At 35.4% G+C, this 144,179-nt stretch overlaps 10 protein-coding genes across 14 annotated transcripts; 7 read left to right on the plus strand and 3 right to left on the minus strand.

The window, feature by feature from the left end:
• Window positions 1-3,225: 3,225 nt before the first annotated feature.
• On the plus strand, window positions 3,226-17,482 carry LOC129248369 (nuclear factor NF-kappa-B p110 subunit). The gene is made up of 4 exons (XM_054887933.1): window positions 3,226-4,826; window positions 4,954-7,064; window positions 16,210-16,997; window positions 17,075-17,482. Exons 1-4 carry the CDS (start codon window positions 3,939-3,941, stop codon window positions 17,215-17,217), a joined length of 3,930 nt encoding a protein of 1,309 aa, XP_054743908.1. The 5' UTR covers window positions 3,226-3,938; the 3' UTR covers window positions 17,218-17,482.
• Window positions 17,483-26,632: 9,150 nt separating this feature from the next.
• Window positions 26,633-27,571, plus strand: LOC129253529 (acylphosphatase-2). 2 transcript variants are annotated; one of them, XM_054891950.1, is made up of 5 exons: window positions 26,633-26,872; window positions 26,953-26,969; window positions 27,037-27,146; window positions 27,199-27,351; window positions 27,407-27,571. In XM_054891950.1, exons 1-4 carry the CDS (start codon window positions 26,692-26,694, stop codon window positions 27,311-27,313), a joined length of 423 nt encoding a protein of 140 aa, XP_054747925.1. In that variant the 5' UTR covers window positions 26,633-26,691; the 3' UTR covers window positions 27,314-27,351; window positions 27,407-27,571. The 2 variants fall into 2 exon arrangements, with proteins under 2 accessions (XP_054747925.1, XP_054747926.1); XM_054891951.1 differs by having other exon boundaries at window positions 27,410-27,571.
• Window positions 27,572-28,042: 471 nt separating this feature from the next.
• LOC129253527 (uncharacterized) lies at window positions 28,043-48,065 on the plus strand. 4 transcript variants are annotated; one of them, XM_054891946.1, is made up of 12 exons: window positions 28,043-28,817; window positions 34,095-35,690; window positions 37,445-38,615; window positions 38,696-39,121; window positions 39,214-39,374; window positions 40,447-40,932; window positions 41,524-42,052; window positions 42,188-42,295; window positions 44,206-45,100; window positions 45,168-45,249; window positions 45,302-45,450; window positions 45,519-48,065. In XM_054891946.1, exons 2-12 carry the CDS (start codon window positions 34,529-34,531, stop codon window positions 46,257-46,259), a joined length of 5,910 nt encoding a protein of 1,969 aa, XP_054747921.1. In that variant the 5' UTR covers window positions 28,043-28,817; window positions 34,095-34,528; the 3' UTR covers window positions 46,260-48,065. The 4 variants fall into 4 exon arrangements, with proteins under 4 accessions (XP_054747921.1, XP_054747923.1, XP_054747922.1 ...); XM_054891948.1 differs by having other exon boundaries at window positions 28,043-28,311; XM_054891947.1 differs by having other exon boundaries at window positions 28,043-28,223.
• Window positions 48,066-51,275: 3,210 nt separating this feature from the next.
• On the minus strand, window positions 51,276-56,901 carry LOC129249471 (fibroleukin). The gene is made up of 5 exons (XM_054889311.1): window positions 56,797-56,901; window positions 55,404-56,727; window positions 52,044-52,373; window positions 51,752-51,962; window positions 51,276-51,647 (listed from the first exon to the last, which is right to left on the minus strand). Exons 1-5 carry the CDS (start codon window positions 56,800-56,802, stop codon window positions 51,455-51,457), a joined length of 2,064 nt encoding a protein of 687 aa, XP_054745286.1. The 5' UTR covers window positions 56,803-56,901; the 3' UTR covers window positions 51,276-51,454.
• A 1,973-nt stretch (window positions 56,902-58,874) lies between these two features.
• On the plus strand, window positions 58,875-91,935 carry LOC129247852 (serine/threonine-protein kinase PAK 3). The gene is made up of 2 exons (XM_054887208.1): window positions 58,875-62,067; window positions 90,110-91,935. Exon 1 carries the CDS (start codon window positions 59,864-59,866, stop codon window positions 61,580-61,582), a length of 1,719 nt encoding a protein of 572 aa, XP_054743183.1. The 5' UTR covers window positions 58,875-59,863; the 3' UTR covers window positions 61,583-62,067; window positions 90,110-91,935.
• Window positions 91,936-108,624: 16,689 nt separating this feature from the next.
• LOC129248457 (uncharacterized) lies at window positions 108,625-109,308 on the minus strand. The gene is made up of 4 exons (XM_054888046.1): window positions 109,264-109,308; window positions 108,982-109,206; window positions 108,846-108,908; window positions 108,625-108,783 (listed from the first exon to the last, which is right to left on the minus strand). Exons 1-4 carry the CDS (start codon window positions 109,306-109,308, stop codon window positions 108,625-108,627), a joined length of 492 nt encoding a protein of 163 aa, XP_054744021.1.
• A 1,617-nt stretch (window positions 109,309-110,925) lies between these two features.
• On the minus strand, window positions 110,926-112,624 carry LOC129235633 (methionine synthase reductase). The gene is made up of 3 exons (XM_054869579.1): window positions 112,433-112,624; window positions 112,213-112,371; window positions 110,926-112,149 (listed from the first exon to the last, which is right to left on the minus strand). The coding sequence occupies exons 1-3, from the start codon at window positions 112,556-112,558 to the stop codon at window positions 111,022-111,024; spliced, it is 1,413 nt and encodes a 470-aa protein (XP_054725554.1). The 5' UTR covers window positions 112,559-112,624; the 3' UTR covers window positions 110,926-111,021.
• A 1,785-nt stretch (window positions 112,625-114,409) lies between these two features.
• LOC129247803 (probable H/ACA ribonucleoprotein complex subunit 1) lies at window positions 114,410-115,485 on the plus strand. Its single transcript, XM_054887119.1, has 2 exons — window positions 114,410-114,628; window positions 114,682-115,485. Exons 1-2 carry the CDS (start codon window positions 114,532-114,534, stop codon window positions 115,254-115,256), a joined length of 672 nt encoding a protein of 223 aa, XP_054743094.1. The 5' UTR covers window positions 114,410-114,531; the 3' UTR covers window positions 115,257-115,485.
• Window positions 115,486-117,632: 2,147 nt separating this feature from the next.
• On the plus strand, window positions 117,633-118,907 carry LOC129236289 (tetratricopeptide repeat protein 1). Its single transcript, XM_054870586.1, has 2 exons — window positions 117,633-118,431; window positions 118,498-118,907. Exons 1-2 carry the CDS (start codon window positions 117,842-117,844, stop codon window positions 118,784-118,786), a joined length of 879 nt encoding a protein of 292 aa, XP_054726561.1. The 5' UTR covers window positions 117,633-117,841; the 3' UTR covers window positions 118,787-118,907.
• A 6,096-nt stretch (window positions 118,908-125,003) lies between these two features.
• Window positions 125,004-140,587, plus strand: LOC129236290 (probable fatty acid-binding protein). The gene is made up of 3 exons (XM_054870587.1): window positions 125,004-125,185; window positions 139,598-139,869; window positions 139,947-140,587. The coding sequence occupies exons 1-3, from the start codon at window positions 125,113-125,115 to the stop codon at window positions 139,995-139,997; spliced, it is 396 nt and encodes a 131-aa protein (XP_054726562.1). The 5' UTR covers window positions 125,004-125,112; the 3' UTR covers window positions 139,998-140,587.
• The last annotated feature ends 3,592 nt before the right edge of the window (window positions 140,588-144,179 follow it).

A 144,179-nucleotide genomic window follows, 5' to 3' on the forward strand; every position in this document is an offset into this window, starting at 1 on the left:
TATAGAAGTGAACCCTCTACATTTGTCGAAAAATTCTGAATGACCAAAATTCGTTGAATTTTTTATAAAATTTGAATTTATATGTTTTTTGTAGGAAATGAAAGCTAATTTGTTTCGAATAAGATCTGGAAAATGTGTTCTAAGAATATGTGCGATGTTACAACCATCATTTAAAGTAACTTGCAAATATACGTACGAATTGAAAACAGTATAAAAAAAGTAATGAACATAAATGTATAACCGGTTTAGAGCCACCTTACATGCTTGTTGGGTATCATTTATCCATTATCAAACTCTGCACAAAACTCAAAACATACACATATACATACACATGCTACTGGATCATTTGAGTCGAAATTTTCAAGTAAAGGTGTTGTGTCGATCACAAATGTTTCCCACTTGCTTCGTGGTAAAGTGAAATTATACTTCGTTAGCGCATGTGCTTTCAAACTTGTAAAATAGTGCTATATTAATAATTGAACGAAATTTTTTCAATTAAAAACTAAAAAAATGGCAGAAACTAAAATAAGGTATGTGCGAATAAATAGATTACCTTATTGGCAATGATCATTAAATTGCATGACATTATATTCACGTATACATACATATGTGTGGGTTTGTTGATTTGCATAGTATGCATTTATTGAAATATTATTTGTGCGCGCGGAATGGCAATAAACATGTTATTATTCGCATGTAAATACTGGAACCAGCGAAACATGCACACGAGGTTAGGCAACAACAATTTGACAAGTGGCTTCGCAATTATACTCAAATCGTAGAACTAGCCGTATTTTTGCTTGTGTGTGTGTTTGCTTAGTTATATTTCTTCTGTTGTTGTTATGTGTAAAGGGTTTGCGTGTAAAAATGCGTTTCATATTGAAAATTCACAGATGTGTAACACAATCATTAAATCAATACAAAAACAAAAGTGTCACAAAGAGTTTTTCTTACAGCAGGTATGTGTAAATAAATATATTGAATTAAATTTGAGCTATAAAGGAGTTGGCCAAGCTAGGTAAACTTGACACCTGCTTGACGTTTATCGTGCGGAATAGGTTAGCTTTCATCGCGGGAGGTAAATGTTAGTGTCTGTTTACACATAACAATTTTTTATTATCTAAGTTTTTTATTGCGGATACAAAAAAGAAGCGGGAGGAATTTTGATTGCCGATATCAAAAAATACATGTTATTTTAGTTTGATGACTATTTAACAGTTACCGTAGCCGAACGGTTTGGTGCGTGACTACCATTCAGAACACCGATTGGACTACCGCTGAAGCCCCCAAATACATAATAGAAAAAGGTCCTAACAGTCGCTTCTCGGCAGATAATGACAAACTTCAGAGTGTATTTCTGCCATGAAAAAACTCCTCATAAAAAAAAACTTCTGTTGGTGTTTGTAGCAGCATCAACATTTCCCATACTTATATACGGTGAATGCTGCTGGAGTGACAGTCCTTGGCCGGATATAAATCCGGGTCGTTTCGGTAACGTAGAACCGACTGTTGTTGGAAACTTCTGTTGTTCGGAGTCGGCTTAAAACAGTAAGATGCCCCATTTGCGGGGCAATATCAGGACGCATAACACAAATAAGAGGAGGTCGGCCAAACACCCACAACAGGTGTAGACACAATTATATACACACATATGTATATATTAAGGATGGCAGATACCAAGGTGGATTTATTATAGGTGACAGCATTCACCCAGCTGAATTTTTCGCCGTAGGTATGGCTTACGTCAAAATGATATGCTCTGTTTGTATGTATTGGTATGTTTACATTCGTATTGTATTGTATTTTGACATGATGCTTGTACCAAAGGCAACAACAAATACATGTAAGGTTTTACTTATATGTGTTTGCTGTCACCTTAATAAATCCACCTTGATACCAAGTTTGCTGTTGTTGTAGCAGGTTTGCTCTTTAACTATGGTGAAATAATCTTTTCACCATGTATAATTACCACGATGAAGAGAATGATTAGGTGGCGCCATCGTGGTACCGTTACTTTACTCTCAGCGAATTAAACAATAGCAGCTGAATTTCGTGACGTTCCCTAATCCAATTGATGATAATTGTGACCAGATTACCATTTTCGCAACTTGATTTATCTTCTTGAAATTTTTTAGCCTCTTCTAATTAAAATGTGATGCTTATAATTATACAAAATTTAAATTAAAAGAAGATCAGCTTTACTTTTTCATCATCTGGTCACATTATCAGCGATTGCGATTATTGTTGGTGTTGGTGATTATTCGTGTGTTATATGGACGTGTGCTAAAGAGGCCACAGATGGGAAACAAAAGGACACAATCGGTTGAAATCAAGAACGATAGAGAAAGAAATTGCGCCTTCCGAATTCACCGTGTCGTAAAAGTCCGTCAATATATAAACAAAAGGAAGGGGAATTACTTGTTTGTGAAGAAGAAGGATAGGCGAAAGCAATGGAAACAACCAAACACAAGAAATTATACGCACACACACATACTTTCTAGCCACGGCATCTTCCACATAAAAACGCGAAAAACGCATTAGCATTAATTAGTTTAGTTTTAATCTCACAAATCTCAATACTACCAAGCCATTCACTAAATTTTCACAAACATGTAATTTCTCCTTCTTCTGTTTGTTTTGTATGGTATTGTCAAAATCGCGAAAAAAGTAACTGTTTTGGGAAGGCGCCACCATAGTACTCAATTCGCTTTGGTTACAACTCATTCAACAGATGTCATATGTTATTAAAAGCTTTGTCTAACGAACACATCCAAGAATTACTTTTATGCACATATATCGGGTGTTTTTTAGGAGCTTGAGAACTTAAAATTATAATACAAAACAGAAATATTTTTCGAATGCATTTGTTTTTTATTATAATCTGGTATAATTTTATGGCATTTATTTTTTGAATATGATATCCGGCATATTTCCGCCGCAGCTACGACTACATGGTCCATTCGATCAGTCCAATCGTTAATGGTGGCTTGAATATTGCAATAAATCGATTGTTAAGCGCGGGTATGGCAAGTTGCACCGTCTTCTTGGAACCAAATGTCGTCGCTGATTAATTTTTGGAAAGAAAAATTCAATTCCATTCTTAGCTTGTCGATATCGGTAGTTCTCATGCAACTAAAAAAAACACCCGATATAAAGTTCTAAGTACTTGTGATGCTATTCGAGTAAAAGCTTTTGTTTAGCCGCATAAAACGATCTTATTTACATTATCATTCAAGGAACATTCGCAATGATAACCGGTTGCTCCAGTACTGATAAATATACATTCGTGCATAATTTGTATCGTGGCGGCCTATTCACTAATCCTCCAATACTGCTGAATTCCTATTTTTTTAAACGTGAATTATCTAAACAAAAAGTGGTAGAAGTTAAATTAATATAGTAGTAACAGAGCTTTTACGACTATATGTATGTAAATGTAGTTTGGTTTTTACTTTTTTTTCACTAAACGTGAATCACCGGCATGTTCGTTATTCGTTAGCACGAATGCGGTACCCACAAACGGTGGCCGATGAAAACCAATGACGGGGAAGAACCCATCTCAAATGGCGATTCCAATTAACACGATGAACCACGAGTGAATATACTGAAGTTCATTTTAAATCGTACACTTGATCGGAACAGTTGTGAATTGCGCAGAAAGTTTCAGACATAGTTATAGACATATAAAAAATCAATAAGTAAATAGTCCAACAGTAAAACTATTGTATATTTGTATATACCTCGAAATATGTTTATCAACATATATTCATGTTGTTAGTGCAACAAGTGCTGCGGTTGCGATAACTCGAAATAAAAAGTGATTAAGCGCGAACGTCGATCACACCACATGGTCGTATTGTAATTATATTAAAAAGAAGTTTGAAGAAAAGCATTCCTATAAATTTTTCAAAAAAAGATAATAGAACTAAAAAGTCAAAATGATTAACGAATATATTGACATGGACACGCATAGTATTCGATGCGTGAGCGAATCATCAAACGCAAGCACAAGTGGATATTCAACTATGTCACCAGGCCCTGTTAATACGCAATCAACACCGCCTTCACCTTCACAATCTCCATCGACTTTATTACAGTCGGAATTTTCAAATTTAAACTTGCCCTCTAGCTCGCCGCATAACCAACTATCTTATGCCACATTGCAAAATGCAACTCTGGTATACAACCAAAGTGTTCATCCCTCGACAGCAGCAAATAACTACATAAATTACAACATGCCAGTTACCGGAATCTCTTCAGCTATGGTTACATTACCACAACATCAGTATGGTGGACTGCATCCACAAATATTGTCAAATATTACGCCCACAATGACAACTTTATCACATGGAAAATATCCTGCGGAATTGCGCATACTAGAACATCCAGTTGAAAAGTTTCGTTTTCGTTACAAATCGGAAATGCATGGAACGCATGGCTCACTGAATGGCGCCAATTCAAAACGTACTCCCAAAACATTTCCCGAGGTAGAATTGTACAATTTCAATGGTAAAGCGGTTATACGGTGTAGTCTTTTCCAAACAAATCTTGAAAGTCCACACTCGCATCAGTTGGTTGTGCGAAAAGATGACACAGACATTTGTGACCCACATAATTTAATTGTTTCACCTGACCGCGGCTATGTAGCACAATTCCAAAATATGGGTATAATACACACTGCAAAAAAGTTTATATTCGATGAGTTGTTGAAGAAAAAAATGGATCGTCTGAAGTTTGAATTAGGCAGGAATGAATTAACAACAAAGGAGGTTCAGGAATTGCACAAAGAGACAGAAAAAGAGTCTAAGGAAATGAATCTAAATCAGGTACCTAATTGAAATTTTATTTGTTGTGGCCAACATTTTGAGTTGCATTTACGTGTTGCTACAAAACCCGATTGGCTACTTTAATAAATTGTCATATTTTTGTTGATATTTATTTTTCATATTACAGGTCCGCTTATGTTTCGAAGCATTCAAAGTAGAGGATGATGGCTTGACGTACACTCGCATAGCTGCTCCTGTCTACACAAACCCCATCAATAATCGAAAATCTGCTCAAACTGGTGAACTCCGCATATGTCGTCTCAGCATTGCCACCGGAAGCGTGTCTGGAGGAGATGACCTTATTTTGCTGGTGGAAAAAGTAAGCAAGAAAAATATAAAAGTACGTTTCTACGAATTCAACGATGATGATGATCTTGTTTGGGAAGCATATGGAAAATTCCGTGAATCTGATGTGCACCATCAGTATGCGATCGTTTGTCAGACACCTCCATATAAAGACAAAGACATAGATAGAACTGTAGATGTCAACATAGAATTGGTGCGTCCTTCAGATGATGAACGTAGTTTCCCGCCGGTAACTTTCCGATACAAACCACGCGATGTTGTTGTGTCACGTAAGCGTCGTCGAACCTGTTCTAGTGCCACGAGTAGCTCCGGCTCAGGCAGTTCTCTAAGTTCGTTTGAATTGCCAAAACCAGTGCAGGAACAAACGGCTAACATGAAAATGGAAGCACAACCCCAAATGCAATATACAGACCTGGGAGGTGCTTATGGCTCGAACCAGCCAACCATCAGTGAGGAATACGATAAAAATTTACAAATCAGCAAATTAATTGGCAGCGAAATATTCAAGGAGTATATGCATATGAACTCCGAGGAGTTGGCTAAAATTTGCCCAACAGATTCAGTAGAAAATATATCTGGTATAGGTATTTATGATGAACTTTCAACCGGTACACTTGTAGAGGATGGTACGTCCTCGACATCTTTGACAAACCGCCAACTTTCCAGTGATATGCGCAAACTTTATAGAAAATCTATATTAGGAACTCCTGTGGATGTGCAAATAAATAGTTATTTACAGCGTATTTTTAAAATATTCGATGAAATACGAACCGCAAGGAATTTGAGTGAAGATCAGCTGGCCAAAGCAGCTAAAGAAGTCGATGATATATTTACCGAACATTCGGAAAGAAATGAATTACGTGAGAGCATTCTACACGAGGTTATTGTTAGCGACAATCCGAAACTAGTAATTAAAACCTGTTCTGTATTGGAATACTTCAAGCTAAAACATCTTTTTAGCAAAGTACTAAATGCACGCAGTGAGAGCGCATTGCATACAGCGTGTCTTTACAATCGTGTTAAATACATTCGACCACTTTTAGGTCTCGGCTGCGATCCAAATATTCAAAATAGCGATGGAGATACAGCGCTTCACATTGCTGTTAAGGAACACCACCAGAATTGCATTGACAGTTTTCTCAATCGCGATGTAACGCTTGATTTGACAATTAAGAACGACGAAGGTTTCACACCTTTACATTTAGCCATTCGGCAAAAAAATTATGATGTGGCAAAGAAGTTGTTGCAGCACGATCGACGTGCGGCGCTTGTACCGAATGCAAAAGAACGCAATAATGCCTTGCATATGGCCGTATTGCAGTCAAATTTTGAATTTGTGAAATTAATACTGGATACAACAACACAAAATGTAGCCGAACTTATGCGAGCATCTAATGCAGCTGGGCGTACTGTTGGCGATTTGGCCAGAGAACTGAAGTCAAAAGTGGGAAATCAAATCATAACATACTTCGCTTCGTTAGGTTATAATACCAACGCTAGCGATCATTTGGTTATTAAAGAAGAGGAGATATCTTCCTCCTCAACTGAAGAAGATGAAGATACTGAAACTGCACAATCAGAGACGAATATGTCTGATAAAATCAAAGATATAGGCAAAATAAGAATTAAGGAAGAATTCGTAGGCATGGGGCTGGACGATGCAGACAAGTGTGAAGTAGCGAAAAGTCAACCAAGTACTTTTGATGGATTATTGTGTGATGAACGCAAGTATCGAAATCTTGTAAATGCCTTAAATGTACAGGATAAATGGAAGAGATTGGCGGTGCCATGCAAAATGCAACATTTACTTTGCTTGTGGACTAATGCCGACGATATGTTGGATTATATGCGCAAAAACATTGAATACGACACGTTTGTGTCGGCGTTAGAGCTCGTAGATAAACAGACATTAAAGTTGCTGCAAGGTACATAAGCACTTACCTATTCGTTCATATAATTTTATACGTGGAAAATATAGATTATAGAAAACGTAAGCAAACCTGCTTCGATAAATATTTATTCCATATTACAATAATTTACCTGTACATATAGAAAAGATAATTTTGTCTTAACTTCAAAACAACAAATACAAGTATGTACATATGTGCAGAAAAGTAGTGAGTTTTCGCTTGTAGAAGGCGCACGCTGTATGTAATTACCTATGTATATTTAGAATTCATTAAGTTAATTTTGAAATTGTAACAATATTAATTGAGCAAATAAACTCGTATACTTATGTAGAAAAATTCGAAAGATATCGTGATTTCTACCATATTCAATGCATTTTAACTTTAAATAATTTTTTGCACTTCTAATAATTGTATAATAGATGCACATGTAATTATCATGTTTACGCACTTATATTTACATATATACATATTACCTATATGTATTGACGTAGGTAAGAGTTACTCATTTGATAAATGTGTGTGGGTTCGGGAATGTAGTTCATTGACATACGTACATATATGCTTCTATGGCTGCTATTATCAATATTTCCGTGAATTATTCGGGGATTCACAACTGTAAACACTTCCGAGGAAATACTACCGCAATAAATCTAAGCACTAATATTGATAAAAACATTCTTATACATATTTATTATTAATTTTATTTCTACATTGTGATTACTTTTTCCCATTTCCTTAGCTGGCTGTTAGCGCGAATTCATTATTTGCCAATGCAGTGCGGTAACGTGGTCATGGGTAAATCCCTAAATATACACATACAGATGTGCATGCAAACATTGACATTCTCATTGTTGTGCTTATTGTGCATTCTGCGGTTTGTTCGTTGTTATTGTTTTGGCACAGTAAGCAGTTGCTAAGTTTTGTAAATCCCCTCAAAGCGATATTTAATTCCGCATCAAGCGTGGATGCGGTGAAGTTACCTTATATACCCGTACACTAGTCACAAAAAGTTAACATACAGGATCAGTTGCAATTTTACTTCTTTATTACCTTTGAATATTAAAAGCGTAATTTTTTTTCTAATTTAATTGTCGAAACATAAAAATATAATTGTAAAGGGTTATCAATTTAGAGGTATCGGATTTGAAATTGAAATAAAACAACGAAAATTCAAACTTTATTATTTGTATGTAGAACCATTCATGATATTTATAAATAATCCCTTTCCAATTTTGGCCGCGACTGCGCCGTAATTCGGCCATTCGTAAATACTAATTTTGAATGACTCGCTGTAGGATTACGGTCGGTATCTTGTGAATAATTTTAGTAATATTGGTTTCCAATGCCTCAATCGAAGCTGGTTTATCCACAAAGTATTTGGACTTTACATACCCCCACAAATAAAAGTCCAAAGGTTTCATATCACACGATCTTGGTGGCCAATCCACTGGTCCAATACAAGAGATAACAAACAAACGACTCAGTAAATCCATTGTTTCACGGACTGGCAAGTAGCGCCGTCTCGTTGGAACCAAGTGTTGTGATCACGGGCTTCAAAATACGGTGCACTAGACAGGGCTAGTGTACTGGGGCGGCAGCCCTTGGTCGGGAGTAAAAACCCGAGTCATTCCGGTAACGTAGAACGGGCTGCCATGGGAATGACTACGTTGGACCTACAAAAGGCTTTCGACACAGTCAGCCACGCCACGCTACTAGATGACATTTTACAGTCGACACTCCTGCCAGGGCTGAAGAGGTGGACCGCGAATTTCCTGAGTGGTCGTCACTCGTCGGTAGTATTTCGAGACCAAACCTCAAAACAAAGAAAAATAAAGCAAGGAGTACCGCAGGGTGGTGTCCTTTCACCCTTGCTTTTTAATTTCTATATTTCGAAACTCCCCCAGCCACCAGAGGGAGTCTCACTGGTCTCATATGCCGACGACTGCACGATAATGGCGTCGGGCAATGACATTGATGGCCTATGCTCAAAAGTAAACGACTACCTCGCCAGCCTTTCTCGCTTCTTCACTGCGAGAAACTTAAAACTTTCTCCCACTAAATCCACGGCGACCCTATTTACCACCTGGACAAAGGAGGTCAAGCTGCCACTTCAGGTTCACGTCGATGATACCCCAATTCCGACGATAAACAACCCCAGAATTTTGGGAGTCACCTTTGACAGCTTGCTCTCCTTCTCGGCGCACACAACCGCTATTGCAACGAGAGTACAGAATCGCAACAAGGTCCTCAAGTCGCTTGCCGGCAGCACTTGGGGCAAAGACAAAGAAATGTTGCTGTCGACTTTCAAAGCAATAGGCCGACCGGTTCTGAACTATGCCGCGCCTGTCTGGTCGCCTGGAACCAGTGATACGCAGTGAACGAAGCTTCAGACCTGCCAGAATACTGCCATCAGGACCGCGACAGGATGTCTCCTGATGACCCCTATTCACCACCTACATGACGAGGCGCACATGCTCCCGGTTAAGGAGCATAACAAAATGCTCGGCAAGCAGTTTCTGCTTGGGTGTCACCGTAGGCCTCACCCATGCAGACACCTGCTCGAGCCTGAGCCACCTCCCAGGCACATCAGGAGACACTTCCTCAACTACGTGGACGAGATCCAGGACAAAACGGACAGACCTCTCCAGGATCAGACAGTATACAGACAGGCTATTAACGATATTCATCGGGAGACACTTACCACCTTCCTAAGCTCCCGACCCCCGAATGCCGTTATCGGAGTCCAACCACCACCTATCGCAGACGAAGAGCTCCAGCTTCCTCGAGAGTCCCGCGTAATCTTGGCACAACTACGTTCTGGATATTGTAGCAGGTTAAACTCCTACCTATCCAGAATCGACCCCGACATACTAAACATATGTCCTGCATGTGAAGGTACCCCGCACGACACTAACCTCTTCACATGCCCCATCAAACCCACTCATCTAACACCTCTCTCCCTCTGGACCCAACCCGTCGAAACTGCCAGTTTCGTGGGCCTACCGTTAGATGAGCTAGACGAAGACGACCGGTAATTTACACTACACTGACAGGGCGAAGATACTGCTACAACAACAACAACAACAACAACATCACGGGCTTCAATTTCCGGCATCAAAAAGTCGTTTATATGGCGCGAATGCGTTTGCCATTTACTGTTAACATTCGCGCCAGCCTCGATGATTCCTTCAGCCGTTTCCACGACAGTCGGTTCTACGTTACCGAAACGACCCGGATTTATATCCGGCCAAGGACTGTCACTCCAGCAGCATTCCCCGTATATAAGTATGGGGAATGTTTATGCTGCTGCTACAACATTCCTTCAGCCGATTGGCCGCATCAAACGATTGTTTTATATGGATGTAATGGCTCCGGGCTTATCTTCAGCATAAACACGGCCATTTTGCTTATTGACGTAGCTATTAAGCCAAAAATGGGCCTCATATGTATGGGCAATAAGTTGGTCTGAGCGCGCGATGAACACTTATAACAGAGCATCGATTTTCATAATACAATTATTAGATTTGTAAACGTTGTTGAGGAGTAAGTCTTTCCATGATTATATGTCAATGAATACTGAAAAAAATTATGTATTTCGTTGGCAGTGGTCACGCGAGAACTGTCGAAAAACTCCTTTTGGCAGAAGTACCCCCAAAACCGGAGTATGACACATTTGGACTATTTCTGTGTTAAGACATGTATTGTTACAAAGAAACACCAAAGTTATTCTAATCTAAACGTTAACTTTTTCTGTATTTTTCAAATGTATTTATTGAGCCACTGAGTTTATTTTAATAGTTTTGAAATCCTTTTGTAGTGAACGACTAAATTCCAATCTCTAAATAAAAACATATTTACAAATCTATTTTTTCATTTGTTCAATAAAGGAATATGTGTACGTTAACTTTTTCTGATTAGTGTACATGCGCGTATGGATAAATGTGACTTTGCCACACCTTTAAGAAAAATATATCAGCTTCGATATTTGCAATTATGACGCATAAAGATATACATATGTAAAATATTTAGTGTACAATAATATGAGAATATATGTGTGCATGTAATTGTAACTGGTAGCGCGCATAGCCGATTTCTTTTTCGTATAACTACTATTCATTTTGCCCAAGGATCGATGATCACTCTGGACAAATAGTCTCAAATGTTCTAAATAGTTTTTTCTACAATAATATCAGCAGTCTTTTGGCAAAAGCTACTCAGAATAGAATAGAAGAAAACAGAATATCAAGATACTCACTGCGAATTGGAGGAGAAACTTAACCAGATATCTGCCAAAGGATAAATGCGAAAAATAAACTGTATTTCTTGAAATTAGCATGACTAATATTGAATAATATGTTTCTTCAGCTTTTGTTGTCTTTTGTAAATCTAAAACGTTCTGAGCATTTGTTTCTACTTATAAAATTAATATCTTCGTCTAACTCTTCCTCATTATAGAAGCTTTAATAGAATACCACATATTATTGGAAATCCATACTTTAAATAAAGTTTGATAATAGGAGAGGATAATTTCATAGTTGCCAAACTGGATATTACGTCATCCGACAACTTCGGGCGTTGTTGTTGTTGTAGCAGCATAAACATTCCCCATCTTTACATACGGGAAATGCTGCTGGAGTGACAGTCCTTGGCCGGATATAAATCCGGGTCGTCTCGGTAACGTAGAACCGACTGTCGTAGAAACGCCAACAACTTCAGTCTAAGCCCCAGGTAGCACACGGTCTCTTTGACTACGTGCGCATTTTTTCCCCCTATCGCAGTACTTGTAGTGTGTACAGAGAAGTTGTGACGAGAGGTAACTCATGTAACACCGAATATCTTCAGATGATTAAGGGTCGGCATTCCAGTTAAATATGCGTATTATTTCAGAATCCGAACCGGTCTTGCAGTTCAAACAAAACAAAGGTTGCAATCATTTTTTTTTTAATACCTTTTTTGGTGAACTTATTATTTAAATAATTTTTTATTTAGACACAAATAAGACATAGCCTTTTATGTTATACTTAAAAATTAAAGAAAAGATTACCTTAATATATAGCCTTTCAATAGCCATACAATTAAGAAGATATTAATATAAGAGTTGAGGAGTGTGCTGAAGGTAAAGGTAACTGAAGGTTGTTGGGCGTAGTAAAAAAGTATAGAGTAAGTAGCCAATTTAAAGCGCTTAAGATTTCCACAATTGTACAGTCTTAACGAAAATATTCTTCACGTTGCAGAGTTCTTTGTTCTTATTTCTTTGAACATTTTCGGAAATATGATTTGTGTTAAATTTAAGCTAAATTCTAATACATAGTATATAAAAAATTAAAATATTATATTAAGTAAAAGTAAAAAGAGGTTGTCTGTAAAGTCGGTTTACTGAGGATAGTTTAACGTGATAACGTCATAAGAAAATACTGATGGAATGGTTGCATCTTTTAAAAGAAAATTTTAATTTTATTTGTTTGATAGATATTTTGTATGGATATAGAGAATGAGGTAACATTAACATAACATAATATACTTTAACATAACATAACATAACATAACATATCATAACATAACATAACATGCTGTTCAAGCAAGGTAACGACGCATGAGCAAGATAACGACGCATTTAGACGTTATAATAAAAAAATATGTAAAAAATAATAATAACATTAAAACAACAGGTATTATTAACAAACTTGGTTTTATTTTAAATTCTTCAAGTAAATCAAATTAATAATAATCAATAAGAAGGCATATGCAAATACAAATACGTGAATTTATATATGTACATATGCGCATATACATACATATACGCTCACTTAAATAGGAGAGAGCAAGATGTCGAACGTTGCCGTTCGTTTGCTTTGTTCGTTCCGCGCTTTCGCTTGCAGTTCATTCAAGGTAACGGCAATGAGCAAGGTAACGACACATTTTTTCGTGCGTGCAGCCTGTTAAATCGAATTATAAGACGTTATCACGTCAAAATTAAAATACCAAATAAAAATAATCCACAAGAAGAATCAAAGTTTTTTATTTTTTTTTTAAATTACAGCCAAAAAACATCGCAAGGTTACTTTTGCGCCACCTTGTATTTATTTGCAGATGTTATGGCATATTTTATAGGGGACTTTTCGCGCTTTATAATGTGAATTTAAAATTTCATGACTTTTGATAACCTCGATTTAGAGTACATACTACATATATACATATGTATGCACCTACACACATTCATTAGCCAATAAGCGAAATGACGTTAAATAATTATAATAATTAAAAATAATTAGCTTATATGTACATAGGTACATACATACATAAATATATATAATATATACAGTGAACCAAAGTAGCATTCATAAAAATTTGTTCTCTATTATGTTGGTCAAGGATATCGTTCGCCTTCGATATAACTGTAATTTGCAGATATGTAAAAGATTTTTGTTGCTTCATCAATATTTTGTAATACAAAAAACAAAATGTAGTGTTTACTTCTATTACTTGTCTCAAAAACCACAACTTTAACTCAACTAGATCGGGAATGCATATTGTATTTGGTCTAGCTAAGCATTATTCGAAGGATATAGAGAATGAGACAGGATTCACACGCATCCAAAACGTTACAAAATTTAGGAAAAGTTAACTATGTGGATATCTCTAAAGCTCGCGTTGCGTTTATTAAGTTCTGTTCCCCTTGCTAGTGAGGTGTGGAATGTATGTACGCCGTTTTTGTTGTTGTTGTTGTTGCTTAAAATAACTTTGGATCTCGTCTGTAATTGTAGTAAAGTCTTTCGACGTACGTAGAAGGTTGCTCCGCTTCCAGTTGGTACCCGCTGAGGGGGTTCTTTGGCCAGCATATTGCTTGCTGAACAGGGTTAAATTTTTTTCAACTAGTAGCGTATATGCCAAACTATTATTATTATTATTATTATTATTTATTAGAGCAATATGAAATATAACACTAATTGATAGAGCACATTAGCTTCTTAGGCCAACGGTACTATTGTTTTAAATATAACTTTATATGCTATTTTACACGTATAGAAAATTGTTAAGCTTTTTTAATTCGTCGATATTGGTTAAATGCTGTTGATTAGGTTGGTATCTTTTATGAAATTGAATATTTTAAGTACATTGTCTACAGTTATGTTTTTTAGGAGTTTGGAAGGTTGTGTGGAATTGAAGTGGAGTTGTCTTTTGGTGGACAGAGCTGGACAGTTGTCGAGGATGTGTACTATGCTTAGGTTGTTTCTGCAATATGGGCAAGCAGAAGGGGGTGTGGATGAGAGGTGTTCGTGAGTTAGTTTGGAGTGGCCAATTCTTAGGCGGGTGAAGATACTGGTTTACGTTTTCGATAGTGTGGATGGGAAACGCTAAAAAAAAAAAAACACTTTTTTCATGAATTTATTGTAGCGAAACGGTTCAAGTCAGTTTATTAAAAGTTGTTGCATATTATAAAGTAACATTTCAAGAATATTTGATAAAATTTTCATGTAAAAATATTGCAAAATGAGCGAATGAGAGCACATTTACGTAGACGTCTTTTCAAAAATACATTTTGCAGTAGTCAGCAGATCTCAGCGTAGAATCATCTGAAATCAAAAAAATCGAATAATTTAATTAAAGTATGAGTTAAACTTCCCCCAACGTTTATTTTGACGATTTATTTTCATTTTCAGCCATTTGGTAGTCGTTTGAAGTAAAAAGTGATTTTTGACGAAAAAATGCCGCCATTTTGTAGGTGTAAAACACCCTTAATATAAAAAAAATGGCGAAAAAAAACGTTGGGGGTAGGTTTTTTATATGTAAAATATGTGTGCAAAATTTCAAAAGGATCGGTTGAGTAGTTTTCAAATGCCAATGACTACGCACTTTAAAAAAAAAGGTTCGAGAAAACCGCGTTTAAAGTTTTAAGTTATCAGATGTTTGAGGCGGCTCGGCTTTATGCTCTATAACTTAAAAAGTTTTGCTCGGATTGACTTAAAATTTTAACACGGTATTTTTGAAATGTTTTACTACAATAACATGCAAAAAAAATCGATTTTTATCCCTTGTAAATGTAAATTATTCGAAAAGCGTTATAATCTCTTTCCTTCTATAGCAGAACTCTCCAGAACTCTCTGTAAAACATACAGAAGTGCAACGATTTATGAGGATTAACTAGTTTTCCTACAAGTAAAATTTACTCATTTGTTCAATATTACGAACATTTTTTTGAAACTACAACTGTTTTTCTTCTGTTACACAAATTTAAAAGAAATCCCTATGAAAGCTGTTGATAAGTGCTTTAATACGGGGTAATTTTCATACCTATTGATGACTAGGGTCTCGAAATATATGCCAAAACGTGGACCCGCTGTGTCTTTGCATCGAATTAAACCAAACTTACGCACATTGTTAAGTAAGTATTGAAAATGGGTTTCGTAAAGTTTGGTTGTAATTCGGAACACTGGCAACGGGTACAGCGTTCTTTTGAACCAGCCATAATGTCGTTTACTTTTTTAACGCTTGGGGCGGAACTGAACTGTCAAATTGACAGTGTGAGTTAATATACAATGTGTCAATATTTCTTTTTGATTTGGATGCCATAAGGAGAAGACGTAAGTGCAAAGTGTAAAAATTCTTTGTGAATTTTTTTGGATTGGATTTTGGAACAGTGAAAAATTTCTTACGAAATTTGAGAATTTAATGTGAAATTCGAATGTTCAAATGAAATTATGTGTTCGTGGAAAAAAAATTTTTTTCGTTGTTTTTTTTTTTTTGAAAAATATAAATGGATAATGGTTAAAAAAGCTCCAATGCTTAATAAAACATATAAATTGAAACGAAAAATTCATGGATGATCAGGAAAAAAGACGATTGTTTCTTAGTTATTCATTTGCGTTGATTTGAAATTCAAAAACAATCTTCTTTTTTCCTGATTTTCAATTTATATTTTATATTTACTCAAAAACAAATAGAAAAACAAAAAATATTGTTTATGCCAAAGCGCTTGAATAAAGAATAAAGAAATAAATAATATGAAAACCATATATTTTCTGTTCTAAACCATATCTATTCTATTTTATTGTGCCCAGCGAAGCGGGCCGGGTGTGCTAGTATTTCTATAATTCGCAAACATAAACTTGATTGTATATTTTACATAGATCACTAAAACTATTGCAAAAAACTCCATTTCTTTTCAGTCATGAGGCACAAATCATCGATGGTAAGGCAATAGCCGATAAGATTAAAACCGAGCTCAAAAAAGACATCGCCGATTATATCGCGCAAGGGAATCGTGCACCTACGCTCTCCGCCATTTTAGTTGGCAGCGATCCAGCCAGTCAGATATATGTGAAAAATAAGATGCTGGCCGCCAAAAACGTTGGCATCAATAGCAACACAATCGAATTGCCCGAAATCACAACACAGGAAGAACTCTTAAATTGCATCAAAAAGTTGAATAATGATACGGGTGTTGATGGCATACTAGTACAATTACCCGTGCCTAATCACATAGACGAACGTACCATTTGTAATGCAGTGGCTCCATCGAAAGACGTTGATGGCTTCAATGAGATCAATGTTGGTCGCTTGGCACTCGACATGAAGAGTATCGTACCGGCAACACCATTAGGTGTGTACGAGTTGTTGCGACGCTCTGAAATACCCACTTTTGGTAAGAATGTAGTGGTGATTGGACGTTCCAAGAATGTTGGCATGCCAACGGCAATGCTCTTACACACAGATGGGCGTCATGAAACGGAGGGCATGGACGCCACTGTAACCATTTGTCATCGCAATACGCCACCCGAGCAACTCAAGAAACATTGTCAGGGGGCAGATATAATAGTCACAGCCGTCGGCAAACCGAGACTTGTGCAGCGTGACATGGTAAAGCCTGGTGCGTGCATTATCGATATTGGTATAACACGCATACAGGATCAAGAGACGGGTAAAACTAAACTTGTCGGTGATGTCGATTTTGAAGGCAAGTCTTTTATGAAGTTGCTTTTTAGAAGCATTAATATACGTACATACATATGTGCATATTGATTTCTTTTATAGAAGTGCGTAAAGTGGCAGGCCACATAACACCAGTACCTGGCGGTGTTGGACCCATGACAGTAGCCATGTTGATGAGCAACACCTTCACTGTTGCCAAGCAACTTGCTAAAACAAGGCATACCAATGCTTTCAACGGCAATTAAGAAGCTGGGAATTAAAAATCTACAGATGTATTTTAAATTATAATTTTATTACCATAGTATTTTTTCATATAAATTGTACATGTCTCCATAATGTATTGTACTAGTATAACCAATGTAGAAGGAATTTCTACATACAAAAATATGTACAACAACAACATTTCCTGAACGAATACTACTTCTATGTAAGCTACAAAATTTTGCCATAAGACTATCCCCATGACATTCTAAGAAATTAAAGTAACAAAATGTTACCCGAAAACGTAAACTTATGATTATTCATCAAAACTTTAGGTTATCTAAGGGGGCATCCATAAATTACGTGAGTTGTTTAAGGGGGGAGGGGATCGAGTCAAATCTCATCTAATCTTACGTTGGAGAGAGGGGGCGGTCTCGGCAAATATCACGCAATTTTTTTTCTGATTGAAACAAAAAAAAATTATACTATTTTGGTCCATTATCCAGATTGTGCATGCTTAAGATGTAATCTTAAGCGTAATCGTAGTATGATTAAGATTATTCACTAATTCGTTCGAAAGAAAATAATTTCATTCATACTTCGACGTTATACATTACTGCTGTCAAACCATCATATTTGTTTTATACCAAATAGCTCAATTTAATCCGAATTTACGGTACAGTGTAGCCCGTCGTTTGTTTTCGCGCCACTATCAGCCGAACGCGCGACTCGATGAACAATAGCGAACGAGCTGAGTGGCAGCGACACACGGACAGGTTCCAACCTTCTTTGTTTAGAGAGAGCCAATATTTACTCCAGATACATTGCAGTTGATTCATATCAAATTTTTATGCGTTCCTATTTTTTTTTTTTTTTTTTAGTTTTTTAACGAGCGCGAATGTCAATAAATTTTTATTAAGAGTTACAAAAGGAAATTGCTTTTAATTTTTTTTTTAGGTTGTGAAATGCGATGACCAGAAGTGCTGCAGCCCATGCCGGAGTGATCTGCATATGATTCTTCACGACCGTTTTCTGCCACCTCCTGCCCAGGTTGATGGACGTTTGACAATTCCGGACTTTAAAGAACATGACGGAAAGTCATTTGCTCCATTTCTAATATGCCTACCGATTCAACCGCTGAATGCCTTCATCAGCGCGCCTTATGATCTCTATTGCCCAAGTATACGTGATGATTTAGAGAAAAGATGCTGCAGTACATGCGGTATTTACTTCGCATCTATCACAAGAGCTGCAGAGCACAGGCGAGCAGCTCACATTGCACCAGCTAAGCAAGCGCGTATGTACCGCAAAGTGCGACCCTCACGGATTGTCACAAGACGAGCTAATGAGTTATATTACTGTGCGCAAGATTCAACGGCTTAGAGTGGATAGATCAGAACGAGTTGAAGGAGCAGATGATTTTACTGAAAATCATATGGACATGTTGGTCCCAATAGTCTCTCTTGAAACCGCGCATGATTCTCCATGGACTGAATTAGAGTAGATATTCTTTTTTTAATCGCAGTAGTTACGATTTAAGTCTTCTATTGTTAACTTTTTATTACACTTATAACTCTCAGCAATATTGATTACTAGTCTTAACTAGTCGTAAATAAAAGCACGAAGCAAATTTTTTTCCTTTTTACAATAACAATCCAACGCGTTTACATAAGAAACCCACATTTTGAAAAATCTCACGTGAGATTGGGGGATGGGGGAGGGGGTTGAATAAAAACTCACGACATCTCATTCGGGGGGGGAGGGAGGTTCAGAAAATTGAAAAAAACACCTCACGTAATTTATGGACGCCCCCTAACCGAGCATTAATATTTGAATTGTAAAGTATGCCTCAAACGAAAGTCATCAAAACTTGCTATTCTATGCATATGTTCTCCTTTTGGGAGCGTGTCATTATTCTGTATTACAAAATTCTGGGTGACAAAATTCTGTAAATTGCAAAAAAATTCTGCTTTTTAAAATTCTGCTTTTGTAAAATTCTGCTTTTTTAAAATTCTGCTTTTTAAAATTCTGCTTTCCAAAATTCTGCATGTTTAATGCGAAAAATTCTGCTTTATTCAAGTTTTGTGATTTTCGTCATACAAGAAGTAACAAAATAAACATTTATTCCATAAATATACATATGTATATGTTTAAGCGATAACAATATTTTAGTTTGGCCAATTACAATATTTTTTGGAATTCTTTTTAAATATGTAGTGTGACTTTCTTTCATTTCTTTTCTTAATAATTCTTCGCAGCTGTTCGTTTTTTTTAGAAGAGTCCTACGCAAAAATACTGTGCATTGCGTAGCCGGAGTTGGACTGATGAGGGTTATTTTTTTGAAGCGCGGCCGAAGGCCGCCCACGCGAAAAGAAGTTCTACGCAAAAATACTGTGGATTCTATAGAAACTGAAGAAAAAATTATTATTATTATTATTATTATTTCTTATTTAATATCTCGAATAATAATAAAAAATAATAATAATAATAAATTAAATAATTACATTACCTCTGTTAACATTATATTTTAATACAGAATTTTGTAATACAGAATTTTATAATACAGACTTTTGAAAGCAGAATTTTAGAAAGCAGAATTTTAAAAAAGCAGAATTTTAAAAATCAGAATTTAAAAAAAGCCGAATTTTAAAAAGCAGAATTTTAAAAAGCAGAATTTTGTTTTTAGAATTTTGTACATACAGAATTTCGACACCAACCCGTGATGATACCTACCACCTTCCAGGCTAATCCAACGCTATCAGACTGAATACATGCCTACCCTGGAAAGATTTCAGACTTGGACACTCAAAAATTCTCGGAATTTTTCGCAAAAGATGTCAAACTTGGACACTCAAAAATTCTCGGAACTTTTCGCGGAGCACATAGGGAGCTAGAATGCACTACTCCACAATTCTGTTTTCAAAATAATTTTTCCACACGAATCCCAGAAAGGTGTGAATGGGACAGTGGATATCTTCATTGACGGCTCAAGACTAAATAAAAAGGTCAGAAGTGAGGATGCATTATAGGTCAGGGTCTTGTCTATTGCAACACAACTGCTCACTATCTAATCTGACAGTCAAGCTACCATAAAATGTCTACAGTGATAAAATACTTCATCCAAAGTAACAGTCGAATGTAAAGCTATTCTACATGAGGCAGTGCACCATGAACTTTGTCTGGTCAAAGAGACATTCCTGGAAATTGAATCGAAGATAAGCTGACTAGGAGGGAGCAGTCGCAGCTGCAAGCATTAAGCATTTCCACTGACCGGCACTTGCTAGAGTCCGATATCGCTGTCTAAACTCTTACTTCTTTAGACGTCTGGCAGACTGTAAATCGGCAGCCATCCACAGTATTTTATCGTTTATCCGAAATATAAAGTAGTTTCACCACTTCACCACAAGAAAGAGCTGAGAAACAAGAGCTAAGAGATATAAGCTGGCACCAAACTCGGAAGCTACCATACGTCAGACTAAATTCTTATTGGAATTGTATATAAATAAAGTGTTTTGATAATAGTAAACGTACTAAAATTATTTATTGATGTTACACGTTCAACTTTTCCTTAAATTTACTAATATACTCGCACTTTTGGAAATTGAATATAACGTTGAATTAAATTTGCGTTCCATCCGCTTACGTACTAGGCTCACAATCATAACATATCCACAACGTAGAGAGGTAGAAAGTCGTCCGTTGTGTCCGTATTGCAACTTGAATCAAATTTCCGTAATCCACCTCCTTGACGAATGTCAATATTTTGCCGACACCAGCAATAATGTCTTTGGATATTGTACACTTTCAGATTATACTAGCGTACCCTCGCCCGCTTCGCTAGACGATAAATTCAATGATTTGCTGAAAGAGAATAAAATTATTGTAATACAAAACAAAGCAAATTCTTTGATACAATTTCATTCGAACTTTATTGTAACACTTTTTGGTAGACAACGTTTTTGGTTTTTTCATCTTTCGCGTGAATAATGACGATGGTTTGCCAACTCGTGAGCAAGCTACATACAATTGTCCATGAGAAAAAATTGGGTATTTTAAATTAATACCGCACATTTATAGAGACTGTCCTTGCGCCTTATTAATTCTCATAGCGAAGGCAAGGCGAATAGGGAACTGCAAACGTTTGAAATCGAATGGTAAATCCGCCGGAATCAGTGGAATTCAGGGTATCAAAATGTCTTCTCCTTTGTACTTCCCTTTCAAAATTGTTGCTTCGATAACGTTACCCATTAGCTTCTTCACAGCGAGTCTGGTACCGTTGCAAAGTCGGGGCACATTACTATTGCGCAGCATAATAATCGGTGCTCCAATTTTTAATCGTAAATTATGAGGTGGTAAGCCTGGCAAATCGAGTGAGTTTAAGAATTCAGTTGGATAATTTACGACCTCATCTTCATCAGTAATAGTGTCCATTGACTTATACGCAACTATGTCACCAGGTATTTGATCTAAAATAGCTGAATTTATATCATTGACGTCCTTATTTTTCCCAGCTAAAATTGCTCTTTCGCTGAGTCAATCATGTTGAACTATGTTTGGAAATACACTCTGTATCAATGCCTCTTTAGACTGTGCAAAAGTGCAGAAATTGTTAGGCAATGTTATCATTCCTGTTGTTTTTGAAAAAAGGTTCATTTTTTTTTGGTTAAAAAGTGTTTTTTGAAGTTTTGAAAAACACTTCACTCTAACAAATTTCTTCTCAGTTAATTGCTGAAAATTAAATATTTTGAAAAAACTAATTATTTTTTTTTTAATTTAACGTTTTTGAGAAAATTTTGTTCTTGAAAAAATTTCATACTTTTGTAAAAGTTTAAATTGATTTGTTAAAAAAGATTTTTTTCCGCTTTGAAAAACACCTCCTCGAAAAAATGTATTCTCTATTAATAGTAGAATATGAAATGCTTTGAAAACACCATTTTTTTTTAATTTTGTTTGGTTTTCCGAAAATTTTGTTTTGAAAAAATTTCATACCCTTGAAAAAGTTTTATTTTATTTTATTTGTTTAAAATTTTTGAAATTTTTTTTTTTGTAATTTTAGAAAAACACCTCTTCGAAGAAATTTCTTTTATCTTTTTGAGGAAAATTTGGTTTTGAAAAAATTTCATGCTTTCGAATTTTTTTTATTTTACTTTATTTCTTCAAAATTTTTTAAAACAATTTTTTTTATAATTTTCGAAAAACACCCCCTTGAAAAAATGTTTTCTATGTGTCATAGTGGTATTCCATTAACTTTTAGGATTATAGTCAAATACTTACAAATATCTACGCTTTCACAAATAGCAACAATAAACAAATTTCCTCAAAACCAAAAAATTTACTTTTTTTCTAAAAAAATTCTAAACAAACAACGTAATAAATTTAGAACTTTGTGTTCACGAAAAAACAGTATTGTTTTTATTGTATTAACTGAAAACCAAAATGTTGCAAAAAATCAAAACAAAACTAAATTATTTTTTTGTGTTCATTTGGTCCATATGTTCCATAAAAAGTTGATATGGTAAATAATATGCAGGGTCTGATACACGCAAATTTCCATTGACCATTATAGTGACAAAATTATCGATCACCAATTCCAACAGGATTTCAAAATCAGAGTTGGAATGAGTTGTTGTGTGGTGTACTTCTGAAAAAATGAGAAGTAAACTACATAAATAAATCTAAAAATTCGAATTCTAACTTTATCTTGTGTATGTTCTTATTACCTTTGAATTTTTCCAATGAAGCACCATTCCTTTTAAATTTTCCAAGAATTTTTTTTATCATTTCGCGTTTCTTTCCTTTTTCATTCGATTCCAACATTTGTTCATAGCCGAAAACATCGTTTGCAAACGCATTCATTTCCATATAGAATTGGTCAAAGAAAGCATTGCTCAATTGAATTGAAACATTATTTTCATAAATACTTAGGACCTTAACTAATGCACCTTGGTACATACCTAACGCAGATATTCATCGCGACCTTGACATCGATACTATTGATGAAACAATACAAAGCGCTAGCAGAAGACACATAAATAGACTATTAAGGCATACAAATCCTATGATGAGAAGACTACCAAATAAAGAAAAATCTACCCAAAGTCGGCTTAACCGTCAAACACCAACAGATCTTGTAAAATCCTTGTAATCAATTGTCAACTAATCGTATATGTCATTGTTTGTTAACCACTTGTTTTTAAATAATATGTACATATGTATATATTTCTTCTAAATGAGCTTGGGGGCATTGGCCCTTCAATATCACTCTCATTCCATCTTTTTGTAAATCAAATTACTTATTGTCTAACGACAGGTGTAATATTTTATGGAAGAAATAAAAAAAAAAAATTTCATTCGAATCATTTGAAATTTCTGTATACAATAACGAAAAATTCAAAAAAAGTTGTACACATAAAATGAATGTCGATTCGAAACTTAATTTAATCTAACAATCGAGCAAGTTTTGTTTTGGACAATATTTTGATTTTTTCTTTTTTTTATATGAAGAAAATATTTAAAAGAAATTTTTTTTTGCTAAAAACCTTCCCCTAGTGGATCCCTATAATATGAAAAAAGAACGAATAAAATTGGCTTCGTATCGGCCCAAAAAAATGCGGACAAACGAACATCATTTCATTTTTATATATATAGATAATATTATATAAAAATTGTTGAGAGTAAATACATTGTAAAGGCAGTGAAATATCTAGATTTGAAAAACCTAAAGAAATAAATCTAGACTCAAGTTCTAATATAAAAAATGACCAGCGAGCTGAACGTTTTGTTTGTGCTCTTAAGCATTGTAGTTAGGCGATTGTATAATAAATACATAAATAACTTTGAAACGTACCTACCACCTAACATTAAACTAAAGAGTCGATGGCCTAAGCTGCTTGTACTCTATTTCTTTAGATATTAGGCACTGTATTTAATACTATGTTTAATAATAATAATAATAATAACTTTGAAACGATGCAGCCAACACAAAATAGTGAAGTATTGCGTAGAACTACACAAAAACTGTGAAGTCCCGTGCAATATAAATCTTTCGTCATATCGACAGAATATTTGAAAAATCAGTTCAAGTATGTATGTAGAAGATGTGAAGAAAAAAATTAAGTTTCTTCGAGAGTTTTAATTTTTATCCTTGCCGACGATATATTTGAAATAATATTAACTATCAAGTGCTATCTACGTCCCAGCTGTAAGTTCAAATAATTTTGACAAGCAGCATTAGTGATTAACTTGAAAGCAAAATTCTTGAGAGTGTAACTTGGACATTATAGATGCATCTTAAGCTACCATTAGTGGTGCCGTACCTTAGCCATAACCGTAACCATAGCAATCAGCTGCTTAAATTAAACATATGGGCTTCACTGTAAACGATTCGAGGTGCCGCACCACAATGCCGTAAGCATTACCGTAGCCGTATGTATCCATTGAATCTTAGTTTTTCCCCGTAACCGCAAGCAGCTGCAAAGTGCTTGACATTTATTTCGATATTTGTGGAAAATTAGCCGTGTTCTTATGACAAAATGTAAATGATGTCATTAAGGGGTAACACCACTGTAGAAATTTCAAAAAATTGATTTTTTTTCATAAGCTTAGAAAATTCTTTGAACCTCTTAAAATACAGAACAAAAAGTTTTATATATAAGTTTTATAAATATTTTAAGCTTTTAACCAAGCGTTAGTGACTGCTACCTAACGACTTCTCCAAATTTCCAAACTTTAAACGCGTTTTTCTCAAAACTCGTTTTCTGAAATTGGCACGCAGCATAACTCAAACAATTTTAAATATTTTTAATCAGGTTTTTCACTACGTCTGTATAATAACCTTCTTAAGAGAAGAGCGTAGGGGATTTTCGATAGATTAATTTAAACGATTGTTATAATTATTTAAGTGCCGTTTTTTTAGTCCAAAATAGAATTTTTTCCTTCAAATGCTTGCTAATTCCACAAAAATAAATATTTTTTAAGTCCCCTACGTGTTTCTCTAGCTATTCTTATCTAGATTAAGAAAAAAAATGTTTCTTTGTTCCAGATTAAAATTTGCACCCTCTGTGCTGCGTGCCGCGGAGCTCCTTCAAGAGAAACCACATTACAAAAATGTCTCCAATGCCGCCATTTTGTACAATTTTTCGATCAAACTTTGTAGTTTTGTATTTTAGTATATAAGTAATAACTTCCCAAGTCAGAGTGATTGTTTCCCCTTTCCTTCTACACAAAAAAATTCTTTAAAAATCGTGTTTATTTTACGCGTTTACAGTAGTGTTACCCCTTAATTCTATTTCAATATTAGCTCTTTATGGTTACGGCATGACTAATCGGCAAACGCTGTAATATTGCGTCTATAGTTATGGTTACGGCATTATGGCTACGGCATTGCTAACTGCAGCTTTACTCTTCCCTTCATCCCTTTCTCTTATTTACACACACACCTGCACTGTGTAAAAGTAAGTCTTGCTTTGATGGTTTTATTTCAACCAGTGTTTCTAATTATATGTTTCAAGAATATCATATTAAATATATATTTATATATAAAATATGAAATATGAACTTATAATACGTTCACATCTAAGTACATGATTTTCTTTTTCGTGCTTAACTCCCAATTCGTAATTAAAAAGCGAGTTTTTCCATACAAAATTTCTCTCCCAAAATCTGCGATTATAAAATAATCCTAGATAGCACCCATTTTTTTGACATTCAGTCCTGTGTTTTCTTTGTAATAGATCATTATTTTTATGCGTGTAAAGAAAAACGTCAAAGTAAAAATTAAATAAAATGGATGCCGGCAAAGAAAACAGTTCTGCAAACATAATTCTACTAAAGTGCTTGTTAGGTATTATTAACTATGCATTTATACAACAGAAAAAAGTGTGTGTCCATAAACGCTTTGTCCTCTTATTGCTTATTATAAAATGTAATATCGAATTTCGAATGCATATTGCTGTCATAATTTTTTGAGACGTCAGTAAACTTCGTTTCAACTCCAACTGTTCATTATTAGTTATTCCTTCTCCTTCTAAATTAGCTATCGTTAATAATAATTAAATAAACCAAAATCACCGAAACATTAATTTATATTAAAAAAAAACTTTCACAACAGTATTGACAGCTGTTTGCCAATTTTGCAGGTAATCTGCCATATTGAACGGGTAGATTAATTTTGTGAATTTATTGATAATTAATGCATATGTGAACGTACTTTTGCGGCAGTTCACTGTATAAAATAAACCTCATGCCATAAACTCTGCTCTACTGATCTCCATTTGCATTACATCGCATGAGATAATTTGCATGTGATCAGCGTCCACACGTCGGGACAGTGGTAAGACGCACTTTTAAATGGTTGCATATGTAACTTGCTTATGATAAAAGTCCTATTTCCAACACTTTGCTTTAATGTAACTATCAAACGCTAATGCACCCTGGAACCCTGTCAATTTCTGCTTTTGACTTGACAGCTGATCTAATTTTTTTAGTTAGCATAAAAACAAAAAATCGACTTTGTTGTTATGGCAGCTAATTTTGTCTTCACTGAGATACTTTTCATAAATATTTTTATTTGTGTATTACCAATTTATTTCGCTGACAAACCTGAATCAGTGCTTTCCAACGGAAATTCGTTTGAAGAGGTCGAAATGGCAGCAAAGCAGTTATTCAGTCAAGATTTTGAAGTTTTTGGAAAAGTACAAGGTAAATGTAATGTTAGTTATTTCTATAGACAAATATTAAATCACGAAATTATTTCATTTAAAAAAATGCGAAATGGATAGGAGTTTTTTTCCGAAAGGTCGGTAAAAATCAGTTGATATTCTTTATTACATTCTAATAAATTGTTTTATCTTTTATGAGAACAGCATACAGAAAAGCAAGCTAAGCAGTTTGGACTTCGTGGGTGGTGCATGAATACTTCCCAGGGTACCGTGCGAGGACAAATGGAAGGCGAATTAAATAAAATCAATGAAATGTAAGCATAAATTAGTTTTTCGAAATTTTGTAAAACTTTTTGTCCCTACTAGGAAATATTGGCTACAAACCAAAGGTAGTCCAAATTCGCGTATAGATAAAGCCGTTTTTTCGGAAATGAAAGAGATTCCCGATTACACTTTCAAAGCTTTCACAATCAAGCGTTAGGAGGAGACAAGTGACAATATATTGTAAAAAATCTACTGGCAAAGTTTCAAAATCTAAAAGTTTCTGTATTCAAAAGCCAACTAATTTCATTAGCAGTGGATGTTTATGGATGCAACCCTGAAAGTAGATAAAGCAGTTAGTAGAAGAGGAGCATGACTTTTGCACATTTCAGTGTGATCATTGCGCACAATTCTGTGAAATTATATTATTAAATCGTGGAAAATTTATTCAGTGAAAGTAAAATTTAGAAAAAGCCTATTTGTGTCTAAGCTTTTATAAAGGGAGTGCATAGAAATATACAGGTATATATTTTGTGAAAGACATAAAGCAGTGCAAAGTGCGTGTTATTTCACCGACAATGCAAATGATGCCATACCTGCAATAGATATTTAGTATGGAATCACTGTAATGGTTTGATTTATGTTGAAATCAATAGATTTGGAAGGATTAGAAAGGAAATTAATTGAATGCATTTGATTGAGTTGGTAGTATATTATTGGAGATACTTGAATTGGTATTTTTATATTTTTATTGCTGAATGTGACATTAAAACCATAGCACTATTTGTGGCATCTCCATGCTTCGAAAAGGAATGAAGGCGGTAGAAAGAGAAATGAATGCTAGAGTAGGATGGCAAGCCTATAGTTCGTTACTTCGGCAACGAGTACGCGCATTTGTGTGGCCGATAGCAAAGGAGTAAGTAAATGGAAAAACGAGTACAGCTACTATTAATTGACAGTGTGACGGAGATACGATACACGTCGGTTTAGTGTTGGCTGTGTTCGTTCGAATTCGGTTGTGCAGGGCAAAGAAAAAAGTATTTCACACTTAGTAAAAAATTTTTGAAAAAAGCGCAGAATAGAAAATCTATCGCGGCCGCCATTGTTTTGCTGCGCAGAGAATAAAAACGGTAGTGTATTTCGTTTTCACGGGGCGCGGGGTGAAAAAAGTGAAAATATTAAATTCGTATAATTCAAAGGCAGCGGAAAGATAATTTGGTTGGAAAAAATGTTTTTTCACTATTGTTAAATTGGTTTTTATCCATGTAGTGGCTCGTGGTGCTTGCTTATGTTAATCCACAGTGGCCGCCACATTCGTTCAGTTCGCCTCTAATTAAATCGAGAAGGGAACAAGGAAAGAAAAAAAAAAAAAAACAATACAGGCGGCCATAGCTAAACATTGTATTTGAAATTATTTTGTGCTCAAGGAATAAAAATTGAAAATTACTAATGAAAGAAGATCACTTATGTGATAGATGTGTAATAGTTTCTCCTAAATTTTTGAGTGTATCAACAATAATTTTCAAAGTAAATAGCCGTATGTAAAGAATATGTACTAAAACTAAATTCTGTTCCCGTTTTGTGGTGGAAGAAGAGGAAGATCGAAAGTAAAGCAAACCTCTTGTTGTATGGCGCGATTATGAATTTGTGATGCCGTCGAAAAAATGCTATAAAATTATATAAAATACTCTGAATTACTAATAGCGAAAAAAAGAAATTCGCAGGTACGCCCGCTTACGAATTACGCCTACTTAAAAGAAAAATATTTTTTTTTAATAAAGTGTTAGATTATAAGTTCTAGGGGTTTTAACGAATAATAAATATAAAGCAAGCAAAATTGTTAAAACTATTTTAAAGTGGTGAAATTATTTATATGAATTCCCAATTACAAGCGACTGTATTTAATGTGCGCGGAAGCAAACCAGAGATCCTACCCCATACACAAACCCAACACTGTACTCGTCGATAAAGGAAGATGGTGACAGCGCTGTCGCTGCACGCAGAAGTCGAATATACCCAGACATAACGTCCCGTACCATGCTTGTCATAGCTATTCTACCATACTATCACGAATCATAACGTAACTTTGTGTGCGCGTATGGACGGTTTAATGATAGGGGACCAATTCAAAGCAATTTCGATGTTGCGCAGTACTTTATTTCTCTCTTTCGCTCACTTGCGTCCGTCACCTTACCCCTGTTTGCTTAAAACTTTACTTTGCAGTAGCTCGTTATAGTGCGCATTTCTCGTTGTTTCGTTTAAACAATTCACAATAACATTTGCAGTATTGTGTGTTGAGATGTGTACCGCGACAATGTGGACTACTGTGAATGGCTTTGCTCTAAACTACATTGCTCGAGTTGGTAGCATATATCAAGTATGGCTAATTTGATGTGAACTCGAATGCGTGTTCTTTACGTTAAGAAGGTTTTTGAAGTGAAGGGTATATGTTTAAAGTCTCTCAATTTGGGAATATTGGCTTATTCTATATCCTTGGAATATACATAAGGGAACAATTCTAAAGTGTCTAAATTATACACAAAATCGTGTATGAAGCTTATGTGGAATATCTAAGTTATTGCGAAATCGCTGAAAAGTTGTCAATAACGCAACTTATGTACCACTTTACAAATTGAATTTATTAACCAGCTGAATTTGCTTTTAAATTTGTGTGTTTAAATACGATTTATCTATAAGTATTCTCCTTGTCTGGGCACACGTGAAGTTCCTGCTGATGAAATCATTGTTGCCGCGGTTTTCAATATGCTACCAATATTACTCGTTGTGGTGCAGTGCATTGTGTTTTTGTTTTATAAACTATATAACTAATCATTACGTTTACTAAACGTTTATCAGTCTGCGCTATTTACTCATATTTATCGAAGGTTTTTTTCAAATGGGTCTATTGTTTTGTGTACTTTCTGTAGAATACTATAAATTTTCGATATTTGAAGCAGCAGATACACCCATAAATATAGCGCACTATTTAAATACACTTATATTTAGTACTACAAGCACTAAAAAGTTGAATAAAACTTTTGCTGGGACATATACATGTAAATGCACGAAACTGATGGTATAACAACTGTGCAATTCCCATTTTGGTTGCGTAAATAAAACCCAAGCTTGCAGTTCCTAAAATATTATAGAAATAAGTGTTCGAAATTTAATCCCAATTCGGTACTTAAAATGATCCTCCTTGAGGTAATTAATAATGTCTCATAGATGCATTATAAATATTCACAGAGGGCTGGATTTAGATGTGCCCGGAGCGGGGCCAGCTTCCATTAACAGTTCGGGGGAAATCAGAAAATATATCGTTAATGTTTTAAGAGTGGTGAGTTAAGATGACTTTCTAAACATCAATTGCGCTGCATTAATACGAAGTGAAGTTCCTGCTGCTTAAAAGAAAGGTCGATGGTTCGTAATCGTTGAAGTTTTTAAATGCAAATCGTTCATCACAGATTTTTATGATGCGAATAATTGCAGTGGTACTAAACCAATTGCATTCCGTTGGTTTTCGCATAGCAGTAATACTTGTAAAGTGCAAGCGATGTTTAGGAAGACAGTCATAACTGCCTATTCTGAGTTCTAAGCCTCTTATAAGAGGGTTGTTATTTATATTTATGGGAACAATGAACATTAGACACTGAAACTAGTTTTATTATTTTTCAAAACATTCCCCATGATGATCGTTCGAACCAATGGCAAAACAACTGAATTGAGAGGACCTTCCTGGAATTCATCAGTGAGCAACTAGCGATTATGGATGGTGTTTACTTGCCTAGTAATGGGTTTAGTTCATCTATGTATTCTCGTGTTAACTCACCTCAATGGAGTAACTGTAAGCAATAAGGTTGCTCCAAATACTACTCCTCAGGGCTGACATTGAGCCTAATGTCGAATCCGAAGTCTATTCCTGCTGCGTTTGCCAAAGACAGTTCCTCCCGAACTTGTCTGCGGTTTCTTGAAATCAGTACAAGGGGTGAGACCATCTCAAGCCTTCTAACTTTAGGGAGTGCACCTCACGTTTTGTGTCAGGTCTCAGCATTCACGGCCTGTACTCTGCGCAATACGTCGGTGCATCTTTCAGAGTCTCGATAAACGCCGGGAGTTGTTGTTTTCCTGAAGGTCATCTGGGCCTAACCGCTGGAAAAGGCAAGCGGTGCATTGTTTTCTAGTAATGCATCATCGGATGCAATATAGCATTTTGTGTTTGCCGTTTCTTCGTCTCGCTTCATAACCGTAGGACGGCTCCAATAAATACGACTAACTTTTCAAGCCTACACCAGGCCGGAGATCATTTCTTATGTTACATAAATTTACATTATCAATGATTTACAATATACAGTTTATACAATTTATAACCATTGTAAGACTACAGACATCAATTTGGAGATTCAGCAACTGGTAAATCAACGTAAGCGAACGAAATGGGTTTACCATCTGCAGATAATGCAAGGGATGCCCTGGGTGGTAATTGTTCCTTTTCAATTTCTATATTGTGACGCTTTCTCAACCTTCAGTTCCAACACGATAAACATTTTTCGATATTGTTATCCGGCAATGGCATCAATAGCTTGTGTTCAGTTGTGAACGGTTTTTGTTTGTTTGTTAACAGTAATAGTAGCCCCGCCAGTGTCGGACATATCACCGGTCGTCTTCGTCTGGCTCATCTAGAAGTAGGCTCAGGAAACATGCTGTTTCGACGGGATGGGTCCTGAGGGAGAGGGGTGTTAGATGAGTCGATTTAGGGGGCATGTGAAAAGGTGGTTAATGTCGTGCGGGGTGCCTTCACATGCCGGCCATATGTTTGGTATGTCGGGGTCGATTCTGGATAGGTACGAGTTTAACCTGCTACAATATCCAGAATGTAAGTTTTTTTTCAGACTTTCTTGCTTCATCATTGCAAGGAATTTCGAACTCCTCTACTAAATTCATGGCCTCGTTATTTACCACCCTATGAAGGAGAAAGTTAAAGTCAATCACAACCCTACACTGACAGTCGTTAAACCCAAGTTACTGGGCGTAACTTTCTAAAGTTTGCTCCAAATTATGCAGCGCCCATTTGGTCACATGTGGCGCGCGGTGGATGAAGCTTGGTATCTGCCAAAGTACTGATATAAGTTCGCCCCTACAACATCTACACAGCTAGGCTTCTATGCTCGCTGTTAAGGTGTTACCGCAGGAGCCATCCCTACCCCGATTAGGGTTTGAGCCACGTCGTAATCATGTCAGGAGACTCTCCTAGACGTTATTGACGAGATACGAGACATAAACCATATCCGGATCCAGTGGTCCGGTACATATATAGATCAAAATTGGCGCTCATCGGGAGCCCAAACTCCACCCAAAAGAAGAGCTTCAACGGCGGCCGCCTTGGGTTGATAATGTACTAGAACAAAAACATCAACTTAAAAATTCAATATTTTTACTTCAATGTATTTTAGTAAGAGCTTTGAATTTTGGTTTGTCTGCACGAGGCTGTTAAAATATATCTGCGCTTACACACTGAAGTGCAAAATTGTCTGCTATTATTTATAAATTAAATGCCGTTGAATTGGTAAAGATATAGGGTATTGAATTAAACATACTACAGTTTTTCACTTCAGTGAATATAAGTGGAATCAAAGAATTTCTAAGAAATTTATAAGTATGTTGCATAATTTATGATGAATAAATATTTATCTCCCAGATACAGGGTACATACGGTATTTGAGGACAGGCATATATGTGGCTATCACTTCCCGAAACCATTAGTTTTATTTGTTCTCTTTTCCAGATAAGACATGGAGGACTACAACTTAACTCAAGAAATCAAGAGGAATGCAGTTATCGTCGCAGAATTTTTTAAAAATCTCTTATTTTCTTAAGTGTGTTGCTTCAAGACGGCGATGCAGAAACTGTTGCAAAACGCAAAAACTACGAGAAACTTTCTGACACTTTCGGGTCTGCTAAATTTAAATTAGATATACATATATAAAAGTGGAGCCTACATATTTCTTGTGTGTTTGTTCGAGCTCCTTCTGCTATTCGTTGCGTGCGTTTTGATGTTGTTAAAAAATGGAGGGCCTACAATTTTAAGCCTACTCCGCAGCTTTTTGATGCCAGAAATACATTCGATAGGTTGTCGATGTCAAAATACGCTCTAAAATATTAAACAACCACCTGAAGCGCCTGAGATGTTATGCTTTTTGTTTTACGAAAAAAATGTTGACCATGACCAAAATACCAAGTGCAGAATGCAAATCCTTCAGAGGTTCTTGTTATCATACACAGGCAGTTTTCAGCCGTTATTATGGTTGAGGCCCTATGTTTCATCTAGGAACTATGGGAAACCATAATATATATAAATATATTGAAACCATAATATATATATATTGATATATATATATATATATTGACATATATATTGATATATATATATATTGACATATATATTGATATATATATATATTATGGTTTTAGGTTTTGTGAACAACAAAGAATATTTCACTTCTATACTGAAGGACTTCGAGGAGATTTTGCTGCATATATCGCGGTTCTAGAGACATTAGTGAAACCCTGGATTGATAGTATGCACGATGACAGCCCACACATCTTTCAGCAAGATTGCTCCTTCACACAAAGTGAAGACGTCACAAGATTTGATGGCTGAAACATTTCGTGACCACATAACACCGACTTATGACCTCCTAACTCTGCAGATCTTAATCCCCTGGATTACTACGTAATTAAGCGTGAAACCGAAAAGCATCCTCAACACCATTTCTTCTCTGAAGGCTGCAATTAATTGTGAAATTGATTGATATCATAGATAAGTTAATATTGTGTCATATTGTGTATAGCGTCATTAAATTTTGTTCAAAATAAAATCTCATTAGTTTTACTCTTAAGTAGTCCTCAAATACCGCACGCACGCTGTATATGCATATTATTTTATAGAGATATATCTATGAGACAAACACTATTTTAATTACATTTTTTATACTTTTATGCAGATTAGTCATCATTATGTACCTAATCACTTGATAAAAGGTTAGCATTGAAGATTGAAGTTTACTGCATGCGACGACAAACGGGATAAGGGACATCCTCGTTACGCGCAAGAGCACTAAGTTCAAAGGATTTAAGGGTAGATACATCGCAAAAGGATATTATCCGAAGGACATATATCTTTTGCGGTTGCATTATCATACCATCAATATAATTTATAACATTAAAAATTGAGAAGTCAATAGAGACGACGACGCGCGCAAATCGCAGGCGCAGTCAAAGAGTAGGTAGCAGTCGGGGTGCCGTTGAGGATGAGCCTATAGCCGAATGTGGCAATGGCGATAGCGCATTAACCGACGCTGTATTTGCCAGCATCGAAGCAGCTGCCGACGCTGCGAGTATTGAGAAGCCAGATGAAGCAGCTTCCGGTAGTAACAGCATGGCACCAGCGCTCAACGAGCCAATGAGCCCCACAGAAAAGCTATCTAACTCGACTGCAAAATTCACACCTTCGACTCGTTCAACAAAAGGTGGCAGTGGCACTGGGTCGACAACACCGTTGCCTATAATCAGCGGCTGTAACAATAGTGAGAACAAGGAGAAAAGACCACGAAGAACTTCAATATCTACTCCGACGCCGTCACCGTCAGCCTCTAATTTAACGCGTGTAACACGGTCCAAAGACGCTTTTCAACGCATATTTGAGCAGGCCGTCTCACCCACAACTTTTGTCTCACCACCACCAATTGTCAAGGAGGATACCAATACATCAACAGCGACGAACAATACTTTGGGCATAGGTACCACTACGTCAGACGGTGAAGACGAAAGCAACAGCAGAAATACGCATCAGGACGATATAACTAATAATGAGCCAATGGGACTGAGTGTGATATTGCAAAACAAAAACGTCAATAGCTGTAATGACACAAATTTTGTTGAAACTGCTATTTCGGTTGCAGAGACGAGTGAGACAACACATAAGGACGTCGAAACCAATTTCAACAATAACAATGACACAAGTATAACTTTTAAAAGTAACTCAACGGAGCAGCTCTTGGCCGATTTGACAAACGACATCGAAGAGACCATCACAACTAAAATCTGCATACGTAAGCAGCTGCAGGATGTTACGGGATTGAAAAACGGATCGAACGTATTACCGAATACGACAACAGAAACAAAAAATATAGCCACTCTCAAAACTGGTGGAAGAGAAGCGAGAAAATCAAACTCAGCTTCAAGCCCTCTTATAGCACAAGCTTCACATATAGACAACCTGCAGCATATGGAATCCGGTTCGCAAAGCGGAACAAATGAAAATTATATTGGGTCAATTGCAAAGACGCAAGCACAAAAAGTAATTTTACTGGGTGAGAAGAAAAGGCTCAACGATGTCGTTGCGACAACAACTTGTAACTCAACTTTGGTTTCGGAAACAATTCCAGCTGGTGAGTTACATGTCGAATCGCAAATAGGGAGCGCGAGGATTCAAAAACCTGAAGGGTCAACGCGTTTGCAAATTTTGTCAGTCGACGTCCTGCCACCAATCAGTACCGACTCGACGATGACCGCTTCTGAAGTAGAAGATAATCTTGAAGGTATGAGTATATGCTGAACAAATAAGTAGGAAATATATAAAAATTCGTACATTCATAAAAAATTAGGACATATGTATTTTTATAAGTGTACAGCATACAGTGAGGCAAAAAAAAAAACTCTAAACCAAAGGGTTTTTCTTTGACATACAATAAAACTTTAAAGTTGCAATCAAAAGTAACTGAAAGGCTATTCTATTTCCTTTCAAGAAATAGAAACAATTTCTTTTAAACTTATTTTAATACGCATCTATTCATTACATTATTCAACTTCTCAAATGTGATGCTATAGCGAGCAGAAGGTTTAGACTCGCGGTCGGATGCCGCCAGGAAAGATCACATACGCTTAACTTAAAGCGAAACCATCTTAGGTTATTTGAGGTACCTGGTTTTGGATTGAGGTTCTGTGATGACTAAAAGGCACAACAAATCGTGAGGTGGAAGTGTAAACCTCTTTTTCATTTGTCTATTCATTAAAAAATATACAATAATTATTACTTTTTGTGGCCACCCTTCGTGGCGTTCAGCACAGCTTGCAGTATTGCCATAGAATGTACCAAGTCGTTTGTAACATCGAGAAATAAATATTTCCAAAATATTCTAAATAGCGTCCTTAATCTAACTTAATTTTTTTATTTATTTAATTGTTTATTAGAGTTAAATTGCTCAGATATTAATGTAATGCTAATGCCGATAAGTCTAGACCGAAAAAAACTCGAGAAGGAATTAAACTCAGACAAAGCTCTGTTAGTTGGAGATTTAGTATTGTAAAGCGTTTTATAAAAGCCTATACAAAAATACCTAAACCACAAAGGTATTAAAATTGGCAAATTAAAATCAATTAACCCAAGAAGGGACAAGTAGTAAATTTTACCCCAAATGATGTCGAGAGGAAATTAAAAAACCAAAAGAGATCGTCTATTATTTAACAATAATAAACTAATTAACTGGTAACGAGAATTATAAGACGGAATCGGATCAGAAAAATTGCAGGAGTGCAAAGCAAAACGTATTGATATTTCCTACACTCTCTCCAATCGATTTATATGAAAATCGTGATGCGGTCTCGAGATAATAACAGCGTATTCCAGTTTAGATCGAACAAATTTACTATTGCATGCAATTTGGTCTGCATATACTCCCTTAATGGGGTTAAGTTCTGGACCTTTTCAACGTTTAAGACAATTTCGTTTATTTTGCGAGTGCTTTTGTTTTCTTACCCATATTTAATAATCATCTTTTGAATACCTTTTGAGATTTGTTTATTTGGTTTTTGTCAAAACATTTAAAAAATATATCACGATGTAAAACACTCGCATAAACACAACACGAAAATAATAGCAGATAAAAAATAATGGCGCTTACTAAATAAATGCATATAAAGTGTTGCCAGCGCAAGTAGACATTTTTTCTTTTTTTTATCTTCAAAAGTGGAGTTGCATCATCTTTTTTAAGTTCTTCACAATAAAATGAATTTATTGTTACATGTTAATTTGTTAAAAATACATAAAATGTATGTTTATATACTTCTGGCTGCAGCCTAAAAGTTTAAATGGCTTTTGAGACAATGCATGTCAAAGACAATACCCTTTGGTGTACAACTTTTTATTTTTAGGTGTGTCAAAAAATGCTTCAAAAACAGAAGTTAGAGTATGTACCAATCTTTAGAAGGATATAGTTAATAGGACTATGTTACTGTGTAGCTCTAATATCGTTCATAAACTTGAAATAATTTTTGTGGTCTTTTTACTTAATAGAACGGCTAAGTCAACTTGATGGTACTGTGATGGCTTCTTCGACCTGCGAAAATATGAATACTGTAATTGCTAGCGGTGGAATTGAAACTATGCCAACAACTCCTCCACGCACTCCTACAAAACAGCAAATACATCAGCAGCAAGTGCAAAATCTGCAGCAGCAATTGCAACAAACCCCACCAACACCATTATCACAGCAAGCACATCATCAACAACAGCATATGCAGCAACAAAACACTTTTACGCCGCAGAGCAGCACCTCATCAGTGAATACAATGAACAGCACGAATTTGCCACCGGCTTTCATGAAAGAAAGTGGAGCTAGTGAGCTGGAGGATCAAGACATAGAAGAAGTGCTGAAAGTGCTTAAAGGTTTCGATGGTAGTGCTGGCGCTGATACGCTATGCGACTTAAATGTACTATTCAACGAGGAGTATACCCTCAATTATGAAGAGGTCAGCAGTCAGCCAGCATCCACATCGGCCAAACCGAACTCTATAAAGGAAATGCAAAACGAAATCGAACGCAATCAACAAAATATGCAACATAGAATCGATTTCCTATTGCGGCGTATGCGCAAAATTCAATCTCGTTATATGAGCAAGCATTGCAGCGAAGAGATAGCTGGCCTATTTGAATGGACGGCCCGTATATCCGCTGGTAAAGGTGGCGCAATAAACAGCGCATCTGATCATTTGCATACTGACACAGCAATTAGTGTCATAGCAGCACGTCCACCTGCCAGTAATTGGGCTGAGGAGAAAAATCCGGTGGCTTCAACTCAAATGTCATCAATGTTGCGTCGCTTGGAACAGTCTTCAAATGCACAACAACTTTGTATAGGGCTCGCGAGTAGCACCTTAAGCGCCGCGAATATGCAAGTGCCGCGAAAATCCAAAAAGGCACTTTTGCAAGAAATGCAAAATGCTGCATCGACGTCTACTATGGCAACCTCAATAGCATCACCGGTCGAACGTAAAGGCGAAGTTGTGGTTCCCCATTACGACATAAACGTCAGTGAAGAGATGGCTCAAGTTGCTGGACTATTACAAACTGAGATGCGAGAAGTACAGACGGCTATGGACTCAGATGCAACGGAATCTAGCTCTGGTGGTGAATCTGCAGACGAAATGGTTACATACAATAATCAGATGCAGCAACCACTGGCTATGTAAGTGATATTCGCACATAATATATATATCTAGTAGCCATTTGTATATAACTAAAGATATTGTTATTGTTTCTATGTAGTGCCAAACGTGCTGCCTGGCGGTATTCTCGGGATCGAGCAGCGATAGCCGCACGCTGGTCATGGCTGCTTTCACAAATTGCTGATTTAGAAATTAAAATACGGCAACATACTGAACTGCGGCAGGAGATTGTGCGAACCAAGGGTGCAGTGGTGTGTGGTTCAGAGGAGCAGTATGCAATTGCTCATGGTGGTAATCTCAAATCAATTGAGATAACTGCAAACAGTACACCAGTATCATCTGTTAATGGATATAAAGGGAACCTGTTAAGCAGCACTGGTGGTAAACTTGATGCTGTTGAAAGTGATGAAACGGGACTTTCAGGAGCGGCGCGTACTCGTGGCTTTATGTCATCGCTTTTCCGCAAACGAAAACTTCTCCAAACGCAAAGTCTCCATACCATTTCAAAGAAGGCTGCGCGACCAAGGTGAGTGGTTGTTACTGATTTATACTCGTTTTAGAGTTAAATGTTTATTTTTTGTTTCTTTATATTTATTTAATGTTTATTTATCATTTCAGCAACATAAAATGTGGCTGTCAGTGGCCTCTTAATCCATGTGCGTTGTGTACGGGACGAATAGACCCGACGGCACCTCGAGATCCTCCAGATACAATGATGATGGCAGATAGAATATCTCTACTTGATCCCGGTTATCATCCTGTTTTAAGCTTTCGTGAAGGTGAGTGTAATATAATATTTCGTATAGTATTTGTTTGTAAGATATAAATTGAAATTAAAGTCACAAGGGTTACATCCCATTTCCACCAAGAAATTGACTGCAGTTAAGAATGTCTGAAAGTACCTTCTAAAACATATTTTTATATGTAAAGACGCTTTCACTGAAGTGAATAAATGCGAATTCATACAAGGAGTTGGCTTAAACTAGACCAAAAAAAAATGTACATGTATTTGGTTTTTGCAATATGGTATTTTGAATGTCAAAATTTCAATCAGGAAGTAAATAAAGCAACAACAAAGAAGTATGCTACTTTGACGTTCAAAATACCAAATAGCAAAAAAAATTCGAATCAATTCTTTGTATATATTTGTTCAGAAAGCGAATTAACGCACTTTGGTGCAGCAAAAATTTCAGTTGAGTGCGATCATGAACTTTAGTTAAGCGTAAACTACAAAATGAGAATTTTCTAATAGTTTCCAGACAGTGATGGCAATAATATACGGCAACGTCTTACGTATTTCACAACGTTGGTGTCACAAAAACGTGACGAGGTCGAGGATATGTTTTTTTCATTTTTCGGTCCATATGACCGGGCATTTATCGGGGTCCAGCGGGGCCATAACAAAATCTCCTTAAGAAAACTTAATAAAATATATAATTCTTTGATGACTTAACCGTAAATTACGTTACCAACACCATTTTGACGATGCCTTTATTATAAGTCGTTCTTCTGGTCATAGAAAACATCAATAACAATAACTTTAAGCATAAAAGACCATCATTTTTCCCCCATCAAAATGGCTTCTGTGAAATTTCAGTTTACACTAAGTGTTCTCCTTAGTTGTCTGTTCAAATGTGACTAATTGTAAACAATCCGCGTACAAAAGTCCCTCTGGCTGCTTGCATTGATATTGTGACGAAGGCAAAAAAAAAAACTGGCTAGTTTAAAGACTGTCGTGCTGATTCCAAACAGCTATTCTAGTTACTGCATATTTTACCTTAGAAAAAATTCCGTTTAATATTACATAAATAGATGTGCTATAAAAATATTTATTTTTACAACTTTTCATAGACGTTAGCAGCACTTTGCACTTGGAGGCTATTGCCCGTATGCCAGAATGGCAGCAGCGCATTATGCGCTGTCAAGTAAAGAGCATTGCGAAAAGTGTCTGGAAAGCTGAACGCGAGGCTGAACGTGCAGCTGGGCATAATACATCCAAGAAATACAATGAACCGGCCGTCAAACGCCGCTACACGAAGAAAAAGGATCGACTAGCTATAGAAGAAAAGAATGCGGCGGCAGCGGCGGCATCGGGAGCGACAGCGAATCCAACTAATGCGTTACCATCAGCTACAGCTGGCCTTGTTGGAGATTCATCGGTTAATTTAACAGCAGGAACAGTCGGTGGTGGGAGTGGTGGAGCGTCGGCGGATGCATCAGTGGCTAGCGCATATGCAACAGCGATAAAAACATCAACGTCATTGCCGGCATGCGATGTTGGAAACGGTACTGGCACTTTGTCTACGTCTACTACAACAACGCCACTTGTGGCCAACAGTAAATTATTGTAAACATGAAAAATTCGATAATTGATATTAACATAAAACAAAAACAATTTTGCATCTCTTTTTCTTTCCATTTTGTGTTGCAATCTGAACTGATCTGCTCCTTATTCAAACGACTCTACTATACCGATTGCCTCTGAAAAATGCCATTCTGATATTAATCTGCTCTGCTGATCGGATTGATTACATACTCTGCATTTAAATAATAATTCCTGACGCTTCGAAATGCCGCCTGCCGCCAAACGCAAACAAAAAACAAAAAAAACAAATGATTTGAATTTTCGCTCAACTTGATGAAAAAATAAATGACGTGAATATCGTCTTTTGCGCCAATCTTCATTTAATATTTTTATTTACCTGAAATGCTAAAACATTACAAAAAAACAAAACAACAATTACGTGACAACATAACTATTCGAAAATGAACACACTTTTCGAAATAAACCGAATTATTTTATGCAATTGACTTTTGTTTTTTTAATGCTGTCAAATGGAACTTTTGATTTTATCAACACATTTTTTCATCATGCTTTAAAACAATCGATCAATTGGTATATTGGTATTTTTGGCTTTGATGAAATAGTATCGGCAAAAAATTCAAAAAAGTTGCACCACTATCATCTAGTGGGCGACGGTGTGCTGCTAGAACCACCACGATCTTTATCGCCGGTGGCCACAAATCACAGCAGTCACAGTCAAAGCAGTCAGCAAAGTGGCAACAGCAACAACAATTACATTCATCAAACAAGCGACAATCCCTCGCAAAATTACGATCCATACAATCCCAGCCCAATACATTCATCATTGATCTTCAGCAACAGTAACGGTTTCAGCGGCGGTGCTGTTGGCGGCGGCAGTGGCAGTGGCAGTGGCATCGGCAATCATAAACACAACAGCAAATATCGTAAAAGTTCAGGGTCAAGCGGAGCAACGGGCTTTGTCAACAACAACAACACTTTCTTCTATCATCAAAATAATTATTTGCCTTCGCACCACACCGGTGAATCGAATGATGCGAATTGGGATGGTTTTGCGACACGTAGTCGCACATCATCACCTACTCATGCAGGCGCTGGAGGCGGCGGCAGCAGCAACTACCACAAATACGAAAGGTGATTGAGTTTTTCTTTTCCATTCAATCGAATTCGTTTTTGAACTACTCCTTGGTTGCTATTCGTTTCATTAAAAGTCAAACTGGAATTCAAATATGCAATAATTATTTTTTTGTTTTATGCTTTTGATTGCAGATCTAAAAATCGAACATCGTATGATATAGACAACATTGTTATACCCTACAGTGTTGCTGCAGCGACACGGGTTGAAATTTTACAATACAAGGAAATACCAACACCCAAGTAAGTGGGAAATTTCTATTCAGTGTACAAATAATAAAATGTTCCCCGCCGTGGCCGAGTGATTATCCTTTTCGGTCGGACCATGAAACATCAAATGATAGCCATGGAATTACTTCCGAATACATTTCTTGAATTTGGAAAAAAACTCTAGAAAAGAAGAGTTTACTGCTGTTCAAAGGTGACAGAAAATTTTAGATTCTTTCATTTGTAGAACGCCAAATTTTAAAAGAAACTCGGATCAAAAAGGCTTATGAAGGATGTAAAGAAATAGGCAGATATTTTTTTGAGGGCTTTTTCATGGCAGAAATACACTCGGAGGTTTTCCATTGCCTGCCGAGGGGGCGACCGCTATTAGAAAAAACTTGTTCTTCATTTTTTGGTCTTTCACCGAGATTCGAACCTACGTTCTCTCTGAATTCCGAATGGTAGTCACGCACCAACCCATTTGGCTACGGCGGTCGCATGAGATAAGCAATAGGTTAAATATTGAAGCTTTTACACAACACAATTGCACTACGGTGTTTTGGACAAATTGTTATGAATATATTCTTATAGCTGTTGTCCAATGTAAGACTTCCACTTTTTACCTTTTGAAATTCGTATGTACATATATAACTAGTAAGCCTGGCCACGCTTCGCTGCGGCTCTAATACGTTTGGGCATAAAATATCTCTCTTCATGTACTTTTCATTTTACCGGTCACAAATATACGCAAAAAACAGCTGAATTTTTATAGAAATATATATAAGTACACTTGTGGAAAATAAAATAGATGCTCAACATATTGACCTCTTTTTGCTATTTTACTTCTGTTTATTTAGTGTCTATTAATTTTTTCAAAAAGGTTTAATTCATTATACAACAAAAACCATATAAATAATTTTACGTTATGAAAATTGTGAAAATTCTGCAAATTTTCACCAAAATTTCAAACTTTTTCCCAATTTTCAGAATAATTTTTGGTATACAGTTTTAAAGCCCGTAATAAAGTGCAAATAGTAAAGGGCTACAAAATACACTTGATTTTTGAGATTTTTTCCTGCTGACAGTGCCATGCATTTTCTTCCATATGAAGTACGTTCATTGAGCTGACTCGAGACCACAGGTAGCTAAGGGCCCCGTGAACTTGCACCTATATAAGCATGATGGCAAAATATTTAGATGTGACCGAAAAAGAGGGTGGACATGCATTACCCGCCCATACGCCCATGGCAGCCGGTATACTTACCGGAGTGACTCGGTAAACTAACCCTGTTTAGTGCGCTGATTTTCACCCCTTGGCTATCGTCACTGAAGCAACTTTAGGCAGCAAGTTTCCTCCAAAGTCGTCTTCGTTTAGATGCAACCAGAGCAACGGGTGCTGTCATTTTAAGATCTGCTTCGCCATGTGCTGCTCTCACCATCAGACGTCAGCTCGTAGGGGTAGAGGTCACTTTTGGTAGTTTACTCGTCTCATCGTGAGCTGAGACCACTGAGACCCTCAAGTCGCTAGCTGGTAGTGCAAAGAAACGTTTTTAGCGACATTTAAGGTAATGCAGTTCCTATCTGGTCATCTGGAACCAGTGATACTCAATGGATAAAGCTCTAGATCTGCCAAATACTGCAATCAGGAGAGTTAGGGGTTGTCTGCTGGTGTCTCCAATACAACACCTGCTTAGTGAGACATCCATGCTCCCAGTTAGGAACATGATATTATGCTCAGCAAGCAGTTCCTACAGTAGCACCTTAGCAAGCACTTGCTGGAATATATGTTTTAAACTAAAAATATATTGAATATTTATTTCCAACCAAATTTTTTGTAAGTTATTTAAAATTATAAACAAAAAATGTTTGAAATTTTCTAATTTTATATAAATATTTTATTAATTTGTTACACCAATATTATATCTTCCTTAACTCAATATGTTTAGATGGCGAGTTATTGTGGAAGATCGTGGACGTGCTTCAAAGACATCAACTTTGGACCCAGTTGTATCTGGAATAACCGAATCTGATGGCGGCGAAGGAATGGATATCGATGGAAGTGAAAATATACTGGAGCAAAATAAGCCATCGGGTGATGGTATATCTGTAAAATCAGCTGAGGATGCTAAGGAGGAAGGAAAGAAAATAGAGGTTATAGAAAAAATAACAGCAGCAGCAGAAATTATAACCGAAGTGTCCGAAAAACTGACTGTTAATAACGAGAAGATAATAGAGGATGGAGCAGACGCCTTAGCGAAAAGTGATTTAACGATTGCTGGTTCAATAAAGATCTCAGAGCAAAAGAATAATAACGTTTTAAAACAACACAGTGATGCGGTGACAAAAACTGAGAATAAGAGCATTACAGCGGAAAATACGTTGTCGGCAAACGACCCGGACTCGGACGAACCACTGGTGAAGAAATTAAAAACAAAATCTATATCGGAAAATGAAAAATTCAGCAAGACGGTTATAGATGCCGTTGTTGAAGCGAAAACAGAAGGTGTAAGCGATGCAACTCTCGCTATTACGGAAATTCCAGGATCAGAAGCAATGGCGACTTTGAAAATGAAATCGCAGCTGAAGTGCAGCGCTGTTATTCAAGAAGATGATGAAGCGTCTGAGTCCGAAGACATCACTGATGATGCCATCATGTTGAAGCATGAACGCGCGCTGGCTGAAGAGCGTCGAAAATTCAAAACCTATTTGAAATTCCCGTGGAGTACGCGTTCACGAGCTAACCGGCGAATCGACAGTCGCGCAGAATCAAGCGGCGCCAATACGCCAGATCCCACTTCACCGGCGCCACAAACACCCAGTCTAGGCGGTGGTGATCAGGAGGTACATTTGGAGCAAAATAAAAAATTATAAGTATTATATAATAATTTCCTCTTTTTCATAATTATAGAGTATTCCCTCACCACTGGCGCCGTCTACACCGCTTAATCCATTGGATACGATTTCTTCGGAAGCAGGCGAAAACGGTGCAAGTAAGTCGAATAAAATTTGGACCCCAATCATATAAACAATCTTGTTTCTTAGGTAATCACCCTCCAGCAAGTGCCATCGGCAGTACTCCAAATAACACCAATAATAACGTTTTGATCAAACGTTTGGAACGTCGGCGCACAACGTCTACGAAAAAAGAACGTGAACTGGAGCGACGAAGCTCCACACCAGATTCCAGAGAGGTATGAAATAACAACTATTTTATTATCTTTCGCAATCCTTCATAACTTTCATTTCGATTTACATGTAGCTTGTGCCACCATATGAACCTTTGCAATTCCCACTTACCGATGAGGCGTTCGAAGGCTTGCTTAAGGCAATGCCTATCGAATTTCATTATTTAGATTTCGACTCAAAGTATTTAGAAGACTGTAATAACACTGGCGGTGTCGTCAGTAGCTCCAAATATCCCCGTCAACGCACTAGCTGGCGCAGCGATGGGTTGGCGGTGAGTAGCAGGCGCGGAAAGTTAGCCTCAACAACGCAAAACTGTGATGTAACTAGTAATAGAAGGCAGCGAATAAATAATAATGCTGGTTCACGCAAAGGTGTCAACGGTGGTCGTGGGCGGCGGCGTGGCAATCATGCGAGCGTTAAAATTAATGATACGTTGGAGAACGGTGTTCATGGCGCTGACGAGGATGAAGAGGTCGATGATGATGATGTCAATTTGATGATGTTATTGGCTGAGGAAGACGATGATTACGACTATCCAAAACATCATTTAGCGCCCGACGATGATCTCTTTGAAGGCGGTTCTGTTAGTGTTGGTGGTGGTGGTAATGGCGCTTTGAACGGTGTTACACGAAATCGCATGATGGATATTGACGATGAGTATGAAGCTTATTTGGGTCGTAGACACCGTGACAGCGATGCGGACACCACAGACAGTGAGCCATTCGCTGACGATGATCCGAACGATCCGGAATGGCGCGGCGGTGCCGAAGATCGTGGTGGAGGTGGTGAACGAAATCGCCGCGCCGTGAGGTAGCGAGAGCAAGTGAATATCGAACAGACTAACTAAAAAAACGGTTGGGTAATTTTACGTTGTGACTGAAATGTAAAAATCAACGGATTTTCGCCGCTTTATTTTGAGAAAAATACTTGAAATTTTTCTACATTTGATTTAACACAATCGCTTTATGTATGCTGCGTTACATTAATATTTAGTGTACGGATACTGATGCCTATTTGTGGTGGAGCCATAGTTTTAAATAATTCCCCCAGTTTTAATTACACTTACTTATAGACTAAAAGACAGAAATATTAGAGGAGGCAACACATTTAGTAGTAGTGACAGTTGGAAGAGAGTAAAACAGTGATGCCAAGAAAAAATGACCGCGAAAATATGTTTTTTCTTGTTTTTAACACAACTGAATACTTAGTAAACTAACTTGCAACTTTGCTGACTATTTTTGTGTCGAAACATTTCAAGAGCAGTCAAGTGTTGTATTTGCATATACATATATATACATACATTTCGATAAATATGCAAATGTTTTTTTCCATTGTAATGAAGCTGAAAAAATTTACATATACCTATGTTTATCAACGGCAATTTAGCTGTGTGCTTGATTTACTTTGATTATTTGAAATTTGTCAGCATTTGGAATATAACTATTAATTTTTTGCTTCTCTTAATAAAATGCAAAAAGTAGAGAAAATCGAAGAACAGCAAAGTAAATTATAAACAATTCATTGCTATGTCTAAGTTGTTTTTGTCGGACTTCTTTTGCGCACAACCAGGGAATGGGAGGGGAACGGGGTGAGGGAGGGGCGATTGTGCATTGTTAACAGTATGTGTAAGTTTATGCTTTTAATTTTTTTTATCGGCAAGTTAAATTTTAGATTTCATATTGGAAGTAAACAAGAAATACAAAAACAAAAAAAAAACAACATACATATATATTTAAATAATTATAGTTGTCAATAGTATATGCAATGAAAACAAAAATTAAACATTAACATCTAATTATACTTAAATATTACATTTATCATTATGTTTAAATTTAGTAAACACTCACAATACACATGTACAGCAAGCACACTTACATATAAACAAAGAAGCTAAAAAACGTAATTTTCATTGTAACCGACTTGTGGAATCTACCGCAAATTAACTAACTATGTAATTTAGTTTAAAATCAAGAAACTATTTACAATTAATTAGATTCTCTATAAATTTATGTGTTTTGACGGATGATTACTTAAAATTTGATTATTTACGCACTTGAAATCATGATGAATACCCCATGGCAATTGGTTATTTTCAGTTCTCTAGATAAACTAAAAGTTGAGTTTTGTTCACGTGTCTGGTTGAGGCAGAGTTTCCACGAACCGTCTGTCTGTACGTTACCGAAACGACCCGGATTTATATCCGGCCAAGGACTCCCCAGCCAGTCACTCCAGCAGCATTTCCCGTATGTAAGTATGTGGAATGTTTATGCTGCTACAACAACAACCACATCAATGCAGAGTGTACGCAAATACTAATTAATGAAATTAATTTAAGCAAATGTTGAAGTTTTTGCAAACAGTTTTTGGCAATGTAAGTTATTCATCAAAACACGTGAATATATGGGAGACTGTTCGCTAAATAGATCAAAGTAGCGGCATATAGGTACAATAGACAATATAATGAAAACTGCTTGATCATGGAATCCAAAAAAACTTTTTAAAGAACTATTGTTATTGGATTCCCATTTAAATTGCGTTACGTAGTTAGTCTCTGGACAAGGCAAATTAAATGCAAATGAAACTTTAATAAATTGGCTGGCTTCTGCATGCATATTCTTAATTTGGTGGTTTTATTTTCAACTGACTTTTTTTCACTAAACCGGTTTAATTAAAAAAAGCTACCAAAATTTAAGAAAAACAAAAGGTGTTCATTTTTGCAGTACTTTATGAAGTTTGTGCGAACTGTTAAAACAATTATTCTGTATTTAATTGGCTAACTCCTTATATATTGAACCAATTCGATTTATTTCTTAAAAAAGTATGTATGCGGCCAAAAATGAGTGCGGTAACTGCGGCGACCGCTTAGCCACATGGACCATTAGGTAGTGTCCGGGTTCGAAACTGCGGTCATAAAACACCAAATAATAGAAAAAGTTATTTCTAATATCGGTCGCCCATCGGCAGGCAAAGGCAAACCTCCAAGTGTTTTTCTGACATGAAAAAGCTCTTCACAAAAAACCATCTGCCGTTCGGAGGCGGCATAAAACTGTGGGTCCCCCCATTTGTGGAAAAGCATCAAGACGCACACCACAAATAGGAGGAGGAGCTCAGCCAATCATCTAACAAAGAGTGTAAGCGTCAACTATATATATGAATGTATATAATTATTGAAAAAAAACTAGAAATGAAAAACTTAAAATTTGCTGCTTATTTAGAAAGTGAACAGAAATTGGAAAAAACTACAAAATCTCATGTGTAAATTATTGCATTGTAAATACCTATTTGAAATTAAATATATGTAGGCATAATATTATATAAACTAAGCTTGTAAATTATAGAATTTATGAAATTGTGCGTGCGCATTAACTTTTTAAGTACAGATTTTTGCAAGCATACTAATTAAGTTTTATATTTAGAGTAAATACTAATATAGATTGAAAAAGAGAATATATAATATATGTATGAGTAAATAGAATAGATCGATACTAAATGGAAAAAAAAAACGTCAATGGTCGTTGTATAAAACAAAAAACAAAATATGTATAAATATATATAGATACATATGAATTGTGAAAGTAGTGGCTGTTGCATTTCGCTTTAGCAATTGCTGACGAAAAATATGTTAAAATTTGATTTTCTAAAATTACAACTAAACATCTTCGCTTCAAAGTGTTTTATCGATATACGAGGTGTAGTTGTGCTCAACTAATTAAGCCAGCAACCTTTTTAATCAGTTTTAGCTATTTTTCTTTCGTTTGTTTATTATTTTCTTATACAAGTCTCAGAAATTTACGTTTGAAAGTTTGTACAAAAATTATAAAAATCAACAAATTTTGACCAAAGTTTTAGTCTTCTTCTTCAGAAGTTTTAGAAAATATGGTACGTACTTTTATAGCCCGTTAAATTTTGGTACAATAAAGTGCAATTTTGAAGTGCCTTCGATTTTTGCTAAGTTGTTTCTACCTAACGACGTCGATATTTACTCCGTATAACGAATGCAAAACATTTTTTTTGTGGAGAAAATACGCAACACAGTTAAGGAAAAAAATTATTAAAAACCAACGAGAATTTTCAACTCGAACTTGCACTTATTATAATTACTAGAGATAATAAGCTATAAAACTGCCTGAAAAGGAGGATATTTGCTGAATGTTTAAAAATGTGGCACAAAGTTTGAAACTTGGATTTCTTCTGTGAGGAGCTAGACTTTTATTTAAAAAACAAAAAAAAAAAACCCAAAAAAAAAAAATAGCCAAAATTGGTCAAAATATTGCTGCCTTCACTTGTTGAGCACAAGAGCACATACATTAATTTACATTTTAAACTTCAAAACATTAATTTTTTCGCTTAATTTATTAAATTTAAATCATTTAGTATCGATCATATTTATTCGAGTCAGTGCAAATACGCCAGCGCACTATTAATATTATTAAATTAATAATAAATATAAAATTCGAGTGGCATTAATAAATGAAAATTGTCTATGAGCTAGACAACTTTTTTGAAAGTAATTGGAAACCGTATGTATGTATATAACAACCATAGCACTTCGAACCACTGCAATTAAGACATGTTATGAACTTCACTCGCATCCCAGAGTAGATCTCCTACAATATTAAATAGCAGTGCAGTCTGAATTGTTCATTTTATGAGTAAACACTTCAAACTGTTTCCATACCAGATAACCAATAACAGCTGATACAATTCTAAATACAAATAGTGAACTATAATTTTTCATTTTGTGAAGTGAGATATCTTTAGCACTCATATTACTTCTTGCGATTTCGCGTCATTATCATTAGTGCAGATTTTATTTATTGAAAAAAAGCATTGCTCATGAAAGGTTGAATTCGATAGTTTCGTTTACTGCAAAAATAATTTTGCTGCTGTTTTTCTTTTTAAATATAATATGCAAAGAAGAGCCCATCGTCTATTCACAAAAGAACCTCTCATCGTACATAATATATGTAGATATGTATGGCGCGTGAAAATGTGCACTGTAATCGTTTAGTTTGTACAACTAATTTTTTTCTCATTCTACTTATTAGTCAACTTTAAAGATGGCATCAAAATGATAAAAACTAAAAAAAAATAATAATTATATAAAATTGAGCTTATAAGTTATAAAGAACAGCAAAATACACAAACGACGTTCTTATAAAAATAAATAAAAATAGCAGTAAGTGTATTAAATAGTTGTAAAAATTTAGTTCATGGTATGATTGGCATTTATGTGTGTATACGCATGCATGTGTATGGCTGTGTAATGTATGCATGTATTAAATATGTAGACATAGGCAGTTTAGCTGCATTAATTTTTAGTTAATATAAAACAATTCTCTTATGGAATATTATAATGAAGTAAAACAGAAAAACAGTTAATTCTGTGCTAAAATTAACTATAAATTTAAAGTAAAAATGCAGTTCTAGGTACTGCATCATTGCATAATAACCGCTCGTACATATTGTATATGTGTACATACAAACATATAAATGTGATGTATATTCCATATACATACATACTTACACACACACACACATATACAAATTTAAACATTTAAATATGCGTATATTATAAATAAATAGGATTTATGTAATAAGAGTTCGTGTGTGCGAATGTTGTACTTTTGGTGAAACTGTGAAAAACAAAAGAAAGCAAATTTGAAGAATGGACAAATAACAATTATCTATACGAGTATATATACATATATATATACATTACTTATAAATATATAGATTCAACAAATAATTAAAAATTATTAACGTCAAATAAAATTGTAAAGAATATTAAAAATTAAAAAAATATGGATTTTTTATTGCATCTGTAAATTTATTTCAAAGCTCTCACTTATTTATGTGCGCTTTTACTTAAGGTATTATGAAGTTGCACGTACTCCTGCATATCGATATACAATTATATGCACATAAATCACGAAGCACAATTATATTTTAATTTGGTTTTAGTTTTTGATATTCTTATCGAAATACCGTTATCCTTCTACTATGCGCTCATGGATCTTCAATATGCTCATGACGCTCGCCACGCTCCTCCTTTTCATCGTTCGACCAATTCTTTGGCCTCACTAGCATGCGTGTTTTTTGTAGTGAGTCGTCGCCATGCCATTGTTCCCAAATGATACCCACGTAATTGTGACCGCTTGGTGTTTCGCGATAAATACCATTCAAGTTTGCTTCCGAGCAGCTATAGCATACATATTTACATATGTATGTTTGGTACATAAATGAAGAGAAATGTTTGTTTTATAAACAATTACTTAATAGAAAATCTCACTCCCACACACTCACTTATCAAACCACCAACCACTTCCATAGCCAGTTGCACATGCGCAGCACGCATCCACACTCTTGTCATTGCGACGATCAAAGGTGCTAAAGTCCATTTCGTTGTGGTAATGCATAGCATCGGGTACTGTACCGCTATGGCCTCCAATTAATAAGTTGTAATTGTAACGTTCACTGTCTAGGCGAAAGAATGAGTATTCGGCCCATACTTGTTCTATTAGTTTACATAAAAAAAAAATAAAAAACAATTTACTTATTTACCACCTACGCGCACTGAATTTCGTTATAACCTTACCATCTTCGAAATCGGTCAGCTCAATGCGCAATTCATAATCATCCCCATCGACCAGCCGATGTATGAATTCATTGCCGAACCAAAATTCTTTATTAAGCTCACCAAACCCATTTCTATAATCCACCCAAGAACGATTGAAGTTCTCATGTTCGTCATATGGGCCACGATTCTGTATGACGGTCCAAGGCGCACCGTCAGTTGCGAAGGCACAGTAACGTTCATTGAAGTCACGACCCGCCTCATTTAATTCCGGTGAGGAGAATTTGTAAATTCCGTCAACAGGCGGGCCATTCAACTCGTGGCAGGCGCTCTTCTCGGGTTGTAGGAATTCTGAAACATAATAAATAAATAAATAAACAAATTCAACTTGGGACAAAATTAATAAAAATAAAAAAAATCTAATAATAACAACGGTGGGTTGCACCAATTCTGCGCACCGGATGCCAATATCCAATTTTTATGAAGAATAGCGCGCTAATTTTTTTGTGGAGATATTTACATTTTACTGTGTTTCTGCCAAAAAAAAAAAAAATAGTCCACTTAATAACATCCATATCTTACGAACCAGTTGGACAACATTAATACGCATTGTAACAAATAGAAACACCCTAATAATTTCTGAGGAATTGATTTAGCATTTCAAATTTAATTTTTTTGGCATGTTTTGTATAATAAAGGGTCTTTCAAAAGTTACACCTATATAGATATCGGTAGTGAATAATTCCTAGACGGTACTTTTTTCAATTAGATCAAGTAGACAGATTTACGATTTTACAAGATAGAATAATTATATATATATATATATATATAATTGGCGTGTACACCCTTTTTGGGTGTTTGGCCGAGCTCCTCCTCCTATTTGTGGTGTGCGTCTTGGTGTTGTTCCACAAATGGAGGGACCTACAGTTTCAAGCCGACTCCGAACGGCAGATATTTTTATGAGGAGCTTTTTCATGGCAGAAATACACTCGGAGGTTTGCTGCCGAGGGGCGACCGCTATTAGAAAAATGTTTTTCTTAATTTTTGGTGTTTCATCGAGATTCGAACCGACGTTCTCTCTGTGAATTGCGAATGGTAGTCACGCACCAACCCATTCGGCTACGGCGGCCGCCAGATAGAATAATTATTTAAACTTATTATGAAAATTATTTGAACTTATTATAAGAATTCTCAATATTTAACCCTCCGTTGGACACCTTTTTTAAACCTTCGGTTGGGCAATCGGATCTGGCCTTTTTGCCGTCCTCTTCGAGGATCCTTTTTAAAAGGTTATATCCATAAATCGATTGAAAATTTAGTTTTGAGAAGCTACCTGGAAGCTCAAGTCGTTAGCTATATAAAAATATTTTAAATTGACGTTCAAAGTCGAAAAAGTCTGGCCAGACTCGGGTACCTATCGCAAAATTCGTGATTTTTTAGTGGAAAAAATCGTCCGAATGAGTCGACAATTCAAAGGTTGGTGAACAAATTTCAAGAAACTGGTACTGTCGAGGATAGATGAAGGACGTCCCCACGACAGTCGGTTCTACGTAACCGGAACGACCCGGATTTATACCCGGCCAAGGACTGTTACTTCAGCAGGATTCCTCGTATATGCACGAGGAATGTTTATGCTGCTACAACAACAACAACAACAACAGGATAGATAAAGGACTGTCAGACCAAAAACTGGACTATCTGTTCAGAATATTCCTGCTGTAGCGCAAAGTGTTGCCGAGCAACCTACAACATCGAAATCTCGACGTTCTCAACAAGTAGGCATTCACGAATTTACTGTTTGGCGGATTTTACCTGTAGAGGGGTTCATGGTGGACATTTAAATGATGTCATTTTTCATATAGGAGTATAATTGTTAAAAGCTGTATATCGAATAAAAATAGTGAAACCTGAAAGAATATATGTAAATGTTTCCCATTAGATTGCAGAAGTAACACGAAGAAGGGTCACTCCGTCAGAAACCTCGTTTGGCAAGAACTGACTCATAAAGATCCTTATTAATAATTCTTAAAGTGAAGAAGTACGGATGCAAACGAGGTACTGAACATTTCTCGTTCTGGCACTTCCTTAAAATTATCTGTGAAGGAGACTAGTTTGTGGTTTAGTCGTGTTATTTGTTACGTACATACATATATTATTTAGTTGGCACAGTCATATCAAACCCTTGCCGGTTTCAATTAATGCCGCGCAATTCAAATGGATTTTCTACATCAGTAAAATGTGATTTTATGCTATTTTACTTACAGAAGATGAACGTAACGAAAACGGAAGTGGCAAGTTTGAAACGGTCAAAGTAATCCTCTGAAGCTATCGGAGTATAAGCTCTGAAGCATAAGTATAAACTGAACAATTTTATGCGTTTCTTAACGGAAGGAGGCCTTTTGAAAATACTTTTCATACCACAAATGTCCCAACAGTTTTGCAGTTGCCAACGAGTGGCGATAGCTATAAAGTAAAACGTCTTCTATACTTTAATTTAAGGTGGGGTAAGGGATAAAAATCGATTTTTTTTTGCATGTTATTGTAGTAAAACATTTCAAAAATACCGTGTTAAAATTTTAAGTCAATCCGAGCAAAACTTTTTAAGTCATAGAGCATAAAGCCGAGGCGCCTCAAGCATCTGCCGAGATAACGTAAAACTTTAAACGCGGTTTTCTCGAACCTTTTTTTTTAAAGTGCGTAGTCATTGGCATTTGAAAACTACTCAACCGATGCTTTTGAAAATTTTGCACACATATTTTACATATAAAAAACCTCCCGCCAACATTTTTTTTTCGCCATTTTTTTTATATTAAGGTGGTTTTACACCTACAAAATGGCGGCATTTTTTCGTCAAAAATCACTTTTTACTTCAAACGACTACCAAATGGCTGAAAATGAAAATAAATCGTCAAAATAAACGTTGGGGGGAAGTTTAACTCATACTTTAACTAAATTATTCGATTTTTTTGATTTCAGATGATTCTACGCTGAGATATGCTGACTACTGCAAAATGTATTTTTGAAAAGACGTCTACGTAAATGTGCTCTCATTCGCTCATTTTGCAATATTTTTACATGAAAATTTTATCAAATATTCTTGAAATGTTACTTTATAATATGCAACAACTTTTAATAAACTGACTTGAACCGTTTCGCTACAATAAATTCATGAAAAAAGTGTTTTTTTTAGCGTTTATCCCTTACCCCCCTTAAAAACTTTTCTAAACATTTTGTTGTTTTCTGTCCATGGAAGCTTTTGTATAGAAGTGCCAGTAAACTGATTTTTTTTTTAAATAAATTGAATTATTATTTTTTTTTTTTATAAAATGTTCTGATTTACTTTTTAATAAAATTTAAAACGGATTTCCCAGCTTTACTCACCAACCACGTCGAAACGATCATCTATTTTCTCGGCCTGCTCTTCCACGTCTTCACCTCTAGGTTGGTCAATATTGTCATCAATGCGAGAAGTTGATACATTCTGATCGCCCTCTGCTTCAGTATCCACATCTTTATGGTCTAAACTTTCATCTTCAGCTGAATTCCTATCAACTGCTTCAATATCTTCAGCTTCAACCGAATCTTCCTCTTCATCATCTTTATCGTTCGATTTGGACATCGGTTGTTTAGCTTTAGCTAATTTTTCATTCACCTCATGCACCAACATTTCGATACGTTTTAGTAATAAATCTGAGCTTTCAGTAAAAGTGGACAATTCACCGGACATAGTCTGACATTGGTGCCAGCCGAGTGCGCTTTCATCACGCCATTGTAATAAACGATCATCAAATTTGTTTAGTAAATTTATTGCATTTTCCAATTGTTGTGAATTTTTCTTAACCAACGTGTTTAATTGCTTAGACTCTTTTGGCATTGGTGTCCGCGTGAGGAGTGTTGAAAGCTGTTGGTCGAAAGATTTTAGAGTGCGTTCGACATTTTGATTTGAATTACAACCGCCGATTGGCGCCATTAATTTCGCCATTTTATTGTTGCGATTACTATCAGCGTTAGTGTTAGCTTTCATGCTTGCGGGGCGTCGTTCTCCACGACAATTGTCGCGTTCAATGTTCTGTACATGCCGCAATATGTTGCTCAAGCGTGTCGACAGTTCGCCTCGCAGCTGCTTGTCAATACCAATCGCATGTTTTACGTCCCCCAACAACGCAATGTGTTCGTACAACAGTTCATTGGTGTGTTGCTGTTGTTGTTGAGCAGCATCGCTGCCATTGTCATTGCCATTGGTGTTCATGTGGGTAGTGAAAAGTGCTGACGGCCGTATGGCGGCAGCCGCCGCTGTGACAGCTTGGTGCGTATTGCAAGCATCACTCAAATACACAACTTTACTTAGTATATGGTTTAGTGTGAACTCCAGACTGAGTAGTTTATTTCCATACGCCTGCTGTTCGTCCTGCGTGCGCTTAACCAAGTCTAATTTATGCTCCAGCGATTTTATTTGCTCATTCCAAGCATCAATGTGGTGTCGAAAGATGGCCCAATTGTGTGCCTTTTCCTCTAAATTCTGAACGGCGCCATCGATTTGCTTCAAAGCATGATTGAGATGATCCAGCTTTAATGTATTGATGCAATCATTTAATGTGGTTGATGAATTTGGCGACACTTCTGCCGTAGTTGAATTTGTTATAATTGCTGAGTTTGCTGGTGATGTGTGAATAACGAATGCCAGCAAGGCGGCGCTCAATAAAATCTGTTAACAAAGGAAATGTTTTTTTAAATCAGTAAAAATATGACTATTTTGCATAAAACCCAATCTTACGATCATTATTCCGAAAGTAAAGCCCGCGAATCCGTACAGTTAGAGTGTTCAAATTAAACTAAAGGAATGAACTGCGTATTGTGCGGTATGATCTTCAAATTTAAGTTGTCTACATCTGCTTCTTGGATACATCAACTTGGACACAGAAGTGTTAAAATATTCCCAAGAAAATAAAAATGTGCATGCATATGTACATACATCTGTATGCTGTATTTAAAATTATATATAGGAACATGCTCGTATGTACATCTAAACTTGATACATTTATATATTTGTGTGTGGTACATATATTTATGGGCTCGAGCTCATTTAATTATGTGCGAAACCGAAATACCTTCCAGATGTTGACAATGTTTTCATACACTATAATTGCCGATTTGCTTATAGTGAGTACATATGTACTTATATATGTACATACATACGTGCACATACATACAAGTAATGGAAATTCTTGTGGATAATCTATTTAATTGCATACATAAATGTGCATATATATACCAATACCACGGTCTCTTCGGCCATCACTATAGCGGAAACGAAGGAAATTATTAACTTTTAACAGTATAGCAAATAGTTACCACTGCTAAACGCGCAAAAAAATAGAGATTTTCATTTGACTGAAAGTGAAAAGCATAAAATCGTTTCAATACTACAGTTTTCGTCTTCCCTTTTTTCCAATGGCTAGTAGAGAATGTTAAGTATTTGAAAATTATACGTTTTTAGTCCTAAAAGGTCCATTTCCTATTTGTAGTTTCTCTTTTCCGTTTTAGAAATCATAACTGAATGTGAGTACTGCTTAACCGACAATGTATTTGAAAAGTCCATACGCAGGGGTGATTTACTGCACATCCAAAAAACTGAATAGTGGCGAATTGAAGTTTGAAATTTTGGGCAAAGAAATATTTTGTAATGGCATAAAATATTTTTTTTTTATTTAAAAAAATAAGTATATATAAGAAATGATTACCTTCATTAGCAAAGTTTTTACTTTCACATGACCGCCGTATGTGACTACCTTTTAGTAGTACCTGGGTTCGAAACCTTAAATATATATATATATAATTGATACGTACACTCTTACAGTTTCAAGCCGACTCCGAACGGCAGATATTTTTTATGAGGAGCTTTTTCATGGCAGCACTCGGAGGTTTGCCATTGTCTGCCGAGGGGCGACCGCTATTAGATAAAAACTTTTTCTTAATTTTGGTGTTTCTCCGAGATTCGAACCGACGTTCTCTCTCTGAATTCCGAATGGTACTCACGCACAAACCATTCCGCTACGGCGGCCGCCATAAACCTGAAACGTAAATATGAACCTTCGGCAGGTGGTGTCAAACTTCTGAGTGTATTTCTGCCATCAAAAGGCTCCTCATAAAAAACAATTGCCGTTCGGGGGCGACATAAACTGAAGTTCCCGCTATTTGAGAAGAAACATCAAGACACATAAAAAAGCGTTAAACGCCAACTATTATTTTTTGTACCGTTCACATTTATTAGCCGCTTTGTTGATACTTCACATGGTTTTGTATATATGGATTTTGAAGAGAAAGGTTTTTTGAGCCATTACTCAGTTTTTCTTGAAGTCAAATAGGTATTAACTTTTTGTTCAGGAGTGCTGCATAATGAATTAAATAGAGTTTTCCCCGTTTATCCGCGTAGCACTTGAAAATTTAGTACTATTTAACCTTTATGTTGCACAGTACTGATTGATTTATTGTTTAAGTTTGTAACTTTTTAGCGCTGCTTTATCGGCAAATATCTGAATAGAACGAGAAATAAACGCAGCACATAAAGTTCAGCCAGTCTATATACATGCTAAAGCGAGATCAATAATACCAAACAATATCAGGGTTGCTAGTTTGGCAAAATCATTGTTGTAAAATATCACGAAAAGTGCTTGTGTTAAATTTGTCTTTAATATTTTATAGAGATATACGGAAAACTTGACAAACTTCGATAAATGTTAATAGTAGCAATTCAAAGGTTTTTTGAAATTTGTCTAATACACTAAATACAGTGTATCCATGCAACCCTGCGACCAACAACAACAAAGTACGTCGCTGGCGGTTTCAGTTGTCCGTCGACAAAAGTCGGCAATCGAAAAAAGTGCAGTAGTGAGAAGAATTAACAACAGAGTTCCAAAATCGGTGGAGACAATCATTAAAATTCCATGCACTGCTGGAGAAAAATAATGCTAAAAAATTCTCATAAAATTGCAGCGAAAAGGGTACAAAGTTTCAAGAAGGAATGAAAGAAGATGTAATGTAATAATAGACATTACAAGACGAGCGTAAAGTAAGAGAAGTAAAGGAGTTGAAGTGCCACTCCTTTGTGTGAAAGGCGAATGTGCCAACATTGGAGACAAAGTGACCGGAGAAATAGTGAACGAAATATACGATAATTGAAATTAAATGCAAAGGACGTAATGGCGAGACAGTAAATGTAAAGAAATTTAGAACGAAGTGAAATAGTTGCACGAAATGCAAGGAAAAGTGAAGTGTATGCAGCCGAAAAATGAGTAGATAAAGAAACATGTAGAGTGTGCGTGTGAAATTCATGTGAATGAAGAAACAAGTCTGAGTGGCATAATTGAAACGTAATTGGTGATTAATTAAAGCGCGAGTGGAATGCGCATAGATGATAAAGCTGGGAAACAGCACAAATTAAAGAAAATAGTAGATAAAACAAAATATACTTGGTAGTGGGGTCAGAAGTATCTCGAAAAAAAATTTGTTAGTACATACAGTGCAGTGTGGTACGAGGTCGAACCATTATATTCAAGTTGTAATACTGACGGATCCGATCGGCCAATGTGTTACCGGTGCAGAGCGGTGAAAATCATTGCATGAGTCACGCATTTTAGTAAGCAACACGCTAGCAGAGGCAGCGTTACACAAACAACAAAGCAGGGGTAGCAACAGACAGTACAACATAGGTGTATTGATAACTTCAATGCCAATCACCATAATCTGCTACAATAAAACATTCACTGAGTTATTTTGAACTTGGCGTTCAAAACAATCTTCAAGTTCATTAATTTCAAATCGTCCATATACATACCGTCAACATGACCAGTTTTACGAGTCTGAAGGGTTGGTTTCGTAAGAAAGAACCCATTTCTGAAATCGGTAATCCGACTAATTTCCAGCGACACTACCATGTATCTCGCAATGAAGAGACGGGATATCTGGAGGGTTTGCCTGCTTCTTGGACAAGGCTTATGAATGCACAGATAACCCGCGACGAACAGGATAAAAACCCAGATGCTGCCTATCATGCCGTTAAATATTACAATTATTCAATTAAGAAGAAGGACAATGAGGTATTTAAGCCGTTCATAACCGAAGAGGCTATACATGAGGAGTCCAAAGAAATAGACAATTATGTGAATTATAAAAACAAACACAAATCACATGATCCGGATAAATCCGATGATGATGAACTATACGGCGGTGGCAGTTCGACGGGGGAGAGTGGTGCCTCGTCCAGTGGCAACAGCAATAGCAGTAGCTTCAATGATAACCAGCAAGCAATTCGTATGACTGGCCTCAATCAGGTGATAAAGGAACTAGAGTCCAATTTACTAGCACAACGCGAAACGTTAAAACCAATATCATCATTCACCGGCGATGAGCGCCCACCATTGCCTGCAAAAAAATTGCAAACTCTTCCGCCTAAGCCAGTGTTGAAGCCAAAGCCACGAGCTGTCACGCAGCAGCTTTCACGGGGAGTGTCTGATCTCACCACAATCAATTTAACTGAAGAACCTTTGAACAAGATCAACACTGATACTATCATCCTCAAACCTGCCATCTCCGCAGCAGATGGCGATGGCGAACCTGCTGATGAATCTATTCTGCGCCGTTCGAAGGATAAACGTGCACAGAAAACGGACGCTGAAATATATGAGGAACTTCGCGCCATTTGCAATATGGATGATCCACGCGAGCGTTATCATACTACACAGGAAGTTGGCAAGGGTGCCTCGGGTATTGTATTCATCGCAGCGGATTTACAGACAGAAACTCAGGTTGCGGTTAAGACAATCGATCTGAAAAATCAGTCATCAAAAGATCTTATACTAACTGAGATACGTGTTTTGAAGGACTTCAATCATAAAAATTTAGTGAACTTCTTGGATGCATATCTGCTCGAACCAGAAGACCAACTATGGGTAATAATGGAATATATGGATGGCGGACCATTAACAGACGTTGTCACGGAGACTGTTATGAAAGAACGTCAAATCGCATGCGTTTGTCGGGAAGTACTATATGCAATAAGTTTTCTACATTCCAAAGGTATCATTCATCGTGACATTAAGTCGGATAATGTGCTATTGGGCATGGATGGTTCAGTGAAAGTGACCGATTTTGGTTTCTGCGCAAATATAGAGGGCGACGAGAAACGTCAAACAATGGTGGGTACGCCATACTGGATGGCTCCAGAGGTTGTAACTCGTAAGAAATACGGGAAAAAAGTAGATATCTGGTCAATTGGTATTATGGCAATAGAAATGATTGAAGGCCAACCACCATATCTCTATGAGACACCGCTTCGCGCGCTCTATTTAATTGCTGCTAATGGTAGACCCGATATCAAAAGCTGGGACAAACTAAGTCCTAATCTGCAAGACTTCCTAGATTGCTGCTTGCAAGTTGAGGTCGATAAACGAGCGACAGCTGATGAGTTGCTGAGACATTCATTTCTAGAGGATTGCAGTGAAGTGAAAGCGTTAGTGCCGAACATAAAGGCAGCCAAAAAAGTGCTGCGGCGTATGGTGTAATAGAACATGAATGGGGGGGAAGACATGTCATTAAAAGTGTAACAAAGAGTTGGATGAAATACATAAGAGATCAGATCATGTTGAATGGATTGAAGTGCAATTGTAATATTGGATTAGCGCAGTTGCACGAATGAGCTGAGCGAGGACGTTGTGTATTTTAGTTGCTTATTTATATACTACATAGACCTAAGTACGTATAAGAATAATCGAACGGATTTGAGAAGTATCAAGAACGAAAATGCTGTTTACTTCATAATAGCTGCCACATAGTCTTGCGCTAAGTCAGTGAGTACGACAGAAGGGTAATGGAGCTGTGAATAGGAAAATATGGGGAGGCATGAACGGCGGCCTGCTGTTGACGGATAAATGCTGTTGAATGCGAAGCTCTTATATGAGCAACAATTTCTTTTATATCAAATGGTGCATTAATAATGAAAGTGCGTGAACATCGCTGGCCGAACGGTATTGCAATAGGGTGTCGAAAGGTGAGTAAAGAAATTCAATGTGATTTATACATATGCATATTTATTATCTAAAGAGATCAACATTTGTTTAGAGGTTTTCGCCGTAGTATCGTTTTAACCACATAAAATTGTGTCAAACAACTTTGGACTGATATAAAATCGTGTTGTTATGGCATAATCTTGTTGATGTCATTTCTCGTAAACTTTTCGGTGCGCAACTGAAAAACAATACTTCGGCGAATAAGTATGTAATATGTAAAACTGAACTGTTCAGGCAAAGTATAGCCGACTCCTTAAAATAGGGGCCGTAATGATATCTTGCGTAATGCTTCATTATTTCTATTTGTTCTTGTTTGAAATATTGTAATTATTTATAGTTTTTTTTTTTAATTATTTTTAACTCCAATTTTGGTTTATTCACAAATAAAATGTATAGTTATATCTTTTCGTTTTTTAAAGAATTAACACAAAAGAGCCAACTCAGTTTGGTGTTTTTCAATAGCTAAATGTTATTATTGGAATAGGTTACTGCGCTTACATAACAATTGAACAAATGTATAATGAACTCCAACGCTGGTTTATTTGAAAGCGAACAACTCGGTATTTACCACTCATCTCAGGTAGTTGGATGCAAAATAGTAGACAAAAGAAAGTTTTGCAATAAACTTGTTATTGTATTTATATACTGTGGCCACATTTGTATTGATTGAAAAATTTGCATACATTTCATTCATTTTACCGCCACAATTGTTTTTTTGTTATTATTCGCATATGTTTTCCATTAAGGCTAAGGAGTTCAACCAAAAAATGTGAGAATTTGCTCTTGAAACGGCCCGAATTTATATATGGATGCACATCCCGAGATTAGTAAAAGAGGTTTTCCAAGTGTTTTATGTTGTTGCAATAAGAACATAATCAAATAGAAATAAAGTTCATTTCGTCAATCCAGTTCTAAACTGAATGTTATGATATAACTATACTATAAAACTTGAACTATAAACAAATATTTACACTATATCAATCCTAATTAATACGTAACCAGTTGTTCCTCTTAGAGTTTTCACTCAAATAACAATTTTTATTTTGGTGATCGGGCAGCAACAGTAAATGGCTGCATATTCAAATTCATGAGTGTACTATGACTTGTTGACTTTGCTATATAGGTACATATGTATGTATGTATCTCTTATGAATGTTTGTACATATCATTATACATGTGCATATACATATATACATATAGACATATTTACGAGTTTATACATCGTCGATTGAACCCCCTTATCACTTGAAATATTTCTAGGCTATCGTAAACTAACAAAGCATTTACTATAAAAAAGCTTTTCTTCTTTATTTGTATTGTCGTCGTTAGCTCATTTTTTATAAAAATGCGCTGCGATAAACGAAAGTGCTTCCCCTTACGGATTTGGTAACACAGCTCATTGGCATGCGTTGTTGGTGTCGTTTTTTGACGTTCACGATCGGAAAGTAGTGTTGGTGTTGAGCTGGTGTTATGGGTATTAACGAGTACTACGATTGTTGTGGCTACTCGTATTCACACTGGTTTGGCCATGAAACGGCATTAGTTGTAAAAATAGTAACTACGTATTTTTCGATACTTTTTGCATTCGGCAAGTTATCTTTAATAATCATTATTTTATACAACATGTAACTATAATATTAACTTCTGGGCACATGACACATCCACTTGTACACATACAAATTTATAGTATAGTAGATAATTTAGGACTTAACGTGAATGCTTTTTCCCTACTCAAAATCAAAAGACGTTACTGTTCAAATGTACAAATCTGTGCTTATACACGTATAATAAATAATTTATGTCAAATTATTATTTAGGCACTTTATATTCTAAAAGTATGTATTTGCTTCTCGCCACTGGCAGCAACTCACGACGATCTTTCCGTAGAACCAAATATAACGACAAAAAACCATTCCCATGACAGTCGGTTCTACGTTACCGGAATGACCCGGATTTATATCCGGCCAAGGACTGTTACTCCAGCAGCATTCCCCGTCCATGTATGGGGAATGTTCATGCTGCTATAACATCAACAACAAAAAAATAATAAATAAAAGGACTGACTGAAAATCATTGTTTGAAATGTTACCACGAGTTGATTTATCTTAGACTTCATCGATTATACGTATACTTATGTATATGCAGTGAAGCCTCGATAGAAAAAAGTTGAACAAATGCTGGTTGGACAAATAATTCGTTATATATGCAGTTTCATTAAATTTATAGAATGTCAAAAACTCAAGACAAAGAAAAATTCCAAATTTCTGAAAAATGCCGTTACAAGCTTAGTTTCGTTTTTGTTTTTAGTTTTTATTTTCATATAAAACCAGAAAGATTTTGATTTTTTATTTATGAACACATTAATTGATTGCTGATAAGCTGTCACATCCTCAAATACACAATATAATGCGGTTTAGTCTACACTTATCCGACTGTACATCAGTACTTAAAGCTCAATTGAAGCACCATTTTATTTGTAATAGATTAGTACAATGATCACATTCAAATTTAATCACGTTAATTTGCTCTTTTTTATATATTTTTTAATTCACATTTTTAATTTATTATTTTTTGTGCATAATTCTAAACTTTGTTAAGGTAGCAAATATAAACATTCATAATTTTCCAATTAAAGCAAAGTTTATGACAATCAAAATTTGTACTATGTATTTATGTATGTACCCATAACTGTATGTGTATGCCTTTGTTTGTAATAAACGGTATGAAACATTTTGTAACTATTGTCGTCAAATCGTTATCATAAAACGAATTATCACTGATAGTTCGGAATTTTACTTTTGCTATATTTGTTAGAGTCATTGTTCAAGGTATTTTATACTTCCTTTGGCTGAGTATTCTTTTTGTACGAAAGCAACATGGTTTTGTTCGATTACAAAGTATTTAGATGAAAAATTATACATCTTCTAGAATACTTTCGACAAACTTTCATCGTTCCTACGACAGTCACTTCTATGTTAACGGAACGACCCGGATTTATATTCGACCGAGGAGTGTTCTTCCAGCAGCATTCCTTAAACATGAATGGGGAATGTTTATGGCACTACAACAAAACATCATTTAGATGTTCAACATCTGCTTGGTCTCAATTATTTTTGAAGATTATTTTGATCGTACTTATGCTAATAGCAAATCCTAACTGGGAGCGCTGACCTTTTATAGTATGTTGTCAGCTACGTAATCGGTACTGAACAGGAATTATAGAATACAAGATTATGTGGGTTAATAGCATTGCACTGAAGTTTGACTGTAATATAATATATCTGGTTGTTGCCACAAATTGCTGGAGAACTCGCCCTAAACACCTGTTAATGATAACAGTGGAAACAGAAATACTGTACTGTACACAAAACCTACAATTTTTGATGCACGTGCTGTTTAAGTACAGCAATAAACATTTTTTTTTCGAAAAATCAGCTATATTAAATTATAGAGAAATGAGCAGAGTCAAGATAGATTCATTTCGATTCAACTTTTTCAAGTAAATCAATGTTTCTTTTTTGGCGCATGTAAACATCCGTTGCGCATTGCGGCCATCATCCATAGGTAGAGGAGATTAAATGTGTGTGAATTATGAAAGTGGTGCTGCATGGCTAGTAAATGGAGTAAATTAAAAAAATATCAGCAACAAATGCTTACGAAGTAATAATCATGGCAGCCAGTGCTCTAACGAAAACTTTGACTTTTCGTTTCTCCTTCTTCAATCAATTACGTTTTTAGCGATTTCGTTTTCGCCAGACTTTTACCCAGTATAAGTATGTAAATGCCGTATGTATGTATGTTAAATGAGTGCTTGTATCGTGGCGCTTGTGGCGGCCGGCACTTACGTTCTCACTGCTGTTTTGTTGGCTCTTTTGTTTATTTGTTTACTTGGCCATCTTTTTTTTATTTTTTGCATTTGTTCGGACGTGATTACGTTCTTTGTTTGCTTATTTTTTTAGTTAGTTATTAATACTTTTATTTAAGTATGCTTAAAGAATTTTTTTACGGTAATTATATCCCCCTCATAAATATTATTTAATTATTCTAAGCGTTCATTTCCTTGGCCTCAGTTGTGTGCCAGCCAGCCGCCAGCTGCTTATAGACAATTACCAACAAAAACGAAGGTAATTGTTTGATTTGTATTTGTTGTATAAGTATGCACCTTATCTTCGTGATGAGAAACTACACTTGGACGAATACGAAAACTGCATTCATGTCGACGAACGGACTGACTGACGGACAAGTGTAATTTACATATATATGTACGCTGTTTACACTTTTTCTCGCAAACATATAGATGATAAATATAAAACACAGAAATGCATACACAAGCATTAATGTGTGCGTATATACACAGGTGCACTACATATAACTGAAACATGTGTGAAATTCGCAATGAATTATGTTGTTGTCATTGCTTTTTAACGCTGAAATTTCCCAAAACTCACTCACAGTGCTGGCACTTTTACTCATTTACATTAAGCGTACGTGTTTGCTGATGCTTTTTTATCAGCCGGATTTGTGATTTGAAATTTAGCGGAAAAAGCAACTGAAGAAGCAAAATAAAGCCGACAACTATGAAAATGAAAAAATGAATGTAAATGTAATTTGTTTACTTGTGTGACCTAATAAGAAATCCAAACAGTTTCACCATCTTTCCTTCCCTTCACTTGTCACGCTCCTAACAGAAATTAAAACAACAAATAAACACTTAAAAAATGCTGGTAAATTTTTCTTTATAATCAGAAAAAACTTGAAAAGTAGATAATGAAATAAAAAATAAATTGGCTAAGTGACCAAAAATATTTCGGGTTCGCTGGAAAAGCACATGAGTCATGGCTGCTGCGTCGTGTGTGGATACTTCATAGACAGATATACACACGGAAATACATACATATGTATGTATGTGTGCATGTATGTTTATTAGTGAACGCTTTTGAATTGATCGTTGAGTTAGGTGAACTATTTAGTTGAATGAAATGAAAAAAATATTAGATATGTACTGCAAATATTTATTACTCATCTTTTACTGAAACTGATTAGGTTTACCATTCACTGGTATAATAACTTTTATAATGCAATTTCTTATACATAATTGTTTTGTTCAACAAAATCCCATCTTTTATATCCGCTCAAGTATAATTTGGAAAAAAATAGAATATTCCACGCTCTCGTCTGGGAAATTGTTCGATAACGATTGAATAAATATCCCGACCCTTATTTTTGAAATCGGATAAAACCAAGTCCACTATTTATGTGTTAAGACTAAATTGTCCGTCTTATGTTACAAGCTATAACTCGAGAAAAAGTTTAGACATCTTGGCGAAACTCAGCAAGGACATTTATCTTGATACAAGGTAAGCTTGTGCTTAAAATGGGCGAAATAGGTCAATAGCAACAGTCCTCTTCCAAATAAAATTAATTGTAAGCCAGAACTAAGATAACTGTTATTCGATTCCTTGGCCTTTTGTGGTTTTTACTTTATCCAATAACCTTTTAGATTTTAAATTAGGCATATTAAAAACTAGTCCAAATTGTTCCAGGATTTCCAGAGAGGCGTTCTGGGCGTTAATGATTTTATAAAAGAAGATTAGGTCTGGGACATCCGTATGACTTTCTAGATTCCTAATCATAAATTGCAAATTTTTTTCTTTAACTTGAATAAAAAAACTTAGCTTCAATAAATAAAATACAGAAGCAGATATTTTCTGTTGTAATATTTATTATTATTTTTATGCTTATTTACTCAGTCGGTGAATGTAACACACAACTGAACAGTGTTGCAAAACACAACAAAGTTTGTCTTATTTGGGTGCCTGGACATTTGGTATTACAGGGAACGAGTTGGCTGATAAAGTGGCTAATGAAAGCTTTGCAAGCATGTCACTAGGCTCTGAACCCTTTCTAGGTGTCAATACCGCATAGATTCATGGACGCCTTCATGAGGTCTACCCATAGAAGACGTTGGTCTGAGTTGGGCTCTTGCAGAATAGCCAAGTGCTTTGTGAAAGAACCAAACCGGAAATTAGCGACTTTTCTTCTAAAACTTAATAGGAGGGACCTGAGAGTACTGGTGGGTGTAATCATAGGGCACAACGTCTGTGGCCAGCATATGGCTACCATAGGAATCATTGGTGATCATGCCTATCCTGTCGTGAGAATGAGGACACTGCAGAGCATTTTCTCTTTAGCTGCCCGGCGTTTTCAAGATCAGATATACTGAGTATGGATAAAGTTCATACTCTTTCTCCTCCGGATCTCTTAAGATTCATCAGTGAATCAAAAATATTCGCGGAAGAGTGACCTCAAACCAATTTTTCCGTCTTATCCTGTATTTGTATCTATTCTGTCTCTCTATTTCTTCCACTGCAATCTATCCGGGTGTAGTACAATGGTATTGCTGACTGAGTGCTTGGACTTGCCCAAACCCTCAAAATCTAATCTAATCTAGTCCTTTTATCATGGTTTATAGATTCTAGCTAGATTCGCTATCGCTAAAACTACAAAAATCGTCGAAATTCCAAATGTTAAAAATTATCCGAACGTCAGCCGATTTTGTTTTACATGCCATTTTGTCTTTTCATCGCCAAAATTTTCCAAGGGGGATTCTAACTCTAAGTAGGTAACCTTACAAATTTACAACGGATTCAATGATTTGGCTATTTCTTTGTTTGTATTTGTGGTTACAAATGCAAGGTATGTATGAAAAAAGATCCCACCAGGTGACGCTGAAGTCGAGTGAACAGTGGGGTGATAAGGTGAACAGAGATACTTTCGCAAATTACTTAGCTACGTGGCGCCAGTCATGAAATTACTAAAAATCGTTTTTATGTTTATTTTCGAAACATCAATTTTTGTTTCTTTTGTTTTTAGTTTTTCCACAAGAAGGCTCTGCAGTCAAGTTATACCTATAATTCGAGTTTTTATATTTAACGTCTCAAAAAGTGCTTTTCCAAAATATGTATTTAAACAGAAATTTGCAACTTTCTCTCAGCCCAGTATTTTGCACAAGATGCAAAAGTTAAAAAAAAATGTTTCATAGTCAATATTTGCTTTTCTGTGATAATACGTTCCGCATTGAATGTTAAACATTTTGTGAATTGAATTCAAAGTTATACTCAGTCTGTTACTGGTGTATCATACATATCTTTGGTGCATTTAAGACAGTGGCCCTTATTATGAGCAACATTCGATCTTCGACTGTAGTCGAAAGTGCTGATCGAACGAATTTTCATTTGGTATTATGGTGCTCATTCGTTGAAGAATAGGACTATTGTGAATTTCGATCGCTCGACGCATTTACAATAGATAATTTTTTCTCAGCTGATACAGCAAATCAAAATAAAAGAAAAACCGATTGTGTTGAAACTCTTTGCTAACAACATTTTTAAAAGTTAAAAAAGTATTTTTTGTGAAAATGAGTACAACGGAGTTGTGGTTCCACGATTCATCGGACGATGAAAAATTAGTGGAACTAGCTAGAAGTAGTAAACAGTTGAGGGGCGCATCCAACTCGCTAGAAATGGCTTCCACTGAGTAAGTTTAGAATTTTCAAAATGTGTTGACGTGCTTAATATTACAGGAATTTCCTTACAGATTTTTATAGAACTTTAGATTATCTAAAGAAGCGTTTATGAACCTACTGTCCAGCACAGAAAGCCAGTTGCAGCAGTGCATCCGAGCCAAATCCATTCCAAATATGTTAAAGCTAGCCACAGTTCTGCGATTTTGTGCTCAGGGATCGTACCAATTGAGTATTGGTAATGAAGGTATGATAGGACTTGCTCAACCCACTGTGTCTGTTGTGCTATCGGAAATAAGAGATGTCCTGGAAAATTATATTTGCCAAAGATGGATACAATTTAGTAGTACAGAGGCTGATCTGCAACAAAGAAAAGCACATTTTTATAGCAAATACAGCATAAGAAATGAAATTCTTAGAATATTATAGAAAAATCTAAAAAGTATTAAATAGAAACCTTTACGCCACAGTTTCTGTTTTATTTTTGTTATAAATTTTCTTTATTCAATTATTCGTCATTCGAAAAAAATATGTATTTCAGTTCCTCTACGTATTTCAGCCCATACCTGCCAAAGGAAAATAAAAATGTATTTCTATAAACATCACAAAAAAAAACCATTATTAACCTTAATCCATTTTGCTGCCGTTCTAACTGGTGGTCCCAAGGAATTCAGCTCCGTTGTAAATTCCTCCCATTTTTTTGCTGCTTGAACTTTGGTGCAAATCCCTTTTCTCTTCCATTAATGAAACTAGCCTTTCTAATTGCTGTTTGGTACTCACGACTTTCGACCTGCATAAAATTAACAAAATTTGTATATATTTATTATTTGGTTAGTATAAAACCATAAATAATCGCAAACAACTTACATTTTAACAAGTTTACCCACAATACGCAACACAATCGAAAGCAAAATTGCATTCGACTCTAAATTCGGTATTCAACGAAAATTTCGACAGTGTTGCACCGCTCATAATACCAAATTGACATTCGATTTTCGATCTTCGACAACCAACGAATATCGAAGATCGAATCTAATTCATAATAGGGGCCAGTGTATTTTATTAACTTAGTATTCTACAAATGTGCAATTGAAGAAAATGCCGAAAATAAGTAGTTTAAATATCGTATGACGCAATGACGATTTCTAAACGTCAGAAGCGTTATGATCAAAGTATTAGAAAATCCAATAAATGTTTTGAAAACAATTAAATTTCAATTAATTAATTATAATGAATTCAAAATCTCACTGAAATTGGCCTATTTAAGTTCTCGCAACAATCGTTTTGTTGAATCCTTTCCTGTTGTTGTTGTAACAGTTCATCAAGCTCTGCCAGAGCGGATAGTCACCGATCGTCATCGTCTATCTCATCTAACGTTAGGCCCAGAAAACATGCTGTTTCGATTAGTTCGATCCATAGGGAGGGGGGTGTTAGGTGAATGGCATTCCCCTGGCAGCCGGTTTTACGTACTGAAATGACATTCCTATGGCACCCAATTCTACGTGTGCCACAATCTTAATGCATTTTGCAAAAAAATTTCTTAGCCATATTAATAAGGATTGTTGGGAAAATTTGTGCGTTGTAAAGATATTTGCATCGTTTTTCAATGAATAAAGAAACCGGTTTATTGAAATTTTTAGGCTAAGACTTGTGGTTGTTGTTTTTGTAGCGGCATAATAATTCCCCTTACAATTACGGTGAATGCTGTTGGAGTGACAGTCCTTGGACGGATATCAATCTGGGCCATTCCGGTAACGTAGGAACGAAGGCTTGTGGTTTGATAAGCTGCTTTTGTACAACAATAAAACTCATTTTCAATATTTTTCTTGATAAAATAATTAAATTTCTTGGCCCACATTATTTATACTCGCTCTCCAAGGCATATCTACGAGATAGAATGTTGGGAATATTTTTAATTTCGATAAGGTCGTAACCAATATGTTTTATATGAAAATAATAGATAAACAAACAAATTTATTGCAATAGATATTTCCTCAAAGTAAAGGGTATTTCAAAAGAAAAAATTTCAGATATAAAAATTTAGATTCTAATCGGTTTCACTTTTCTTATTCAACAATTTTAATTAAAAAATTAATTAAAATTATACTTAAAAAAACATGGCATCATTTAAATGCCCACCATGGGCATATCTGCTACACAGACCACCTCCAAAAATCTTTTCACCATGGTTTCACGTATTTTCACCATGGTTGAGAACGTCGAGATATTGATGGCGAAAGCTGTTCAGGAGCATTTTGCGCTACAGCAGCAATATTCTCAACAGAACGTACAGTTTTTGGTCTGCCAGTTTTTGAATTCTCGACACATTCTGATGATTATTTCCATCAAAAACCACGAATATTTATATATGTTGTTCCTAAAGATTGCCATTTTCATAATAAATTTCAATAATTGTAACGCGTTGTTCTATCGTGCAATATTGTACATCTGTCTACTTGACAAATGTCAAGGATGACATAAAAAAGATACCGTCTAGGAATTATTCACCACTGACATCTAGGCGTCACTTTTAAAACACCCTTTATATGCATACATTTTTGCTTCGACACCTCATTTACTGTTGCTGTGGAAATTATTAAAGGAAAATTATTTTTGTTTACAAATTTTTTATTATTTAAAGAGTATTTTAAATAAGCAAAAATATGTGTAAATATTTTTCTTGATTAATTCTTTTACCACCAACTTGTTCTCGTCGTCAAATTCATAGCTTTTTAAGGGGGGAAGCTGGTCTAGAGCGCAAAAAATGGGCATATTTTATGAATTTATTTTGACTCAACAAAGGAATCAATCGAAAATCTGTGAAATAGGTTTAATAATATAGCTTTCATGGTACAAATACAAAATTTTTCGTCTGAATTAATTTCAAAATGGCCGCTGTCCAGCAGTTCTCCTAAGGCGCTTTTTTTTCTAGTGGGTCCGTTGCCGAAGACGTAAACTCCTTAATTTTTGTCCTGGATCAAAAAATAAAATTTTTTTAGTTTCTATATAACAACAGAAAGAGACGTACGTAGGATTTTTTCGATATTTTGTTTTTTCGCGAAATGGTGCACGTTTGAACAAAAAGTTACAATTTTCACTATAAAGAACGACATAAAATTGTTGATTTAAAAAAAACTATGTAATATAAATAAAAAATCCTACGTACGTCTCCGGAGAAAGGTATTTCGAATGTATTGTCAAAATTTCGTAAGAATCGGTAAAGATTTGTTCGAGTTATGTCTTCGGCCAGTTTAAAAAAAGTGATTTCGAGAAAAACGCGTTTAAAGTTGTAAGTAGCGTTCGGGGCATACCTGCGAGGCACTGCCGTCGAATGAAAAATTTGGGCATTTAGACATTTTTGCTGGCATCCCTCATTTGGTATATTATTTCTAAGACCCTAAAGCACCTTTTAAGACAAAAAAAAATTTTTCGATTTTTTCAAAATTCTAGACCAGCTTCCCCCCTTAAGAGAAAAATATAGATTTTTGACGATGGCAAATATAAAGTACTAAAATTTGCTAAAAAATATTAACTAAAAATGGATATTTCTAAAGGTTTTCTTATGATATAGAATCGAAAATGTCGATAAAATTCAGTTAGAGATTTTCGGCAATTTAATTTTAGCGATAGTGAATGCTGGCATCCGGCTGCTGGAAAGAAAGTACGTTTTTTTGTTCAAAATTAGCTTTATTCATCAACGTAATTTCCATCAAGAACAACGCAATCGTTTCAGCACTGCTCTAACATTTCAATATCACTTTTATACTACGATTTATCTTTTGCCTCAAAATATTCGAGCGAAATTTCTTACCGGCGAGCATTTTTTGTAGGTCTGCGAACAGCCAATAATCGCTGGGAGCCAAATCTGGCGATTACGGTGGATGTGGGAGCAATTCGAAGTTCAATTCATGTAGTTTTGCCATTGGTTTGATAGACTTGTTGTCTTGTCAAAACAGTGAGCAAACGCGGCACTCACTTTGAACACAGCTTTCTCATAGTCAAATGCTCATGCATTCTTTTGATATCTTTACGATGTCAGTTAACTCACGCAACTTAACTTTTCGATCATTCAAAATGATATTGTCGATTTTTTTATGGTTTCTGGTGTTACTGTCTCATTTCTACGTCCACTACGTTGCGCATCATCAGTGTCTCTACGACCACGTTTGAAGTGAGAAAACCATCGTTTTATTGTTGTTTCTGGTAGAGCAATGGACCGGAATCCCCATTACACTTTTCACTTCGCTTGAACGGTATTTTTCAAGAACCAGTGTAAAATTAAAACCCGTAATTCTTTTGATCCATTGTTTTGAAAATAATAAAAATAGCGTCACTCTTAGCACAATATCTCACGAACTAATGAATAGAATATCATGCAATTTTATTTTTATGTATTTTTAAGTTTAGTGCTAACTGAAAAAGAGGTGAAAGCAATAAAACTAGTGTCATCTATGTATGTGTTAGGCCCGGAACTTTTCAGCCCATGTGTTAATGTTTCAAAGTTTAGTTTTTTTGCTAAAGCAGAAGTAACACAATATGCACAAGAAATTATCGTAAGTGATAATTATGAATGAACTTAAATATTATCATGAGTGAATTTCATAAAAAAAATTACCAATATCCTTGTTCGAAAAAAGTAATAAAATAATGAAAAAGAATTGGCTTGGATTGCCTCCTGAATCAGATTTAGCCGTAACTTCAATAGGACAAAACTCTATTATAATACTATTTGCCTTACAGTCCAAAGTCTATGGAGTAGAAATTTATTAAAAGAATCATGTTATTTTAATATGTTAAAGCAATAACTTTGAATTATTGTTTATTTTGGAGTATCTGATTCGTAATCCTTTTCTGTTCACTTAGGAGCGCTCCTTTAGTGGTTCACGTCAATTTATCAAGGGTGGTTGGGTAGGTAGCATGTTGTGGCTATCAAATTTCAGACAAAATTATGTGTCATTTCAACCCCCTATTCCAGCTATCGTGGCCATTAAGTTCTTGAACAATAAAAAACTGCTGAGTCATACCATATACTCGTATTATGTGTTTATTATTGTATGTAGATATGTATGCACAAAATGTGCATACAAATAAGTCGAATAGGACTAATGACCACGGTACGAAAAACTTAGGAAGGGCTGTAACGAGTGGAATATCAGGTTTTTGTTTCATTCATTTTCCAAACCAAAAAAAAACCTAATTGCTTGAACTATGCCATATCTCAGATGCGAAGTCGAATATTATTGTTTTTTTTTTTTTTATTTTAGCATTACTTTAAATCCCTTGCATTTGTGGAAAGTGATTCAGATTCAGCATAAATTTTCGACAAAAATTGAGTTTATTAACCCAAAGTTTCTTGACCTTGACTTGATTTCTTATGGCCTTTCGAGCACTTAACTGGTAATTGTGTAAATATGTATGTATGTTTGCACCACATATTCATAGTACCAGTAATCTTAATTGTTTGCACTTAAGCTGCAATGTGTGAGTGTGTGTGTGTACTTATTTTCGTATATCTGGAAATTATTTTTGAAAATGTTTGAGTTTAGGTACAACTATTTGTTCCTCATCATTTATTAAATATTGCAAGTATTTCCTTAATCGCCACGCAAAGTAAATGAATGTGCATTCCCAACGCAACGCAAGAGTGAATCTGTGCTTGTGTGCTTACATCCAATTACATATGTACATATTTACATATGTATACATAAATTATATATGTAGTATTAATCTTGCATGCACGCACTCAATGTGTTTCTGTGCTCAACACGGTTCCCAACCGCCGCTGCTACCCGTGTCAGTCAGTCAGTCAGTAATGCATCGTTGTAAAGTTGTTAATATCCAAGAGTTTGTTGTTTTCGATTTTTAAATCGCCACACCGTGGCGCTGTCGGTTTCATTGTTGGTGCTAAAATTGTTGTTGTTGTTTTATTTGCATTAAATTTTCTTATTGTTGTAGCAACTCTCTTGATGTTGTTGCCAACGTTTTTCTTTCATTTTCCTAGTTTGGTTTAATTTTTTTTTGCTCCCGGCCTTCGCTGCCGTTCCAGCTGATGGTCGATTGCTACTTCGGACCAATAGTTGTTGGGTTGAATGGTTGTCTGCTGTCGCAATATTGTTGCTATTGCCGCATACATACAACGTAGTTTTTATTGGTTTGTTTTTTCTTTTTTCTTTATTCCTATAATGAGTAGTGTTGTTGTTCTCCCCTTGGTTGGTGTCACTGTTGCCATTGCCAGGGCTTTTGTGTTACTGTTTTTGTTGTTGCCGCTGCTTGTTGCTTCTTGTTGTTTCAATACATTAGTCAGGTTGTTAATGTTGCTTTAGCTGCTTTGTTGGCTGCCATCTTTGCAGTAAAGTAACATTGCTTTTATTATCGCTGCTGCTGCTGCCTGAAGTTGTTGCCACAGCTCTTATTGTTGTTGTTTGGGTGTGAATTATTTAGCCTCAACGTTGATTAGCATTTTGTGTATGTAGCTTTCGCGCATTTCATTTTGTTCCGTTTCATTTCATTTCTTTATATTTCATTTGAAGTAGTGCAAGAGTAAAAGTTTAAATTACACATTCACTTATACTTATAAACTCGTTCATGCATTCATGTGTTTGTATGTATGCATTTACGTATGCATACCCTGTGGTAAGTCGGGTTGTTTCCAGATTGTCGTGGCACTATCGCATTGTAAATACTAATATATTAGACCTCGCTTGATTCTGAACAAATTATTTTTTCATCTGTCCGCTTTTTCGTGGTGATATGAAAAGCAAAATTGTAAATCAACAAATAATGAAGTGTATAAAATCTTTACATATTTTCAGCGTAAAGGTATACACATTATATCGCTGAGCGAACTACGTTGGACGAAAATTCGCTACCAGAATTTTTAATTTTAATTGTGCCCTTGTCGCCGGTCGACAAAAACAGCTGTCAGTGAAAAATGTAAACAAATCTTCTTCACAAACGAAACCTCACTTGTAGAAATGCCTTGCTGGGCCCACCGTTAGCTGAGCTAGACGAAGACGACCGGTGATTACACTACACTGACAGTTCAAAGTTGCTGCTACAACAACAATGACAGTGATATATGCGATTCGTTGTAACAATTACCTCTTTGGTATATCCTTTTTTTAGCTAGTCCAAACTACAGGGTGGGCCATATAGCGTTTGCTTTTTGAACCACCTATGTTTTTGAGAATAGTAACACAAATGACATGTCAAATGTGTTCATAATTTACTTAAAGGTTTGACATTTACGAAATGGGACGCTATACGCTTGAACAAAATTGGGAAATATTGAAAACCTATTTCTAAAGTGGTGAGTCTTCTTCTTCTTCCGCGGTAACAGTAAATGGCGAGCGTTACCGTGACATGCTCAACGAGTTTTTGTTTCCAAAAATTGAAGAGGGTGACATGGACGACAACTGTTTCAACAGGACGGTGCAACTGTCACACTGCCAAAGTTACACTCGAACTTTTGGCTACCGTTTTTGAATTCCGATATCAATTGGCCGCCTCGGAGCTGTGATTTTAGCCCGTTGGACTATTTTTTGTGGGATGCCGTTAAGGACATATGCTATGCGAACCATCCGGAGACGATTAATGCTTTAAAACATGAAAACGAAGTTGCCTTTCATGACATTGGAGCCCAAACAATCGAAAATGGGCTTAAAAATTGAGTTGATCGAATGGCCTACTGTAAAGCCAGTCGTGGCAGTCATTTGAACGATATTATTTTTCATTTATAAATGACAATGTTCAATCTTCAAAATAAAAAAAAAAGTTTGAAAAAATATTGATTAGTTTTTTTTTATAGCCGATTCAAAAGGCAAATTTTACATGGCCCACCCTATATATGTGCACTCATTATCACACAGAATGTATCACAGAATTTTCATACATTCTCGTAAAACCAAATGTCCCACGGCAGTGCATAATGGAGTTTAACTGTTACACTCTTTATCCATTTTACACCAGTTTCAAGAAATGGTTGCATAAAACTAGTCTGTTGCGATTTCTACTGAAACCAGATTATGTACATAGGCACACCCGTATGTATGTCCATGTATGTGTATGTGTACGTTATGAGCATTTGCGGAAACAAAGAAATTCCACACAGACACTTAATTTTGCTGAAATGGTGGATACCGAAATGTGTAAGTGTCCGGCCGAATATTCAGATTTAATTGCCGAACAATTCGGTTGTTGGTGTTTTAACAGCAAAAACATTCAAACACTGCCAATGCAGTGAAATCATCTTTAGCGTATTTAGATCTCGCCGTGGGAAAGTGGAGCTTGAACTTCCTAGTATCAGTGGAAAAGTATTTTCAGTTCCTCATTTCATTTTAAATGAAGGCGGTACAAATTAAAAACGTAAACATTAGGAAATGTACTCTTTATTAAACTAAATGAAATTTCAAATTATTTTTATTTTCCATTTCAAGAGCACACGTCTGTATTTTCAATCACTTTTTCGATGTTTTGAATTCTGTCAAATTGAACTTTTTTTTTATTATTTCATAACACTTTAAGTTTCGTAGCTATATAAAAAAACTAATATTGAATAACAGTTTTAATTCTTATTCGTTATATATTTGTTTCTATTTCATTGAGTTGTAATCATATATTCTCTCCGTTCCATATCAACTCTTACTAATGAAACTTTTCACCAAAAACTTGTTCACAAAAAACTCCGGTTGCTTTTTATTTTCGATTTTACTTAGTCATTAACCATAAAATCTCTCAGCAATATATTATAAAAAAGAGGAAATGGCACGGTGGAAAAACGAAAAATAGTGTTTTATATGGAACAGTTATTTTCGGTCTTTGATTAATATGTAGCTATGTACATATGTATGCACAAAGACATATCACCACAATAACACATTACATATTGTTGATTGTTTTTACTGGACTACTAAACATTTATTTTTGCATAGGTTTATCCTTTTAGTTCAGTATTATCAAAACACGCACAATATATTAGTTATTTTATATTGTTAAAATTTGTTTATTAATTTCTTAACTGATTAGTATTTTGTTGAGTATCCATTATTTTTTAAAACCTGTAAACGTTCTATTAACTTTTAGCATCTTTCTAAAGGAATAGAGTTCCACGCTTCCTATACCCCTTGTCATAGTTCATTGGCATTTTAAAATTCTTTTTTTGCCCAACCTTAACTTTAATATCGTTCCATAGATTTTCAAATGGGCCTAAAGTCGGAGCTTTGTGCTGGTCAATCCAGAACTGCAATTTTTTCTTTGGAAAGCCAATTTTTTTTTGTTAAAGCATTCCCTATACATGTACGGGGAGTGCTGCTGCAGTGATAGTCCTTGGCCGGATAAATAGTAGATAAATCCGGGTCGTTTAATCTCACTGTTGGGCAAACTCCTTTCTAAGAAAATTACCCCCGAACTTTAAAGTTACGCCCACCGTATTATTCGGTCTTTATTGTACACTGGGAATTGAATTCTTGGTTATTTTTCACGATGAACAAAAGTCTTCCTATTAGAACCAATCATATTAATTTTAGTTTCGCCTGTAAAAAGTATTCTTTTTCGGAATTTTACGTCTTTGTTTTTATGGGCATTTGCGAAAGTCAAACGTGCCTTGATATTTTATGTAACGTTGCTTTCTGCTCACAAGCCATATAATTTATGTTCATTGAGGCGTCTTCGCACTAGTCTGCTTGACATATTCAGGCTATATTCCTCATTTATTTCCAGCATTATTACTCAAGAGAACTTAAAAGGGCCACGCTTACTTTTCTTAACGAAAGCCTTCTCCTGCTGAATTGTAGTCTTTCGCGCTGGCGTCTTTCGAAATTTCTTTCTTTTAAGGGTGTTTTTGCCTGTACATACTAATCCGTACATTTGATGTCATTGTATATCATTTTACGTAAATAACCAATTTTTCTTCTGCAATTTATGTTTATTTTATACCTTTTTCGTAAAGTTTTCTTTTCAAGTAAGCTATGAGGTCCTCTTTTCATTTTCATGCCCAATAATGATTTTAAAGGAAACAAAAATATGTTTGCAATTATAGCAAACAAGAATTTACCAAAAAAATCAGCTTCAATCATCTTAACTAATGATTAAAATAGAATTCGGAAAATTAAAGTAACAAAAGTCTTTATATGAATGCGGTCTAATGGAACTCTCTTGAAATAGAAGGTCTCTTCGATTGAACATATGTATGTTTGTAGCGCTGGAAAAGAGCTGACAAAAATTGGATTTGTCTGAAAGCACTTAAGGAGCATTAGTAAGACCGCGTTCATACAGGGAAACATTTGTTGCTTCAACTTGGTACTTGATGCTCGTGGTTCGTCAACACCCTTTGTGTTCGTGTTCTTCTCAATGTTGTTGTTGGCTGTAAATTAAAAATAATATTGACAAGGTATGTGAACACGACGGGAGCATCAAACGAGACTTCGTACAGTTAAAGCAGCAAGAGTCTCTCTATAAATATAACGCGGTCTAATGAGCCTCTCTTGAAAGAGAGTTGGCAGCATTGAAAATAGTTAGTTGTGCTAGTTTTATGAGGTATAACCATACTTGCTAGCGGCGAATCTTACTCAATAACTTTGTTGTTTTCACATGCATTTTTTGCGTCAAGTGACCAGAGCCTAGAGATAGCGAGCAGAGAGGTGACGAATCGAAGGCTCCTAAAGTTAGAAGCACGGAAAATAGTGAGGGGAAAATAAATATATAAAATAATTCAAACTTAAAATTCCGCGCACGTATAGCGAGCCTCGATTATCTTGCTAACCCAATAATTAGCGTTTAAGTATTTTTTAAATATTTTTAGTGGGTTGTGATTTTAATCGCAACTGTGCATGCCTATTGTTTGGACTCTAAACAGGTTTCAAAGCATTCACGCTTGAGGAAAATTTCGAACACTCTAATCAGGCGTCAATATCTTTAATAAAACTGATAAAAGCACTGATAAGGAGCGATCAATTTAATTTGAAGACCGAAAGTAAATGCATCAAATATCAAAATAAATACTCTTGATATATATATATATATATATATATATATATATATATTTACTCTGGACTGGGAGTTTGTATATTACATTAGCAGTAAAATAACAATAGAGCTTACTGTGGATTAGACATGAGATAAGAATTGTCGAATTATCTTGTTTTTTTTTTTTTTTTTACTTTAACTTAGCGGAACCGTATGCACACATTGTGTGGCATTGCTCTGTGAACGGTGCCAGCAAAGGTTATACTGAATGCTTCGTCATAAAATAACTGGCCTGTAGCAAATTATAGGTTTAGGCCATTTAAATGTGAGGAATAATATAGAAATAGGAATAGCTGTTGTGTGTGGATGTGTTTTTTTTAACGGCTTATGTGAGGAAATATTGAATTGCTCGCAAGACTACTACTCAATGTGTACATTCAGGTAGTCAAGACAGGATTTATTGTTTTCAACACGTAAACGTTTTCTTAAGCATACAAAGCAGAAAACCCCAATGCACCAGGCACTTCAAGAATATTGCTGGTGCAGAGAATCGGGCTTGCCATATCTTCGATTGTATAATTTTTAAAAATAAATGTGTACTAAAGTAGTTTTTGACAAGAATGTATTTGATCTGGTTTTATGCAGCAGTGTTGAGTAATTGTCGCCTATTTCATAAGTTAAGTTAAGTCTATTTCTTATTTCATAATCGTTTAATCGTTTGCATTCGACCAACTGTAAATATCCGACTCTCCGATTAGTTGCTTAAATGATATTTATTCTTATGATTTTATATATTTTGAATATTTATTCTTTGTCCTTTTAGGGGTTGAAATAGTTATCTCGATATTGGTTAATACGAGTATTATTAGATCGGTAAAGAACCACAATAAAGGTGTAGGTAAAGGAAGAACTAACTTACTCCAGAAGTAAAAATCCCTAGTTGGGTTGTTAAGAAATTCTCTGCCAATATTTCTATTAAAACAATTTTTTGATCTTTGGGATCAAACGCTAATACCTATACCATACATATACGAAAATCTAATAACATTCTGAGATGGCTGGTTGCCTCAGTTATGTTTGCTTAATATTTTATAATATCTTCTTTAAAGTGGTCGAGAAGATCACTTAGTAGAAAGTGCAGATTAGTGAAGCTCCAGGATTTATTATTATCATTAATTTCAATCTACATATATATATACTCCTTTTTTAAATTAATTAATTTTAATTAACTTCGCTTTGGGGCGTACAAAAATAAATAAGCGACTACCGCTTAATGTTCGTCCCTCCTGAAATTACCTACATACATATATAGCAAGTTGCTATTTTAATATATTTGCCGAGCAGACCGCTGCATCTTCCAAAAGGCGTGCATACTACAGGTATGGCGCAAGCACCAACGCAACGCATCAATAAATTGTTCGCAATAAGAGTTATTCTTCCTAAGAGTCCTCGAGATACAAGGCTCAATAAATTGTTCAAAAACCTTTTAGCCGTACCACACTAGTTTACAATAACAAACTTAACGAGCTTAGCTTAACGAATAAACCCGTAAACGAGCTCGCGCTTAAGCACAGATAACACTCCCTCAATCCTCGGTTCCTCCACTTTTCCTAACACCCTGTGTTGACATGAGGACGTTGATCGCATGCAAATCATCTCACGATATAATGCAAATGGAAACCTCATGCCCAGGCCTCATGCTACAAATCGCTTAGCTTATGTCATGAAATTTATCGCATTCAATGAACTGCCACTTAGGTGTTTTGACAACTATATTTACATTTATATATAAGGAATCCTTGTGTTGGCAGCATTAAAAATGAAAAGAGAAATTTTAAAGCGAAGTGTAGCAGCATAAACATGCCCCATACATGTACGGGGAATGCTGCTAGAGTGGCAGTCCTTGGCCGGATATAAATCCGGGTCGTTGCAGTAACGTAGAACCGACTGTCGTGGGAACCGCCGACGTGTTTCTTCTAATCCCATTCGCTTATTTATTATTTTTAGCGCTTAAAGGCAGCGAATAGATTGGGAAGCAATTTTTTTTTTTTTTTTCGTCTATCCCTTCTTCTTTTGCTCGAAAATGTAAGTAGTGCCTTGTATGGAATGTTTCGCTTAACCCTAGAGCACTAAATTTAAATCAGTGTTACTCTGTCACTAATCAGTCGTCTAACATACTACAAATTACAATAAAAACTAGTATAATTTTATAAAGGGTGGTTAAAATTCAAGGGCCGATGTTGAATGTGAACCACACCTAAACGTCAACGACACCGTTGGACTTCTTTCTTTGGAGTTATTTGAAAGAAAAGGTGTACGTCGATAAGCCAGCAACAATTCAAGAGCTAAAGGATGAGATAATTCGGCATATTAACGGCATAGAACCTCATTTATGCCTCAGCGTCATCGAAAATCTGGACCATCGGATGGAGGTGTGCCGCTGAGGCCGCGGCGGCCATTTGGCCGAACTTTTTTTTGTTCCATACGTAATTGAACCATACCAATATTATCATAATAAAGAGAAATGACAATAATTTCCTAAATTTCCAGATCATCTAATGAGAGTTTTTTACATAGCATAGAAAAATAGCTGGTGGTTAATTTACTTATCAAACTTATCTCAAACATTTTTGTTTTCGATTATGGCACTATTGTGTAAATGAGCGATAAATATTGATATGAAAAAATTATTTGCTGTAAAATTCTAAAAATAAAATCACTTGCAATTTCTCTACTTGAAATACTATATATACTCAAATTAAAATTTACGGAAACTAAGTCAACAAAATCGTCATTGAAAAGTTATTTATGTACATATTTGCATGCCATGCCGTGTTGATTGATTAAGCTCGTATACCAAATATTGAAAATTTTATGCATTGTTATGAATATTAACAAAAGTGAAAAAATTGCGCTAAGTGACTATAAAGTAAATAAAATTAAAATATTTTGTACGAGTATAATATTCGTACATGTGAACTTAATAACTAACCAGACAAAAATTCGTCAACCGACAAATCACAATAACGTTTATGAAATGTAAAATAAAAATAAAAATAAATACTAACTACGTATGTGAATAAGTAAAAACGACATGTTGAGTAATGAGTACTGGAAAAACACAATTTTTTTTTAACATGAATATTATATAAATTTTAAGCACAATAGTGCAATTCGTATATCCATACATACACAAAATACAAGCACAGTCATCTTTACAGTAGCGACATCGGCTTTGGCGTCACCAGCGTCAATTATCAACCTTATTATTATACATATTTATCAGCGACGCTACGGGCCGACCGAGTTGAGGCCATTGCGAATTTGTGCATACATACATATTTGTACTAGTATGTATGTATAGACAAATGTATAAAAGCGGAAAAACTTCAACGCGAATTGGCGAAAAATAGTTTTGTTTTTAAATTTGTTTCGTGTGTGCCAAGCTCATTGTTTTTGTCGGAGTTGTGGTGTGCGATCTTTTTCAATGTTGATCGTGGAATTGGGACTCGCACAGTGTTCAGTTTTTATGATTTGACACAACGCAAAACTATGTTTGTAGTTGAAATGGTAAATTTGTGAAACAGACTATTTCAAAACATAATTTTTATAATTTATTTATTATTTGGTTATAAATTATAAAATAAAAATTCATTGACCCTTAGTTATAGTCGGAAGATAAAAATTGTTTTTCTGGCAAACTTTAGCACAAAATCAGATATCTAGTTTCTGCCTACTGCTGGGTCGTTTCGGTAACGTAGAACCGACTGTCGTGGAAACGGCCATATCCGTCGAGAGGTGTAGTTGTTTGGTGGACTCTATGTTTCGTGGGTTGAGTGTATTGTATTTTTAGTTCTTTTTCTTATAAACTTAAACTTAGACAAATAAAACAAAATAAAAATCATACATGAAAGCTCGTTCTGAGATATCTTTTTCTTCGCTACAAATTTTGCCAATATGTCACTGCTATTATTTCGAGTATACCATGAAATGTCCGAAGAAGTTTCTAACTGCAGAGTCTGAGATTCTACAGTATTTCAAAATTTAATGAAAGAAACGTAGCGGCAAATACAGTACGGCGAGTTGCATCAACCGATTTTAATTTTGAAAACACCAAGTCGCGTACATAAATAAACAGGGTGGGCCATATAGCGTTTGCTTTTTGAACCACCTATTTTTTTGAGAATGGTAACACAAATGACATGTCAAATGTGTTCATAATTTACTTAAAGGTTTGACATTTACGAAATGGGACGCTATACGCTTGAACAAAATTGGGAAATATTGAAAACCTATTTCTAAAGTGGTGAGTCTTCTTCTTCTTCCGCGGTTACAGTAAATGGCGGGCGTTACCGTGACATGCTCAACGAGTTTTTGTTTCCAAAAATTGAAGAGGATGACATGGACGACATTTGGTTTCAACAGGACGGTGCAACTGTCACACAGCCAAAGTTACACTCGAACTTTTGGCTACCGTTTTTGAATTCCGATATCAATTGGCCGCCTCGGAGCTGTGATTTAAGCCCGTTGGACTATTTTTTGTGGGGAGCCGTTAAGGACAAATGCTATGCGAACCATCCAGAGACGATTGATACTTTAAAACACGAAATCGAAGTGGCCATTCATGAAATTGGAGCCCAAACAATCGAAAATGTGCTTAAAAATCGAGTTGATCGAATGGTCTATTGTAAAGCCAGTCGTGGCAGTCATTTGAACGATATTATTTTTCATTCATAAATGACAATATTCATTCTTCAAAATAAAAAAAAAGTTTTAAAAATTATTGACTAGTTTTTTTTATAGCCGATTCAGAAAGCAAATTTTACATACCCCACCCTGTAGAACATTGGTCAAACGGTCGAAATGTATGCAAGCGGCCTATATGTGCATGTATGTATGTACCATGCCATTTTAAGCTGCAAAACAGAAGACACAAGTTTTTATAATTTCAAAATATTTTTTTTTTTCTTATAAATTTGTATTTCCATATATTTTATATTAAGAAAAAATCAAGAGACATTGAGTGAAACGCATATTTTATCTTAAGAAAAATCAATTAAAGCAAAAACTGTATTATTAAGAAACTTTTGAGTTTACTTGAATGTGGGTTGCAAACGTTGACCACCTGACCACTGACTATAATACACACATATGTAAAATATTATTTTAATCGTTAAAACCCGAACCAATTTTCTTAACTTTAATGAAAGTAAACAATGCATAATATAGTGATGTGCTGCAAATGCACCGTTGGCGGGTCCCACTTGTGTCATACTCGTACATGTCCCGTACAAATGTTCCTCGTCGCAATGTAAAGTTTTCTATTCATTCATAGATACACACATACATACATATACATATATAGTATGTACTAATGAAAATAAGTAGCTTATGTACATGTGGCTGTTCGTGACTGCTTACGAATCGCGCTTGTGTAAATTATTAACAAACAATAATAACAATAACAGTGCGAAGGAATACATTGAAATATTTGTCGTTAGTTATTGTTAAAATTATCAAGCTAGACTACGAAACTGAACTGTATTTTCCGCGAATGCTGCATAGTCAATTTTTCCTAGGTACATACAAATGTATTTACTTGAGCGTAATTTACTGTAAAACTAACGATAAAAAGAAGAATTAGGTAGATAGTAAGATACTTTTATTTACTGTAAATGATATCATGAAGTATGCAGTAAGGGAATTAATTTTAAGGTGATTAAATTCTTGGCATAGCACACACATATACAGGGTGAACGATATGAAGTGTTACCTATTCAAAACACCATAACTTTTTTGTGTGAAATTAGTTTTTATTGATTTCAAAGACAAAATTGTTCAAAAATGATTACAATTTTAACATATATTCACTTCGATATGACCACCTTTTGCCTTGACTATAGCCTTCAAACGGTAAAAAAATGAGTTGCATATTGCACGAATGTGATCTTGAGGTATTTTGGCCCATTCTCGTATAATCGCTTTTTTCAGCGCATCCATACTGGCATATTTTTTAGTCCTCCCCTTGCTCTCTAAAATGGACCAGATGGAATAGTCCATCGGGTTTACGTCAGGCGAATTCGAAAGCCATTGTGTGGACGAAATGAAGTGTGGAACAAGATTTTTTGACCATTCTTGGTTCACACGAGCTTTATGAGTCGGTGCCAAGTCCTGTTAGAACGTCCATGGTCTACGACCGAAATGTTTGCGAGTCCACGGCTCTAAAGCAACTTCTAAAACATTTTCTCGATAATAAGTCTCATTCACTTTGACACCAGGCTCGATAAAAACGATTGGAGAGCGTCCTTCAGCGGTCACTGCGGCCCAAACCATTACTTGCGATGGGAAATTCCTTCGAGTGGTCATACGTAAGCTCAAATTCTCGTATGAGCATTTGGTCAAGTAAACACGATCGTTTTGAGTGTTTATGAACTGCTGAATTGGGACATTTTTTTCATCAGAAAACACAATGTTAGGAAATTCGCCACGTTCGTGCAAGCGCAACAACTCCTTTGCTCTTTCGCACCGAACTTTTTTTTCTGGGGTGAAAGATCGTGTGCTTTATGTGCTTGTAAGCCTTGACCTTGAGCTCATTTTTCAATAAGCGTCGAATGCTGTCTTGCGATATTTTCAGTTCTTTGGCCATTTTTGTTCCACTTCGACGTGGATTTCGTTCAAGTCGAGCCTTCACTTTTCGAACCATTTCTGGCGTTGTTGTGGTTTTTTTGGTCCACCTCCATAGCGTTTTGCAATTCTACTAGTATCATTGTAACGTTTTATAGTGCGATACACAAACATATTATTCACTTTGAGGGGACTGAGCTCACGAACTATGGCTGGTTGTGATTTTCCAGCCAAATATAAAGCAATCACACTATTACGTTTGAATTCCATCATAGAAAAAAAAAAATTCAACAAAACTGAGACTTTTGATGGCTTATAAAAAATATATTGAGCTGTCATTAGAACAATTTTGACTTTGATGTCATGTGTTGTTTTACAGATAAAGACAGTGTGAAGTTGGTAACACTTCATATCGTTCACCCTGTACATTCTTATAGATTATGTACATACTACTGTGTCCAAAAAATAAGGTGACATTTGATTTTAAACTGCGCGCTTTGAAGGATTAGGAGAATTCTTTTTTTTTTTAGGTTGGTAGTACTGTGAGTGACATCTATGTCAAATTTCATGTGAAATATTCATTTACTGTTTGAGATACGCGTCGTTTTGTGAGCTGCTAAAAGTGAGTTTCTCGTTTTTTGCAATGTCGAAATTTGTTGAGCAAAGAATTTGCATTAAATTTTGTTTGCGGAATCAATTTTCGGATACGTTGAGGATGGTGCAGAAAGCCTTTGGTGATGAGGCTATGTCTAAAAAAAATGTTTACAAGTGGTATAGTGAGTTCCAAGCCGGTCGTGAACGTGTCGAAGACGAAGAGCGTCCTGGGCGACCATCAACCTCAACTGACGAAGCTCACGTCCAACAAATCAAAGATTTGGTGTTGAAAAACCGTCGATTAACGATTAGAGACCTTGCTGATGATGTTGGCATATCGAAAGGCTCAGTCAATACCATTTTGAAGGATGTTTTGGGCCTCAAGCGCGTCAAATCTCGACTGGTACCGAAAACATTGAATTTTTTGGACTCGTAATTCGTGATCATTTCATCAAAAACTCAACCCATATCGTTCCGCAACCACCGTATTCACCTGATCTGGCACCGTGCGACTTCTGGCTGTTCAGCAGGCTCAAAAGACCGCTCCGGGGACACCGTTTTGACACGATAGAGGAGATTCAAGCCGCAACGAAGACGGAACTGAAGGCCATCCCGGAAAGTGACTACAACCAGTGTTTCGAAAATTGGAAAAAACGTTGGCATAAGTGCATTGTGTCGGGAGGGGATTACTTTGAAGGGGATGAAATTGATTTGGAAGAATAAATAAAGAATTTTCAAAATAAATACAATGTCACCTTATTTTTTGGACACAGTAGTATATCTTCTGAAAATCATATGCAGTGGGTGTTTATTTGAGAGGTAGATATTTTTTATAAACATACATACATATGTACATATGTATATACATTTTTTGTTTTAATAAAATATAATAAATAAATGGAAGCACCAAGCCCAAGACGTGGTTTGACTTGGGATTCGGTTAGAACGGGAAAGAAACGACTAACTGGTGTGCTTTATTAAACACGTCCAACAGCGTCGAGACCCCTTAGGCTACCGTTAACATTCTCAGATCTCTTTCGACACTCTTTTTTACAAACCACTTACGCGCAAGAACTGGAACCCATCACTAGACGATACTAGTTATTAATAATTGTAATTGAAAAATCCTGGAAATCAGTTCTGGAAGATTTATTTTTAATACACTTTTACACTTAAAAGGTGGAACCTTTCACTGGTCGATACGGGTTATTACTAATTGTATAGGGCGGCCGTCATAGCCTAATGGTTAGTGCATGACTACCATTCGGGAGAGGGTAGGTTCGAATCTCCGGGCATGAAACATTAAACATTTTCCAATAGAAGTCGCCCCTCGGCAGGCAATGACAAATCCGAGTATATTTCTGCCATGAAGAAGCTCTCCATAAAAAATATCTGCCGTTCGGAGTCGGCTCAAAACTGTAGGTCTCTCCATTTGTGAAACAACATCAGCAAATAGGAGAAGGAGCTCGGCCAAACATCCAAAACAAGATGTAAGCCCCAAGGGTGCAGATCTTTTCCAGCAATTATTTGTGATATGTTAGTTATTATTATTTCTTTAGCTTTGGCGCTATAGTAATAGAGCGACACCCAGTTGAACAACGCGTAAAAGTCATCCAAACGTTTTATAAAACTGGTCGTCATACAAGAAGTGCATTTTGTGCCTTGCGATGTGAGCGATTAGGCACATTTTCTAACGGATACGTTAGCAACCAAAACTGCTGTATTTGGGGTACTGCAACCACGTTTCATTGAAGAAAAAATTATGCAGCCGATTGACGTGGTTTTTGGGGAGGTGGAGTAATCGGGCCGTACTTCTTCGAAAATTATAGCGGTAACGCTGTTACAATGAACGGTGAACGTTAAGCTGATATAATGACAAACTTTTTATGGGCATAGACTTGGACAATCTTTATCTTCAACAAGACGGTGGCAATTGCCATGCATTATTTAACAAAACTTTGAGGTCAAATGGCCGCCGCTTTGGCATCGTTGAACTTCTTGCTCTGGGGCTACGTGAAAATTATAGTCTGTACCAATAATGTACTAAAAAACATGTTGAAATAAAAAAGTTATAATTTCGACATATACATACATATATTTTTATTGAAACAACCTATATTTCAAAAATCATTATTTACATACATATATCGAAAACATAGATATTTAATATTTTTATTTAATCACTGCATTGCAGAAATATTGCAAAGTATGAATAGGTTGTTTAGCTTTGTGCAAGAGGCATATATCATAGATATTTATTTAAATGTGTGACAACAACAAAGTACTATAGAGAAAATTAATATTTTTCTCATTAATTTCAGGTAATCAGATGACAATTTGGAATGCGCCGCCGAATGAATTGAAATTAAAGCTACATTCAGAGCATACTGAACCTAGCTGCAGCAACAACAACCACGAAACCCAACAATAACAACAGCAACAACTACTACTACTACCACTAAATCATATTTACTACTCAAAATATCAGCAACGTCTGACTTCCATATTTGTATTCAAAACCACGCACACCAAACGACAGTAGTAATAAACTAAGTATAAATAAGTATTAAAAAATTATCGAAAACGATTATAACTATAACTAAGTACAGTGTGTATCAAATAGCAGACTCTACAAAGTAATCATTACTAAAACTAAACTAACTATTGCAGTACGAAAGACTAGACTACAAAGCATAGTTCTTTGCAGTTTTTGTATTTTTTTAGCTGATTAATTCAACTTGTATTGATAACTCGTAATTTAAACGAAAAGTTGAAAAATATACAAATGTGAAGTGATTTATTCCTATTTTTTATTGGTTCAAAAAGTATTTGCTTTCTTATTTTACGCGTCGTAAATGCCAATAATTGATGCGTATTTAGTTTTACAAAGTAAAGAATAAACACAAAACAAAAAAGAAAAAAAAATAAGAAAAATTAGTAGAGGTTAGGTACTAAATTTTTAGTAAAAGTTAGTCGCATTTCTACACATATGCAAATATACACGTGCACACCCACAAATAAATATACGAAAGATTAGCGATATTTTCATTGCCAAAATTACTGTTATTATATTTTATTTTAATTAAAAATTAAATTGTATGTACATTACATGTATGCAATTTTATTTATGTATGTACTTTATTTAATGTGTTATATATGTAGTTTTAAGCTTTTGCCTTGCGTTCCAGCTTTTATTCTTAGATGTTTTTTCTTTTATCCCTTTAAACCGCAATTGCACTTTTATTGTAATTTGTAAACCATTTAATTTTAATATATTATGTATACATAGGTATATTCAAAAACAAAAACAAACACAAAATACGTTACACAATTGAGAGGAATGCAAAACGTAAATACTTGTAATCAATTAATATCAATGTGATTTAAGCGATTTTATCAAAGCTATGCAATGTCTTAAAAACTACGTTAAATAAAAAGAAGAGATTGTTCTATGCAATGTTGTTGTAAATTTTCAAAAAGCGCAAAAAGCTAAAGGCAAAATATAATAAATAATATTTAAGTACTACAAATAAATAAGTGAATATAAATCGTAACGAAAATTTATTCCAGAAAAATCAAAAGAATTATACATCAATTATAGTAGTAGCAGCGTTAAATAAAATAAAATTAAAAACAAGATTAAAATATGGGCATTAAGTAAAACTAAATGAGTTAAATATTGTAACTTCGCGCATTCGTAACTGTATTTGTTGTTTTTTACAATACGCATATTGTAATGCATTATCGATTTGCTAACAGCAAACAATGCAAATAACTGATATAAATAAAAACATAAGTCTTCTATAAATTTTTTTTATACTGTTGTAAGCTAAAGTGCCATTAGGTCTAAATTGTGCAGAAAAAACGAAATTTTTTTGGTGAAAACGAAATCACCGCGCAACATTACAGTATCAAGTTATATTTAACTTACATATGTATTTATGCAAAACAAAATTTTATAAAATTCCCTAATTGTAAATTTAATTCGTATTGCCAAAATCCATAGATTCCTCATGTATTTACATTTAAACAAAAAAACTTTTACATTGCATTTTTTTTTGTGACTGGCACTTTTATATAATTAACTGCTGTAATTTATATAAAGGCAAATTTAAATACATACATACATATTATTTGTACAAATTTACGCAAACGTTATTTTTCTCTTTATTTTCAAGCACTTGTATAAACATATAGGGCGAAATCTTTTTGTTTTTTTCTGTTTACTTAGCTGAAAAAATGCTAAATTCTAAATTATTAACCATAAGCCAGTAAATAATAAAAACCATTTTTGCATACATTAAGGCTTAACACAGCTTTCGAGTGGTGTCTCAGAGGGTTGCTGCAAGAAAGTCTACACCTGAAACACAAAAAAGTAATTTTAAAAGTTTTCCATTGTTGTTGTCGACTGCAACTGGCTATGTATGTATAGCCAGTTCTCGTCCTCATCTAATTACTGTCGTTTAAGTTCAAGAAAGCACAAGCCATTGATTAGTTCCAAAGGGCTTCTGCTTTCTGGTTAGGATATATTTTAGGGCGGGTCGATTTAAAAATCGCTCATTGCTCTCTGAAAATCGTATTCTAGGGATCAAAATAAGAAACTTTGCCGAAGGAACCATACCTCTAAAACGAATTCTGATGTCCCCCAATTTCAAAATATCACCATTTTTGGCCTTTACATGAAAAAATCAGCTAAATGGCTATGTTTTTTCTTTATTTTTATTTATTTATAATAGTATTTATTATTTATATATAATAATATCTATTTTTTCTCTTAAGAAATTTATTTAGTCAGAACATATGTAAATGAAAAAATTAATTTAAGTGAGTTATAGAAAAGAAACTAAAAAGTTCGACCCAAATTGGGGGACATCAGAATTCGTTTTAGAGGTATGGTTCCTTCGGCAAAGTTTCTTATTGATCTTTTGATCCCTAGAATATGATTTTCACAGAGCAATGGGCGATTTTTTGCCTCCCCATAAAGGAAACTAAAAGTTCGACCCAAATTGGGAGACATCAGAATTCGTTTTAGAGGTATGGTTTCTTCGGTAAAGTTTCTTATTTTGATCCCTAGAATATGATTTTCACATAGCAATGGGCGATTTTTTTTGCCTCCCCACAAATCGACCCGGCCTAATATATTTATATAGCATTGAGTTCATGTAAAGAAGTGCATGGGATAGTGCGGCTCATATTTCTAATATCCATTGACCCAAATCTGGCACATTAGCGAGTTGTAAAAAATATTTTTATAAACACCAGCTAGCATTTGGAGGTGGCCCCTGACTTGCAGCATACGTATAAATCAGAAAGAAGCAGCATGTGAAGGCACCCCGCTCGACACTAACCGCTTTTTCACATGCCCCATTAAACCCACTCATCTAACACCCCTCTCCCTTTGGACCCAACCCTTCGAAACAGCTAGTTTCCTGGGCCTACTTCTAGATGAGCCAGACGAAGACGACCGGTGATTACGATACACTGACAGGGGAAAGGTACTGCTACAACAGCACTCTAATGGTTATTAATTTGTAAAAAACCATAACAACAGCTGGTTCTTAGAAATGTTTTACAAAATAGTAATAGTACAGTTCTCCTTTTAACGTGGCTGCCTGAGAGAGAAAATTCTGCGTGCTAAAAAAGTCCACGTAAAAATAACCAAATTTTAACGCAAACCGTACAAAAATAATTTCGGCACAAAAATATTTTATCTCAATTTGCATACCAAGATCCTAATTGGGGTAGTGAGAAAGTTGTGTTGTCCTGTTCAAAGATTTTATTAGATTTGTATTTGCGTGTAGTTTTGTCTTACAAAATAGGGATAAAAAATCACAGTAAAATAATTTTATCTCAAATTAATATTAAGTCAAAAAAAGTTCGAAAATACTTCAATTCTTAAAGTAATACGTAAGCAAACACTACTTTATTGGAGGACCAACCCCTGGTGTCGGAACCCGAGAAAGTAGATTTTCATACTACTATCGCGGCAGCTACTGGGGGCGAGATCCTAGGTGCAGTGGAGTTTGACCCAATCTATCGAAACACCATATTTCCTAGGTCTACCGTTAGATGAGTTAGACGATCGGTGACTACGCCTATCTCTGAGGATGATGCGCGATCTGCAGATTAACCCGCGACACTCAAAGGTAGCATCCGTGGCTCTTCTCATTCGTCTCTACGACTCGGCGGAGAGCTCATTTTTATCCAAGAATTGAACTCGGATGCCTACAAGTTATGCCGGTCGTAGGTAGGACCAGAGCTTGTATTTTTATTAAGTAGAATCTTTCTATCTCTTAATACAGTGACAGCGAATATCAGCTCGGGGCTAGAAAGGAGATCCATTTGGCTAATGCATGTCGTTATATAGTTCGCGTTAGCATTCCATTGTTTCTTTTTTTCAGTCACAACCGGATTTTGTCAAACGCCTACCATTGGGATAATGGTAGGTATATAAAATGACTTTCGGGCTCAGTAGCATTCTCTAAGTGAAGTCGCAGTAATCTCGACGAAAGTTTAATAGTCGTTCCCACGACGGTCGGTTCTACGTCACCGGAACGACCCGGATTTATATCCGGCCAAGGACTATCACTTCAGCAGCATTCCCCATATATGTATGGGGCATTATTATGCTACTACACCAACAACAACAAAGTTTAATAGTTGAGGAGGAGGTGCTGGGCTCTTTCGCACTTTCAGCTCCATTGTTGTTATTTTGTTAGTTATAAAAATTTCGCCTACTTTTAATCGCCACCTTTGGATGGCTCCATTGAGCATTCCACGCAGTAACAACTGCAAAGCCTCATTTCAAGTGCACTTGGAGAAAATTGCAATAATTGGAGTTCATCACTGGGGAATCTTTAAAATTATAGTTGTGGAATGCTGCTGAAGTGATAGTACCTTGCCGGATATAATTTCGGGTCGTTCCGTTAGTAGATACCCGTTTGTAATGGAAACGGTTTAAAAACTCTGTAGAGGTCTCATAACACTGCAAATGCCTTCGCCAAATACACTTGTTTGAGGTGTAAGAAATGTCCACGAAATAAACAGCCACGTATTTCCTTCATATTTGCCATTATCAGCTGATAACGTCGGTAATTCTTGCTCTTGTCGTTTGGTGTCGTTAACGCGATTAGTTTTGGCTAATTAGTTTAGAGTGTGTTGCCTTAACAGTTGATTTTTCATACACCCATATAAATATTTCTGCAAAGATTACTCAATACGATTGGTGATTTTCTTTTATTTGTATGCACGGAAAGGTTAAAGTGCTTTACTGCAATTTGTTTCAAATATAGTCAAATATTTTCTTGCTTAAAAAAATATGCCCAATTACAGTTCTATATACACAGTTAAGCCTCCTCCTGAAATACCACTGGAAAACTGTAGCGCCACAAAATAGCTATAATAACGGACACATTTTCAATGCATATTAATTATGAACGTACATCTCCTTTTCTATTATGCATGCATGTAAGTATATGTATGTGAAATACAAAAAGTGTTAAAATATGAAACTGAGAAATATGATTTTGCATGTATTTTATTCACTGATCAAACATTGCATGCAGAAGACTGGAAGTTTAAAATCATATGTACATGCATACAAATATACATACTTATATGTACATATGTACATAAGCATGTTATAATCGTAAATATGTTTGGCTATGTATATAGTAATACTTGTCAAGTTTTTATGCACAGACTGATTTTTTTTGTTATTATAATTTTCCTTTCCTCTTCTCTTTGAAAACGCCAACGCATTGAATTTTACTTAGAGCTAATAAGTTGCATAATGATAGAAATTAAAATAAAGTTTTCAACCCTAATTGGTTGTGTGAACATTCTTAATTGGCCACGTACACACGGTAAATATTATATATGCATGGGCAAGTGTATGTATATATGTATGCTCCTATGAAGCTTGCAGATAAATCTAAGATATTGAATTCTAATTCCAATGCTGTATGCGATTGAGGGTACTAATTTTCTTCTAATTCATACGTTGAATACGTAATAAAAAAATATTTCTTTGGCCATTTTTTTCGCAACTGTTTAGATACTTGTTAAGGGGGTATTCTGACGATGAATAAAAAAAAAGCTATTGATATTTTTACGATACATTTTTTTATCATTTATTTATTCATATATTAGGAGCACACAAAATAAATTTGAAAAAAAATGAATTTTCATGGAGTTATGCGTCCTTGAAGTGGAAGGGGGGAAAAAAAGGCAGTGTCCCCGTCGTCACGATTTCTACCCTTGTGGTCATCTGAAAAAAAAAAAAATACAAATTCTTAATTAATATGAATGTCATTATCGTATGAACCAGAAAAAACTGAAAAAAAATTTTTTCCATAAAATGGCGGCTACTCAAAAAATTGAGGTCGATTTTTCTCTTATTTTTAAGCTTTCTCGAATTGTTTACACATATTAAAAAATTGAAATTTCCAGTTTTTCGAGCTTCATACGATAGAGATATATTTAAGGAATATTCATGACAAATTTCAAGCAAATTGGTTGATTAGAAGTTGAGATATCGTGCCGACCGTATCGAACGAAGTAGTTTCGAGAAACACGCGTTTAAAGTTCACCGTCCGCTCAAACCAGTATAGCTGTCGCGTCACTAAAATAGTTATAACTTCGAAAATAATTCGAATTTTGAAAAATCCTTTTAGGGAGATGTTTTTGAATAGTTAAACTATCAAATTTGGAAAAAAAAAAAATTTTCGATTTTTTCAAATTTCTAGACTAGAATACCCCCTTAACATTTTTTCCATTTAGCGATGTTAGAATTAATTTTTGACACACTACATTAGGGTCCATCGTGATTACCAACGGTGGGCACGAAACACCAAATGTTGGAAAATGTGTTATCTAATCGCCGCCGCTCTTCGTTCCGTATAGTCAAAAGTGCACCAAACACTGGATTTTGAAGCTCAAAATCCTCAGAATAAACATCGATTTCTGATTACCAATAAAGTTTGTTTATTTCGAAAACAATTAGTACTGGAAAACGCTGAATGCTTGATACGCAGATCGACTGTAAAAACCGCGAATCTAAAATCAATAAAAATTTACATCTAAGTTCCAAATTCTTAAAATGAAAAAAAAAAAAAATTCATTGGTACATTAAAATTCACTTGAATTGAAATGAATGCATTTTCTTAAGGCACCTATGCACGGTTCGATCGCCGTCAAATTCTTTAATCTGTGCTTGTGATGAAAAATATGGTAAATGCAAGTTTTGTTTTGTATAACTGCTACTACCTTACATAAGTTCACCTCGATTCGAATCAAATCACATTTTTTGGAGTTTTGTGTTTTGTGTGAAGACTGACGAAGCTTTAAAGCCAATCTGACCATGTATACATGCATACATACGTTGGTTTTTATTGTGATTCTTCATAAAGTAAATTCCATGTAGAGTCTGTGTGAGAAAAAAGGAACCTGAACCAAACACCCAAAAGGGTGTACGCCCCGAGCTCCTCCTCCTATTTGTGGTGTGCGTCTTGATGTTGTTCCACAAATGGAGGGACCTACAGTTTTAAGCCCACTCCGAACGGCAAATATTTTAATGAGGAGCTTTTTTATGGCACAAATACACTCGGAGGTTAGCCATTGCCTGCCGAGGGGCGACCGCTATTAGAAAAATGTTTTTCTTAATTTTGGTGTTTCACCGAGATTCGAACCTACGTTCTCTCTGTGAATTCCGAATGGTAGTCACGCACCAACCCATTCGGCTACGGCGGCCACCAGTATGAAGTATAAAAGATATATATTTAAATTTTTTTTTTCGTGAAAGTATGCACAAAACTACGAGTCGCAATTACTCAATAAGCCGTGTAGTCTTTATCGTTCGTTGTCGAGTATAGACTGGGATCTTCTTCATGCTTTGAACCAGCTTTTCGGCGTAGCTCGTCGAAAAACAGGACTAGATTTTGCGAACTTGACGCACGAGTTGCTTTAAATCATGGACTGGCCTTCCTGCAAGATGCGTTTTCAGAGTTCCCCACACATTTTCAATGTTTTGTTGTTTCCCACTGTGTTTTGCTGAGAGCAGTGGTGTTGATGATGTGGGAAGGTAGTATATGTTCGCCTCCCTCAGTCGACGTTCGATGGTGTTGATGCTCACATCTATTCCCTTTTTAGTAAGAACTGATTGTGATTGGCGTAGTCACAAAGAAGGGCACATAATGGGGTTATTTTGTTTATGCCTCTTTATACATCAACTAAAAAATGCTCGAACTGCGCTAGAACCCTTTTCTTCAATTTTTCACTCAACATGCTTACGTTACGACTTATTTCATTAAAGGTGTGATCTTTATATTTCGAAACATGAATTTAATGATAACAGAGGCATCGTTAAAAAGTTAGACATGAAAGAAAGTTTGAGTGATAGCTTTTGTCGTTCTTTTTACTACTACTAACTTATACATATTTCTGACCTGCTTTGAAAAAAAACTAAAATTTCCAATCTTTTTCTTCAAAGTTGAAATATTTATTGTAAATTAATTTGTGAGAAAAAAGTTGAATAAATACTACACCGAAATGATTTGTACATCAATGTTAATTGATTTTATTGTATTATATTATTTTGCAATATCCATACATATATTATACATACTTTAAAATAATGTATTTTTAAGATAAAAATTTTGTAGCCAACTCCGTACGCCTTCTATCGATGCAAAATATTTGTCTGAGTAGATGTGTCGAAAACGAAAGTTTACGGAATTTTCGAAAACGGTCATTCCCGTGAATGGGAAGAAAAATTTAAAATTCATCCTATGAGGGCGGCCCTAATGTACATACATGCAATGTATAAATGAATGCAGACGTGCATATACATATATATATTCACATATACAATCCACCCATATATACATACATATACATATGTATTTACAAATAAAGAGTACGAATTCGTATTACTATTAACAGCTTTTGGTTTCCATATAAAGTTAGCAAAATGCAAATCCCATGTACTTGGATGTTGCGCAGCATGTTGCTATACATGTTGCCAATATCATCGACAAATATTATAACATGATTAACGACAACATTCTAGTGCACCTGTAGTCCACTTATTTTCATGTACATACTATGTATGCGTGTTTGTATGCAAATACCAAAAGTTTACTTTCCATGCAAAAAATTTGTGAATTCCCAATGAAGGGAAAATCGATTCAACGCATAAGCAACGATATTAATGAATTATAATCATAGTTATAATAGTAGAATAGAATAGAAATCCCACGATTATGCAATAAAGTAACAACCAATAATTTTTACAACATTTAAATGTTTAATGTAACAATGAAATAAGTAAATTTCAATTTTATACAAAGAAAGAAAAATACAAAAAACTGAAAGCGAAATGTAAGCGAATTATACGAAAAACCAACCCAGAAATGCGCATTTATATGTATGTAATATAGTTATTACAAATGTTTAATATGAAGCGTGTTGGAGAGTAGATCGCCAAGCAAATGGACGTGGAAATGTCAGCACAATACATGTGTGTTATTAATAATTAAAATCGTTTTTTTTTATTACTATTATCGTATTGTAGGTACTGTATATTGTATGTATTATTATCAATTTTTGATAAAGAACACCTTTTTTGATAGAGAACTTTTCTGTAGTGTGCAAATTTTATCGCCAAAAATAAGAATAAATATATACTTAAACAAATTGTAGTTTTTTCTCGTAAACAACTTAACGAAAAAACAACGACGTACATATATACAAATGTATGTGCATACCTATATGTACGTACATACATACATATGTAGGCATGTGCATATAAAATATTAAACCTAAAGTGAAGTTATTTAAAATTGCATAAAACTGAAGTGGAACAAAAAAGATACCGAAAATCATAGAAGTATAGAAGTGAAAATTTAAAAAAAAAATACAAGAAAAGGCATCGATATAAAAATGGAAAAAAATGCATGACGAGTGCGTGAAATTCTCTTTAATTATAATTGCAATGCAAGCGAGTTTGAGCGCATGAATACCTGTGGAAGCGGAATTTAAAAACAAAAATTTATATAATTAAATGAGATTTCTAAATAGGCATACAGCTGCTTTCAAAATAATAGTAGTGTACCAAGGGGCAAATTAAAACAGCAAAAATAAATAGTAACAATTTGAGTACGGATTTGTTCTTGTTGGTGTTGTAGCAGCATAAACATTCCCCATACTTACATACAGGGAATGCTGCTGGAGTGACAGTCCTTGGCCGGATATATGTACATACGTACATCGTTTCGGTAACGTAGATCAGACTGTCGTGGAAACGAGTAGGGATTTGTATTATATTTTGCTTTAGCAAGTTAAGTTAATTAAAAATAAAGATGCGAAACAAATTTCCTCATTTCGGTACACCGTTTCTGTGACTCTTCTCTATCGAAGTTTTCAATCGACAGTAGGGATTCGATCTCATAATAGATGTGTTCGGTAACAAAACTAGCCGTCACCCAAGATGATTTGGGTATTTAAGGTGGCGTGCATTGTAAAAATCCGTAAGTAAAAGCGCTCAAAAAAGGACCACGGCTAAGATCATTTATTTCCAAAACGCTCTTTTCTGTAACGCGGTTTCATAAAAATGACTAAATTTCAAGGAAAATCGTATGAATAAGTCTAAAAAGTATCGTACTAATACAGATATTTCTGTAAAAAATCATTTAGCAATGATAGGAAGGATTCGAATCTCTGTGCATGAACATCAAATGATATCTAAAGTCATTGGCCCGGATGTATTAAATATGCTAATGATGAAAAACCTGGGTCCATTGGGAGTAGGATATTTCACAAGGCTATTCAAGGTGGCCGCCGTAGCCGAATGGGTTGGTGCGTGACTAACATTCGAAATTCAGGTTCGAATCTCGGCGAAAAACCAAAAAAGGAAGGAAAATTTTTTTCTAAACGCGGTCGCCCCTCGGCAGGCAACGGCAAACCTCCGAGTGTATTTCTGCCATGAAAAAGCTCGTTATAAAAACCATTTGGCATTCGGAGTCGGCTTAAAACTGTAGATTCCTCGACTTCTGGAACGTCAAAACGTGAGCTGCAAATAAGGGGAGAGCTCGGCCAAACACCTAACAGAAGTGTACGCGCCAAATATTTATTTATTTATATATTAAAAATGTTTGTTATTGTAAATTTTCCAAGTCAAAGATATTATTTTATATTTTGTTTGTGTTATTTTGTTGTTTCTAATGTGACCATGAAAATTATACTTCGGCATAGCAACCTCGCCAATACACTCAAGCAAAAAGACCAAGCACTCACACCATCACACACTTGACTGCCTGTTAAACTCACACCAAGGGTGCCTAGGAAGAGTAACAGTGTTTTTACGTGTATTTTTGTACTATGGATACGACCCCATTTGCAAAAATCATAAATCTTCCGATAGGGTGATTATTTTTGCATGTAACGGTTATAAAATAATTACATTTCCTGTCATTGCTTGCGTTTTGGGTCCTTATCTTGTAAGCCATTTCTAATTGTAAATATATATTAAATTTTTAGTTCAACTCCGGCGCTTACACCCTTTGTTGGGTATTTGACCGAGCTCCTCCTCCAATTTGTGCTGTGCGTCTTGAGATTGTTCATAAGCACTACTATTATTTTGACCACAACTGTACATAAAATATTATACATACCACATAGCCGTTAATTATGATCGTTCGCTTATTGTAGGTGTTGATTAGCGATTCATAACGAAAAAAAAAATCGGCTTTGAAGAAAAAGTTTACACCACAAAAACAAACAAAACAAAAAGAATAAACTCTTAAATTTGTTATTTGCTAAGTGACTTGGAGGCAATTGTAATATAATGAGCATTGCAATGAGAAGCAAATAAATATTTTTAAAAGCGATTCCATAAAGAATTTCTCGAGTTTAGAAGTTTATCAATAATATAAAATAATCCGATACATTAATAATATGAAATTTTAGGAAAAAAAAAATAAATATAAAATAAAATTAAAAAGTATGCAAACATTTTACAGAAATAAATACAATAAAATTATATAAAATAAACGACTTTTTGTCCATATTCATGCATAAGGGGATAGATATGCATATGTATACTATATATTAGGTGAGCACACAACATAACGTATTATACATACATATAATTTCAATGTGTGTTGTCTGAAACCTGCCATAAGCCATCATTATTAGAGCTCAGTCCAAGGAAAGTTTTACCACGAGTAGGTTTACGGGTTTAGGAGGTTTTTAGGCTACAAAAATTAAGAAGTATAATTAAAAAGAAGGGAGACTCAAGGCGAATTCAATCAAGGTGGTGGCACCAGAGTAACTGATTTTACGGCTTTATGTTTCGATTGTGAAGGGGTTTCTCTGCTTTATTTATTTGTTTACCTTTTCAAGGGAATTTTGACATTCAGAACAGAAAATTGCAACAAAAAATATATGTAAATATTGTTGTTGGTCTAGTGCCACCACATTTTATAAAGGGTTTTTCAATTGGCGTGGGTCGATTTTGGCGCCCTGTGGCAGCCATTTTGTTTTGGCGACATCTGTCAAATCTTTTGTTTATTATTCAGCTGTTTATGCCAAATCATCATGGCAAGTTACACGATTGAACAGCACGTTCAAAATGATAAAACTTTATTATCAAAATGAGTGTTAATTAACGCAAATGTTGGGCGCATTGCGCCCATTTTTCGGTAGACGTGGTGGCCCTTCCAATTTCTTATGGCCCATATTGAACCATATTGACCTAGACGACATTTGGTTCCAGGAGGACGGCGCTACGTGCCACACAGCAAACGCCATTTTATTCCATTTCAACATCTACCCGCCCTTTTTGAAAAACCCTTTAGATTCGAATTCTTGATCAAAGTCTTATTGATTCGTGGTGGTAGCATAACTATCTGTTTCCCATATACAGTCGAACTTCTCTACAGTGAACTTCCATATAATGAAGCTCTCCTTATAATGAACTGGTTTCGAAGACACTGCTTTTTCGTTCTACTTTCGGTGTATTTTTGTCTGGTTATAGTGAATTTTTTCAAAAGTTTTCTGTTGCAAAAAATTACAGTTAGATGTGAACAAACTGTAATGAGGGGAATCCCAAAATTAAAACAGAAAGAGCTGAGCTATTACAGTTTTATTCAGTGATTGAAGTTAAAATGTCGAATCGAAGCAGCATTTCGCTTGAAAAAAAGTTATTCATGATTAACAAAGTTAATGAAGGAAAGAAAAAAAAAAGATATTGCCAATGAATTCGGAGTTCTTCCCAGCACTTTATCAAATATTTTAAAAAATGCGGAGAATTTGGCAGTAAATACCAAACGCAAAAGACTTCGACCTTGCAATTTTGGGGATATTGACGAAGCAATGCTGAAATGGTTACTCGTTGCACTCCCTTTATCTGGACCATTATTGAAGCAAAAGGCCAAAGATTTTGCGGAAGCACTAGGACACCACGAATTTGAGGCAAGTACAGGTTGGTTAGACAAGTTCAAAAGTCGGCATGGCGTTATTCAAAAGACATTATGTGGGGAAAGTGCTGACGCCAACATAGAAAACCATGATGAATGGGTAACGAACGTCTTACCGAAATTAATTGAAAATTGCAACATTAACGACATTTTTAATGCCGACGAGACTGCTTTGTTTTTCAAATGCTTGCCAACTAAAACACTGGCATTCAAAAATGAAAAATGCTTTGGTGGGAAGCAAAGCAAGGAGAGAATAACTGTCCTGGTGGGAAGCAATATGACTGGATCAGAAAAGCTAAAATTGCTGGTAATCGGAAAGGCCAAAATCCGAGGTGCTTCAAGGGAATAAAATCTTTAGGTGTCGATTATGAGTTTAACAAAAAAGTATGGATGACCAGTGAGATTTTTACGAAATGGATTGTAAAACTCGACAAAAAATTTTGTGATCAAAACAGAAAGTTGTTGTTTTTTGTTGATAACTGCACTGCCCACCCTAAAGATGTAAGAGACAAGTTGAGAAACATTCATCTCGCTTACTTTCCTCCCAACATGACTTCGTTACTGCAATCAATGGACCAAGGCATTATCTACAACATAAACAACATTACAAAAAACGAATTTTAACGAATATATTGACTCAAGTGGATGAGGGAAATTCTGTTATGGCCATAGACTTGCTGCAAGCAGTTCGAAATCTTAGCAATGTATGGAATGTCTATGTTAAACCAGAAACAATTGCCAACTGTTTTAAAAAGGCTGGATTTTCAAAAGATGCTATGCAGATTCCATTTGAGCATTGGGATGAAGAGGACCTTCTTTCAATATCGGATTTGGCTGCTTTACAGTCTTCATTTAAAAAAGTAGCAAATATCGAAGCATCGTTTGATGACTACGTAAATGTTGATAATGGTGTGCAGACTTGGGACAACCCATCCGAAGAAGATATTCTCAACAGCATTTTTGAAAGTGGCGGAGTTCCAGCTGAACCTGGTAAGCATTTATCTTTTTATAGTCAAACAAAAATTTAATATGTAAATATTATTTCAGATAACGATGAACACGATTTGACCGTTGAAGAATTGGCAGAAACTGAGGAGGCATTACCTACGTTGATACAAGCTGCTTCATCCATTAGCGTAATTAGAACCTTTGTGGAAATGAGGAGTGACGTGCCGATTAATGTTTTCAACTCTCTACATGATTTGGAAGCTTTTATTGAAAATGAAAAATGGAAGACTGTAATTCAAACCAAACTCACTGATTATTTTAAATAAAATTACATAAAAAATCAATGTTTCTTTATAATGAAGTTTCTATATAGTGAAGTGATTTTCAGGTCCCGTGCGAATTCACTATATGGAAGTTCGACTGTATATATATTTTTATATACTGCTGAATTACTAATCTTTCATAAATCCGGGGTTTTCCGGTAACGTAAGTCCGAGTTCCATGGGAATGTAGAAATAATAAGCGGGCTGCTTTTCCCCAAAAAAAAAGTCTATTGCTCATAAAAATAGTATGGATGAAACTTTTCATACTTGAAGCCTAAAGCCAACATCCCATACGTAAATAAGCAGAATTGTCGATTTTGCAGTGAAGATCAGCCAGAAGAATTTCAAGAGCTACCAATGTATCCAGAAAAGGTCACAGTTTGGTGCGGTTTATGGGCTGGAGGTATCATTGGACCGTACTTCTTCAAAGATGCTGCGAATCGTAACGTAACTGTGAATGGTGAGCGCTACCATGAAATGATATCCAACTATTTTTTGCCCAAAATGCAAGAGCTTGACTTGCATCCCATGTGGTTTCAGCAAGACGGTGCCACATGCCACACAGCACGCGTAACAATGGACTCGTTGAGAGGCGAGTTCGATGAACATTTTATTTCACGTTCGGGACCTGTCAATCGGCCACCCAGATCGTGCGATCGAACGCCTTTAGATTATTTTTCGTGGGGCTATGTTAAAGCTCATCTCTATTCAGACAAGCCTGCTTCAATTAACGCATTGGAAGACAACATTAAAGCCTTTATATGTGAGATACCGGCCGAAACATTGGAAAGAGTATGCCAAAATTGGTCTAAGCGGATGGACCATTTGAAGCGCAGTCGCGGTCAACATTTGCATGAAATAATCTTCAAACATTAAATTATATGGACTGTACTATCGATTTAAATAAAAATGTTATGCATTTTTCTGAATTTTGCGTGAGTTTTTGTTTTAAAACTTTCCTATAGCTCTCAAAAAGTCAACGTTTACTTATATAAGCAAACCATTCCCACTACGCCAACATACAATAAAGCTGTGAATCAGCTCGACTCTGAGCTAGCCGAAATATCTAATCGATTTTACGACACCCAAGCAAGAAGGTACCGAACGGTAAACATTTGTTGATGTTTGTAAAAACATAAAACTGTTTCAAAACAAGTTTAAAGCCGACCGTGATCAGCTCTAGGGCTCTACTAAGGGCATACACAAATATTCTCAACAGCAAGCCATTGCAGGATAGACTTTAGTTCCACCATATCAAAAATTTACCTGATCTTAGAACACATTTTTTGTGTATTGTCAACTACAAGACTAAGATTACAGATATCACTTATTGCTCCATAAATTTCCTATTTTGAAGTGATGTACGGTGATCACAAACGTGAGTCTAGGAATAAATTAAACTTAGCTTTAAAGAATGTTCTTACATTCATTAACTGCAAAAAAAAGTTTGATGGTATTTAATTATAAGCTTAGTTTTAACTTGGGGAAACATCTCAATGTTCGTTACTGATACTTTTCCTATTTCAGATAATCGGAACGCGTCAACCAGCGTAACTTTTTCGGATATTAATTTTTGTGTAATCACCTGGCACTCATAACTTTGTTGCCCCAAAATATAAAAGTTTAACGACCTCTAGATTTCTTAGTGCTGTCAGAATGGGAATTCGTTACTGACTTCAATTAAAAATATAAAATCTGCATGATGCTTTAAGGGTATTAACAAATAGATATTTATCTTCTTCTTTTTTCCCTCTGTTTTCCAATGCTGCTTTTCATTTACTTATTCTCCACCTTTTATTTTCTTTACTTAACATTTTTAGTTTTTATAGTTTGTAATTAAGTTTCAAAATGTTGTGTTTTAATTCATCAATGCTTGTACAATGAAAATGTTTCACTTTATGCCTTACTGCAATGGTAAAGGAAAGTGAATAAATAAATACAAAATAAATTAACAAAAAGAAATATTTGAATAAACAGCAAGACGGTGCCACAGAGGGAATAAACAGAGAGATGAATAGAGATACATATGTACCATTCGGAATTCGGAGTACGTTGGTTCGAAGGGGGTAAGGGATAAACGCTAAAAAAAAAACACTTTTTTCATGAATTTATTGTAGCGAAACGGTTGAAGTCAGTTTATTAAAAGTTGTTGCATATTATAAAGTAACATTTCAAGAATATTTGATAAAATTTTCATGTAAAAATATTGCAAAATGAGCGAATGAGAGCACATTTACGTAGACGTCTTTTCAAAAATACATTTTGCAGTAGTCAGCATATCTCAGCGTAGAATCATCTGAAATCAAAAAAATCGAATAATTTAGTTAAAGTATGACGACGTTTATTTTGACGACTTATTTTCATTTTCAGCCATTTGGTAGTCGTTTGAAGTAAAAAGTGATTTTTGACGAAAAAATGCCGCCATTTTGTAGGTGTAAAACCACCTTAATATAAAAAAAATGGCCAAAAAAAAGTTGGGGGGAGGTTTTTTATATGTAAAATATGTGTGCAAAATTTCAAAAGGATCGGTTGAGTAGTTTTCAAATGCCAATGACTACGCACTTTAAAAAAAAAGGTTCGAGAAAACCGCGTTTAAAGTTTTAAGTTATCTCGGCAGATGTTTGAGGCGGCTCGGCTTTATGCTCTATAACTTAAAAAGTTTTGCTCGGATTGACTTAAAATTTTAACACGATATTTTTGAAATGTTTTACTACAATAATATGCAAAAAAAAAAATCGATTTTTATCCCTTACCCAAGCAAATCTCAAATATTGTTCAAGAATGTAAGAAGAAGCTTAATTCTGTCGCAAGACAAAACAGGCTTGTACTTATATGGGTTCCGGGACACTCCGGTGTTCAAGCAAACGAAATTGCCGACGAATTGGCCAACCGTGGATCAGCGGTGCCCCCACAGGGTCCAGAGCCAATAATCGGAATCAGTCCCGCAAGAATCAAGAATTGGATCAGCGATTATGTAGGCAATCTACATAAAGAGCGATGGTCCGGTCTGGAACGCTGCAGAACTGCAAAGGGTTTTGTGACAAGTCCGAACAGAAAACTGTCAAACTTTCTACTAAAACTTAGAAGGAAAGATATTCGGTTGATGGTCGGCATCATTACAGGACACAACCCATGGGGTCAGCATATGACCACCATTGGAATCATCGAGAACCCGGTATGCCTGTCATGCTTGGGGGAGGCGGATAGCACTGAGCACTTTCTCTGTGAGTGTACTGCCTTTGCTAGAGCACGGCTACGAGTTTTGGGTTCCGATGTCATGAGAATGAGTAATATTCGTTCTCTAAAATTGGAGGATATTCACAGATTTGCCAAAGAATCTGGAAAATTCTCACAGGACTAACTATCTCTATCTCTGTCTCTATTCTTTCCTATCTCTTTCTCTGATACTTTCCTCCTTCCCTCCTTGACTATCTACCCCCCTTCCAGAGCTTTAAATACAATGGGCTCTTTAGCCTGAGTGTTTTAGGAGCCACCAAATCTCCTGGTGCTCCTTGGCTCGACCTTTTCAAATTCAATTCAATCAACCTATACAGAGCGTACACTCCCAGAAAAAAGCGCCTCCTTTCAAGAAACGATGTGGGAAAAAGGTTGAACTATGCTAAAGAATACGTTAGCAAGCCGAATGATTTTAGAAGCACGTTTTCACGGCAGTCGGTTCTACGTTACCGAAACGACCCGGATTTATATCCAGCCAAGGCTTGCCACTCCAGCAGCATTCCCCGTATGTAAGAATGGGGAATGTTTATGCTGATACAACAACATTTTAGAAGCAATGTTATTTTCACCGAGGAATCGAAATTCAACTTATCATACTTGGATCAGTGGTGCGATTCACTAACACATTTTATCGATATTCGCTTTGTTATCTTTCCTTAACCACAATTTTTACGATTTTGCTATTCAGTAACCCATTTCATTACGAAAATCGACAAGACAAAATCAGCTGTTTGGTTACGATGTCGATTATCGCAATCTAAACGACAATAATTTTGGTGTTGTTAAATCAAACGATAAAGAAGAATGAGTGATTTTAATCAAAACTGTGAAATTATATGATCAAAGACTTATTTAAAAAGCGCGAGTATGTCCTTTGAGTATTTGGCTTATGATTGGCGTTAGATTGTTGAATGCTTCCGCGGTAGCGCTTAAACCATTCCAAAATACGGCTATTGCCTTCGCCATCATTTTATTCGCCTGGGCACTTGCAGAGCTGCTTTCGGCTAAGATCTATTAAAAAATAGCAAGAACAATTAATAAAATGCCACTTTTATGTGTTGAAAATAAATTACCTTTAAAGCATCTGCTTGTTGTTTCGCGACTTCTACGGTTTCTACACTCGACTGGGCTAGCATCTATTAAAAAACAATCCCCAATGGACAAATAGGTATAAAAAAATTATTTTACATAAAGTTCAAAAGAAATTACCTTTAGTGCATCTGCCTGTTTTTCTGCTATTTCCAAAAATTTCTTCCGAGCATCACCGTCTTCTTCCATGCGCTTTCTTTTCAAGTTCGCCCGTGGTGTTCTCCTCTCTGAGATGTGCGAATTACCTGACCTCAGCGTGAAATTTTCTGCAAGTGGCGTCCGTAAAGGCGACGGGGCTTCCGAAATCATGCTTACATCTTCCACTTCGATACCCATTTGGATTACCTAAAAATTTACACACCAGTAAGTTACACTTTAAAACATACACTTCATGCAATTTACCTCCTCTAGTGGAATATTTTCAGCTGTTGAATCGTGCCCATTCATATATACTTCCCCTATAAGAGCAGACACCCGCCTCTCGAATTCCGTTAGGGGCTCCTCACTGATAGGCCTGCTTCCAGTTAAAGCTGTTTGCCTTCGCCGATTTCGTGCTTTGTAGCTGGTGCGGCTTTTTAAGTCCCGCCATACCTTTTTAGGGAAATGATTAACATCTCTCTACTTTTAAGTAATAACACAATATTTTCTTACCGTGTGCCATTGATTGGCTGTCTTCACTGCTCCACCCAGACTATTTAACTTTGTTGCTAGCTCGCTCCACTTTTTGTCGCATTCGAACTTACCATGGAGGCTGTGGAACCTAGATCCTGCTAGACACGGGACTTCCATTAGGTAGTCAAGCATACGATTTAGCTGCTCGGGTGTGGCACGGTTTCTTTTAGTAGCTGTCGATGTCATCCTAAAGCAATATACAAAAAGTATTAATAAAAGAATAAATTCAAATAAACAGTTATTTTATTGTACTTACTTTATGCAAATATAATTGGTAAAAAACACTTAAAATTGAATCTAACAGCTTGGCTAGTATGTTTCTTTGTTCTTTTTCTTTGTGTTAGTCGCTCATTTTGACATTTAATTTTACAAAGATGCCACTCTCTATCAGTTTGAATAAATAGAAGAAAACAGCTGTTCAGTGTTAGTTAACATAAGTTGGTGAATAGCACAATCGACAGTGCCATCGACATATACTGTCGACAAAACAAACAATTGTCGAATCGATAAGAGTTAGTGAATCGCACTACAGATAGCCGCAGTTTTGTCTGGAGAAGGGTAGATACAGCGCTCAATCCGTCTAATGCGGTCGGGACTGTGCAACCTGGTGGCGGGCATGTAATGTTTTGGAGAGCAATGACGGCATATAGAGTGGATTTGTTTTGTTTCATTGAAAGCAATAAATTACTAAAATGGAAATATTGAAGAAACATATACCCAAAACTCTCGAAAAATTACAGTAACTAGCAAATTTCACCTTCATGCCCTACAATAACCCAAAGCATACTGCGCTGATTGTAAGAGAATGGTTGCTTCACAATGTAAAAAAATTTGTCCCATCCTCCTCAGAGCCCAGATCTCAATCCCATTGAGCAAACGGCAGATTAGTGGTAAAAAATCCTTAAAATCAGCCATTGAAGAGGTATACGAAATGCCTGCCTATATTCCAAGAGATGTCCCTTAGTAGACTCCATCCAACGACGTCTATAAGCAGTAATTAGTGCAAAGAGATACTGCACAAAATATTAATTCACTACAACAACATCAACTCGTAAATTTTCCTTTATTTCCATATTTTTATTACTGTCCACTTCATGTTTGAGTTGTAAAATTAAGTTATTGTTTTGTTTACTGAAAAACTTCCGAATAATTTGAAATTCCATAAATCAGTTTGCATGCATGCGTGGTACCAACGCAAAGCGATTTGAGTCCATGCATCACTCTTGGTCCCGACACACATTGAACCGGTAGTAGCAGAAGAGCAGCTGATTTGATATTTTTCAATTTACTTGGTCCCTAAATTGTAAAATTTTGGTTTGTGGTCTAATCGTGATTTTATATTTAATATTATTTAACATATACTTTTTTTTTTTATTTATTGCGCAATTAATTTTTTTCTTTTTTACATTTAACTATGTACATACGTATATAAAAATACATTTTTTACAATTCATTCTATACGCTAATTTTCGTATAATTTACAAATAACTACAACCATAAATCCTCGCGGAACTTACCGTTCCGCTTAAAAGTTTTTATTGTTTCTAAAGCTTCCTCGAGTGTTATTTGCTGAACTTGTGCAAAACATTCCACAATTGCTTTTTCAATTGATTTCGAAACCGAACCACCATCAGCACAAACGTACAATACAGTATTCTCTTGCAGTAGAAATTCAATCAATTCCGTAGCATTCGCTAATATTTGTTCCTGAACATAGTGATATTTTGCACTGGGCACGCGAGACAGACATTCAAAGTACCGTTGCAGTACACCAGTACTATAAAACGCTAAAACATTCTCCCTATGCAGTATACTACTTTCTGTGGCAGCACCGGCAAAGAGCCAAGTATCGCCTAATGATGTATATGCCCCATCAGTAAGCAGTTGTTCCTTCTTTTCTAAAAAACCTAGAAAAGGTGCTAAAGCAGTACCAACACCAATTAGAATATGATTGTTTTCGCTGGCTTCTTGTGAAGTGAACCGAAACTCGCTGGAATGCCGCGCGTATGCAATAACTTTGGGTAACTCCACGGGTTTCTTAGCCTTAAGAAAGGGCATTCCCAAACTTTTTAACATATTTGTAGTAACACCAGGTTTTTCCGTGAGTATTGAAAATATAATTTTTATTTCTTGGGATATTACGTTGTTAGCTATGGAATAGGGGCGTGGTAACAAGCGGGGCAAGTGCTCAATAAGTACTTCTAATGTGGGCTTACACGAAGGGCACAATTCCATCAGTTCAAGTAAAGTTAGACCACGTTGCAAAATAAGTTCATTATAATAAGGGCTCCCTTCTTTGGATGATAGACAGCTCAGAAATTCACGTTCATCTGTATTTCCACAGCAGTTAGCCAAGCTATTAAGGAACTGTTTTTTTGGAATGGCATGTAGATTAAGACAATCACGCAGCAATTTGAACGGAGTGCAATGTGTAGGAATGTAAGGTGGCAACTTGGCCGTTTTCTTTGTGCATTTTGGTGAAATTTGCAGCTCAAAAGTGCTATTTGATTTATTTGTGAGATCCATGTGCTGCAACAGTGATTGCACGTCTCTGCTGTTGTTATACGGTAGTATACCTATAGTATCCCCTGGTTGGTAGTAATTGCTGTCTGCTTGCTAATGAAAATTATATTAGACGTTCGTAAAATTAAGTATTTAGTACAATTATTCATATAATACCATTTCCATTATTAATTCCATAATGCACTTTTCTTTTATTTCATCATTTTGTTCAGTCAATATTTGTACTTCCTTAATTGGTACTTCCGCGGGCAAGGCTCCAGGCCTAGAAAACGGCCAAATAAGGTCGGAGCATTGGAGCTGGGCATGTTTTGTTGACTGTCGTAACAAAAATATTTACTTTTAACAAATACACATTAAACTCATCTTCATCTCTAACCTTCAGTTCGTCCAAATCATCTGCAGAAGAAATAATGTACATCGGTTCTGACACTTTTGCTGGTACATATTTATTCAATATATAAGCTTTGATATCTAATTTATCAAAATCAGTTGGACAAACCATACTTTTGGCAGAATTTGGACAACTTTATCAATAAAGTGTTATCTTGACAAAAGCATGTAGCTTACTTGTGTTGCCAATCAAAAAAGAAGAAATCTCTACATACACCTAAGAATTATCGATTACATTTAATCGATGGTACTGTTGTTGCACAGGTTGTTTATTTTTTAAATTAACTTAAACATGCCATGTATTAAATAAATTTAGCCGCATTTTATAGTTTAAGGTAAAACTACTCTGAATAGTTAAACAAACCAAAAACACCGAAATATTCCACTAAAATAATTTCTTTGAAGAAAAACGTAAATTAGTAAATTAAGTAGAAAGTATATGTGGGTTAATTTTTATTTTGTATTTATTTTTTACGCGAAATATAAGGTTTTTCTATACGTACATATACTTCCATACTTTTACTTCCATACATAATGACCGCGACGAAATTCATGATAGGAGGAATACAGAGAAAAAAAAGAAAAGGAATATGGTCTCAAGATGAATTTATGCATTTTAATCAACTAAAGGATCTGAAACTGTCAAACTATCATCACTCGTGGAATTAAAAAATCGTTTGGATCTATAAATATTTTAAGGTTTTCATAAGCGTCTCTTCTCTTAAATTTGCTTAAAGCTTTAGAGGCTCTTTCTAGGTGTCAAACAATTCTCCAACCCCCTGTACGATTAAAGCCATATGTACTTTTCTACATCCACAAAATAATTGATGACTGCCATTAGGAAAATATTGTTACAATTACGAAGTTTCACGATCCGACTGGTAACAATAGCGAACGAGAGGCCAAAACACAAACATGAACTAGTCTTGATGGCAACAGCAGTAACGACACAGTGCACTCTTTCTGGGTCTACCTCTATATGAGTTAGACGAAGATGACAAGTGACTAGTAGCGGGTGCTACAACAGAACTCGCCAGAAGATATGAGCTGCCAGATCTAGAAATTACGATAACTATTAAGCACTTGTATATAAGCCGAGGTACATGCGCATGGGCTATTCAATTTGAAATTAAACTTCTGAGCGAATAAACGAAAAGTAATATAGCCATTCAGGCTTCATTTGAACGTGTACATTTAGAAGTAAAATGTTGGATATAAAGTAAAGCAAGTGTGTTACCATTAATTTTTGTGTTTTATTCAACAATCCAGTGATCGAACTCATAGATATGTTGTAAGAGATTTTTTTGGAATTTTATCGTCAGAAATCTCGTAACAATATAAACAAAATAGATTTGACAGCCGATTATCATGTTTCGCATTGATCTGACTCTGTTAACGGATGGATCAATAAGCTAAATTTAAATGAGATAATAGTTATATGCGGAGAGTACTTTTATCTAAAGCTATGAAGTATTGCTTAATATATTTAATACATGATTTAATGAAATTAATTTTAATAATAAAATATTTTGTTTTGTATAATGGCCGCTACTTTATTTTCGCAGCGAAACAATAAAAACCGCCAAACTCTAGAAAATATATACACACAGGCGCAATTTCTTGCCACGGCGTCATCGATTTTTTAGAGCCAGATTAATCGAATTTAAAATCAATACACTATTCTAAATTGAAGTACCATTTATTGTGTAGCAATTTAACATAACGTTATTTGAATTTTCCCTTAAGCGCATTATACTAAAAACAAAAAAAATTACATGTTGTAATTTTCCTAATATTTCTACCATTTAACTCTAGACATAAGTAAATAAAATAATTTGCTTGCATTTAGACATATCATAGTTCATGCTCTCACAGTATCACAATTTTATTATTTTGTTCACAATACTGCACAATGATATTAACAATGTGAGGGTTGCCATCATAAAGATTTGGCAGCTTAGTGCAACTGTTGTGGGTCTGGCAAGGCAGTTGAAACCTCGTGGCTGATGAACACCGTATTGTAGTGTAGTTTGAGTTTATTTAAAATCAACAAATTTTAATTTTATTATTCATTGAAATAAAGTGATGTCGTTTAATCGTGGTCGTCGAGGTGGGGGTCGTGGTGGCGGTGGCGGTGGTGGTGGCCACCGTGGAGGAGGTGGTGGCGGTGGTCGTGGAGGAGGTATAAATCAGAAATAAAGAAACTATGCTCGTCATTAACACTGATATTTACAGGTTTCCGTGGAGGTGGCGGTGGCGGTGGTGATCGATTTGGCGGCCGTCGGTTTGACCAAGGACCTCCTGATCGTGTTATACCTTTGGGGCATTACAGTTACCCGTGTGAAGATGATCTGGTTTGCAAGGTTGAAGTTGAAGACGTACCTTATTTCAATGCACCCATATTTTTGGAAAATAAAGAGCAAATTGGCAAGATTGATGAAATCTTCGGCACGATACGGGATTATTCTGTGACAGTAAAATTGTCGGAGAATATGAATGCGAAGAGCTTTAAACCACAACAAAAATTGTTCATAGATCCTTCGAAGCTACTCCCAATCGCGAGATTTTTGCCTAAGCCTCCACAACGAAAAGGTGGCAAGAAAAAGGGACCTGATGGCGGAGTAGGTGGTGCTCGCAGAGGTGGTAGGGGTGGAAACAACCGAGGAGGTGGATTTGGTCGAGGCGGTGGAGGTGGAGGTGGAAATGGGGGAGGTGGCCGTGGAGGTTTCAATAAAGGACGTGGTGGCGGAAGAGGTTTTCAAAGAGGTGGTGGTGGTGGCGGCGGCGGTGGTGGCAGAGGTCGCTGGTAGCTCTAATGAAATTTATTCCTCAAGCTATTATAATTCTCTATATGCGTGGAAATGTATTCAATGAGCATATTAGATAGTAGTAGTGAAGTATATTTAATAAGTATATAATATATAATGTTCGAAATTTATATTTTATTGTACGGGAGAGTATGTACATATTGAAAGTAAGGGCACGCTAAACACTTCAACAGTCTTGAAATAAACCGTAAAACAATTTGTTCTGAAAATATATTCTTTTTTATAATTAATCATTTATTTTGTCTCAGAAACACCAAAATTGTTATCTGTATAATCAGAAAAGTCGAGAGACGAAAGAATTATACATAAAATTTAATTTAAAAAAAATGTGATCAAATTAAAATTTTGTACGGAAAGTATATATATACATATATAGGCAGAAACACTTAGAACAGTCGTGCCAAAGAATGCCACTCAAGCAGCATTCCCCAAGAGATTAATAGGAAATACCTCTGTTGCTACAAAACAGTAATCAGAATATTTTTGTGACACAATGAGAAGGTTCTAGCGGAAATATGGAAAAATACTTATTTCGATAATAGACTTATTTCTTTTTATTAAATAAATAAATAATTGGCGCGTACACTTCCGTTAGGTGTTTGGCCGAGCTCCTCCTATTTGTGTGGTGCGTCTTAACACAAATGGAGGGATTTACGTTTCAAGCCGACTCCGAACGGTAGATATTTTTTGTGAGGGGTTTTCATGGCAGAAATAGACTTGGAGGTTTGCTATTACCTGCCGATAGGGGACCTCAATTAGGACAAAGTTGTTCTATCATTTTGCTGTGCCATGCAAGGAGATTCGAGCCTACGCCCTCCCAAATGGTAGTCACGCACTAAGTTATTCGGGTGCTATGACTTATTGGTATTGTTACAACTCGTGCTTTCTCGGTACAGAATATAGATGGCGCCTATCGAAAATTTTGACAAATGATGATGTCAGTGCTGCAAATAAACAGACATAAGGAAGATAATAATATTTGATACTTGGAAATATTGTGATTTTTAAATTAAATAAACTAATAAAACTAATAAAAAATAAGTGCCACATGTTCAATTGTTAAAGCACGAGTTATAACAATACCTCCAAATGCAGTTCTTTTGTCGATGGCAAGAATCAGGAATTAGGAATAATAAATCCACCTTGAATACTTTCTTCCTTATATTTGTATACCTGCAACACTGACGTCACGGCGAATTGGGAAAGTGCAATCTTAAATTCAAGGCGAATTTATTACAGGTGACAGCAAACACATATAAGTAAAACCCTACATGTATTTGTTGTTGCGTTTGGTGCGAGCATCATGTCAAAATCAACAAGCAAATGTAAACATACGAATGTAAACATACCAATACATACAAACAAAGCATATCATTTTGACGTAAGCCATCACTACGGCGAAAAATTCAGCTGGGTGAATGCTGTCACCTTATTAAATCCACCTTGCTTAAATTCTATCTTGTTCGATGACGCACGAATTTTTAATAATTATTCCTAATTTTTGCGACAAGGCGTTTGAATGTAAAAAAAATATCCATCAGTCAAAAATTGAGAGAGCAAAGTAACAGTTCATTGCAAAAGTGATCGTCATTTTGTGCTGTAGAAATTTATGCAAATAAAAGCTATTCATCACGAAAACATATGACTGAACTTTTTGTAAGCAAATTAGTTTTTTGCGAGATCTGATATTCTGCACCTTCTGCACCTTGCATCAGTTTGAAATTTGCAGCTTAAAGGCAGATGCAAGTAAATAGAAAATTTAACTACAAAAAACGAGAATTTATAGAAAATTTTACGGTAATGTTTTTGAATAACAAGCAGTTGTAAACAATCCCAGTTAATATGTCTTCTCTTGCCGGTTTTTGCAACTGATGGCAAATTTTGCTTTTTCTTCTTTTTGGGAAAGGATTTTCGCTTATGTTCTTAATTTGGATTGAGAGTCGGTGATGGTTAATTTTGTTATGGAACACAACTCTTCTTATCCCGCAATTATATGCAATGTTGCTTTTTTTGTACATATAGAAGACAATCATTATATTACAATGTTGAATTTCTTTTGTAACATTACAAGCCATAGAATGTCGACATAAAAGCTGCAAAATAATATTTTAAACTATGAAAATTTACAAAAACACATATAAATTATTATTTTGTTTTTTTGGGGAATGTCCAAATTTGCACGTAATTTTTTAAACGTTTTGATACGAATTTTGCTGAATTTAATAATTTATTATGCAACCATGCTACAGATACGAGGGTTTAAAATTGGATGATCTCAGCTGTGGGCATTTTTTGACAATGTAAGTGTGTTTTTACTAATTGATTTGTATTATGATTTTAGGTAAGCAAATAAATATAACAAAAACAACGCGTAAGAGCAGCTGATTTTTGCGGGTACACGCCTGACATTAGTAATCGACAAATTTCTACTAGGGCATACTTGATTTACTTTTAAATTCAAAGTTCATCACTAATAATTTTATTATTATTCAGTGGACAATTCCAAAGCTATAAATTCGTTTAATTGATTAGCCTGTCTAGGTTGAACTAATTTAAAAATCGTGGAAATGTCTGGAAATATTGACACAAAAGATAGCGATGATGAATTTCACGATGCGCTTACTGATGTGCTTAATAGCGAAGACGTGACTTTGCCATTTAAAAGTGCCTGTGAGGTAGACACCAGCTGTTGTTCATCGCGCCTTAAAACAAATGAAGAAATAATTGAGGAAATAACACGCCAGCAAGCGGATCTAAAACTACCTGGAGAAAATGTGGAGGATGACAACGAGGAAGATAAACAAGATGATTGCAAAGTCGACGATGTATCTAAACTTTTTACAGATGATATAGACATGGAAGAGTTGCGTGAACGCGAAAAGACAATGAGCTCTGAAGAGTTGCAGCAAAGTAAAGAGCGGTCGGATCGTATGAAGTTGGAGGCAAATGATCTATTCAAGTCAGGCGAAGCACTACGGGCTGTTGAAATTTACACCAGTGCTCTGCAAATATGCCCCACTACATACACCAAGGAGCGTGCTATACTGTATTGCAATCGAGCTGCTGCTAAAATCAATTTGGATTCTAAAAAGTCAGCGCTAGATGACTGCACAAAAGCAATTGAGCTATGGCCGGAGTACGTACGAGCATTAATGAGGTAAAAGTAGTTAAATTTTTTTTGAATGTTATCTGATGTACTTCATTCTTATTCTTTTGATGGAAGGCACGGGAAGTTGTGTGAGCATGAAGACCGTTTAGAAGACGCTTTGACGGATTATCAGCGAGTTTGCGAGTTGGACCCAAGTATAAAAGAAGCACGGGAAGCTGTCGCTCGTCTACCCAAGCAAATTGAAGTACGCAACGAGCGATTGAAAGCAGAGATGATGTCTAAATTGAAGGATGTTGGCAATATGTTCCTAAAGCCATTCGGTATATCTACAGACAATTTTCAAATTCAGCAGGATCCCAATACAGGTTCATATTCTGTGAATTTTCAACAAAACCCTAGATAGTTGTAAAATACGCCTAGAGCGTAATTCGAAGTTTCAGTGATCGTTTGCAGATATAATTTTGTATACTAGATTTTTAAGTAGATTTCCCCGAAATAAATGTGATGTAAAAAAGCTGGACAAAGCTCTGAGACGTTAATATTATTTCGTGATTCGATCAGCTTTGTAATTTGTGTTCTCCTGAACTTACTTTCCTTGACTATTACTAGGCACTATTACTCTAGACCATAAACTCAATTTGAACTGAATCTTGAAGGCAGATGCTGGAAAACGTTCACTGTCCATATATCCATGTAAAACGGCTATAGGTAAAAAGTGTGGCTTCCAATCGCTCATAGCACCCTGCTTAAAGATAAATAATAGGGTCGGCTGCGTTTAAACGGCTTACTTCTTTCCCTTTGGATCCACTCCGCCGAAACAACATGTTCCCTGGGTCTACCGTTAAATGTGATTGAATGTATGAAGAATATTTTTACGCATCCCTTTACCATCAAGCAAACTCTGGATCAGGTGGGTCTACATGGACCGCGGAACCCACTGGTGAGGTAACTCAACAGTTCAGGCCTGAAATAAATGAAAATCGAACTATGCCTCTAATCAATCTCGACTGACCTTCACAACCCTTCTGCGATCCCTCACTATATTTCATAGTTTATTAGAGAGACGAAGTGGTTTCACCTTTTAGGGAGAGCAAGGCTTTAGCCCAAGCAAGTGGCCGCCTTAGTGAAAAAGAAGTCGAGACATAGTAAAAACAGAAATTATAAAAGCGGCAAAACTTGTAAAATATTTGTGCCCATAAGTATGAAAGTGCTCTAAGTCAAAATTAAAAAAAAAAAAACTAATGTGTTTATCACTTCTTTCACATCCACTTTACCTTAAAATATATGTATTTAATGTAATTTCCACGACATCGGCAAAAACGAACCTTTAGATAGCGGATGAACTATGAAAGTGGTCTAAGTCAAAAATTCGTTAGCCTATTGTAAGCGAAATATGTACGGTTATGACTTGGGCTTCCATAATTTCCGTAATGACAATGTCAAGATGAATGTATGGATGAAGCTACAGCATCAAGAGGTGCACAGAAAGTAGCATCATGCATTTTAGCGCATATGGAGGATATTATAAGTACTCGAAAACACGTAATAGCTTACAAGGAAAATGATAAAAATGGACTACTTTTTAAATATGATTAATAAATGCTCATGAAATATTTTATTAAAGTTATTGTTTTAAATAAAACTCATAGTTCTTTATTGCATTAATTCATTATAGGATATTCAATTAATTTTGAAAATGGTTAAGTCAATTAGAGCTTTAAAAACAACATTTTCATATGAAATTCATACAAATTTTCATATTGATAATAAATTTCTTTAATCAAAACTAAGAAAATTATAAATTAAAATCACGTAATATAAAAATATTTTTTAACTCGTTCAAAATATGTCGAAACAAGAAATATATGACTTAGACCTCTTGCATAATTATGGGCACATTTTATTCTTAAAACATGTACAGTGAAGGTCCAAAGTGTACATACAGCAGCATATTTTCTTATTTCCCAGAAGGTATACAACAATTGAAAATTAACAAAAAAAAGAGGTTGTCTGTAAAGTCGGTTTACTGACGATAGTTTAACGTGATAACGTCATAAGAAAATACTAATTGAATGGTTGCATTTTTCAAAAGAAAATTTTAATTTTATTTGTTTGATAGATATTTTGTATGGATATAGAGAATGAGTTAACATTAACATAACATAATATACTTTAACATAACATAACATAACATTACATAACATAACATAACATAACATTACATAACATAACATAACATAACATAACATAACATAACATAACATAACATAACATAACATAACATAACATAACATAACATAACATAACATAACATAACATAGCATAACATAACATAACAAAACATAACATAACATAGCATAACATAACATAGCTCTGGTCTGAACATCTACCGAGACTGGACGCGTGACTATGTTGCCTCTTGCTATAGAGTCCTGTACCCGCAACCACCAATGTCGCTCGGCTGACTGCCACCATCAGGCCTCAACAGCGGAATGCATAGTAGAAATAACGTAGATAACCCCACTCATTTCTCACACTCCGAACAGCGACCATTATCCCGAGGAGTTTAGGATACTCAAATTTAACTGCAACGGACTAACGAGTAAATTGGATGAGATAGTTGACTTTATGAGCTGATATGGAATCCCAATAGCTGCGAAACCAAACTGCACGCTAGCACCTCCCTGATAACCAGAGAGGGCACGTTGCACAGACAAGATCGCGAGCGAGTCTCAGCATTGAAATATTTAATATATGTTTCCCTCCTCTGTCACCTGCTGCCCGACTAGATATCAAATTGAAATTGTTGCGCTCATCAGAGGTGAAAACTGATTGATAGTAGGCGACCTTAACGCGTACCACGAGCTTTGCCACTCAAGTCTACCAAACGGTCGTAGGGGACAACTATTGACTGAGCAACTATTTTAGCCGGCAATTTATGCTGCATCCTCCAGCCGACAGGTCCAAACGTCGTGCTACCAGACGGCTACACTAACTGCCGAACAACAGTGCGCTACTTATTTTCTCCAGCGATGAGGTTCAGGTAGCCATCAAGAAAACAAAAGCTTCTAAGGTCATTGACCCGGATGAATTAAACATGCTAATGATGAAAAACTTGAGTCCATTGGGAGGAGGATATTTCACAAGGCTACTAACATTCGGAATTCAGGTGAAAGACCAAAAATGAAGGAAACGTTTTTTCTAATAGTGGTCGCCCCTCGATAGGCAATGGCAAACCTCTGATTGTATTTCTGCCATGAAAAAGCTTCTCATAAAAAATATCTGTCGTTCGGGGTCGGCTTGAAACTGTAGGTCCCTCCATTTGTGGAACAACATCACACCACAAAAAGGGGAAGAGCTCGGCTGAACATCCAAAAACAATTGTACGCGCCAACTTGTGGATGACCACTCTCATAATTCCTGACAAGTGCAAAGCAGGGAGAGTGGTTCGACTACTGAAGCTTGGGAAACCCGCCAAGGGGAATCTTACGATTTCTCTCCTTTCCCCAGTAGCGAAGACTCATGAGGCACTCCTACTCCCACGAAACACCTAACTTCAGCCACCCATCAGCATGGATTCCGCCGAATGCACAGTATGACCACAGCACTCACTGCCATTAACATTCGGATTGACCGCGGTCATTGAAGAGGTGGTCCGCGAACTATTTGAGTGGTTGGCATTCGTCATTTTTCGAGACAAAAACTCAAAACAGAGAAGAATACCAGAGCGAGTCTCCCTTGTTGTTGTTTTAACAGCATAGGTAGCCCTGTCTGTGTAAGTATATCATCGGTCGTCTTCGTCTAGCTCATCTAAGGGTAGGCCCAGGAAACATGCTGTTCCGACAGGTTGGGTCCAGAGGGAGAGGGGGGTTAGATGAGTCGGTTTGAGGGGGCATGTGAAGAGGTGGTTAGTGTCGTGCGGGGTACCTTCACATGCCGGACATGTGTTTGGTATGTCGGGGTCGATTCTGGATATGTAGGAGTTTAACTTGCTACAGTATCCAGAACGTAATTGTGCCAATGTTACACGAGTCTCACGGGGAAGCTGGAGCTCTTCATCTGCGATAAGTGGTGGTTGGACTCCGATTACGGCATTCACAGGACGGGAGTTCATGAAGGTGGTAACGGTCTCCCGGTGAATGTCGTTTATTGACTGTCTAAATACTGTCCGGTCCAGTAGGTTTCGGTCAGTTTTGTCCTGGATTTCGTCAGCGTAGGCTCAAGCAGGTGTCTGCAGGGGTGAAACCTGCGGTAACATCCCAGCAGGAACTGCTTGCTGAGCAGTTTGTTGTGCTCCGCTACTGGGAGCATTTGTGCCTCGTTGTGTAGATGTTGGATGGGTGACATCAGGAGGCACCCGGTCGCTGTCCGAATGGCGGTATTTTGACAAGTCTGTAGCTTTGTCCACTGCGAATCACTAGTTCCAGGCGACCAGACAGGCGCAGCATAGTTAAGAACCGGCCGGCCAATTGCCTTAAATGTCGAAAGCAACAGTTCTTTGTCTTTGCCCCAAGTTCTGCCGGCCAGCGATTTGAGGACCTTGTTGCGATTTTGGACTTTTGTGGCAATTACGGTTGTATGCGCAGAGAAGGAGAGCAAGCTGTCAAAGGTTACACCCAAAATTTTGGGGTTATTTACAGTCGGAATTGGTGTGTCATCGACTTTTACCTTAAGGGACAGCTTGACCTCCTTTGTCCAGGTGGTGAAAAGGGCCGCCGTGGACTTGGTGGGGGAGAGTTGGAGATTCCTCGCAGTGAAAAAGCGAGAAAGGTCGGTGAGTTAGTTGTTCACTTTGGAACACAGGCCATCGATGTCATTGCCCGACGCCATTATCGTGCAGTCGTCAGCGTATGAGATCAGGGAAACTCCCGCTGGTGGTTGGGGGAGCTTCGAGATGTAGAAGTTAAAAAGCAAGGGAGAAAGGACACCACCCTGCGGTACACTTTGCTTAATCTTCCTCTGCTTTGATATTTGATCTCGAAAAAAAAATTTCCCTGGTCTCCTATGCTGACGATTGTTCAATAGGTTAAACTATAGCTAAAGGTAAAAATCGATGACACCCAATACCAACAGTAAACTACCCCAACATTTTGGGCGTCACTTTTGATATATTGCTTTTCGAATAACGGTACTTTATAGCTACTTTTCCAATGTGTGTTTTCCTTGAGTGATACCATTTTTTGTCATACCATTTTTTTGTTGGTTTTTAAATTTTTTGTTATAAAGCAAGTGAAGAATTTAGTTTTTGTAAATTTATGAATAAATATGAGTTCCGAAAAAAATACATCAACAGTTTCTTCAATTACTGTATACTTTCGGGGAAATAGGAAAATGTGCTACTGTATATAGACTTAAGTCCCCACTGCATGTGTCTGTTTTTGTGCAACTTGTGCAACCCTTTATACTGATAAATATGCAAAACATTTAAATTTTGCTCAAAGGCCGATAGCCTCTGTTGTTAGTTGCCAAAAGTGGGAAATATAATTATTTATAATTATTAATTATTTATAATTATATTTCATGTAAATTAATAAATAAAATTTTTACTCAAAAAATATACATATCTCCTCTTGATTAGATGACAAAAGCGCTTAGTCCAAACATACCGAGTCGATAACAGCTACAATGATAACAACACATACCATAGCGGCATTGTTCAATTCTCCTGTGCAGCTGTGATTCTTAACTTTTTACTTGTATTGACGTACTTATGCATATTCACGTTCTTTCCCAAATTTAATAATTTATTTTTCTTAAAGCACTATATGAAATAAATCAAAGGTGTCTGCATTATAAGACCGATTACGAAAGATTATCAGCGGCCGGCAGATTATATTCGGTGCATATGTATATAATATACATGAATATATTTATATGTATGTATTTATAATTGAATTATATGCACGTATTGTTACCATTTCCTTTATACAGCCATACGTCAATGAATACGTAATAAATTTATGTATGTATATACACACTTGCATGCTATCCTATTGGAGCTTCGACAAATTTGTTTAATCCCAATAACATACCCACTAAAGAAACCAGTTTGAAGTGTATGTATTTTGAAATAGGGAATCTTTTGAAAAATATTCAATGCAGCAATTTACGCCGACAAAAATTATCCATAACGAAAACATATGATTTGGGAGCATGTGATTGAACTTTTTAAGCAAACAAATTTATCTCTTCTGGTCTTTTATGCACTTCTGCCCTTGCGCGATTTTGAAATTTACAGTTTGTAGTCAATAAAGTGGAATATTTAACAATAAAAAGCTTGACGACATAAACTATATTTTTTAAAATGTGTTTATAATACAATTTTCTTAAAATGAAACTCAGTTGCCTTTAGCGAACTATAAAGCAGGGGACTTTCAAAATACCCAATGGTAAGAAAAAAAATTAGATGTTTGGCCGATATCACCTTGCATCGATTCGCATTGGAAAATTACCAAACATGTTTACTCACTTATTCCTCTACTAATTTACCATAATATGGCGCAGTGGCATCACTGTCATTATCAAATGGGCGCCGGCAGTGGTTGTTGTTGCTGCTTCAACTGCCTGTGGTTGCCGTTTGGAAACAACCAGCTGCTCTTGTTTGCTATAAAAGCATGGCCCATTTGCGCCGAGCTCTGTCATCAAGTGTCGCTCTTTAGTATCGCGTGTGTGCTCCATTTTTTCGAGTTTTCAATTTTAAAGTAAACGCTAAATAATTCATTAGTAAAAATGGCTGTCTGGGAAGGAAAGAAATATAAATTGGAGAAGAGTGAAAACTTCGACGAATACATGAAGGAATTGGGTAAGTTTTTTGTTTTATATTTGAAGCTATAGTATTATTTTATACCGTTAAAGCTAAGTTAATGTGGGAGAATGTCCGTATACCACGACTTTAGAAACGCGGTGTATTTATTAACGGACATAATTACTAGTCATTTGGAATTGGATTTGAAATTTTGAAAATTTAAAAAAAATTAAAGGGGGCATGTCGACCAACACTGCAGTGGCGGTTCAGTTTAGAGTGCACATACTGGAATATTTGCGTGATTCAGCCACCTTATTTCTTGCTTAAACAGCGGTGGCGTGGTTTTCATTTACGCTGCAGGCCGCCAAGAAGTTGGTATGCATATGTATGTGTATATAATTTGTACGGTACATACATACATACATATATAAGGATGCAGTCAAATTTACCGCAGTGCCGTCAAAGAGCCAGCCAGCAATCGATTTTTTCGTTTCGTTCAGAATTTCTGACGATTCGCTTCTTTTTCAACGGTCACAGCAACATTGTTGGAGTTCACACGGCTTTTACAGCTGTGTGAATCAGAATTTTTTACAGCTTCCTTTCCTTGTGCTTTTTTATTGGTACAGCCAACAGCCGGCTTTTGCTTAGCACTTTACTAAACCGGTTTTTTCGCTTCTAATTGCGAATTACTGCAAAACAAATTCGACCGGTAAAAAAATAAATAAATAAACGTGAAACAAGCTTACGGAAACAAAAAATAATGAAGGCGATAATAAAAAATACTTTATCTACATGTATACTTATGCATTTGTGTATGTAATAGATAGCTGACGGTGAGTGCAGTGGCTGGGAAGGTCCAAAGTTTATTTAAAAGCAAATTGAACTTTTACCCTAAAGTTTTTTTTTTAGTTGAAAAGATAAAAATACTCGGGAAGTAGGCAATTGCTAAAGCAAAGTAGGTAAATATGTACATACAGTGGCTCACATACATATGTATGTATTTTGCATGTGAGCATGAATAGGTAAACTTTAAATTCCTGTACTTGTTTATAATTCATTTATACATTTTTTACACGTTTAATTAAATCTTAATACTACGTAAAAAATTCAAAAAAAAAATTGAAATAATTATTATTTTTCATATAAACTTAATAATACGTAAAAAAAAGAATTACTTGCTGCGAAAAGTATTTTGTTTTAGACTAGATTAATGTATAAATATTGTATATGCACATGCTATTTAATATTCCGTATGACATCAACGAAATTCGGCAGATGTTTTTCCCATTCCTCGTGCAAAATAGGCTAACGGTCACTTTAATGAAATTTTGGATTCGCGCACTTTATTCTCCAATAGACCCAAAGATTTTCTATAGAGTCTATGTATGTCAGCTCTTTGAGGAGGTGTCTGCCAATGCTTTATGTTGAAAAGTTTTTACATTTTCACGTAATAAGCGGTATGTTTGGGATCGTTGTCGTGTTGAAATAAAAACTCGTTCCTTGACATACCTATTTTTTCTGGTCTGGAAATTTTCCATGAGAACGAACAGACAAAGGTGCCGTATACCCATCGTGCCATCTATAAGAAGTAGTTTTAAAACACAGTGAGCCGCCATACCATGCGACGACTATCCGATCCGTTCTCACGACAGTCGGTTCTACGTTACCGAAACGACCCGGATTTAAGTATATCCGGCCAAGGACTGTCACTCCAGCAGCATTCATGGTATGTAACTATGGGGAATGTTTATGCTGCTACAACAACAACAACAACTATCCGATCCGTTCCCACGACAGTCGGTTCCACATTACCGGAACGACCCGGATTTAGTATATCGTGCCAAGGATTTTCACTCCAGTAGCATTCCCCGTACATGTATGGGGAATGTTCATACTGCTACATACAACGACTATCCGATGAGAAAATGTTGTACTTGCCTTCGTCACTAAAGATTACATTTATCCAAAACTCAAAACCGTTTTTTTTCACTGGTGTTGAATATAAGTTGCTTTTTTTGGGGCTGATTTTTTTTTATACAATATATTTCAGTTTCAAACACAATAAGCGAAGTACTTTGTGATGACAGTATCTTAAACTTAAAACTTAACGGTACAATATTTGTGCCTTTCTGATTGCCCAATTTCCTTCGGAAATGCGCAACAATTTGAATACACATATAAAAAAGTAAATTCCTCTTCATAATACATCAGAAATTTGAAATACTTTGAAATACTTCAATGAATTAAGATTTTTTTTACATATTCTTTAACTTATATGGAAAGCAAGAGTGATAGAATAATTGTTAGTTTGTTTTGTATTATTAAGGTGCCTGATTCACACTTGTCAAAATCGCGACAAAATTAAGTAACGGTTTTGGGAAGACGCCACCTTCTGTATTGAATTCTGTTTGTATGGAAAGTAATAATTATTTTTAAGTTTTGCTGAATTATTTACGTAGTACTGACCTTTAATTTTAATAACTCATGAACCCAAAGGTCTACCTCTATCAAAATAACATTACCAAATATTTTCTGCCTCAGTGATTCCTTGAACTGTTTTTAGTCATTAGTCATATTAATATTGCTATAGATGTATGTATGTAAAAATGTGCAAATAATTATACATTTTTTTAACTTGGCATATATGTACATACTATACATATGTACGTATGCACATATGCAGAGAGCTGTTTGCGCTAAAATTTACAATGAAAAACAAAATAAATTTACTAAGTCTGTCTACTGAACCTTGTCTTTTCTCTCAAATACTGGAAAATCAAATCGCATCGGTAAGTGCGCTGCTTTGACAACTTGCCTTCTTTGCAGCCTTGCCCGCTGCATTCTATACTTGTATACTAATACATACATATATGTAATTCCTAATTGTTTAAAAGCGTAGCGCTATTTACATCCATATATTGCCTAGTAAATCGAAAGTCATCAAGAAATAGCTTCTAACTTTTATCTCTTAATGATTAAATTCCATTTATTATGTTTATATTTTTATAGTTAAAAAATTACATTTTCATTGTAAAATTCAAGCTTCTTATGAATTACAAAAAAATATTCATCATTTACAATTAAGATCGGTCTAGAAACTGCAAAATTTATGTATTTTCACTAGGCATATTTTGTAGCTACGAACGAAAAACCTTCCAGCACCTGCTTGCATTCCAAAAATTTCTAAAAAATTCCGTTCGGGATAGACTTTTTAAAATACTTGCACCTCACTCGTAGTGAGAATTGAGGAGGACCTTATAATAGTAATTTTAATCAATAATTATTTTATTGCTTTTCAATTGATACCCAGATAAGCTGAATTATAGGTGGATTTACTTTACAAATGAAACCTTTCTGTCTTCGGCTTGCCAATACAACCTTGCTTTTATTACCGAAAAATTAGTCAGTGAAATTTTATGATTGTGATATCTTGCGCAGTTGTTAAATATCTTTTTGTGATAAGCACTTAATTGGAGGGTCAGTTAACAATGCCCATAAAACTCTAATTATATAATTTGTGCATTACGTGCATAAATGAGGCTTACATTTTTCAAATATTAATTTATGCGTGAATACAAAAACGTATGTATGTCGAAGATATTGGCATTGGTACAATTGTACGTATTCTTCTGTTTTTCTAAAAATTTTTTTGTCGTTCTATATTTACATACATTTTGTTTTCATTGCCATTTTGACAGTGTTGCAGAGGTCATGGTCCACACATGCAGATATTTCTGTTATATGCCATATATTTGGTGTTGACGCTGGCGGACACTTAGTAGGTCCGTTTTTATTTTACTGATTGCATAAAGACAAAGTTCGAAATGCCTAAGAAAATGTGGCCAGCAATTAGTTTCATAATTTTGAACGACTATGAGTGACCCGATTTACACGAGGAGACATCTGGAAGGGAGACACTGGAAATTCTCTTTTGATGTTTCATTCGCGTTCACACGGGTAAAAATGTTTCCGCGACATTTTGACATTTAACACTTTAGCATCGTCTGGTTCGGATGTATTCTAGCACGCGCTTACAGGTAAAGCAGAGAGCGTTCGACAACAGTTTCTTAAATATATGAATGAAAAATGCAAACTGGTTAAATAATAAATAATTTGTTGTTTTTTTATTGCAATATATTTATAAATTCTTATACTTGAATATAAAAAATTAAATTAAAAATACTTCATATGTAAATAATTAACTTAAAATTAACTTGAGTATCTAGAAATGCGGGAAAAAAATAGAAATCAACATAACCATGTCCCATAACTATTTTAAATTATACCTACTTTACTAGCAAAAATAATCGTGCATTTCCCAAGCAGTGTTCGGATGTTTGTCATCTTTGTTATCTTCCGTTTGGTTGAAAACCAACACATAACTCAGAACCTTCCCCCAAAAAAGAAGAAAACGAATGAAGCAACTGTCAAAAATTGGAAAGATTGGAAATACGAATAAGAAGAGCAAAGCGTGTCGCCGAGTACGGGAGACAAAATCCCTTCTCTCTTCCCCGACCGTCCTTCGCCTCCGAACAAAATGTTTCCCTTCCAGATGTCTCCTCGTGTAAATCGGGTCAGTGCTGTTCTTGAAATTGGATGCATTCGTATATTTTTGTTTTTTTTTTTGTGTTGCTTTTTATTGTTTGCGACAAATTCACCACAAACGTCAACACATTGCCTATTGTTTATTTATAAAATTATTTAATTCAATATTCCTGTTGATTGTTGGTATGTTGACATATACATTTGTATACGTGTGGATTTATTTTTCTCGCAAAGCGGTTTACTCAATTTTTTTCCAAGCGAAACGTGAAATCGGGATACTTATCAGCAATTGAGCTGGACAGCAGCCTGGTGTTCTGATAGTCTTACACACATATGTACCTATGTATGCATATGTGATATGTGCATATTTACAAAAATAGAATCTGTTTCAATATTCTTTATGTACACATACATATGTATGTATGTATTCCGCATGCACAATGTGTTCCATTATTTATATGCCGCTATTCATGTGTTACTTTATTTTGTAGTGAAAGCAATTGGTGTTGAATTATTGCTAAAAAAAGAAAAACGGAAACACAAAAACTTAGCGCTTATCACCTGCGTTAAGTTGACTTTTCGACTTCGTTTTGCATTTCAATTTGTTATATTGCTTTTTGATTGTTAAGCAAAACTGAGCGAAAGGTAATTTATCGCACTAATATTACCCACCGCTAATTATGTATAAGGGCAAAGCAAAGTGCAAAATTAGACATTTGTTTTTACTAAAGACATCCAAAGATAAAAACATACAACGTACATAAATATGCAGAATTAACTTCCATAGTGATAAACCAATTAGTCTGGAAAGTTGTTGATATTTTTTATTTGCCTCTCATCGATAATCTTGCAAAGTGGAACTTGCCCCCTCGTTGTTTGTAGTCTTTCACGCGATAATACAGTTTATTATCTTAAACTTTTCCTTTTTCGTTTTTATGACAAATGGACTCAAATGTATGTTCTGTAAATATTATATTATTGAGTAAAACGATATTTGCTTTATTCAGTTTATTAAATTACATATGTATATATGAAATGCATAATCGACCAGTAATTGCTTCTTTGTTGTGACTTTTCGAATAACAACTGTGTTTAAAATACAGTTAGAATTTTCAAAAAATCGATTTTGTTTTTATTTTATTTTCTTAATGTACATATCGCACCCTAAATACAAAAGGGTCACAACTCAAAATACTAAGATTTTCAGGAGAGACGAAAAACGTTTTATGTAAAAATTATTGTAATATTTAAAGAAAATATTGTTCCATCATGAAAATATACAACATTGAAGAAGGTTCTACTATATTTTTTTCAATTTTATATTATGTTTGCGAAAATAAAACAAAATTTTGATTTATGACTCTTTAACTGAAATTTTTTCGATTAACTAGTGATATTATCTTAAGTTGTGCCTTTTTAACTGATAAAATGTTGTAATTTTATAAGTTTCCTAACCTAATTGAACTCACTTTTCACAACTAAAGAGGCACAATGCAAAATAATATACCACGAAATTTATCACTTTTTACAGTTATAGAGGCAGAACTCAAAATAAAACTCTTTATGTGTAATAAAAGTAATCAGCTGTTCTTGAGCCCATTAACGCAACTCAAAATAGTTCTCTTTAGTTGATCGTGCAAAAGCAACACACTTGACATAAAAATAGACATAACTGTATTTTTCCAGTTAAAGAAGATAGTTATGAGAACGAAATATTTGCAGCAGTTAGAAATGTGTACTCTGAATTAATTTATGCAAAAAACTCAGGTTTGGAAAATTTTGAGTTGTGACCCTTTTGTATTTAGGGTGCGATATATTTAAGAATGCACACGGACATTTTAATATCGTTCCGGTGAATATTTTCAAAGTTACACGCAAATTTGAAAAGGCGTTTCAGAGAATTTTTACCCTATGTAAAGTGCCGATCGTCTTTAAATTTCAACACAACCTTCTCAGATATATATTCTCCAGGTATTAATCGAAAGAATAAGAATTCTGATGATTTTTTCTATTTGTTTTTGGCAATTCTTCGCGAAAATTTTTGTAGAAAATACGATTTTTTTCCTATAGTCGCCATTTTATCAATAATTAAAATTTTGACTATTCCTTCGATTAATACCTAGCTTTATCTATCCACAAAAAAGATTCAGATAATATCAGATAATCCAAACCGGAGATATTTTGTCCACCACCGAACGCTTTTTTTTGGAGAACGCTTTTTGTGCTATAATTAACTTTAAAGTAGACATTATTTGAATAATTAAAAATTGTATTTGTTTAATAAAGTCGTGCTTTGTAAAAAAATCTCAAAAAAAACCTTATTTTTCAGCCTTACAAGTGTATATAACCCCTTAAATATAGTATAAACATATACGTAGATATGTACGAGTATATGTATGTATGCACTTACATATGCATAATCGTATTTGAATTCAATATTAATTTTTTTCCCTCGCCCATGCCCTTAGTGTAGTGCCCCATTCATACATCACGCCATATTCATTAAGTCATTGTCAATTTTAGCTTTTGAGCATTTTTCTCAAGTGCATGTCGAGCCTCCAGATAAATTCTTATTCATGCTCGTAAACTGTCGTATGAGTCCAAAATAGCCTGAGCAAATGATCATTCATTGCCCAAAGGTAGAGGGCATCGGCATATCACGCGAGTTCAATTTAATTTATTTAATAAATTATCTGCTTGTTAGCATTGACATATGTACTTATGTATGTACATGGAATGTGCATTGGCGACAGAATGCCTTACAATTTGATGTATTTCTTAATTTGCTTCATCTCCGAGTTTCGATGTGTTATAGTTATATAAATGTACATACATATGTATATGAAGCTTTTGGGTGAAGTAGGTTTTATTCACTGTGCACAAGGTTTTGTTTACGAGTGCATGTTTGACCAGCTTCCCTATTACGTATGCTCTATATACATACTCGTATGCATATGCAAGTACAGTCCAGAGAGGAAGCCTAATACAAAGCTTTTCGAAAGACCGCAGGTGAATATCGTCAATACAACAATGCCCCTGTAACGGGGCATTTGATAATTGCTGGTTTTAGCTCGATACCAAAATCGTTTAGCAGCCTCTCTGCAAAAATGTGAGCGGGCTTATTTTCTCAATTACCGTTTGAGAGATGTTTGCTTACATGATTGATGGATGTCTGCTATTTGAGAAGATTTGAACTAGGTTAGATTTGTAGGACATACGTCTTGTACATCCACCGAGCTGAAGTTGAGCCTTTTTCCAAGCAGGTGTTCTGTTTGCTTGACCGCAATGGTTGGTAGTTGTTTGGGATGCCGTCTTAAGTACACAAGTATCACCACATTTTTTTGCCAGTTAGGTTGAGGTTCGTATGGTTCGATGAACAGGAACTATGTACATATATTCGACTAATTGAAAATAACCAGTAAAATAATTGATTTTCTTATTGCCAAGTCAGTGTTGGCTAATTTTTTTTTTTGGCGGTGAGGTTGAGTTAAGGGGTTATACGCAGTTATGAAGCAAATAAAAGACGGGTTGTCAAGGATTTATCCTGAAGAAACTTCAGAATATTTTAATTTGAAAATTTTTGGCGGTTATAAAAGCATCCTTCAAGAACGTAACAAAATTTTTTATTTATGAAAATGTTGATTATAGAGCGCGCAGCAGGCGATTTCTGGAACCTCCTTTAAAAAAAGACGATTTACGGTGTACATCGTAACTCAGGATTGGATTATCTGAAATCAAAAAACCAAACAAATTTTGTTAATATATTAGAATATCTAGTAATTAATCGTTCGGCTAATCAAAATAGTGAATTTTCACAAAATGGCAGCTTTTAAAAGAAATGATTTCGATTTTTACGTTAAAATTTGGCCGTAAATTGATTATAAAATGGAAAATAAGTATCAGATTTACAAAAGGAACGATTAATTACTAGAAAATGTATCTTTAAAGATTGAGTTAAAACGGTTGACCGATCAAACAAGCCGTTTTCGAGATATCGTGTACACCGAGTTGAAAAATGCCGTTTTGAAAAAAACACGTTTAAAGTTTCAATACCTACCTTAAAACGTGCCGAGGCATCTCTACATATTTAGGTATAACTCCGAAAGTATTGCTTAGATCTACTTCGAATTTCGTGCGTATACTTTTGAATATATGTACATTACAAAAATGCAGTAAAAAAAATCGATTTTTTTGAAAGTCATAACTGCGTATAACCCCTTAAAAATGCCTTTGCACCATATAGTAACCGTCGCTGCCACGTGTGTGTATTCCACTAAAAGTATACCTCCTCTTCTCTTGGATTTTTCCCTCCACCCCGGGACTGCTTCCGCATTGTTCGAGGTAGAGGGCCAAACGGCGTCCTAAGAACGACACTTACTTACTCACCCTGCGTCCAGGATCGTCTGTTTTGGGAAACCTATGCTCAATGCTCTTCAGCATAAGTTCCCATTTCACGCTTTTTTTTTCAGATAATATCCTCCACGAAATTTGCGACGGCATTCCATTTTCTTCACCTATCATCATTTTCTCGATTATTTCTGCAGGTGTAAATACACCAATAGGTCGGTGTATGTCAGTGTTGGTTAATGGATTTTGAGAATATTCGCTACTGGGAATAAGAAGACAGATGGAATGAAGTGATAGTGTCAAGTTGTGGTGGACTTGCCAAATATTACACTTCCTGCTCGTAAACCTGGATGTTGTTGTTGTTGTAGCAGCATAAACATTCCCCATACTTACATACGGGGAATGCTGCTGGAGTGACAGTCCTTGGCCGGATATAAATCCGGGTCGTTTCGGCTGGCTGAGGCGCTTTAATTATTTAAAAGTGAGCCAACTTTAGGAAATACGTAGATCATGTTGGATTGAGGTGGTTGTTCTAAAAAATAAAGAAGGTACGCGCTTATACTTATATAAACGTGTACACCAACATAGCTAAGCCAATATTTTATTATTAGGTATACATACATATAATATATAATATACATATATGCATCAACGAGTTTGTAAAATGCTCTCTAAATTTTCAACTACGCTTGAAAAAGTGAATTATCACATTTTTGTTATCTTGTTTGATTGCACATTTGCTTTTTTATATTGTAGGCATACATATATAACTTGCACATACACTCATGCAACTATAATATTTTCTGCGAAGTGCATTTCCATATTTTTTTAGATGACTTGGAAACCGCAGACAGTCAATTAGACGTCTGTCGTCAAATGATATGGATGCTGGTACGCAAATTTAAATTCAACAAATGTGTATGCCCTGCATATGTATGCGGCTAAACTTTATATGAAACACCCTGTCGGAAAAACAGAACTAGTATGGAAAAGTAATTTTCGAAAATAAATAATCGTTCTATTATAAGTGTGTGAATTTCTATAGGTGACTGTTGCCAAAAGAGGAAAACTGTGAATGGCCCATAGTTCCGTATCTACTAGATTGGTATTCATTTGCAACCTTTTCATTTTCCTGCAAAGTTCACATGCACTTATCTAATTACTCAGATATATATTGTGTGGAAGCATTGCTGTGCCCTTTATAACTTTTAAAAGAGGCGTCTAGATGTTGTTTTAAAATAAAACATGTAAGATTCTTTCAGGATTCACTATTTTTATTCAAAATACTACAGCGTTTTTCAATAGGTGCGCTTCAACTTTTTTCCGATAGGGACAGCGAACGACGCAATATATTTTATTTTTCGCTTGTCATTTGGAAACTTCATTAGTATACATTTCATCATGGAACGCTACACACTTGAGCAACGATTGCAAATCGTACAAATTTTTTATGAAAATAATCGTTCTGTTGCTGCTACTTTAAGAGCAGATTTTCCAAAAAATTATCTTCAGTGATGAAGCTCACTTCTGGCTCAATGGCTTTGTCAACAAGCAAAATATGCGTTACTGGGCAGAAAGCAATCCACACGTGATTCATGAGGCACCGTTGCATCCCGAAAAAATCACTGTTTGGTGCGGTTTACATGCCGGCGGCGTAATTGGCCCATATATTTTCGTTGACGAGAACGATCGCCACGTTACTGTGAATGGAAATCGATACCGCGACATGATAAACGATTATTTTTGGCCGCAATTGAATGGTATGGACTTAGACGACATGTGGTTTCAACAGGACGGGGCCACAAGCCACACAGCACACGCTACAATTGATTTGTTGAAGAGTAAGTTCGATGAGCGCATTATTTCCAGAAATGGACCGGTCGAATTGCCGCCGCGCTCGTGTGATTTGACGCCTCTAGACTATTTTCTTTGGGGTTATGTGAAGTCATTGGTCTGACTTTTTTAACTAATTTTTTTTTTTATTATCGAGTTTGAACATATACATTTAAGTATGAAATTCGATTTCTTTTGCATGACCACCGCGGGCACGTTTTACGAAGTCCAATCGTTAAACCCAATTTTCGACCACTCGTTTGCATAAATCGGCCGAAATTCCAGCAATTTCGCGTTCAATATTGGCTCTGAGCTCACAAATCGTCGCCGGCTTGTTACTGTAGACCAATGACTTCACATAACCCCAAAACGGGACGGCTTGTTAAATGGACCGTAAAATGGCCGTAATGCTCTTAAAATAGCAGCAACAGAACGATTATTTTCATAAAAAATTTGCACGATTTGCAATCGTTGCTCAAGTGTATAGCGTTTCATGATGAAATGTATACTAATGAAGTTTACAAATGACAAGCGAAAAATAAAAAATATTGCGTCGTTCGCCCTCCCTATCGGAAAAAAGTTGAGGCGCACCTATTGAATAACCCTATACTTTTAAATAGATAAATAACTAGAGTGAATGGCATTGGCTTCATTTGTGGAGTACAACATGACAACAACGTGCACCAAAAATTGGAGGAGAAGCTTGGCCAAACATCTAACAAATATAGGGGGTGGTTTTAAGACCTTGAGAACTTAAAATGACAATACAACACAGAAATATTGTAGGAATGAATGTTTTTATTATAATCCGGTAGATTATTTCATGACGTTTATTTTTTTAATATGATCTCCGGCATATGTTCGTCGCGGCTACAAACGAGTTACATGGTTCATTCGATCAGTCCAATTTTTGACAAATCTTTCCAATAAATTGGAATAATGAATAGAAATGAGCTCCGTCAGCAAAAATGCCAAGCAAACGATGGCCATTTGGCTTCAATTCTTGCACGAGCTGTATTCTATAGGCAAGTAAGCCAAGACCCTTAAGTAAAATTTTCCACGTAATCGAAGGACAAAGGCCAACAATTGCATTCTTCAGCACTTCGCTCTATGAACTTCGCAAATAGATTTATTTTTTTCAAAGAAATTTCCATAATTTGGAAGAGTTGTTCTGGCGTTAAACGATTCATGATGACTTGCCAAACCTCACAGAAAAGAACTGTCAACATAGTTTACCAAGCTCAGCTGTCAAATCATAGTTATCGATATCGATAGTTCTCATGCAGCTAAAAAAGCATCCGATATTTTATGGTCTTAAAATTTTGAAATATTGCGTGAGGTGAAAATTTGTAACGCACATCGGAAAAAGATTAGTAAACATATCGATATCAATAATTCTCATGTAGCTAAAAAAAACACCCGATACATATATAACATACGTATGTGTGTATACGCTATGTATGTATCACATTCAATGGCACTTTGAGAGTTCTAAATAACTACTTTCACGGGGAATGTTACACTTTTTTTCGTTTGGACACAATCGAAAATGCCACTCATGTACATTTGTATGTTAGTACTTTCATGTGTATATATGGGTACGCTATACAAAGATGCACTCATGTGCTTGGCTATACAACTTCAATTTAATTGAACATTCCGCACCACTTTACGCTAAATTGTTTCTCATTTAATGCAACAAAAACATATAAATTTCTTTATACTACTAAATATAATTCTATGTAAGTGAATAGCTCCCTGTCCAAATACTACACAGCTTTACAAATTTATGGTTATGTGAATAAGACCTCCCTTCTTCCAAAATCATGCATATATTTTAGTGTTGATTCGTTTTGATTGCATATAATTGAATTTGGTTTGGCCTGTTTGGCTACTTTGAACTTTAACGGAACCAATTTTAGGTTAATTTTTTAATATTATATATTGCACAATTATATGCATTCGTATCCATATCTATATATATAAAAAGAAGTTACATTTCCTTGGTAATCTTATAACTCAAGAACCGCCGAACCGATTGACACAAAAATTTTAGAGTTCTTTTCTATCTTTAAGGAGGTGGTTTGTGTAAAGTTTGATTGAAATCGGTGCAGCCGTTCCTGAGTTATGACATTTTATGTGAGTAATGGTTTCCTCTCATACGAAATGCCTGTATGGGAAAAACAACAACAAATACACAGCCGCTTATGAGCGTTTCTGTTGTACTGTTGTGGTTGTAAGTGTATTATGTTAATATTAATTTTGGACGAAAATATAATAAAAACTGGAGCATTCAAGGAACTGGAAAAACATTTTTAACTTTATTTATTTTAGCATAATTTATTTAGCGTAAAAAATTGAAATGGAAATTAAAGAATCAAAGTTTAATTACAAGTTTTTATCGGCTCTTTCGCCTTACCTGTATATAGGTGACCACCACAATCAAATTTTAAAAAAGTACAGAAAAGGCTATTGTGACATCTTTAGAAAGTATATTGAATGAAAAAAATCAACTAATTCAACTGTTTAAACATTTTACGAGTTCAATAAAGAAAACTTAATATGAAAAATTTCTTGCGATATAAAAAAACATTTTATGTATGGTGGTGCGAAGCCCACTGGGAAATGCTAGTTTAGTATACATATGTATGTACATTAGGATACCTCACCAAAAAAAAAAAAAAATTGCGGTTTTTCACTCGTATTATAAAATGTATTATATTTTACTAAAAAAATATTTTCGAAAAAAATTACGATTTACGTTAGCTAAATTGATTTGAAAATACCTCCTAGAATCAGGGTTTTTTTATAAACACAATAAGTTAAAAAAATTAAAAATATTTTTTCCATAAATCATCTCAGATGATAGAAGAGTGTAGACTTAAAAGGCCTTCATAAAAATGTTTAAAAGTTTTATCATTGAGGAATTTACGTATGCTGATATATGCGAACAAAGAATTTAGGACGTGAATGTTTTATTCTAAGAAATGAAAAGGGAGTGGGTTCTATTCTATTTCAATAAAATATTTCTTGAAAGTCTAAATCTATCACGATTTGGCTTAGTTATTCAAGTTTACCTTTAACATCTTATAAAAAAAATTGCATGATATATCTCATTTTAATTCCGGGAGTAAAATTTTTAAACATTCTTATGTAGACCTTTTAAGCTTAAGCTCTTTTATCATCTGAGTTCACTCAAAAACTTTTGAAAATAATATTTTTAAAAACAAATTTTATTTATAAATACCTCGATTGTATGAAAGTATTTTCAAATCGGCCCAGCTCACCTAAATCTCCATATTTTTCCGAAATATTTTGGTAAGTCTTAAAACGTAAATATTTTAGCATTTCGATGGAAAAATGGTACCAATTTTTTTTTTCTATGGAGAGTGATGCACCCTAATGTACATAGGTATGTCGGATCAAACTTCTAGAAGTGCGTGCAACATTGTGTGTAAAATAATTAATTAATCAATGTCAAATTAAATAAAGTTTCTTTAAGCAGTTTGCGATTGATATCAATTAACACCATTACCATATAAGTACTATGTACTCCTATGAGTGCATATGTACATATGTGCATACAATGCTATCTGATTAATTTACATATGTTTTGCCGCAACCACAACCGAGTATTTTAAAATCGCAACACCTCGACCTCAAGTTGTAATCGATGCTAATTGTATATTTTTATATATAGTCGCTAATTTTGTTCTACTTTGGTTGTATGTACATATATTGCAGGTGTCGGTATGGTTCTACGCAAAATGGGTAACAGTGTCAGCCCCACCGTTGAACTGAAGAAGGATGGTGATAACTACTCTTTCACCACTACCTCAACCTTCAAGACAACGACGGTCAACTTCAAGCTGGGCGAGGAATTCGATGAAGAGACACTTGATGGTCGCAAAGTGAAGAGCGTCTTCACTCTGGATGGCAACAAATTGGTGCAAGAACAGAAGGGTGACAAACCATCGACCATTATTCGTGAATTCACTGACTCCGAGCTAGTGACTGTAAGTCTGCTACAATTATTTTCTATAAATACGCGTGCAGTTTTGATTAAATGTATCATACCAAATTTTTCTTATAGACTCTCACCATCAACGATGTGAAGTCCGTCAGAGTCTACAAGGCTGTATAAATGCGCAGTGCGCTACATGCGAAGTTCAAAACAACAGTAACAAAAAGCTAAAGTAATTTAAAATAAAAAATGCCACTTCTTGCGATAAACTAATGATTGAAAAACTAACTATCATACAGCATACATTGCACTTTATATAACTACATATACATATATATATATATATTTTGGATTGTGAATATCCCAATTTTGTTTATGACTGATTATTTGCTGATTAATGCATAAAATAATGTAATTAAAAGTATGAAGTTGTTATTAGGTAACAATTAACTATTTTTATGTGATTAGGCGGCTAATTAAAGTGAAATAATTCTCAATATTATTAACGACGCGCACCAAATTGTTCACACATGCATGCTATGATAAATATTGTTGAATAGAGATTTTTCGCTAATGCATTTAAATATATTTACATTTAAATTAAAATTTTTATCATTGACAAATATTTAAGCACAAAACCGGCATAAGAACAAATGTGACTTTTTGCATTCAGTTAAACATAAAATTGAATATTCGTGCATCTTAATGAAAATAAAGAAAGTGTAGAATTTATATTAACTTTAATAAAATGCACAATGGCGTTGAAAATATTTTCTTTCTTTTTATTTTCATGTAAGTAAACAAAAAAAAAAAAAAAAAAAAAAAAAAATGGCCACAACTAAGGATTTTCCTAACATTTTTGATATTCTTCAAGAATTTACAGAATGTTTACAAGTAATTAGGGAACCTGTGAAAGTTTTTTTATGACAGTATATTATTGATGTTTCTTAAGCACGAGCTGTGGAGTGGAAAAACACATATTCGAGTTCCATTTCTTATATTTGGGCTTAGGCAAAGTTAGGCTTAATTTTTAATGGTGAATGTTTAACCACATTTTACACGCCAAATTTAGATATTCAAGTTTAAGGGGCAATTTTTCAGAACTAGTTTAACTGCACTGAATTTTTAAACTAAGTTTGCAGAGTTTGGCGGTTGACATTACGTCCCCTTTCTGTTTTAACCTCGTAACTTCATTTTTTTCGAAATTGAGATTTTCAGTGAAAAACACTTCTTAGCACTCCTGTTACGTAAAACAAAACATACAATGTTCATAAGATTATAGAATTTTTTTTCAGAGCGTTTCGATTTTTCTCGTATCTATATGTTCGAATTCGAAAACCTCGTATCTACTATAAGTATCGTATCAAATAAGTTATAACTCTTCATAGAAATTAAGTAGCTCTAAACATTTTTTTCGATTTACTGAAAATTATGATTTTGTAGATACGAGGTTAACACAGGAATGGACGATTAGTTTAATAGGTTCAGTTTTAAACTAGCTAGGCTTGAGCCCAGGCACTTTGAACAAGTAGAAGCAATACAGTAAAACAGCAAGAGCAATGTATTTTGTTTTTGCATCTGGTTCCTAAAATGCCAAAATCTACAAAAAAATTGAGAATTTAGAGCAATTTGACAGATAATTAGTAATTGATATTCGGTATTTAGTAGGGGCCCTCACAGGACACGGTCTCATAGGAAATCATGCAAGGAGATTAGGCGTTTACACGCATGATTTCTGTCGTAGCTGCAGAAATGAGGAGGAGTTGGAAACAATTCAACACCTTTTTTGCACATGTCCAGCAGGAACCGATATTTAAAATCCTACTTCTTAACGAATATAGATAATCTATACACTTTAGGTATCAACAACCTTTTACGCTTTGTCAAAAGCTCAGGATGGTTCAATATGGAGAGGGAAATGTAGCCCAACCCCCGCGGCTCACAACGGACCCATCTCGTGGTCTAAGTGGCATCGTTGTCTCTATGTGCGATGCGGCTGCCAAACCTAACCTAAACTAACCTTCGGTATTTTTCTCTCTAAACAAAAGATTAGGTCTGTTCATGAAGCAAATAATTTGTAATTATTGTTTCGAAGTATAAGGTTGTGGTGTTCATGCGTTTCAAAAAACTAGCAAAATGGGGGAAAGTGAGAGAGCAAAATTACATTTCATTTTGAGAAGTTGCAAGTATTTACTGGATACATTTTTACTTGTAAGAATTTGCAAGTGAAAAACAGCTGATCACAATGTAAAATAAATTAAAATTTGCGAATCAAGTCAAAATTCTAAAGTTAAATAAAATTGGTAATTGAAATGGAGAATGTAAGTACATATATTTTGGATAGATGTTATAAAGTTTATTTGAAGTCATACTCGTATATTAAATAGGAATCGGCCAATGATATTGAGCTATGTACTACTGAGCCACAGCCTCCAGTCACCGTTGCTGCAGTTTCCGAAAGACAAATCGAGAGCTTCGAATCTATCTTTTGCGTTTTATGCTTTTACTTCTTGGCTATTAACTAATTTGGCAATATACATATAATAAATATGTACATACATACATAGACATAAGCAAGGAAAATATGAAGAAAGAATTGCTAGTGGAATGTACTCTACTTCATCTGACAGCGATGATCAATTGGAACAAATTATTGTGGACAAAATAAACTCATGTGATGCTAAGCTCGTTATTTTGCATTTTATTTACTTTTTTTAATTTAATACGAGGTAGCTGAACTGAAATTGTTATACCTTATGCGATCTTTCTCGCCAACAATTTAATTAGCTGTTCGTAAAACTTGCAAGTTGTTACTGGTTTTATATTTCTCTCTTTTAGAGCGAATTCTCGGAAATTAAGTTACTGGCAAGGTCTGGATGCTTTTTACATGGACAGACCTATTGAAAGTTTAGAAATAACAAAAATTCCACATACAGGGTATGTTCAACAATGCATTATAATGCGCAACATACCATTTCAGAGTGAGCAGTGCGTTCAAAAATGCAAATATGGCAGTACTGCAAATGCAACGCGTTCTTAAACGTCATTTTTGTATCAAAAGTCGTGCATTATTTGTAGCAAAAATTTTCACACTGCCAATAAATACGCTAGTACAATGTCTGATGAAAAGTGGGTATTTAATTATTCATTTTAGCTTTTAATACAAAAATTGATGAAAAATACGATATTTAAACTTTATTTTATTATACTTTTCTTGATTTTAGTGATTACTTTAGTACATCGGAGATAAAATTACTGCTCAGAGTCCGACTGAGCATGGAGAACGAGTTCACGTCGGGAAGGAGGAAAAAGAGCGTGCTCTGGGCTAAGGTTGTAGATTAAGTAAAAAAAGTTAATAAAGATTTAAAAATAGATAGAAACATCGCCCAGCGAAAATTTTCTAATTTACTCATCACATAGTATAAGCGAATAAAAAAAAGATATTAAACTTTTGACAAGATATGTCCTTCTTTTAAGCTTTACACGGTTTTTTTTTTTCTTAAATTTAATAAAAGACTATCGGTTTTTTCCTCGGTCCATGACCAAACTTAGTAACAATTCCATTTTACTGCACAGCGCGTTCATAAATGCAACAAATCTATTTGCAATTTTTCAACAAATCTATCAGTTGCATGAATTGTCACATTGACAGTGCTGCCAGCGCTGCAAGTACTGCGCATTATAATGCGTTTCTGAATATAGCCACAATTGACGGAATATCTGCTCTTCTTCCAGAGATACATCAACGTTTTCCATATATACACCATAGTGACCAGATATGTAGAGTGAAATGTTCACCTCTTTTTCTTGCAAAGGAACGTTTGACATTTATATATATATATATTTATAATTGGCGCGTACACCCTTTGTGTTTGGCCGAGCACCTTGTGGTGTGCGTCTTAATGTTGTTCCACAAATGGAGGGACCTACAGTTTAAGCCGACTCCGATATATATATATTTTTATAAGGAGCTTTTTTATGGCAGAAATACACTCGGAGGTTTGCCATTGCCTGCCGAGGGGCGACCGCTTTTAGAAAACTGTTTTTCTTAATTTTGGTGTTTCACCGAGATTCGAACCGACGTTCTCTCTGTGAATTGCGAATGGTAGTCACGCACCAACCCATTCGGCTACGGCGGCCGTCTTGACATTTATAACTGCACGCAATTTAAAGGAAAGTACAGTTTATTTGCTAGCCACATCTGACGACGGATGGCGTAAAAATGAGTGAACTGCAAGGGGGTTGGCAAAGACTGCCACAAATTCCGTCATTGTTGCGTGCAAAGTTTTTTAAATCGGTATCATTTTTTTCTTAGTTATTTTCAATAGCTAATTACCATTATTATTATTAAGGAAAATATTT

This window comes from Anastrepha obliqua, chromosome 1 (genome assembly GCF_027943255.1).
Source record: "Anastrepha obliqua isolate idAnaObli1 chromosome 1, idAnaObli1_1.0, whole genome shotgun sequence".
NCBI lineage: Eukaryota > Metazoa > Arthropoda > Insecta > Diptera > Tephritidae > Anastrepha > Anastrepha obliqua.

Coding starts and splice junctions, on each gene's coding strand:
- LOC129248369 (XM_054887933.1), top strand. CDS start 3,939: ATGATTAACGAATATATTGACATGGACACGCATAGTATTCGATGCGTG. Junction 4,827..4,953: donor AGGAAATGAATCTAAATCAG/GTACCTAATTGA, acceptor TTCATATTACAG/GTCCGCTTATGTTTCGAAGC. Junction 7,065..16,209: donor AAGTTGCTGCAAGGTACATA/AGCACTTACCTA, acceptor ATTTCTTTTCAG/TCATGAGGCACAAATCATCG.
- LOC129253529 (XM_054891950.1), top strand. CDS start 26,692: ATGGCAGCTAATTTTGTCTTCACTGAGATACTTTTCATAAATATTTTT. Junction 27,147..27,198: donor TTAAATAAAATCAATGAAAT/GTAAGCATAAAT, acceptor TGTCCCTACTAG/GAAATATTGGCTACAAACCA.
- LOC129253527 (XM_054891946.1), top strand. CDS start 34,529: ATGGCACCAGCGCTCAACGAGCCAATGAGCCCCACAGAAAAGCTATCT. Junction 42,296..44,205: donor AAGGAAATACCAACACCCAA/GTAAGTGGGAAA, acceptor CAATATGTTTAG/ATGGCGAGTTATTGTGGAAG. Junction 45,101..45,167: donor TAGGCGGTGGTGATCAGGAG/GTACATTTGGAG, acceptor TCATAATTATAG/AGTATTCCCTCACCACTGGC.
- LOC129249471 (XM_054889311.1), bottom strand. Junction 52,374..55,403: donor TGATCGTTTCGACGTGGTTG/GTGAGTAAAGCT, acceptor ATTATGTTTCAG/AATTCCTACAACCCGAGAAG. Junction 51,648..51,751: donor AGTGGTTGGTGGTTTGATAA/GTGAGTGTGTGG, acceptor TGTATGCTATAG/CTGCTCGGAAGCAAACTTGA.
- LOC129247852 (XM_054887208.1), top strand. CDS start 59,864: ATGACCAGTTTTACGAGTCTGAAGGGTTGGTTTCGTAAGAAAGAACCC.
- LOC129248457 (XM_054888046.1), bottom strand. CDS start 109,308: ATGAATGGGCACGATTCAACAGCTGAAAATATTCCACTAGAGGAG. Junction 109,207..109,263: donor AAAATATTCCACTAGAGGAG/GTAAATTGCATG, acceptor GTAAATTTTTAG/GTAATCCAAATGGGTATCGA. Junction 108,784..108,845: donor AACAAGCAGATGCTTTAAAG/GTAATTTATTTT, acceptor ATTTTTTAATAG/ATCTTAGCCGAAAGCAGCTC.
- LOC129235633 (XM_054869579.1), bottom strand. CDS start 112,558: ATGGTTTGTCCAACTGATTTTGATAAATTAGATATCAAAGCTTATATA. Junction 112,372..112,432: donor ATGATTTGGACGAACTGAAG/GTTAGAGATGAA, acceptor TTGTTACGACAG/TCAACAAAACATGCCCAGCT. Junction 112,150..112,212: donor TGGAATTAATAATGGAAATG/GTATTATATGAA, acceptor AATTTTCATTAG/CAAGCAGACAGCAATTACTA.
- LOC129247803 (XM_054887119.1), top strand. CDS start 114,532: ATGTCGTTTAATCGTGGTCGTCGAGGTGGGGGTCGTGGTGGCGGTGGC. Junction 114,629..114,681: donor TGGCGGTGGTCGTGGAGGAG/GTATAAATCAGA, acceptor TGATATTTACAG/GTTTCCGTGGAGGTGGCGGT.
- LOC129236289 (XM_054870586.1), top strand. CDS start 117,842: ATGTCTGGAAATATTGACACAAAAGATAGCGATGATGAATTTCACGAT. Junction 118,432..118,497: donor TACGTACGAGCATTAATGAG/GTAAAAGTAGTT, acceptor TTTTGATGGAAG/GCACGGGAAGTTGTGTGAGC.
- LOC129236290 (XM_054870587.1), top strand. CDS start 125,113: ATGGCTGTCTGGGAAGGAAAGAAATATAAATTGGAGAAGAGTGAAAAC. Junction 125,186..139,597: donor CGAATACATGAAGGAATTGG/GTAAGTTTTTTG, acceptor CATATATTGCAG/GTGTCGGTATGGTTCTACGC. Junction 139,870..139,946: donor CTGACTCCGAGCTAGTGACT/GTAAGTCTGCTA, acceptor TTTTTCTTATAG/ACTCTCACCATCAACGATGT.